Source organism: Eleutherodactylus coqui, chromosome 13 (genome assembly GCF_035609145.1).
Source record: "Eleutherodactylus coqui strain aEleCoq1 chromosome 13, aEleCoq1.hap1, whole genome shotgun sequence".
Lineage (NCBI taxonomy): Eukaryota > Metazoa > Chordata > Amphibia > Anura > Eleutherodactylidae > Eleutherodactylus > Eleutherodactylus coqui.
Genome location: NC_089849.1, coordinates 29,286,872 through 29,398,457, shown reverse-complemented (window position 1 = coordinate 29,398,457; position 111,586 = coordinate 29,286,872). Strand labels below are relative to the sequence as shown.

At 45.4% G+C, this 111,586-nt stretch overlaps 2 protein-coding genes across 3 annotated transcripts; both read right to left on the bottom strand.

Moving 5' to 3' along the window:
- Positions 1-22,461: 22,461 nt before the first annotated feature.
- Positions 22,462-90,166, bottom strand: LOC136587344 (myosin light chain kinase, smooth muscle-like). Its single transcript, XM_066585913.1, has 23 exons — positions 90,126-90,166; positions 89,735-89,798; positions 88,468-88,586; positions 88,044-88,133; positions 87,871-87,921; positions 77,290-77,372; positions 58,454-58,544; positions 54,370-54,539; positions 52,223-52,348; positions 49,829-49,963; positions 41,700-41,735; positions 40,384-40,511; positions 38,399-38,552; positions 34,806-35,111; positions 33,698-33,800; positions 32,588-32,791; positions 32,256-32,473; positions 30,176-30,299; positions 29,775-29,927; positions 28,671-28,791; positions 25,971-26,055; positions 25,740-25,871; positions 22,462-23,609 (listed from the first exon to the last, which is right to left on the bottom strand). Exons 1-23 carry the CDS (start codon positions 90,164-90,166, stop codon positions 23,359-23,361), a joined length of 2,985 nt encoding a protein of 994 aa, XP_066442010.1. The 3' UTR covers positions 22,462-23,358.
- Positions 90,167-96,399: 6,233 nt separating this feature from the next.
- On the bottom strand, positions 96,400-109,970 carry EFCAB3 (EF-hand calcium binding domain 3). 2 transcript variants are annotated; one of them, XM_066587385.1, is made up of 6 exons: positions 109,893-109,970; positions 102,618-102,746; positions 100,395-100,540; positions 100,126-100,304; positions 97,527-97,646; positions 96,400-97,329 (listed from the first exon to the last, which is right to left on the bottom strand). In XM_066587385.1, the coding sequence occupies exons 2-6, from the start codon at positions 102,698-102,700 to the stop codon at positions 96,898-96,900; spliced, it is 960 nt and encodes a 319-aa protein (XP_066443482.1). In that variant the 5' UTR covers positions 102,701-102,746; positions 109,893-109,970; the 3' UTR covers positions 96,400-96,897. The 2 variants fall into 2 exon arrangements, with proteins under 2 accessions (XP_066443482.1, XP_066443483.1); XM_066587386.1 differs by having other exon boundaries at positions 100,395-100,537.
- Between the last annotated feature and the right edge of the window lie 1,616 nt (positions 109,971-111,586).

The following is a 111,586-nucleotide window of genomic DNA, read 5'->3' as shown; positions in this document are numbered from 1 at the left end:
TGACACAGACAGGAAATAAAACACCCTTAACCCCTTAATGACCACCTACAGTGTTCTTATGGCGGCTGTTCAGGGTACTTCTAATGCAATACCTCTGTACTGAATGGCTTGGCAAGACGATGGTAGGACTATTGCGCACTGCTCTCCCCATGTCGCGGCTGTCAGGCTGTATTTACATGAGCAATTTTCAGAACTGCCCTTTATTTTCTATGCGAGCATAAAAAAAACCCAAAACATTGCACTGACGTCGTGCGAGTGGGATCCATTTAATGTGTGACTATGGGGACCACATAAAAAACGAAAACCCAACGACCTTAATGCACGTGAAAAATGGATGCAAAATGGACGACAATTGCATGTGAAAAATCCCGAAAACGCATTTTTTTTAAAAATGCATGAAAATTGTATTAAAACTGCACAAAAAACGGTCAGTAAATAAACTGACGAAAATCTCACCGGCCCTTGTGATTACTGCCTCACTGAGCGCTCACTCGCACGGGCGTAGGTGTCCTGCATATTACGCACGTAAAATATTCAATACTCAGCAAATACCTGTGTACGTGTGTATTTGCTGCATATATTAAATCCCATAGCCTGCAATACTCGCTAAAATAGGACAAGCTGTGTTCTATTTCACGTATTACGTGCATGAAGGATACACGGGCACCGTACGCCCGTGTGAGTGAGCCCTGAGGGTGCTTTCACACAAGTGGAATTATTCCGCTTGAACATTGCAGAATTTTACATAACAGAATTCTGCACTTCTAGATGCGGATTTGAATGCGACGGCCACTGGAATTCTGACATTTTCTTTCCATATCAAATCTGTACGTTAGCAGTGAGAACTTTGGTTCTGAATGGCCTGCAGGAACGTAATGCCACACATTTTCCGCTCATATGGAAACAAATAACATTGCTCTCCCATCATTTTAATTCCTGAGATGCTGCAGTTGCTCTGACCGTGGCATCTAAGGAGTTTGACAGAGGAAGGGGGCTCCCGCTATCAGCCCATTGGCTGCCGCAATGCAATCATGGGGAGCCAATGGTTTACTATGGCAGCTGGGAGTCTCACACAGACCCTCGGGTCTTCCATAAGCATTTTCCTATTATGTAAATCAAGGAAAGAAAAAACCCACACAACTAAAAACAATGGCCGAATTGCTGATTTTTCAACATCCCCCCGCACCCCAAAAATAATAATTATATAATGGTGTATATATATTCCACTATAGTAACAAACTTCAAGATGTTCCACAAAAAAATATATTTATCATATAGTTACCTTTGGCAGAAAAATAAAATTATGACTCAAAATACAGCAGCATAAAAAAACAAGGATTAATCTTACCGTTAATTCCTTTTTTCATGAGCCCATCATGACAGCACACATGGATGTTGCCCTCTGACCCCGCTGGGACTCGAAGAGGAGAGTTCAAAGGCCACCTCCCACCACCAATCTCCAGTGGCATCAAATTCTCATAACGGGTACGTGGCCCGAACCATTTAATACTGCTGGAAATACAACATATTGTTATGTCACATGTATAGGTTATACAGTCATCTAGAAGGGTGGGTAAGTATGTGCTGTCATGATGGACTAATGGAAAAGGGGTTTAACGGCAAGATTAATCCTTGTTTTACTATTCTGTCCATCCTAACAAGGGAGATGGAATAATACCTCCACAGTGCCACCTATTGGAAGGCAGCATTCCTTCAAGCCAAAAAGTTAGACTCTTTATACAAGCCTTGTAACAATGACTGGGAATTAACAACACACATGGAGGCAATAACAGATTATAACGGTCCCATTAAGGGGGAACCACGGCCTGAAGGCCCTTTTGGCCATAGGCCAGCTCCCTACCAGAATGGAGATCCAAGCGATAATGTTTAGAAAAGGTGCGGACGCTAGACCATGTTTCAGAGCATAGCGTAGCACAGACAATACAACAGTTAGGGCTCCTTCACAAGGAATCCCGTGATTTTCTCGCAATGCGAGAGTGAGTGAAGACGCATGATTATGAAACCAATGATTTTCAATGGTTTCGTTTTTATTTGTGATGCTTTTACTCCTGCGATGCTGTATGAAAAAATAAATTAATAAAAAAAAAAAAATTTGCAGCATCCTATCTTTTTGCAATATCGCCCATTGTGTTTGATGGGGCCGACTTGACAGCTACAGCAGAGGATTCCTTCAGCTCCGCAGGGATGTGAGGCTGTCGTATCCAGGGGTTTCCAGGTGTCCTCAATGGGGCCAGCACTGCTGCAATCCGTAGGAGAAAACCATAAGAGAAGATCGCGATCTCCTGCCGCGGCTGTGACAGGAGGAGGTGATGCAGGAGGTACAGGAGGAGGATATGTACACGGTAGGCAGAGTGGAAATTGTGGGGTGTCATAGGTAGACAACGGTCTAGGCGTGCAGTGGGAGGGGCAGGGGGCATGGAGTAGGAGTGATGGGGGGTGATTAGTTCAGGAGATTTGATATGCTTCTTTGAAAAGGTGCATTTTTAAGGCACATTTGAAGTTCTGTGCGTCTGGGATTGTCCGGATGTTTTGTGGTAGTGTGGCATCTCCCCAATCCGCCTGGCCGTTGTTATTGCTACCAAAAAAAAGCCACATTGATAGTCAGATCTTTAGGGATATAGATTGTATGGGCTCAAAGGGAAGTTCGCAGAGACTGTCTAAAACTAGGTTAAAGTCCCAGGGAGAACAGATTTCCTGAGGAAGGGTTTAAGTCTATCTCCTCCTTTAAGAAATCTGCGGAACCAACTGTGCTCTATTAGCTGAGTGTCAAAGACAGAACTATGGGCCGAGACCTGTACCTTCAAGGTTCTAGGGCCTAGTCCCTTATCTAGGCCAGCTTCTTGTAGAAAATCTAGGATTCTCGCGAAGTCCGGGTTGCTCAGATCGGGACAATCTGATCCGTACCAGTTACGGAATTTCCCACATACCCTAGAGTATATAGCGGAGGTAGAGCCCTTTCGGCTCTCTGAGAGAGTGTTTATTACCTTGGACGACAGTCCCTAGTCCCATAACCTCTGCCTTTCAGCAGTCAAACCATCAACTTCATCCTGTGGACTTCTTGACAGCAAACTGGGCCCTGGCACAGAAGGTCCTGTCTGAGAGGCAGTGGGACCGGGGTCTAAACTGTCAGTGATGGCATCAGTGGGAACCAGGCTGTTTGTCCATGCTGGGTGATGAAGATCACCCTGCTCTGCTTATTTTTGATCTTTTGTAGGGCTCAGGAGATCCGAGGGAGAGGTGGGAAGGTGGGAAAGCGTAGGCCAAGTTCATGTCCCAGTCTTTGGAGAGTGCCTCCAGTGCCGGAGGATTGTCCACTGGGTTTAGGGAGAAGAATCTGTGGCACTTTAAATTCCTCCTTGAGGCAAAGAGGTCTATCTGGGGCTGACCCCACTGAGATGTTGACTGGTTGAAAACTTCTTTGTTCAGAGACCATTACCCTGGGTCTAGTTTCTGCCGGGTCAGAAAGTCTGCTATGATATCTTGGGAGCCTTTTAAATAAATAGCCAATAAGGACTTTATTTTGTCCTCTGCCCAGGAGAATATTCTTTGCGACAGCTCTTGGAGGCGCGGATGTCTGATGACGCCCTGATAGCGAATAAAAGACACTGTTGTAATATTATCGGAAAATATTTTTACATGTTTCCCATGTATTATTTTTTTCTTTTTTTTAAATCATCTCACATACTGCTCTAAGTTGTCTAGTGTTCGAGGATTGAGAGCGGACGTGGGAAGGCCAGTAACTCTGAAGTTCTTTGGTCTGCCACCCCCACCAGACTGGGTTGCATCGGTGGTTACCGAAATGAATGGCAACAGCCACCATACTAGAGATCATTTCACTTGGGTGGACAATTTAAGCTTTTTGTCCAATGATGATTGCCTCCTATCCTATGCTGACAGAATTTCCTGCAGGAGGGGCCTAGAGTGGAATTGTGCCCATGGGACCATCTGCAAGCAAGCAGTCATCTGGCCTAGCACTCTCATGGTTTCTCTTATTGAGACAGTCTTTCCCCTTAAATTTCCTAATGGATTGGACAATATACATCCTTTTTGCTTGAGGTATTAAAGAAAAGCCTTTTTATGAGTCAAGGAGTACTCTGAGGAAGATTTTTTGAGTATCTGGGTTTAGACTAGATCTTTCAAAATTAATAAGCCAACCCAGCTCAGATAGGAGATGAACTGTCTGACCAAAGTGACTCCCCATAGAATCTGAACTATCTGAGATAATTAAAAGGTCATCTAGGTAAAGAATGATGTTAATTCCTATCGACTATCATTACTTTGGAAAAAAAACTCTAGGTGCAATGGGTATGCCAAGGGGCAGGCAGACAAACTGAAAATGGACATTTTTTATCCCATTTTAACCACAAACCTAAGATATTTTTTGTATGTTGGATAAATGGGGATATGGTAGTATGCTTCGACTAGTCAGGGGAATCGTGGATCTGATAGTCCCCATTTTAGGTTTAAACTCTGAAATGTACCTATTTAAATTAAATATGGTTCGAAAGTTACTGTTAGGTTTGGTAACTAAAATTAAAGTGAAATAATAGCCAAAAAACTGTTCCTCTGTAGGAACTGGGATAACAACTCAGAGGCTGAGAGACCGGTTCTACTTTTAGTGCCTGAAACTCCTCCTTTTTGAATTTTGGCAGGGCCGCCGGAGTGTGTGTCTGACATAGCGCCTTGTCGTTACCTAGCGCCGAACGCCACATCTCCACGTCAGGGCCCAATCGCGGGGATGCCATGCATATGAAGATGGGTCTGAAAATCCGAAGACTGCATCTGCTCGGCCAAACAGGCGCAGAATCTTGCACTTCATCGATTACTGCGCCAGACGGTAAGAGAACATTCCGTCCTCCTCCTTCACTCCACGGAGGAGCTCCTCTGCATCCATAGAGACAGGGAGAACACTGGAGAATGGTGGTACAAGGTGGCCTTTTGAACTATCCTTTTCCTGTCCGAGCTGGGTCAGAGGGCAACCTCCATGCGTGCTGTCAGGATGGATGGAATGGTAAATGCCTATTTCCAAAAACACAGCTTTTATTGTGCAAATGTATTAAAATATAAAAATAATACTAAAACTTATTTGGAATTGTCTTATTTGTACTGTCCCATAGAATAATGTGGCCCAGGTTGGTACTGCAGGCTGAATCCTATTGAAGTGATCCTGCAGTACCAACCACTGTCACCCATGTTGGTGCCAGTATTATCCTGTGCAGCATGCAGAGAGGAGTTGGCTGCGCTGCACACGCACTGTTCTCTATGGGAGTGTGCATGCACAGCTGCAGAGTTGAGTCCGTTGGTGCCGACTTCCAAGGGTGACAGTCTGGGAAGAGGGAGACGGGTTAAGTATGAGAACTACATTCCTGGACTCCTCACAGCCTGGTCTAAGAGCACCATAACTTCCTTTAAGGGGTTAAGGAAGAGCAGTCAAACTGTAACTAGAAGTACAGAAATAATTGTATCCAATGCAAGTCATATAGATACAAATGTAGAAACCTGCAGAGAAAAAACGGTTCTGCAACTGAGTCACGAACTGAAAAGATCACATCCGTTACGAAGAAACGACTCCTGGGTTTGGGGCACCTATAATATACAGCTATAGAGTAGACGATGGCCGCCTTCACACGGCCGAGAAAATCAAGCGAGATTTGTGCGTTGTGAGAAGCACAAATCTAGCACGAATTTGAACGGCCTTATATACATGAGTGATTTTTTTTTTGCACGTTGCATCATGGGAAAAAAAAATTTAAAAATTTTTAAAAATCGCAGCATGTCCTATCTTTGGGCATTCGTTTTCAATAGGGCCAGAAAAACATTGCACGGTGTGCGAGGTGCACGCGAGTGTGATGCAATGTTTCCAATTGAAAAGAATGGGAAACACTTGCCGATCTTCTGGCGCGACTGACAGTAACGACCAAGGATCGCTACGTCCCTGAAGTGATGCGATGCGTTTTTTGACACAAAAAACATCCCGCTTCCACGCAGAAATCACATGTTGGCGAGTGCAATATCAGGCCAAATTTCATGGCCCGTGTGAAGTTAGCCTAATGCCAGCTGAGGCGGGGCAGGGCTTTATGGGGAATAGTATTCACCATATGCAACTTGATGGCATCTTGCTTCCCCATATAACTATATGAGCCCCTTTTTGCCTTGTACAAGTCGAAGGCGGATCACACGTGCCACCTCAGTGCTTTTTAATTGCCCAACAGGGCACACAGTTTTGCACATGGCCATTTCCAGCTATTTCACTACCAACCGCGTAGGGTTTCTCGTGCAGCACTGTGGAAGGTATACCAAGAATGGTGTAATCAAGGGAAAACATCCAGTGAAAGGGGATCCTGTGGACGGAAACAATTCATTGCCAAAAGGGGTCAGAGGAGGATGTCAGGAATCATTCTGATGAATGGCGCTGCGGGGGTCAAGGAAATTGCAGCTAAATACAACGCTGCTGCGCAGGCAACATTTTCATCCCATGTCCTCCAATATTGGGTGTGGTAGCTGAGATTTGAAAGAGTTAATGCAAGTACAATGGTGGGTGTCACTGCTTTAGGGCAGGAGATGAGACAGCAATTGAAGGGTTAAAGTGTTACTGTGTAATATGTGGTGAAATGTAACCAGTTTGTATTTAGATAAGGAAGGAATGTCTTTGTGTGAATTGTATAAGATAGTATGTATCCTTTAGTCTGGAGTCCAGTCGTAGGCCAAATGCCCACGGACGGATTATCGCTGCGGAATTCGTGGTCAGACACCCGACGCAAATTCCGCAGCAGTGTCCGTCCATAGACATGCTGTGGTAAATGATTCTCCCCTGCCCACGAATGGAAATCAGCTGAAATCTTCCGCCCGCGGGGGAGAATCGCAGCATGTTCTATTCTGTGCGGAAGGCTTTCATTGCAGTCCATGGAAGCAGTCCGTCCCACGATACTCCGCACAGTGGGCACTGTGGAAGCATCACGGTAATCCACGTCACAGCCCAGTGCAGGGCATGACGCGTCAGGTGAGACACTCGTGGTGGATCCGGAGAGGTGACTATAGGGTCCCTGAGGGGCGCGGGGTCTGATTTCACAGTCGGAATCCGACCCGGTCGTGGGCATGAGGCCTTAGGAAATGATTCCACTGGGTTCATATGTATGGGTTCTGAAGGCTGGAAGGAGGTCCAACGCACGACAAGATGGGGTCTATAATAAAGTGCCCACTCAGTGTAGATGCACCTTCATACATACAACATATATGTTACATACTAACTACACAAAGATGCACTATATATATTACGTACTCACCATTGCTGCTGGAGGGAGAGGTAGGTGTGTGAGCTCACCTACCTCTCCTGTCACCCCGCACCGTGCAGCCCCTCCCCCAGCGTCCTGACTACATAGTGGACAGCCCTGCTTGCCATTGGTGACGGTGTGGCGAGAGCTCTGCTGCAGCAGGTAAGTGGCCTTTGGTTACTATGTACTAATGCAGCACCTTCCTCTCACACTGGTCACTGCAGCTGGGAGAAGCTGAGGAGATTCCTGACAGAAGCTCCACCATGGGCTGTCTGTACTAGGAGCTGCTAACCATAGGGATCTCCTTGTTACAGCGCCTCTAGTGGCAGAAAGCATGTATTACACTGCACCAATATTTGTGGAGGTTTCCAACATGCAAGACCATAATGGAGGCTGTAAGACACACGTGTCAAACTCAAGGACCAAATCCAACCCACCATGTCATTTTATGTGGCCCGTAATGTCCAGACATGGAAGGACTCCACTTGGCAGAGGTTGTGGTGCCCACACTATGATGGGGTTTCTTCCATTTAACCCTCCAAGGTGAGAACCACCATCCTGGTGCATAGAGCACCATGTTACATTTAGGGCTCATTCACAAGGGCGTATGCAGTTATGGTCTAAGAAATGAGCAGCATTTTCACGGACTGAAACTGTACGTGTTCACAGCGTTTGACTATCTTGCGAGAGGTTTTTGCGCACGTATTCACAGCGTTTTTACACGTCGCCCATTGTTTCCAATGGGACAGTAAACCATCGCACGCGATCGTGATGCAAGGATTCCCATTGAAAACAATGGGAAACACTTGTCAATCCTGTAACACAGTTGTAACCCGCGCCGGAGAGACGCTGCTTTACTAAAGTGATCGGCGGCGTCTTTACCCGAAAAACGCCTCGCCTTGCCGTGCAAACGTAGGCTGGCTAGCGTGATCTCAGGCAGAGTTTTGCGCTCCCCCATGTGTAGGTAGCCTAATACAGAGTGCAAATACGCCCATGTGAATGAGACTTTCTAACGGCCCTTTGAAGGCAACCATAATAATAATAATACTGATGTGATCCTCATTGAAAATGAGAGTGGCACTCCTGCTCTAAAGCGTGCTCGCCAACATGCGGGCACAGGGATGGGGGAGGGTGAACAGGCTGAACTAGATGGACATTGTCTTCATTCATCCTAACATATTACCGTGTTTCCCCGAAAATAAGACAGTGTCTTATATTAATTTTTGTTCAAAAAGGTTTAACTTTTTTACATGTATAGCTGCCTGGACACTATTTAAATTGGCTTTTTAAATTAACTGTTAGCAGGGCTTAATTTTGGAGTAGGGCTTATATTTCAAGCATCCTCAAAAAGCCTGAAAAATCATTTTGCATCCTCAAAAATTCTGGAAAATCATGCTATGTCTTATTTTCAGGGAAACGGGGTATGTTACTATGTATGTTAGTATGAGGTGTTTTCTGGCAAAATCGCCTCCTATCATTACCGTGAAGTAGCGATCCTCTGGTGCTGCCTTCAGGCAAGTAGGCAAGTTAGAGGATCGGCAAGGGTTTCCCACTGTTTTCAATGGGAAACATTGCATTATACTTGCATGCACGTCGCACGCCGTGTGATGTGTTTTACTGTCCCATTGAAAATAATGGCCAATGCATTCCGACACACGCAAAAAGATAGGACATCGCTCATGTATATATCTCCATTCGAATGAATGGAGTTAATAGCCGTGAAAATTTTGCGTGTCTCACAACGTACCAAACTCGCACGAGATTCTCGGCTGTGTGAAACCGGCCTAATGGGTTTGTTCTCACTGCCACTATTCCCTGCAGCTCCCAGGAACCGGACAACAGTAAAACTGGAAGAACTGGATCTGTCCGGCTTCCATTATGCTCTCCAGCGTTTTCCCCAGATGAAATAGCGCTCAGGGTGGGTTCGCATGCCCATCCATTTCAGCTTATCACCCGCCCCATGCTAATCCAGAGGAACACAAAAAAACAAACAAACCGCCAATGAGGTAGAAGCCAATTTTGCCCATTTAAGGGGGGGGTTCCTTTCTGACTCCAATCTGTATCAGAATAATCCCCGGATCGCCGACCCTTCTGAAGTAATCAATGATCTAACATGTAATATTATTGCACTTAGGAAAGGCGTCCCGGTCCCTCTAGTACTCTCTTAGTGAGTTCTCTCTCACCACGGCCTCAGGCAGACAGTTCCATAGTCTCACTGCCCTTACAGTAAAGAACCCCCTTCTATGTTGCTGTAGAATCTTATGCAGCACAGTGCATAACGCGGCTGCATGGGACTGGGGGCGGAGTTATATGGTAATAGCGAGCTAGAAGGGGGGAGGAGCTTAGAACGGAAGAAGAAGGAAAAAGACAGGAAGAAGAGCAGAAAGAGAAAGCGTGGAAGTGAAAGGACGGAGCCGGGCAAGACGCAAGAGGAGACAGAAAAACCGAAAACTGAAGGCAAGGAAAGAAGAGAGGAAGAGGAGAAAGAAGCAGGCGACTGAACAGCAGAGGTCGGGAGATATTGCGAGAAGTTAAGAAGAAGGGAGACGGCGGGAAAGCGAAGAAGAGAGGCAAGATGGAGGACCTGAGGGCACGGATCCAGGCAGTGGTCATGCAGGATGGCACCGGCTGGCTGGAAGAGCTGCTATCGAGCTGCAAGACGGCCGCGGGAGCGGCGGAGCCAGAGGGATCCGGAACGCAGCAGAGCGGAGCCAGCGAAGCACCACCGGAAGCAGAAGAGCAGTTGCGGGGAAGACCGCAACGAAGGAAGCAGCCGCCAGCGAGGCTCAGCCCGAGCCCAGCGACCAAATGCCGCGGACGGCGAAATAGTCGTGGAGAAGAAAGAGCGGCGGGAGCCGCGAGCACCGGAAGCAAGATGGCGTCGAGTTCAAGTAGGGCGGCGGGAAAGCGGCCCGCCACGAGGCAGCGCTCACCGCCGGCGAGCGGGAGCAGAAGAGAAGATATGCGGCAGACAGCAGCAGCAGCAGTGAGCTCCGCAGCGACAGATCAGCGCGCGTCCGGGCGCAGGACATCACAGAGAGGGAGAGGTGAGCCAAGGAGAGAGGCAGAAGTACCCCACCAAGATGGCAGAGCACCACAAGTAGAGCGCAGCGCGGCACAGGCTAGGCGACAGAGGGAGCAGAGGGGGGAGGTACAAGTAAAAGGGGGAACATACCACAGGCAGCGGGCCCCTTTAGCACCCCCACTAGCAGCGCGGCAAGCAACCCTGGCCCCGCCGCTTTAACCCCATGGAGGAGACAACGAGGGGGGGTTAGCTCATTTTCGGGGTCACGTAGCCCGACCCCTGAGCCCCTCACATCTAGCCACCCGGGCCATAGGCACAGCAGGGCCACTTACTATCACAGGAATAGAGCTGAGGCTTCCCTGCATCGGGGCCAGCAGGAGGCGGTATACCCCACCCAAATGCAAAGCGGACACGCTGCACAATTGCCACCACCCACTACGGTCATACAGCGCCGTTGTTTCGTTAACCCACGATACCTTGACCCACTGCTGCAAGAAACGCTGGGTTATTCGTCCCAAGCGTCAGACAATCGCGCTAGCAGTAGCCGCCAAGGTCAGGGCGCCAGGCGCAGGCAGAAGGATAGAACCAGAGCGCTGAGACAGGAGGCCAGGCGTTCCAGGCAGTTGGAGCAGGCAAGCAGAGCTTCTAGTAGCAGCAGCTGCAGGGCGCGAGGAGTTAGCAGGGCAGATAGGAGCAGCTCAGAGGAAGAGTCACGGTGCTCAGAAGACCAGCGTCATCCACTTAACTTACAACCTACGCAACGTGGAAAAGACCACAGGGGCAACAGGAGTCAAGGCCATTCGCAAGGACGGTCAAGCAGACACCAGCCTGGTTTGGCTCGACAGCAAAAGGCGCAGGAGGCTACGCAAAGGGTCAGTCGGCAGCCCACGCCCGAGCACAGGATCCGGAGGAGGGAGACAGCTAGGACATCACCCTTGGCACTGCCGGAGGTCGGTTGAGCTGGTGAGTTATCATTGCATAATGCTTGGTGTAAGGTGATGGATCCCGCGAAGGGCGCGGATAAACAGGATTTGGTCACGGTGTTAAAGTCTTTGTTGAGCAAGGTGGATCCGCAAGAAGGGCTTTTAGTGTCCTGTGGTTCACCAGGGGGCAGAGGCCCGCCTGTGAGTAATGTGTCTGGAAGCTCAATGTTGTGTACTGATGGTGACCCAACGGAAGGTTTAAGATATGCCGATTCGATGTTTTGCGGTGTTGCCCCTCTAGGGGTAGGTTTGGCTGATTACGGAAAGGATCAAAAAAGGTTTATATGTGGATATTTGGTCCTTCCTATCGGTGGACCACGTTATGGTAGACAAGGAACGGTTGTCCGAACGTGGAGCGGAGAAGAAGCCAAAGATCGCTAAGACGTTCGGCAATTGGCTTCAAGCTTATTTGGTTTTGGGTCACGTAGTGTGTCAGCATCAGCCGAGTAAAGGACCGGAGTTGATGGTTTATTTAAATACCATCTACAGCGCCTACAAGCTGCACGGTGGGTCAGCTTGGTGGCGCTATGATGAGGACTTCCGACGGCGGGTATCCGGAATGAGCCACGTAAGCTGGGCCACAAAAGCAACTGATGTGTGGATCCAGCTGATTCTGGCGCAACGGCCCGCCAGAGCGTCCTTTCCTACGGGAGCCGCGGGAGGCGGGCAACAGCCCCCCGCGGCAGCTCAGAGACCCAATGGCTCATGTTGGCTCTACAACGAGGGCCATTGCAGGTTTTATGCCACCTGCAAATTCCGACATGAATGCTCGGTTTGCGTTGCGGGGGACAGCATGTAGCAATCCGCTGCTTCAAAAAACAAAGAGCGTCTGCCACAGTGGGTGGTGCCAGTGGAGCACCGAACCCCAGTGAAAAGCCGGGTCCTGGATCTGTGGTTAGACAGATACCACATGAAGCAGGCGGCAAAAATTCTTAAGGACGGTTTTTCGGAAGGTTTCGTTATTCCGTTCGCGTTTTCCCCCGCGTCTATGTTTGCCCCTAACCTAAAATCGGCGTTAGATAATATCCAATTAGTTAAAGAAAAATTGATTAAAGAAGTCGAGCTGGGCCGCATGGCCGGCCCTTTCGAAGTACCGCCTTTAACGAATTTGCGGGTGTCCCCCTTGGGTTTAGTACCCAAGAAGGAAACCGGAAAATTCCGTTTAATTCATCACCTATCCTTCCCAGCCGGAGATTCAGTTAACGACGGAATATCAAAAGAACAGGCAACGGTCTCGTATACGTCGTTTGATTGCGTAGTTCGTTTGGTCAGGGAGGCGGGCAAGAGGGCCCAGCTAGCAAAGACGGACATTGAGTCCGCCTTTCGCTTGTTACCAGTGCATCCCGATTGTTTCCACCTCCTGGGGTGTCGGGTTGACAATCAATTTTTTATAGACATGTGTTTGCCGATGGGATGCTCAATTTCATGCTATTATTTCGAATTGTTTAGTTCGTTTCTGGAGTGGTTACTCAAGTATGAGACGGGCATCTCATCGGTGATACATTATTTAGATGATTTTTTGTTCGTGGGCTCGGCGAACTCGGGCGATTGCATATCTTTGCTTAAAACTTTTCAGTCCCTCATGCGGCGGGTGGGGGTCCCGTTATCAGAAGAGAAAACGGTGGGCCCCGTAACTCGGATCACCTTCCTCGGGATCGAGATCGAGGATATGATGTTTAGGCTACCGGTTGAGAAAGTGGCTAGGTTACACCAGGTGGTCAAGGAGGTTGCCAGCTGCAGGAAGGTCACCCTGCGTCAGATTCAGAGGCTGGCAGGCCTGCTTAATTTCGCGTGTAAAGTTATCCCCATGGGGCGGGTCTTCTCAAGAAGACTGACGTTAGCTATGGCGGGGGTACGGGAACCCCATCATTTCGTGCGGGTAACACAAGGGATGAGAGCAGACTTACATATCTGGAAAGTGTTTTTGCAATCCTTCAACGGGCAAGTGATGTGCCCAAAGGAGGAGGTGACGAGTAGCGACATATGCTTGTTCGCGGACGCGGCGGGATCGGGAGGTTTTGGTGTTATCCTTAATAACCATTGGTGCAGGGAGTCCTAGCCTCAGAGTTGGTTGGATAGAAAATGGACCAAAAATGTTACACTGTTGGAATTTGTTCCTTTGGTGGTAGCGTTGGAATTATGGAACGCGGAGCTTCAAGACCGCAAGGTTTGTTTCTGGTCAGATAACGTGGCGGTGGTTCATGTGATCAATAAGCAGACCTCGGCTTCTCCACCCGTGTTGGCGTTGTTGAGGCATGTGGTTTTGAAATGCCTGCAAAACAATATTTATTTGCGAGCCAGGCATGTTCCGGGTTGTGACAATGGAGCGGCTGGCGCACTCTCTCGTTCACAGATGGAGGCGTTCAGGGAGCGGCACCCTCAGGCGGAGACCGAGGGGGCACGATGCCCTCCCCACTTATGGAATCTGGCAGAGCAGAATTGCTGAAGCTGGTGGAGGCATCGGTCACGTGCGCGACTTGGAAGAGCTACAATTCCATTTGGTTGGATTGGCTATCATTGGCAGGCGGCTGCGTGGTCGACGGGGAAAAGGCGCGGGCGGCCACGCTAGATATGTTGTTAGCGTTACGGGACAAGCGTCGGTCGGTCGGAGCAGCTAAAAAACATTTATCGGGAGTAGCCTTTTTGTTAAAACTACATGGCAAGGCGGACGGATAGACAGGCTGGACTAGATGGACAATGTCTTCATTCGGCCTTACATACTATGTTACTATGTTACTATGTCACAAAGGAGTTTATTTTTCGCCAGATAATACGTGGTTGGAAAAAAGAGAAGACACGCATTGATAGACGACGGCCGATTACGTTTTCCCTGTTAATTAAGCTATTAGAGTTGTTAGAAAGTGTTTACGTTAATAGTTCGGAAGCGTTGCTATTCAGAGCGGCCTTTTTGGTGGCGTTTTTTGCGGCATTGCGGATTGGAGAGCTGGTTCCAGCAAGTAAAAATAAGTCTGGCGGCTTGCGACACAACAACGTAATTTGCTCGGGAGAGTTGTTACGGATATGTATTAGAAAGTCCAAAACGGACATTTATGGCAGAGGCGAGTGGATAGCAATTAACCGCCTTGGCTCCAAGTGGTGCCCGGTAAGCACAGTTCGGGAGTATATGAGCTCGCGTAATATCTGTGACCAATTTTTTGTACATTCGGCGGGCGCCCCCCTCACTCGGTTCCAGTTTACGGCGGTTTTTCGTGCAGCCCTACGCACAGCAGGTCTGAACGCGTCCGAGTTCGGTACACATTCGTTCAGAATAGGTGCGGCAACCATGGCAGAAGCACATGGTATGCAGGAAGAGGATTTAAAACGGCTGGGTAGATGGAAGTCGCAGGCCTATAAATCATACATTAGACCGGATTTAGTATTATAAGAACGCAAAGGTGTGATTAGTCTGGTCTGGTTAATGGCGTTTTTTCGGTTGGCTGGTACGGGTTCTGTTTTCTTTGTTTCTGTGTTTCAGCTGCGGAACCGTGGAAAGTGTGGATTATCGGTCATTCCTTCGTGTATTAGGCGGAAAAGTGGGCAGCAACTCGGCCATTAGGAAGGAGCTTAGGAAGGACGGACACGGTGGTAAACTGGCATGGAATTCGAGGCCTGCAGTGGCCTAGGTTGCTGCAGATCGTTACGGAAATTAGCAGGTGGACCCCCCCGAGAGTCATTTTGGTCGTGCACGCCGGGGGGAACGACCTAGGAGAAGTGAAGATGGGTGATTTACTCGTCCTAATAAAACAGGACATGCTCCGTTTTAGGGAGTGCTTTCGAGAATCCGTGCTGGTGTGGTCGGATATTATCGCCAGGAGATGTTGGAGGGGGGCCAAAAACCCCGAAGCGATCGAGAATGTGCGAAAGGTGGTCAACCAGAGGATTTCGAAGTTCGTACAATCCCTGGGAGGGATTGCTATACGCCATTGGGAGTTGGAGGACAGAGAGAGAGGTGCACTGAGAGATGACGGGGTACACCTGAATGACGTCGGATTGGACACATTCTTGTCGGGACTGCAGGATGGCGTAGAGGCTGCTTTAGCCCGGGTCCGTGGGGTGGGGCGGAATGCGCCGTAGGCAATGCGGCGCATGCCGTGTGGCCTGAACTTTCCATGCTGGCTAAGAGGAAGGTTTACAAGCCCAAGGAAAGCGGGCTTACAAACGTCCAGTGGAACAGTTAAAGTTAAAATCAGTTAAGCAAGAAGGTTGTAGCATGGGAAGGGTTATGGAGTTAAAATAGTAAAGTTAGTAGAGGTTAAATCTTTTAATAAAAACTGTGGCCTACCCCACATTTACACACAAGAAGTTTCCGGGTAAGTTTTTGTTATACGGTTAAGGGAGCCTCAGTCAGGCTGATGCCCCCAGTCAGCCTCTTTCCTCTGAACGTAGAGGGCGCCCCCTTGTTACCATCCTGAGTATAAATAGATGATGGGAGAGATCTCTGTACTGCCCCCTGATATACTATACATAGTTATTAGGTCCCCCTTCAGCCATCTTTTTTCTAAAGTGAATAATCCCATTTCTGATAACCTCTCTGGGTATTGTAGTCCGCCAATTCCTTTTATTACATTAGTTCCCTGCCTTTGCACCTGCTCAAGCTCTGATATATCCTTCTTGAGTACCGCTGCCCAAAACTGTTCAATATAGTGTGGTCTGACCAGTGACTTGTAAAGAGGAAGAACCATGTTCCCATCACGTGCCCCTAGATCTCTTCTGATTCACCCCATGATCCTATTTGCCTTGGCAGCAGCTACCTGACACTGGTTACGCCATGTAAGTTTACAGTTAACTAAAATCCCCAAGTCGTTTTCCATGTCTGTGTTCTCAGTGGTTTCCCATTCAGTGTGTAATGATGACATGTATTTCCTCTGCTCATGTGCAGAACCGCCCATTTATCAGTGTAAAACCTCATTTGCCACTTTTCTGCCCTCAACTTACCCAGATCCTCTTGCAACCGCATTCTGTCCTCTCGTGTTACTTTACATAGTTTTCTCGTTTGTATCATTGGGGGACACAGCTTTAACCTTGGGTATAGCTTCTGCCACTAGGAGGCGACACTAAGCATAAAAGTGTTAACTCCTCCCACTAGCTATATCCCACCTGCCAGGCATTCAGCTAGCTCAGTTTTTGCTTAGTGTCCATAGGAGGTGGACGGTCTCACCCGTAGGGGCTAATTTTTCCTTTTTTCCTGGATGGACCAGGGCTAACAGGAAGGCAGGACTCTCTCTGTTAACGCAACTGAGGAGGGCGAACAGAATGGGACCAACCTTCTGCTGTCTGCCCGGTCACCTCAGAAGAAAAGAAGGCACATCCAGGCCCTATCCTGCATGTGACTCACCAGCCATAGGGCCCCCTTTTTTTCTTTCCTGGTGGTCCGCATCCCCTCCCCGTGCAAGGGCAGGCAATGGTGGGGGGGGGGGGAAGCTCTGCTGGAGACAGGGAGCCATCTTACTTTGGTGGAAGGTAAGTATGTATTTTGTGTGCTTGCGGCTTATGATGGTGGCGCCGGTGGCGGGGTGGCAGGTTCGCCCCCCCCCCCGCACTGCCTTCGTTCAGTGCAGCCACACTTGGCTGTCTGTGTAGCACCACCGCAGCATCGTAGCCGCCGGCGACTTGGGGACGCGCGTTCACTTATTTGCTGCCTGAGCCGGGGAACATCCGGCCATGTGGTTGGCCTCCATACAGCCGTTGAGTTGGACCACGTGTCGGCGCGCGAACATTTGACTTTGCCGCCGCACATTCACGCGGTGTCATGTGACTCAGCACGGCCATGTGATGCAGGGAGCTGTCTCAGCGTGGCCATTTGAATTTGCTGCTGCACATCATATGTCACTGCGCGTTTATGTGCTTTTGCTGCGCGGGCGTATACTCTTGCTGAACGAATTTGATTTTGCTACGTGCGGCCATTTGATTTTACAGGAGCACGGCTATGTGTCATAAAAGCTGCGCAGCCGCTGTCTTTAGAAGCTGCACAGTCGGCGTCTTGCTCTGCAGCGCAGTGTAGGGCACATGTCCTGTGTACGTCACCGCAAGGCAGGATAGGCCGGTGCATGACCCATGTGTTTTTGCCACTGGTCACCTTGAAGTTCAGGGCTGTCGGGCATGTTTTTTGGAGTAATTCAGCGCTGAACAGCTTGCATAGCTTGCTACCAGACAGCTTGTGTTCATGAGCACCATGGGCTGGTGGATATTGCTACTGTGCAGCTCGTTTGGCCGGCTGTTTATGGCTATGCTGACCACTCCATACCCCCTCAGCACCTTCCAATCCACTAGTTAGGGTGGATGGATCCAGAAGCATGCAGCGTTGCTCCTGCATTATTGCTTGCAGGAGACCATGAAACAGTCTATACTTGTACTATTTGCAATTTTTAGAGTTCGTCACGCTCTACTGCTGATGTTTCCTAAAAAGAGACCAGCGAGAGTCCTGTACCGGTGTACCCTTCCTGTGCTGCCAACCTTCTTGTGCCTAGGGCAGTGGTGGCGAACCTATGGCACGCGTGCCAGAGGCGATACGCAAAGCCCTCCCTGCTGGCATGCGCCACCACCGGCCACTCACCACGACAGTGAATACCGTCAGGGACCACGTGTCCCCTGCTGGTATTCGTGCAGCTGTGCTGCTAGCGGCGCTGACCCCGATGCACACAGTGATGTCAGTGTGCGGCCGGGATCCTCCTCCCCTGACGTCTCCTCTTAGGTTCCGCGAGAGCAGGAGAGGAGGCGTCCAGCAGCACACTGACATCAGAGTGTGCACTTGGGATCAGCACCAGCGCCAAGCAGAGGAGCAGTGGCGTTTCCACGTAGAGGAGGGAGTATGTATATAGGTCTGAGTGGGTGCTATTACTACTGGGGCCAATAGTATGTAGATACTATTACCGCTGAGGCCACTGTTACCGCTGGGGTTGCCAAAGGTTGAAACGTTGCCTATATATTTGACTATGGAATAATAAAGTTTTTTTGTTTTAAGGAAACTTCTATCACCATTTATGCTGCCACATCATACTCTATATTTGATTATAATTTATGAGTTGAAGGTTCACAACACTCTGGTCGGCTTTGCATATTTTTCTTCATAAAAAAATCCCCCCCTTATTGGGTTCAGGTGTGAGTGCTGCTGGATACTCTTTTTTCTGGGGCTGCCGTGGGGGTCACTATTACCGCTGGGGTATATTTACACATGGCGGAAATGCTCGTGGCAATTTCTGCATCCACAAAAAAGCTGTCAAAATCTGCACCATCTATGTTGTAGCGGCCCTGTACTTTTTATAACAACGGAGGTAAAAATCATATGTCATGATAAGTCCCGGCCCCTGACATGTTGGTACTTTGCGATAAATAAGTGGGTTTTGGGTTGCAGTTTGGGCACTCGGTCTCTAAACTGTTCGCCAGCATGGGCCTAGGGGAATTCATGTGGTTTGCAGTGAATTCCGGTACAGGGCTAACCCTAGTTGACTACCCCACCAGTCTTCATCCAAAAGGATATACCTCTTTGGAAACCCATGGTTTCATGCAGAAAGTTGATACTGTGGGCATTGTCACAGGATCACAGGGCTGAAGGATCTCTTCATGCAGGTCCTTTTCGCTCTACAGCTCAGATAGCCGATGTCACAGACAGGGGTTGTCGGGATACGCAGCATCAAGGCCATGCTGCGCTTCAGCTATGCGGCCAGGGGCCAGAGATCAGTGCTGGCATTCCAGATCCGCCAAATCCTGGGGCTAGTCAGCTGCGTATAGGACTTCAAGATATTCGAACTGGGAATCCAGGAACTTCCCTCTACAAGCTTTCCAGCATGGATCAACGTGGGACTCCAGCAAGAACCGGTTGTGGAACGCAATGAGTTATTTCTTCATTGGCGTCTGGAATCGATCCGCTTCCTTCCTCACAGCGGGACTGAAGGCGATATTGACAACCTGGGGTTATAGGGAAGTTGACGTACAACTAGGTCGACTGTTAGAAGGCCCACAGCTCTCTGAAGTCTCGGCGCTGATGGCTCCACAGCTCTGCTCTCGGTTCTTATACGTACCGAAGGTTGTCATCAGGAGACGGCCGTTATGGACCTTTTGTATATTCTCTCACCGTTGGTGGTATCGGGATTCACTTCAGTGAAGAATTTGGTGGGCACTTTTCTCGGTAGTGGCTCGCCCCAAGGAACGTACCGGTTGCGAGTGGGCTCGGTCTGACTACGAAAGCGTACCTCTCTCAAGTGGCATTCTTCAAGTCGGGCAAGCTCACTGCTGGTAATTCTGGAGACTCCAGTCGCATCCTCAGTTATCCAAGGTGTACTCCTCGCACTGGATCGGCTTCGTGGCAGTACAGGGTGGCCGTACCAGTGCAGCTACATTCTTAAGCCATGTTACAATGCCTATTACTCGGACAGCGAGTGCCTCGTCGGAAGCTCTCTCCTGTTGGGTGGATGGGGCAGTTATGCAGGCCCCCTTATGCTCCATCTCAGAGCGTGCCGGATGCCTAGACTTCCATTAACGTTGCTCACAGTTAAAGAGTGGATTCGCTTCTTTACACATGAGCGGCTTCTTATGTTTTCTCACCCCCTTGGGTACTGCTCTGGAATGTCCCAAGGTTAAAGCTGTCCCCCAGTTATACAGATTAGAAGATAGATTTTTGTAAGAACTTACCATAAAATCTTTCTGGTCTTGTTCATTGGGGGACACAACACCCACTCAGTCAGTTATTAGTACTGTAATATATACTCCTCTTGGTTGGAGTGTTCTCTGTGCTGTTACAGTTCATAAGTATTGTTATTTATTATCTATAGTTGTATCCTACTGGCTGCTCCTACTGCTTGCATACAAACTGAGCTAGCATGACGCTTGCAGGGGGGGGGGGGGGGGGAGAGTTAACACTATTCTGCTTAGTGTCACCTCCTAGGGGCAGAAGCTATACCCAAGTTCAGAGCTGTGTCCCCCAATGAACAAGACGAGAAAAACATTTTACGGTAAGTTCTTACAAAAATCTATTTTTTGTGTTATCTGCAAATATTGCCATTTTACTGTGCAATTCTTCTACCCGGTCATTAATAAATATATTAAAACAATAGGGCCCAATACTACCCCCTCTGCATCTCCTTTGACATCAGAGTATGTAGCATTTATAACCCCCCTCTGCTTTCTATCACTGACCAATTACTTACCCACATTTTCACCCAGACCAAGCATTTTCATTTATATACCAGCCTTTTATACGGCACAGTATCAAACGCTTTGGAAAAGTCCCGATACACAAGATCTGATGACTCTCCCCGATCCAGTCTAGAACTTACCTCTTCATAGAAGCCCACAAGATGGTTTTTTGAGGGGTTGCTCCTGTCAAACCCATGCTGATATGAGTTATACAGCCATTACCCTAGAGGTCCTCCAGGATGGTGTCTCTAAGAAACCCCTCAAACATTTTACCCATAATAGAAGTCAGACTTACCGGCCTGTAGTTTACAGGGTCACCTTTTGACTCATTTTTAGACATCAATATCACATGGCTATGCGCCAATCCAGTGGAACAGACCCAATCACTATACATTCCTTAATGACTAGCTCCTCCTTTATTTATCCATCACCACTGCTGTCGGACTACTTGTCTTTTGCCGGAGGAGTTGTACTTTTTAATGGTACCATTTAATAGTACAGCAATAAACGCCACGGCAAAAAACACTAAAAGGTGTTATTGCAGCCTATAGGACTTTTTACAGGGAAAGGAATATTCTGCAACAGCATTGTGAAATAAGCGGTCCCCGGCATGCTGAATATTTGGCAGCACATTCCACAACACTGTTGCATATTATTCAGTTTTGTGTGACAGGACCCTAAAAGGGACCTTTCACACCGGCCTATTTAATGTGCCATATAAATGTACTCCAAGGTGGTTACAAAAAGTGGAGTGAAGTGGGGAAAAAACCCCACAAAAATTCTGCCATCTTTGTGTGCGTCTTGTTTCTACAGTGTACACACCAACAAAAATGAAAAACTTTATTCTATGGGTCAGGCCGATTACTACAGCAAAAAAAAAAAAACCCAAAACTTTTGTATTGTACTATTTTTCAAAAGATATTTAATTTTTTTTTTCCCATTGCCATATTCTGTCCGCAATAACTATTAAAACAATTATTTTTTCCGTCAACCTACTTGTGCGAGGTCTAAATTGAGCGCAACATTTTAACGTTTGCGCTAGTGCCATTTTTGAATGCATACGACGTTTTGATCGCTTTTTATTGCATTTGTTCTTGGAGCCAGGGTGACCAAAAAGCACAATTCTGGCATTCTTTATTTATTTTTTTCTGATGACGTTTACTCTGTGGGGTAAATTATGTATTACTTTGATAGATCAGACTTTTAGGGATGCAGCGATACTAAAAACATGTATTTTTGTTTTATGATTAATATAGCAAAAGGTTTTTTTTTTTGTTTCTTTAACTTTTATTTTAATGATTAATAAAAATGTTTTAACTCATTTTTACTTTGTTTTTAGGCCCAGGAGGGGACATGAACTTGCGCTGGTTTGATCGCTCCAGCAGTATTATGTAATGGCATAGCACTTGATTAAACTCCAACCTGACAGGCATTCTATCAAGCAGTGCCATAGGCATGGCTTGATAGGCTTTTAGCTATGACACCCCAGGGGCCTTTCAGAAGGCCCCCGGCTGCCATGACACCCGCACGGCTCCCTACGATCTCATCACGCGTGAGCGTGCAGGGGGGGGGGGGGGGGCCCTACCATTGGTCGGGGCATTTAAAGGATTAACAGCTCCGATGACCTGTGCGTCTTAACAGAGCTGTTGCAGGCGACTGCAAGGCCTCGTTGACATGAGCGCCGTTTTAGTGCAGCACAGGAGCACAAAACAAAAAAGGCAGACATAGACCTGCTCTGTCTCTCCCTGCTGCTATGGGTTAATCCCCCATAGCTTCTCCCCCTCTCTCTCTCCGCTACTATGGGTTAATCCCCATAGCTCCCCCACCCGTTGTAAGCATCGGAGCGTTTTCATTACATTCCCATAACCCTACCACTAGAGGGCAGTAAATCTGGACATTGTATTGTCTGTAGTTTATCAAAAAAAGTTGATAGAAAACTTAACTCCTAAAGAGTTTCCAATAAATGATCATTTCTGTAACATGAAACAACTTTTATTTAACAAAACTTTACAAAAAAAAAAAACTCCCATTCATACTAGAAATCTCTTGAGATCATCCAGACGAGACGTTTCTAACAACAAAAAAAAAAAAAAAAAAAAAAAAAATCACACCACTTTACAAAAACACACACATTGTCAAAATGAAACCATTTGGCACGTTTTGCCATTGCAAATGAGCTGCAAAGCTGTAATTAGTGCAGTTGAGCGAAACCAGCCGACGTGCCCAAGCTCTGTATGGCATTGAAGAGGGTCAGTAATCTCAGACCACTTGGCTTCCAGGTCCCCTTTGCCAGATAATCCAGTTTTAGGCATAGTTTCGGCAAGCAAAGTCTTAATCTTTGAGCTCAATGTTGGATTGGCACCATGTTGCCAGCAGCAAAGATCAAAATAGTGTGGTAGTGGTAAAGTCACAACTGCCATCATGGCCTGGGTTACTGATCACATTAATGCACAGTTAAAAGAGGTTGTTTGGTTTTTTGTTTGTTTTTTTTTTGTTAAATTCCAGGCATTCCCATCCCCAAAGATAGCACCAATTCATGCAGAGAAAGCTGAGCTGCAATACCAGACACAACCAGCAGCAAGAGTGGCACCGTATACGAAAACAAACACCAACGAGAAAAACCTAGTCCATACAGGACATTTTAGGCCAAGTCCTCCATGGGTAGGGAAGACAAGTTATAGGTGATCAGAGAAGACAACATATAAAACATAGTGCATTCAAAAACGCTAAAAAAGTCAGCATATAAAATATGGCATAATACACAGTACTTGTATATAATGCATTCATTAGTACACAGCAGATATCTCAGGGCACTCCAAGTGCACCTACTGACCATGACTATAGGTAGGTTTCTCCAACATATTAGTGTCTGTCAGAGAATGGCAAAACCTCTATCCCCAACGTGCTGGGGCTCGCCATGCCCGGATCAGGCAGTCTTCCCAGTCCCATCTCTTGCTGAACGCTTTGCCCGTAGACAGTGGACAGTCAGTTTAGCAGAGGTCTCCGCTTGGCCATGGGAATTTGAGGCCTGACACACATATTCCCCAGCATCAGCGGGTGAAACATCAGATATGATAAGGGTGCAGCTGCCCGAATCCTCATACTCAATCTTGAAGCGTTTAGACTCTTCGATTGGGGAACCAGAGAAAAACCACAAGACTTCAGGATCTGGGAAGCCTAGATGTAAAGATGGAGAAAGAAATAGTTTGGATTTAGCACCAGCACCATTCCCTCACTGCTGTCCCTAATCCCACTGAGCTTATCCAGCTTTCGCATGGGCAACTTCATAAGGGTGGGGAGGGGAGGGGAAGGGAAAGGAAGGGATGGAACTATTTTGCAACGAAGCTGGAGCATTTAATTGAAATGTACTAGAACAGGAAAGAGACAGAGCCAGCTACTGCTCGACAGCAAGTACTACCCATTGGGCAGGGCCAGTTTCAGGAGAGGGTGATGAACATGGGCAATTAATTAAGCTTAATGGTATAAATACATAGTCTGATTAGGAGAATAACTGTTTTATAATGGGAAGTGAGGACACCTTATTTGTTGCCCACATGTGGTGCTTGAAAGTTTGTGAGCCCTTCAAAATATCCCATCTTTCTGCTCATATTTGATCCAAGACTACATGATATTTTCACACAACTCCTAGAAGGGTGCCAATACAAGACCATTAGTGGCAGCCACTAAAGCATGAGCTTTCAGAAAGTTGCCAGACAGTTTGTTAATATTAATTGCCAAGCAGCACCAGCTTTCAGAGGTGCCATCCGGCAATTGTCAGGAAACCGCAAGTTATTAGCGCACAAATGTAACAGCATCCTAAAAGTAGATAGAGGACCAAATCCAACAAAGGAGTCAAAAATATGAGACTCCGATAATTTTCTTCAATAAATGAATGACTAATATCACATATCTACAAGTGGCACAAGTATGTGAACCCTTAGGATTAGCAAATATTTGAAGGTGAAATTAGTCAGGCGTTTCCAATCATTGGGATGACCCTCAGATGTGAGTGGGTGACCCGTTTTATTTAAAGAACAGGGATTTTTCTTAGTCTGATCTTCACAACACGTTTGTGCCATGATACGCCTCCACCAACAGAGGAGATGCCTAAGGATCTCAGAAGAGTTGTTGATGCTCATCATCAGGTTGGAAAAGGTTACAAAACCTTCGCTCAAGAGTTTGGACTCCACCAATCTAGTCTGATTGTGTACAAATGGTGGAAAGTCAAGGCCAGGGGTGTAGAACTCCAGTCCTCAGGGAACCCCAACCGGTCAGGTTATCTGGATTTCCCCAGTATTGCACAGGTGATATAATTATCGTCAGTCCTCAGACATTGCCACAGGTGTTCTTACTATAGGATATCCTGAAAACATGACCTGTTGGGGTCTCTTGAGGACTGGAGTAGTACATCCCTGGTCAAGCTCTTTGTTACCCTCACCAGAATTGTTCGAATTATAAAAATCAAGGCGTAGAATAGTCCACGAGGTCAAAAAGCAACCCAAGGTTACATCTAAGCAAATAAAAGGCCTTTTTACAATTAGCTAATGTTAACCCCTTCCCGACATGCGCCGTACATTACGGCACAAGAATGCCAAAACTGACTGCAGCGGGAAGGGGTTAATGTTCACAAGTCCACCAACAGGAGGACACTGGACAACAATGGGGTGCATGGCAGTATTGCAAGAAGAAAGCTCCTGCTTTCCAACCACATTGCTGTCTGTCTGCAGTTTGATTAGGTTCTCTTTGTCTACCTTTCAAACTTGTATGAAAATCTGATGTACTTTTTGGTCAAATATAAGCAGAAATATAGAAAATTCTAAAAGCTTCAAGCGTCACTGCACAAAAACGGTCACGGTTATTAAGTAGGGTTTGGTAGTATATCAGTACAAGTAACTTATTGTATTACCAAGATGTGGGAACATTAGAAAACAGCGAGAGCCCCTGTGGATGGGGCAGCAAGTGTAGAAGAATGGCTGAATTCAGGATAAGGTGGTTCCAAGCCAAAGACATTACCCAGGATGGTTTAGTTTAGGTAAACACGTAAAGCCTCTGGGACTAGGGTCGTCTATGTAAAGCCTCTGGGACTAGGGTCGTCTATGTAAAGCCTCTGGGACTAGGGTCGTCTATGTAAAGCCTCTGGGACTAGGGTCGTCTATGTAAAGCCTCTGGGACTAGGGTCGTCTATGTAAAGCCTCTGGGACTAGGGTCGTCTATGTAAAGCCTCTGGGACTAGGGTCGTCTATGTAAAGCCTCTGGGACTAGGGTCGTCTATAAACCATAATTATGACCTGGCAGCCTTCACCTCACCTTCAATATGACAATGGAACCGAGCAGAACTTCCTGCGACCTCGGTATGGTCTTTTAAGAGGGAGGAGAAGACAGGAGGCCTCTGGAGCTGTTCCTGAAGGAAGCTGAATACCTTCTGACTTTCAGAGTCATCTGTAATAGAAAGACAGCAGCAAACAGACAGGGATGCAAAACCACAATGAAAAAGCCAGAGAAGATTCGGCAGTCTGAATTTTGCAAGTGACAACTTACCGTCAGTGGATGGGGAGGAGGTAGAATCTGATCTGTGACTAAGCATGGCCATCCTCTTCAGAGCCAGGACAGCTTTACCAGTTTTCTGCAGGGAGGAAAAAAAAAAAAAAAAAAAATTAGGTTACTATAAAGGCAGCATTCACATTGTGTTTTTTTGCTGCAATTCAAAAAAAAAAATTAAAAAAACACACACACCAAAAAGTGCCAAGTGCGAATGCAGCCTAAATGTTCTAACCCCTCTCGTAACGAGAGTCTTTTTATTTTAGTCCCCTTGGGGAACCTTATTTTTCAGAAAAGGGGAATGCATATTTTCCAGCATCCTATTAAGCACTGCCACAGGGCTTAACCACTTTGTGACGGAGCTTTTTTGCTTTTTTCCCATTTTTGTTTTTTCCTACTCCCTTTTAAAAAATCATAACTCCTTTATTTATCCATCGACGTCACTGTATGAGGGCTTGTTTTTTGCGGGACGAGTTGTATTTTTCAATGGCACTATTTACTGTACCATATAATTTACTGAAAAACTCTTTAAAAATTCTAAGCGGAGAGAAATGGAAAAAAAAAACGACATTCCACCATCTTTCGGTGCGTCCTGTTTCTACGGCGCACAAACTGCAACTAAAACAACCTGATATTTTTATTCTATGGGTCAGTATGATTACTACGCTACCAAACATAGTATTTTTTTTTTTTTTTTAAGATATTTAATTTTTTTCAATTTTCTGCGGTCATTTTGTGCGTGCAATACCTTTTTAATTTTTCCGTCGACGTAGTTGAGCGAGGGCTCGTTTTTTGCGGGATGTCCTGTAGTTTCCGATAGTATCAATTTGGAATACATATGACTTTTTGATCGCTTTTTATTGCGTTTTTTCTGGGAGACAGGGTAACTAAAAAAGTGTATTTCTGGCGTTCTATATTTTTTTTCGGACGACGTTCACCGTGCAGGAAAAATAATGCACTACTTTGATAGATCGGACTTTTACAGACACAGCGATATCAAATACATATTATTTTATGATTTAGATTTTTTAATAATGGATATGGCAAAAGGGGGTGATTTAAACTTTTATAACTTTTTTTTTTAACAATTAAAAAAACTTTGATTTTTTTCACTTTACTTTGAAGTCCCCCTAGGGGACTTTAACATGCGATGCTTTGATCGCTCCTGCAGTATGACGTAATGCTATAGCATTACGTCATACTGCTTTTTGACAGGCAGTCTATCAAGCCACCCTGTGTGGATGGCTTGATAGGCAGTCTGTTAAGGCAGCCCTGGGGCCTTTCATTAGGCCCCCGGCTGCCGTGACACCTGCACAGCTCCCCCGATCTCACCGCGGGGGGGGGGGGGGGGCGTGCGGGACCCCCGGACAGCGTTCGGGGGATTTAAATGCCGCTGTCAAAATTGACAGAGGCATTTAAAGGGTTAATAGCTGCGATCGGCTGAACAGCCGAGCACGGCTATTGCCCGCGGGTGTCAGCTGTAATATACAGCTGACGCCCGCGCTGTATGGAGGGAGATAGCACCGCTACCTCCCTCCATACACGTCCTGCAACAGCAGCATGTAGTTTTACTATAGCCCCGTCACTAAGGGGTTAATAATCTTTAGTCCACAATGGACCTAGGAGCCCAGGAGCTTTCACAGGGGCCCAGGCTGCCATGGCATCCAGCAGTCTTCTTACTAGGGGGCTTTTTGCGGGACAGATACCACGTTTAGCACGGACTGCAGAGTTAACAGCATGTCCCTCATATTACAAACAATTCGTAGTCCATTTCCTATGCATTTAGGATCCACCGAGCCAAATCTCAGCAAAATATACAAAATGTAAAACCTTATCAAACTGCATTCACAATTCATTTGGTTGTTATTGGAAACGGTCAACAAGCTTGTCAAACACCCCTAACGATTGGATATATGAAATCTAGCTGTTCCAATGCTCAGCCGAATTACTAATAGCAAATCCCCAGAGCAAGCAGTGTGTAGGTACTGAACCACCAAGGACTGCTTGGAAAGTAAGGCCTCCTGCACACGGGCGGATTTGCATCCGGAGCAGGATTCTGCAGCAAATCCAACCCACAGCATGCTATGGCAAAACGTGATTTCCTGCCCACGAGCAGAAATCAATTGCAATTTTATGTGGACTACGCACTGCCGGCTTCCATTGAAGTCAATGGAAGCCATCTGTCCCGCGGCCATTCTGCAATCATTGCAGAATCACTGCAGGAGCCGCGTCATCGCTATAGCGACGCCGCAGCATCCTCTGTACTGTGCATGTGCACTGGCCGGCACATCAGCAGCAGAGGAGAAGATGCCGGACAGGCACCAGGTCAAACTCCGCTGCAGGAATCCCGCATGCGGGGTCTGACCCGCCCATGTGCAGGCGGCCTAACTCTGACAGCAGAATTGTGAATCCAGTTCAGAAATATACTTCAGAATCACCACTAGAGAAGTAAAGCAGTTTATTCAAAGTTTATTGGGTCTTTTAAGTTAGTTTGACCACAAATTTATTTTCAGTGGCCGGGTTTCCTGCAAAGTTGCTAAAAATATACTGTTAATTATAGACTATGTTCACACACTAATCTGTGGTGTGTTTGCGTCACCAACCATGTCCACCGTGTGAAATCTAGAAAGCATAGAGCTACATGTAAGGCCACGTTTCATACATCACCTTCCATAAGCTGTATCCATCTGCATTCCTTACCTGCCATTTTTGCCGGGCCAAAAACTTTTTCATTTTTTCCTTCGACAGGGTCTTTGTGCTGGAAATGGCCTTGTCCTTGATCCAAGGGTGCTTTAGGCCTTGTTCAGCTGTAAGACGAGACCTGGCAGCCAACAGACCCCATGTAAATATTGTGCAGCCTGGACTGAATTTGATGCAGTACATTCAAATATAATCTCCCCTCCACCAGGGCAAGCCTATGAGTATGCAACCTGTGTGGTGTCTACTGGCCGTGACAGCCATGGCACATAGAGCTTGCCCCCTCATCCCTATGTCAGGACCATTACATGGCTGCCAGCTACAATCCCCAGTTTGATTGGTCATTGTATGGTATAGTCATTTGTACACTATATTGTTATTTGTGCACTGTAAGGCCAGGGTCACCTTTGCATCATTGAAGCTATAAAAACCCAAAATTCAACATATACTGGATGCCATTAAACTGAAACCATTGACTAATGGTGGCAGTTTGGTTTCTGGTATGCAGAGAAAATTTTCCCAGGCAAAACAGAATGGTGCGCCATTAAATCTGGGATTTTATACTGAATTTGTGCCGGAAGCCTTCAATACAGATGTGAACCTAGCATAAAGGGTCAATAGAAGGTGGACCACAGAGCATCAACCAGACGTTCACTGAACTCCATGGTTATACTAGTCTAACATTATGAATAGTGTTGAGCAAATTTTACAGAAGTTCAGTTCGTCCGGTTCGCCGAATTTCAGCAAAAAGTTCTGTTTTGTCCGAATTAGTTTGAACCAATAAGTCATCAAATGCCTCTAAAACTGGTGTGTAACATGGTCTAAGAGTCAGGGAAGCCCTGTGAAAGGATGAGAAGAGGGCTGAGGACGATAACAAACTCTTCTTCCAGTTTTGGTCGAGACAAACCGCCCTAAGTTGGGGTTTGTGTCGAACTAAACTTAGTTAAGTTAGACCTGAAACAGGGTTCTACTACTGCGCTTCGCTCAACGTCAGCTACGAATCTTTACAAGTGTCCATCTCAGCATTAATTTGCATTGGGCTTACATCACACACTTTGTCCTTCACTCCTGCATTTTATCCTACTGATATATGGCCAAGTTGCTTACTTCATGTTCTTCTGCAGCAGCCGCCGGATGAAGTCTTTAGCAGAGTCAGATAATACAGCATCCGTTTCTTCATCAAATTCCCAGTTGCCAGAAGTAATGTTCCGCAACGTCTCCATATCATTGTCACCTTGGAAAGGAGACTCTCCACTCAACCTGCAAGGAAAACAACATTTTAGGTCAGAGACAGGAGAAGATATATTTTTCTAGTCCAGTAGTCTCCCACCAAGAACTCCCAATCTGTTTGGGACTCAGAATGTAAAATTCAGTGAATGCTGGGAGTTGTAGTTTCTAGTTTCCCCTCTTTATTACCCCAGCTGTCTAAAAGGAATACCGAAGTTGCAAAATGGCAACATGAATATATTTGCTACATCTGAATGAGTGAGATGGATACAGTTACTTACAGGATGTAGCAGATTACGCCAAGGCTCCACATATCAGTGGTAAACCCAACTGGTTCAAAGGCAATAACTTCTGGTGCCACAAACTCTGCTGTACCTTGTAACACCTTCACTGGCACTCCAGGTACTAAAATCACAAAGACAGCTTATTCAGAGCACCTCAATTCATACATTACAAGATCTTAGTTTACAGCTGATGCAGGTTCACGGGGTGTAGAAGTATTTTAGCTTCTCTCTATCCATAGGATGGGTGATAAGTGTGATCAGTGAAGGTTCCCGCAATCATGAGAATGGAGGTCCCATGCCCAACTGTATGACTAGAGTGGCCGAGCATTCCCCTCGACAGGACTGCTGGAGATGTTGACTACAGAGTTTGACAATATCCTGCAGTCCCATGAAATGGAGCAGCAGCATACATGCTTGTCTGCAGTCCATTCATATAGGAGGGTTATTACACCTCTTTCTCTCGATCGGATCCCAGTGGTCAGTCCTTGCACCAGACACTTCTCACCTATCCATAGGAGAGGAGAAGTTAAAATAGTCAGAGAAGTTCAAATCTTTAAATATCCCCTTTTAATGAAAATTGCACAGAAGTACTAAAAGGCAATCCATTTAATTTACCAATCTGGTGAAGCTCACGAACCACTGTTAAATGTTAAGGCCATATTTACATCTGCATTACAGGAGGTGTTCCGATAGGAGCGTCCAGCATAAAATCCCCAACAGAATTATGGAAGACATATGGACCCAATAATAGTACGTTCAATTGGCCCTGTTTGCTTCTATCAGGGGGCAGATCCATTCAGGCAGGAATTTCGTTTCCCCGCTTCCATGGCAGGGCAAGAAAACTGAAACCTAAACGCATATATGGTTGTGGTCTAAACCATACAGCAGCTCACACTAGTCTGTCTATACAACTCGTATATGCAGCTCATATGTAGCTTATACATCAAGAGAAGCAATATACAAGACTTGCACATAAAAGCTGTCTAAGTAACCTTAAATAGACAGTAATGTTTCAAACAACTTGTGCTTTTAGGATAGCAGTTTTGCTAGGGATCTCACTGGCCATTTAATTTACTTGCCTAAAAAAGGTTTTTGTGCTTTTAAAGAAAAAAAAAAAAACAAAACAAAACAAAAAAAAAAAACACCTTCTAAAGTACCGTCTTTCATGCTATTCTACCTTGCTGTCCACGGTCTGCCCTGCCATCATGTCACTGACAGACACTAGGATGCAGTCACCAGAGAAGTCATCCTGCTCACTGAGCTGTATGCAGAGAGGAGGGACAGACATGCAGACGTGAATCCTGTAGCCAATGTTGAGATATCTGCTGCTGTTTATAGACTTGTACACTTCTAAAGCTTGCTATACAGTCCTACATTATCAGGTTGTGGGTTTTAGGCCTCCTTCACACGGGCCACGAAGTTGTGCGATTTTGTAATGTTGCTACAAATCGCATGTATGTGAAGCCCATAATTTCCTATGGGTTCCTAGACACATGCAATGTTTTGTAGCATGCTACAAAACTACACAAAAACCTTGCGGGGCCGGCGATATGCCCGCGACTCGCGAGGTTTTGTAGTCCACATTTCCCTATGGAGCCTTCCTCTGTTGCATCGCATGAAAACGCGGTTTTCATGCGATGCAACTTTGACAGTAGCAAATGCTACTGTCAAAGCTATAATCTAAGCCCTAACTACCGGGGGGGGAAATAAAAATAAAAAAAAAAAATCACCATAGACGTTCTGTCAGTCTGACCACAGCTTCTCCCCATGTCCCGGCACGGATCTTCTCTTTTGGCCAGGGATTCAAAAATCCTTCCTGGAAGCGCTGGCTGTGATTGGCTGACACTTAGCCAATCAAAGCAAGTGCTCGATGAATGGCAGTGATTGAACCAATCACAGCCATTCTTTGAGCACTGGCTGTGATTGGATAAGCGGCAGCCAATCACAGCCAGCGCTTCCAGCAGTCGGGATTTTTCAATGAAATGCAGACGGAAATCCTTAGACATAAATCAAGCTGGTATAAACAAGCCCTAGTGTGTGCGGTATATGGTAGGTTCACTGTACGTTCATTTCTCACCCAGTTTCCGGGCCAGACCAAAGTCAATGATTTTGACTCGCGTGTCAACTTTGCTGACGCAGACAATGTTCTCTGGTTTAAGGTCCAGATGGACGATGCTCTGCTGGTGCATATATCCCACCCCACTAAGAATCTGCGACATATACTCAATACTGGTTATCTCTGTGTGCTCAAAGTCATCCGCTACAATCCGCTCGAACAGCTCACCACCTGCGATGCTGAGAGAATGGGAGACCATTACAAATTAGGACGGTCATGAAGGTAGAAGCAAGAATAGGAGTCAGTGAGGAAGGAGGGAGAGCCTCAAGAAGGGGCAAGGGGACAAAACTTACTACTCGAGCACCAGGATCACCCAGCCAGGCTCCTGGAAAGCCGCTACACAATGCACCAGACGGGGGTGATGGAGTTTGTTCATCAATTCAACTTCTGCCCGAGCATTTGCTATGTCTTTCTGTAGACGGGCCTTTGAATACTTCCCGGCACAGATTTTTCCACTGGCCTTTTCCTGTAGTTTGTAGACTTGGCCAAATTTACCCCTGAAACAGAGATAAAAGTATAAGTAGATTGCCTTTACATGCTGCAGCTCAGCTACATTTATTTAACGCAGTATGAAAGGCATATGACATATGGCCACTAGATGGCGCAAGACAACAGTTTTCAGATGACTGCTATTAAAAAGGGGTTCTTCAGCTTTGAACTATTGATGGCCAGTTGCAAAAGTTGCAGGGGTCAATGCTAGGGATCTCTGCCGAGAGATCAAGGGCCTAATCCACATGCGGCTCAGTGGCATAATACATGGCTTAGCTGCGGATTTCTGCAGCAATTTTAGATGTAGAATTTGCTATGTGAACATAAACAATGAGGGGTTAGTAGTTTTTATTAGTATAACTTTGGGGTATAATATGACTTTTTGATCGCTTTAAATTTTTTTTTTATTCCATGTATTTTTCTACTTTTATGGTGTGCAGCACGTTTGGATCATTATAGCACAGAAACAGTTGGCCATGCTATAAGGCCGGCCGAGAGGCCATTTTTTAGACTTCCAGCTGCCCTTACTTTAGATGCCACAATAATTGACCACACCATCTAAAAAGTGGTTAAAACAGGCACTAAACAGCAGAGTTTGCATAGACTAGGGTGCATTAAAGAGGCGCATTTGTGGTCATTAAAGTATTAAAATGGTCTACACCCAGTCATGGCATGCGCTTTGGAATCACAGCCATCAAAACAATCACTATCTGTTGCAGTACAAAGGCGGCCGTGGCTAGCTCTGGGCTAGTACTGAAGCTCACATGCACGTCTGTAGCTCCTCCCGTCCGTTTATAACACTGGGGTCTCGTGCAGAAGACGGGCTGTTGGGCTCACTCAAATACAAAACTTGGAACACTATGGGAATCCACATAACATCACAAATTAGGACTATTCTCCTGACCTCCACTTACATTCCTAGCTTTTCCAACTTAACATACAAGTCATCCACCCGATCTTTGGAGTTAAGGGAGACTTCGGTGTATTCCACAGGCTCCTCAAAATCGGGGTCTTCATCTGTGACGAAATTGAGAATAAGGTCACAATGTGGCTGTAAATCAGATAGGCAATGCAGTTTACCACTTCTGGCGTATACAGTAGCGTATCACATGTGCCGCAAATAGAAGCGGACTGTGCGACTGCTTCAGGGTCAAATGGCTCCATCTCACCCGCTGAGCCTCCAGCCCTGCTCCCCGAACACCAGCAAGAGTGTTCATTCTCAGCGTTACCCTTCTGTGCCTGATGCCATCCAGGACGTTCATTGCATCATCTGCCCCCTCCTGCTCTCAGAGTACAGTGTGCAGCAGACTAAATGAGGGATCAGTAGCTCAGAGCGCTCCAGCCGGCATCAGGCTTGGAAGTGGGGATAGCAGCAGTGTTACTTTGTTAGGCCATAAACGTAGGCCTTGTGGGTAGTGGCAGAATGGGAAGAGTGTCCAGAGAGGAGTCACAGCAGAAAAAGTCATGATGGTCTGAACCCAGAGAGAAGAAAAGGTAAAGCAAAGGTCACAAAATCAGAGGAGGAGACGACATCTATGGAGGTAACTGCACTGTAATTGCTACTACTGTGCAGCGCTGGTATCCAGGAAGAGAAATTGCCCATGTATGAACCCAAAATTCAAAAGAACAGTGTCTATATTCGTGCATCTCAATACACAAATCTCAGCCATGTCAAAGCGGCCTAAAGAGGTCACAGCGCTTAAGACAAGGGATATGGCCTGTACACGGCATACCAGACAGCGCCGTACACTGTATACTGGCTGCGCCTGGTATAGCAGCTCAATTACATTCACTTGAAAGCGACTGAGCTGCTTATAGGCTACGTGACGAATGAACACTCACTCGAGCACTGTGGGGATCCCAGGCAGTGACCCTCCCCCGACAGGTCACCAAATGTTAGAGTTCTAAAACTTCTCTCTTGGGCCTGTCTCTAGGACAGTGGTCCTCAAAACATGCATTCTAGCCCTGAATATTTCATCAAGTAAGAGGAATATGTATGTTTGTAGTGTATCGTTATCTCACCTCTTGTGGAAGCCATGATAACTGCATCAGACTCCGCTGCGGCTTCACTTACTCCATATGCATTGGCAGCTCTCACTCGAAACTGGTATTGTTCTCCTGGCACCAGTCCCTCCTTCACGTGATAAGAGGTGCTGGTACAGGTGTCCGTCAGTAGCCTCCAACTATCTTGTCCAACCTGCTTTACTTCTATACTGTATCTCAGAACCGCACTACCACCATCATATGATGGGCCTGACCAGGAGAGGGTGAGCGAGGACTGCTGCAAGCCAGAGATGAGGGGCTTCCCTGCGGGTGGAGACGGGTGATCTGCATGAAGAGATTTTAGCACCATTAAGTGAAAGTACAAACTTTGGAAGGTGTACAGTAGCAAGTAAGCGGATAAGATTTTCGAATGTTTTCTGCAAGGGAATCAGAGCATACTGAGCATCTGCAACAATGTAAAGGGTGAAATCTGCAAGAGGATTTTGCTGCATAGCATCCTGCAACAGATCCACCCTAAAGGGCTTGTCCAATGTCAGACCTTTCATACACCCGCTGCTGCTGAGGGTCTGCAAGTTCTGTTGGTCACAGAGCAGGATGAGCATGTGCGAGATGAATGAAAATGTTGAAAGTGAGCACAAGTGGCTATTTCAATCAATCCCATTCACAGGGAATGGAACCACTAGAACAACTAGAAGAGAACTAAGTAGAGGAATGCCCTCCAGACAAGAATGGGGTCTGGGTATAAGCAGACATACCGTCTCTGCAGCCTTTTCCGCTGCACAGCAGGCCAGAGGGGGCCCTCACTACAGTGGCTGCGGTGATAGTTCCTGGAACCCCGGCCCCTAAAACCTCCTGATCACCACCAATGCTCCTACTGAACAGCCACATCACACTGCAACATGTAGAGCATAGCCTGATTCTGCCCCCCTTCCCCCATCCCCGGTGTTTAGTATAGTATGTCTGCAGTCTGCACTAATTTTGTTTTCCAATAAAATGGTAAGCAGATATAATGGAACCAAACCCTCTTCCATTTTGTTGCTCCTTTGATGGAACAGCAAAGCAGAAAATAGACACGGATGTGAACGAGCCCATTGGAGAAACCGCAGGAGCTATAATATAACCTGATATTTAAAGGCGTAGTAGAGCTGAGCGGCTGTGTTGAAACCCAACGTGTTATGATAGATATGTGGTCTATAAAGTATTTGTGGGTGTATATTAGGTGTAATTATAGTGTTCTATATAATACACATTCACAAATCCTTAGAGAGATTATAATAGATATGCTGACTCCAATCTCATTGTGGGGAAAGGGGCCCAGGCACATTCTATGCACAGGCACTCTGGCCCCCAAATCTATTGGCGGACACAATGTTCTTAGCAGCAGTGGTTGTCACAGAGGGTCAGGCGCTTTCTTGACTTTTACCACCTGCCCAACTTGGTCCCCATTTAGATTAGGCCTAGGACCAGTTTGGGGCACCAGGAATACACTTGGAGACATCTTGAAGACTTCTAGAACAAATCCAGTTTTCCCCACTTTCAGATAGACGTGCTATATGACCCATGTGAATTAAATAAAAATTACATTAGGACTAGGAGCATTACCCATTACACTTAGGAGTTTGTAGTAACACAATAATAAAGTTTTCTATAGAATGGCCTGACAATATACATACACTATATACCATTTTGTGGAGGTTGTGATACAGCAGATCAGTCTACAGAAGTGAATTTAGCAAAGCAAATGAGGATAATGGTGAGATAGTCAACGGCTTTCACAATCATTTGCTTTTGATGTCTTCAAAGGCCGATATATTGCATTTCTGGATAACTGCATTGTATCCATCGCCAGAAGTCGCATTTCCAGGCAGGAATCCCACCCAAAAGCCTGAACTCTCCCCCCCCCCCCCCCTCCCAAACCATTATAGAAGCTTTAGTAGATCACACAAAGCAGTTATATATGTAACTGGACTTTCCTTTATCAGGGAGACGCCATCTAGTCTTCTCCCCCAGCCTAGTAGTCAAATACCCGGGGTTGTTGGCAACTCCCTAGGCATCAGGCACTTGGGCCATATGCCATACCAGCTTCCTCAACTACACCCCTGCCTGAAGCTGTGTATACACCCAAGATAGTTGAACAGTTTGTTGGGTGGACAGAGTCCTCCGACTCTCATAAACATACATACTAAGCGGAGCATGCGAGTAATCATGAATCTTTTACGTGGGACGACTGTCAAGTGCTTAAGCATCCAACAGCTATTCCAACGACTATCGCTCCAATGCCTTCACACAGGACTGAGGATTGCTTACTGAATGGCGACCGAGCGCTAATCTCTCTTTTGGCTGCCCACCTCCATTCAGAGTGAACAGGCATAGATGAATGACTGTCTGCTGACATGGGCTGACAATCGCTTGGTTTTTAGGGGAGCTTAAACATGGACCAGTCACCTGCAATCACTCGAGAGATTACTTGAGCAACTATTGGCCCATGTATAAGGAGTACCGTTACTTCAGTAGTAAGAGAAGCTGCTGTCAGGAGATTCATATGGCACCAGGTTCTGGTGGGACATGAGTTGCATCCAGAATTGCCTAGCAGTCAGACGAATTGCAAACAAGTATAGATGTTCTACTCGGCCAAACATGCATGTTATTTTACGAGTAGTTGTTGGAAGACTTTGGGACAACTTAGGGAAATCAAAGGACGTGACAGCTTAAAATCCAGTCCTGTCTGGCCTAAGGGCTTCCATTGTGGACAATTAAGCCATCCCATAAACATTGCATGAAGGTTGTCAGAACCCACCAATATAGTGGGTCTGCTCGACCATCTAATATGTATGGTGAAGTTCCTATTCTTCTAGCAGGAAATAGAGGGAAAGAAGGGTGGGGCACGTTGAGGTTATTGGGGAGTCAAGCCAAAGCCAGGGGCATCCAACAGTGGCTTATTCCCCTTTCTTTAGTAACAGCATATGTAAGCTCGGGTAAACCCAGCATACACAGGTATGGGTGAGGGATGTCATTTGGAATAGCTCGTTCGATTGAGGGCCATCTACAGTTTATGGTCTGCTTTAGCTGTCAAATACATTAGATTTTTGTCAGCGGACTCACCATATTCAAAGTGATCGTGAAGAGCTTTAGTCAGGAAAGTGAATTTCTCGGTGGCTAAATGTAAATATCTCTTTGAAGCCACATCAGCGCTCAACATGCATGTAGTTCTTTACAAGGTTTCACGTTTCTGAGAAAACCCAAAGTGCGTCTTCTCTAAACATATGTGCAATGGAATCGAATGTGCTTCCATTGTGGGATAGTTGAGCCTTTGTGGACAGGTAGGGCAACAGTAGTGTTTCTCAATGGCCTTACCACCCATCTGCCTTCACCACATTATGTCCTATATACTGTACATGCCATCTTCCAGATCCCCGACTGGCACATCAAGATATCAAAAGCCAAGATATGGCTCACATGATCTCACATTTATGTAGAGGCAGGGTTCTTCTAAATACATATATCTTGCTTAAGAAAAAGGTCCAACTCTAATTAGTTGTGATGGGCAACATCAACCCCTCTTCTAGTACAGGATAACCATTTGTCTTTATGCAACTCCACGGTATACCTACCCACAACTGTGAGGCGAGTGTGATGCTGGACGCTCCCAGTCTGGTCTTGCACGCACAGCGTGTAACTGCCGCCGTCTTCCTCGCACACCTCTCGGATCAGCAGGCGGCTCTCCGTCTCCGATGTCACGGCACAAATTCGAGGACTCTCCACAACCTCAAGAATTTGAAGTACAGGATTATGAGAAGTAGACTGTAGAGACTTATCTATGACCTTTCCTAATCTAGCTATACCCAGTGTCCTGTGTGTATGCGGGAGGAAGGAAGGCAGATTAACACTGTACACGGGTCATTTCCCTTGTGGTGCTGCAAAGAACACGTTTAGGGCATATATAATGCAATCCAGGTTATAGTTTATTTCTATACTACGTGAGGTGACTTAGCCAGACCATTTTTAAGTTCACACACCGGCCAGGATGAAGATTTCAAACCTCCCCCGATTGGTGTACAATAGTCAATTGGGGAGAAATTTTTGATGAGACTTAAGGTACTTTGAGGCCAATTTCACACGCTCATGTAATGTTCTCCACGGATGCGAAGAGTTTGTATTAAAGACTCCTCCCATCACTCCGGCACAGTTGCGATCCTACACACGGCCGACCACAAAGTCAGGCTGTGAAACTTGGCCAGATATCACGCTCGTGCGATGTACTACCAGATGTGAGACATTTCTGCCAAAAGTGCCTCCTATCACTTTGGGGAGGCTGCGATCCTCCGGCTCGTTAGTTGAGCTCATTGAAATGAAGCTACTAATGACCAACTTCTTGCTCCGTGTAAACAGGCAGTTCATTCCAGAACCACCAACTCGTGAATGGAGGTGGGCAAGCAGAAGAGATCTCCGGCCTGCCCCCCTTCCATTCACCAAATGGCTATCACCCCTATGTGAAAGCAGAGGAGTGAGTAGTTGGGGTGGCAGTCGGGCGCTAAAAATGCCTAAGTATAGTCTTATGTAGATGCATCCTTAGGCCGGCGTCACGAGCGTGTGCACATTTGCACGCTCCTCATTGCAATTATGTTGTGCACTGAACGAGGATTTTTTGTGCATTTTACTGTACTTTTCCCGCCCGCATGGCATGTTCATTTGCATGTGGCAAACAAATGTGCACTGACTGAAATGGCTAATTTGTCTAATGAGTTCCAGATGTGCTTTTTCCAGCGAGAACACACCTCTCCACATACATTTGCGCATCGCCCTTTGACATCTATGGGGAGCTTTGGTCCACAAATTCACAGAAAAGTACAGCATGCTGCTTACTGAAGTGTGAACAAACCCATTGAAATTAATGGGTTCCATCCTCTGCATAAGGCACGCACGAATATGCCCGTGTGACGCCGGACTTAGGATCCTTTTACATGGCAAGATAAATTGGAACACGTATGCAACCAGTGGTGAAGTAGCGATCATATCTAGTTGGCTTGGCAAGTATTTACACTGGAGGGGCCCCTTATCTTCTGCATCCAGCTGTTCCCTGCTCGGAGCGTCCGGCTGTTATACAGCCGAGCGCTCCGGGAGGGTATGGAGAAAAGAGCTGGACCGCTCTGTTCTTCATACCCAGCCTGTCATCAGGGAGCGGGATACAGCCGAAACAATAGTATCAGCTGTATCCCACTGTGAATCCCTGATAAGACTCATTTTGAGCGATAATCCTTGTCTAAATGGGCCTTTACAGCAGACAAGCAATGATTTTTTCTTGTGTCCAAAAGATCCAAATCAGTGATAGTCTAACGATTTATTGCCAATCGTCTGCATGAGTTTACACCAAATTATGCAAATCACTCCAGCAATTATTCACATAATAATCATGCCGTGTAAAAAGGCCCCAAGACTGCCAAATACAAGTTGGGGCTACTAGAGAAGGGAGGGAAAGTGGAGGAGTACATAGAATTGTCTAGTTTGGGACAGTCACTTTCCACCTCAACATCAAGTCTCCATTAGAAGAAAGTTACATTGAGATTTCACATTACAGCGCTATAAATCAGTTCTTTACCGGTTTCTTGTTCCGCACCCAGGAAGCAGCCAGTGGGGGTGTCCCCTGGATTGAACAGCTCAATTCTGCCTGTTCACCTTTCTTCACTTCTACTTGTGATACTTTATTCATGATCTTTAGACTATCCCCTGTAAAGATATAGGCAGGCTATTTATTTTGCATTTCATGCTATAGGTTTTAATTGCCCTTTAGTAAATCAACATTATCCAAGCACAGCAAGGTCACATAGGTGATGTATTTTGGGGCAGGGGATAGTCAAGAAGAAGCAACAAGTCTTTCACAAATCCCATTAAACTATATACACAAAGGAAGATTCTGGGAGCACATTTTTACTGCCACCATAGAAAGGAGGGGGAGGGGGGGGGGGAGCCACTGAGATTACAGGCTACTAATTTCAGGTGGCAATGCCAAGGATTACCCCCAATGAATGACATGACCCTAATCTTTGTGGATCTGCTGCAAACACATTCACAACAGAAATCCAGCACAAGCCTTGGATTTCTATGTGAAGTTTGTAGTAAAATGTGTCAATATGCAGAAATTAAACATGGAAGAACCTGTAAAGGCTATACTAGTGTTATCCCATTAGGATAGGGGCTATTATGAGCCAAAGCGGATGCAGTCTCTCCATAGATTACATGTTTGGTCAAGCTTTTGAATGGCCAGGATGCAATAATACCAAGTGTATTTCCAGGCAGTCTCCCCCTAGTGGTTTCAGCCCATTTAACAATATGGAATCTTCAAAAAAAATAAAAATAATAATTATATATTATATTTATAGTCACTTAGCACTGTTGGTTAACCGAATTTCAGCAAAAAGTTTGGTTTGGTGGAGCGCTGTGGTGTGGCCCTAGATTCAAATCTGATTGAGGACAACACCTGCATGGCGTTTGTATGTTCTCCCTGTATGTGTGTGGATTTCTCCTTCAGAATAAAATCATTCATATAGCGCATACATATTACATCAGTGATATTGTCTGTCCCTTTTTAGGGCCAACAATCTATATTCGCCTATTTTTAGGTTTCTGGAGGGTGGGAGGACATACAAACTCCATGCAGATGTTGTCCTTAGTCAGATTTGAACCTAGGGCCCCAGCACTGCATGAGAGGAAGAAAAGAGGGTGGGGGAATAATTGTTTTAGTGGGTTCACTCAAGATGAACATGTGAGGTTCAGGTTTGACGGTTAGCTTGCTCAACACCAATATTAATTGGGGGATTATCCCTCCACATCACAGGGGCGGCTAAAGTGGTTTGGTCCTCTACTGTATGCATAAGAAATAAGGAAATAAGCACATAACACTAGATGGGTACTTACCAGATCTTTGAGGTTTCCTCTTTGGAGAAACTGGATCTACAAAAGAAAAAAAAAAAAGTTAAATCTTAAAAACGTGATAGAAAAATGGGACCAAAAGTATTAGAGAAAAGAAGCAAATCAACACTCAGTGTAAATGTAAGCTCCAGTTGTTCAGCCCCATCAAGTCCACCGCTCCTGGTGTGTGCCCCTACATAGCTACAGGATTTAGGAGAAGCCAATTGAGTGTCCAATAAGAATCCATATCCTCAGGCACCAAGTTCTCCATTAAACCGATTTACAGCAGAGTCATCCCCCTCTATTGGTTCTTTGTTTCCATGTCACATTTTCATCTCCCTTATTTACATTTACAAGTCACATGTGAACAAGTTGCTGTTTTAGGCACATTAAAACAATCATTTCAACATTTACGGCAAGTCTCAGAACAAAGACAACAAAAACCCACAAGTTGAATGCAATACAGGCACAATGCCACCTCTGTGACTCATTACACGGTTAGCACTTTACCAATTCGATCAGGAAATTCTTTACAGATGGCAATACTCTACATCAGAGTTCTCCAACCTGTGACCCTTCACCAAAGGCTAAAGTACAACTCCAAGTATGCCCGGAAAGCTGCAGAGGGCACTGCCCTAGAGAGTAACACTAGTTATACTTTTTGCTTCCTGTTAATCCAAAAACATATGATTCACTACAGTCAATGTCCAAAGTCCAGAATTATATAGAAGAGCCGCTTCTGAGAGTTTGACCGGGGTTGGTGGAGAATGCCGACCTTTGGAATAGTTGGCAAGGCTAAAATAATTAAACAAATAACTAACTAAGTCAGGCAGAACCAGATCTAGAGAGTCAGTGTTCAAGAGACATGGTCTAAAGCGTAGGTATAAACATTCACTTCCAGGATGCAGGGCAACCCATACGTTAGGCAGCAGTGCATCCTTTTAGTGGCTGGGGTGCATCAGATGGCCTTAGACAGGAAAACTTTCCCCCAATCTCACCAGTGATCTGATTTTTTTATGCTATTGGAACATACACTGGAAGATATTTGGGAATATTGGGCAACAATAGGAAAAGTTAGAAAATTCTCAACTTATTCCCACAAGTTTTAAAATCGGTCTGAACTGATTAGGTCGTTCGTCTAAAGGTTATTACTGTTAATCGTGATTTTGGGCTGCATTTTACCATGTATCATGATGCAGATTCAACATAAGATGCAGCAGGAGGAGTTACAAAGCCATATAAGATATGTCTAACAAAGAAATGAGAATGATTAATATTATAGTTACAAGCAATTCGTTAACCTTTATGAAGAAACCACCCATTACTAGCTACAGCCATCTAAATCCTAGGAGCAACACTATGCACAGTATGGAATAATGCAGGAACAAGATATAGTACAACGAACAGTCCTGTGGAACAGAAAGCCATCCAAATGTTACATAATGCACAGTATAACAGCTCACAAAGAGTAGCAGTCCATCAGAAGGAGGACGTATGAAAATGAAACCTGCTTGAAGTATTTATACCTAGTCAGCCCACCTTCATCAGGTCACTAGCCTTGTCCTCCTTAAGGAGGACGCTATTCCTAGATTAGTAGATCTCCACTTCTCACAAACAGGCCAGTTAATGTACTCATTTGTGTACACATCTACAGTCACATTGAGGCTGGCCTCACTTACATATTTTGCGTGGAAGTACTGACTTCACCAACTCAGGCTAATCCGTAGTGTTCCTCTATCAGAGTTTGTAAAAGCCCATATTGCTGTTGCTCAGCATATCATCCCAGGATCTTTCTTGCGGTTGCTGCTCCCCCTTATGGTTCCTACATCAGGTGGAGATCGATCCCTCTATATCACATACTGTACACTTCAGGTGGTTCCTTGTACCACAGTCACAAGTCTGGTCCTGCACCTGTCAATTTGCAGATAGTCTGCAGGAGTAGTTATCGCACCTCCAGGGAGAGCAGCGCTCCATCTCTGCTCTTTACAATGCCGGTTGTAGTTCCAACACCTTTTACAGTGCTAGCATAGTCTCTCAAAAGTTCCCACAAAAGCATACCCTGTGCTGAGACTGGTACAGATTTGGGTGCAGTTTGGCGCAAGTCACAGTCCAGCTCCATGGCAGCATTTTAACCTTTAGGGTAGGCCACCTTTAAACTCTCAGATCGTTTACCATCTGCTAAACGTGTCTTATTCCACATTCAGTGGGTTAAGGCTTTCCAGCTGTAAGCCTTTGAAATAATGGACTTGAGTGAAGTCTGTTCACCATACAAGAGGCTGGGGGAAAACTTACACTGCACAACAGCTTCAAGAAGCAGCGGTCTTTTGCTAATCCATGTTTTTCACGACATGGTCATACTATAACTGTCATGTGCCGGTTCTACGTGTAATAAGTTACATTTGAAGCTGTTGCACGTCAGTGCCTACTGACACATCCATGATGGCAAAATTAAGGATACAAACAAACCTGACTGCTGAAGATAACATGGCCCTAGCTTCACCAAGTCTGTCGATTCATTCAACTTCTGCCCTTCATCTATAGCAGTGTTCCCCAACTCCAGTCCTCAGGGACCGCCAACAGGTCATGTTTTCAGGATTTCCTCAGTGTTGCACAGGTGATGTAATTATTGTCAGTCCTCAGACATTGCCGCAGGTGTTACCATAGGATATCCTGAAAACATCACCTGTTGGGGGTGCTGAGGACTGGAGTTGGGGACCTCTGATCTATAGCACCATTAGTTACAACTGTAAGAGGCTCTCTGGGACTTTCTATTGATGATGCATCTTCAGGATAGGTCGTCATTAGTTGATTGTGGATCCTGAGCAGTGGACCTCTGCCACTCATCAGTTGATTCCTGGGCCCACAGTTAGCGTAGATAGTGCCGTCCATATGGCAGTAGCCCAATTTGGTACTGTAGGCACAACTCCCAACTCAGGCTGTTGCAATGCAGACAGCGCCATCTTCTTCCAGAACTGCCCGCACAAACAACGGGTCCATGTATCAGCAGATCGGGAGGCATTTAGAGTAGTGCACCCCCATCGATCAACTATTAATAACCTGTCCGGAGGATGGGTCATCTACAGTAAAAGTTTACTTTTGCACGACTCATTGATTGGGCATGAGCTTTAATTTCCCTGATCAGACCATGTAAAATGCAAAGGATCAGCCAGCAAACAAGATTGGGGCATTTATGCAAGCAAAAAAAAAAAAAAAAAAAAATACTTGCTTGTTGGCTGCAGAGGTCCTTGTAAACAGGAGCAGGAAATCGGAAGCCCTGCCGGAGATGTGAAACCATCCTTACATAAAGCCACCCTGGACAAAGTTGGCCAAACAGCTTCTCTGACTACCTGATGCCCACTGTGTATTAGTTTGCATCATTCGCATAAGACTGCTTTGATTGGTCAGCACTGCCCAATCAGATCAGCACTTAGTGTCTGACTACCTGATGCACACTGCATTGGTAGTCTAAGCAGCGATTTGGCCAGGACCAGAGGATCACTTTAATAGGAGCTCAGTTTAAGCTGGTCATAGATTTGAGATCAATATACCCAAAAAGGCCGATTAGGACCAATTTGGCAGCCATTACCTGACTACATACAAACAAGTTGTTGAAGTTTTGATCAGTTGCGTCCATATTCTGAAGTGTTTTGTACGTTGTAAAAGGGGTCATAAATGCCTGAGGCCTCGAACAATAGTACAACAGAACAACCAATCTGTCCAGTCTACTGGTTTTATAGATCCCAGTGCGGACAGGCTTCAGTAGCAGAATTGCAAGTTCAGCTCTGGGCTGTAACTCAAAAATCAGTAAAATTGTGCAAGGATGATCCCATTCTCTGAAGTCATCCAAGGCTGCAGTCAGTCTAGTATAGGATCCATCCAATGTATAACAGTAACAAGGCGTCATCTGTCTGTATCGTATGTCCCAGGAGACTTTGGCTTGTGTGTCGGCCTATGGATACTAATTGTGTGATCATAAAGCTTCATATCAACCACGGGGAGAAGAAAATGACATCATTGTATTCCTGCACGAGAAGTGTTTGTTGTTCCTCACCAGGGTGTGCCACCATGAAATAATATGATATAATTAACCCCCATGAAAATAAATATTCAATAATTAAATGAAAACATAATCAGTCACACAAAACATATGGAGCGTCTCATAACCCTGCGGGGACAAAAGCTTTACTGATAGAACCGACTATAGATAGCGAGTGTGGGAATAGTGTACGAGTACCCAATAGACAGTGTGCCAATTGGCAATGTAGTCTATGCCAACCTGTGGCAAGGCCACAACTCCTAGTATACCCAGATAGCCACCTGCTAGGAGATGTAGTATTGCAAGAGCTGGAAAGCCAGAGGTGGAGATCAGTCCACTGCTGTAGCATAGACATTCACAAGTTAATTCTAGCTTTTTAAACCCATATATTAAAATGTCATTACACTACCCTTCCCAATGCCAATCCCTTATAACCCCAGGCTGTGTGGAAAACTGTCTCTACGGAGAGGACATTCTCCATCATGAGTAATCCCATACAACTCATTTGAATAGGAAGCTTCTGTGCCAATTCACCTTTACTCAAAGAATTAGGATAGACTACCCCATAAAATATATTTATTTATATACATTGTAGTGTCTCAACTAATGCGCTCTAGGCCAACATGTATGGATGGGATGAGCAGACCTTCACTCAAGGTGAAAGGCACTATTCTCATCATAGATATTCATGACATAGTATCAACAGGATAGGCCATAAGGGCTGTGTCCTTGGGGTAGCACCTGTTGTGGCCAGATAGCCATATAAAACCTATAGAAAGTTAAAGGCATCTGCATTTGTTTGTAGCATTCCCCCCCCCCCCCCCCCAAAAAAAAATGCAGCATGCAGAATGGCAGCAAATACAATATTAACAAACACATACGTGCACAAACACAAAAATAGTATGGGCCTATAAGTGGCTATATCCTGAATAGGAATGGTCCCTTTACTATAAGGCCTCCCATATCTATCAGCACATTGGAGTTTGACCTTCAGTATTGCAGCAATAGGTTATAGCTTTCCTATAGAAAACCTTCCCCACACCATTACTTCATCTCCACAGCCTAAACAGGAAGGGGTCATCCATTCATGCTGCTTGTGCCAAATTCTGATCTCCCATGAACAGAGATCTGGATTCATCTGACCAGGTGAGGTTTGTCCACTGCTCAGCGATCAATTTATGTGCCCTTTTGTCCACTGGAGTTTCGCTTTTCTGTTTGTCTTAGACAGCTCTCTTTGGCGCTGGAACTGGTCATCTGCTGTTATAGCCCATCCTTAACCCTTTCCAATCCACTGTCTGACGTCTAAAGACATTCTGATTGAAGGCTGTACAGCTCCAAAGTCAAAAGACGTCCGGCAGGGTATTCTTACTGTAGATTGGCCACTCTGTTGTCGGGGCCCTCTCCAGGATGTCACATACCGCAGTACTGGCTCTAGCCAGCAGATGGCGCCATTGAATAATGGCAGAAAGAGAAAGCCCCCTAGGAAACCCTGAACCCAAAATTGGACTGCAAAGGGTTAATAATGAGCAACGAGTTGAGCATTCAGACAGCATCTAGTTGGAGCACCAGCGCTCTATTCCGCTGCAATTTCCTTGAATGCGCAGCATATGTTGGTCCAAATGATTCCCAACATCCTCCTCTGACCCCTTTCATCAACGAGTTGTTTCTGTCCACAAGATCCCCTTTGCTGGGCATTTTTCCCTTGATCACACCATTCTCAGTATACTCTCCACATTACAAGATTGGCAGTGACATCCCGGCCCAGCTAGCCTAGCACTGATGACCCGGCCTCGTTGGAAGTCGCTCAATCGCTGGATTTTTACCATCTAATGTGGATTCACATGAAACTGATCCACAGAAACCCCATCAGGTGATTTCATGCTGCACTCCAGGGGCACGGGGATAATCTCCATACAGAGCAGATCCAATCATGAAAGGGCCAGGGGCTTTAATAAAGTGGTCAGTGTAAGAGCCCCTTACAGATCTGTATAACATGCCGAATAAATGGCAGTAGTAATACTACTGAAGACATGAATAGTACAGACCACTGAAAAAAAATATTGGTCCCCGCCAGGGTCTCTCAATCCCAGTTACAGGACTTTTTCTGCATCCCATATTATGTAATTACAGCCCATTGCCTTTTTCTAGTTAAATTGGGAGTTTTGTATAATTATATGGAATGTGCACTAGAAATACGTTTTGTAATCCCCTCCCCCCTTTTAAGGCTGCTGGGAACAATGGGGATAATGTTGTCCACATATTACTTTATAATTAACTCTAATTGTAAGTTTTCAGAGCCCAGAGGCTCCTTCCACTGCACAGCAGCTTCAAAGGCAATGGTCTCTTATTAACCCCTTAGTGACAACCAATGCACCTTTTTGCATACACGTTTGGGCTTGTTGGTAGCAGCGTCAGACTCCTGCTCCAACAGCCAGGAACGGAGAAATCTCAGCTTTTGGCAGTTTAACCCCTTACATGCCATAATAAATAGCAACTGAAATCAAATCGCAAGGTACAAGCGGCTTCCCATGGCAGCCAGAGGCCTGATAAGGGCCATAGGCCGTCTTCACGGGAGTGCAAGTGCATCAACACGATAGGCGTCAAGTTTATATTCTTTGCGCATGCAAGTAGTACTCATTTATGTGTGCAGAAGAGCACACAACCACGCTCCCATTGATTGCAATGGGCAGTTAGTTCACTATGTGCCATTTGCCTTCACAAATGCGCAAAAGCTTGCTATGTATTTTTTGCACAAATGAAATGTGTGCATGGGAATAAACCCATTCACGTACAATTTTTTTTGCGTGCAATATGTATGCAAATCCAGCCTTTAAGTGCTATATAACACAGCCTAGTAGACCCCGCCTCCAGCAGAGTCTAATCGGTTGCGGTCGTAAGGCCCATTTAGACTACGATTAATCGCTCAAAAGATTGATTTGTGTGTCTAAATAATTGCTGTGTCTAAATGTGCCCATCTTTCAGTTTTCTGCTGAACAATTGTTTTCAGTCATGCTTGAAAACCATTGTTCGAGCAGAACACAGTGTGTGGTCCTGCTCATCAGCTGTTCTGCCAGAGAGCTGATTACAGCTAAAAAAATTGTAACATTGTATCAGCTGTTCTCAGCTGTCACCCCCACAAACAGAACAGCTGATGTAGAAGGGCCCCATGCTGTGTCTGCTGTCCATGGTGCTGAATTCTTCATGGGGAGCTAGAGATTACATTGTTCTCTCTTAGGAGCCCCTGGCTGAACAATAGAGCCAATTACAGAGCTCAGACCTCCTGCTGAGTTCTGCAACAGCTCCCAGAAGCTCATTTGCATGCAAAAGAAGCTGATAAAGTTAGTGACAACCAATATCACTGCATCCATAACAATCCAAATGCAGAAAATATGTTTTGGCATTTGTTTTGCTTGGTGAACACAAAACAAACAAACACACAAAACACACGGGTAAAAATATGTAGACCCCTAGTGGTCTCAGCCCATTTAATATGGAATCCTCAAAAAAAAATAAAAAAATTATTATTATATATATATATATATATATATATATATATATATATATATATATATATATATATATATATATATATATATATATATATATATATCACACACACCATTTTCTTTTCGTTCACCTCCTAAAAAAACATACAAAAAGTGATCCAGAAGTCACATGTACCGCAAACTGCTAGCAATAGCTCTACCCATAAAATGCAAGACCCCACATAGCTTTGTCGACGTCAAGACAAAAATGCTCTGGATTTTAGAATGTGGCAGTGCAGATTCAATTGCTTATGCTAAAGTAATAAAAACATCTATATAAACTTGGTAGAGCAGCAATTGTGCTGATCTAGATAAGCAAATCATTGTTATTTTTTTACCAAACTGAAGACCATGAAAACAAAAACCAACAATGGTAAAATTTCCAGGGGAAAGGAGGCGTCTCTTCCCCCACCCCCACACACACACCCCACGAAAAAAAGGCTAATAGTAATACATTATATGTACCTCAGTGTGGTGCCATTAAAAATAAAAACTTGCCCTGCAAAAAACAAGCTCTCATACAGCAAGTCAATGAGTTCACTACAAGTTCTTACCTTTAGATGGACTGCTGGGAGCGGACTCATCGCTAAAGGACACAGACCGACAATTATCAACACTGCTCTTCTTGTGAGGGGATTCAAGTGCAATACAGGATGCCCTCTTCCCTTCTCTTTCTCGGTTTTCCCAAACTACAAGTAGAAATAGGAAAGTCATTTCCCACTAAATTTGAGACCGGTAATAAGATACTCTTTTTGTCTGACATTGTTCTGCATTCTACACCAAAAAAAAAAAAAAAAAAAGCTTGTACAAAAATATACTATTTGGAAAGTGTCAATGTGCTGCTGACATTCATCATGGTCTATGTTCTAAACAGTTTTGGATGCACTGTGAGGTTAAGCGAGGCAAGAACCATCATTTCCCTTCCAGTGTTCCTACTGTAATTCACACAAATGCCACTCAGAAAAAATATTCATGCGACAAGTGGAATATTTTAGCATTGTACTTTACAGTAATCAGATTCACAGTCTGACTAAGCCAGTTGTCTAGATAATAAAATTTCTCTCATGGTGTTCTTAAGACCGGCATTTCAGATGCCGGTCTTAAAATTTCCATCAGCATAAGTGGAGAAGAGATGCGATTTGTGTAATTTACGTTTTGCTCAGTTAGATAGGCGATGATACTGTAAGGGTTTTTCCATTGAGGTTACACTTCCACTTAGTGTTTGTATTGCACATAAGGATGTGTGGTGCTAGGAGAAAGAATGGTTCAAGTTATGGTGGTCACGTGGGTGCAGACCCTCTAGGGGTTGGATATATATAGCGGCATTCCACTCCACTTTTGTTTTCTCTACTTCTAAAGTACGGCAACAACAGTCTACAGTAAGGAAGACAATCTCCAGTAGGTCATAGGAACTTCAGCTTGTAGCAATTGCTCCAGTGCAGAGTTGGCCCCCCCATAAGAACTCTTGGCTTACAACCTAGTGATTGGCTTGTGTCTGGATATGGGCATCCTGGGGCCCACCACCATGACACCCCCCCCCCCCCCTTCCCTGGGAGCAGCAACTATGCCCATCTGGCTGAGTGAGCACTGTACTAGTGGCCATTACTATCCTATTGAAATTCCTGGTCTATGGAGAGGACTGTATGCAGTTGTGGTAACGTTATTTGTTCAAGAACTTTTACCTTGCTCAAAGGGCAATATTGGAACTTTGACATATGTTTGACCCATTGTATGGTCAATAAGAACCGCACTATAAGTTGACCATTAACGTTCAATAATAGCCAAGTTGAACTGTTCTTGTAGCTATAAGCCTTTGACAGCACCCTTACAGGCCTGTAATCACCAATACGCAAAGACCCATGGGTATGGAGTCCAACTCAGACGGGAAGCGTCCCTAGCTGGGGAGCCTGTAACTGATCCAGAGCTGCTGCTACAGGTCCCCGAGCCAAGACCCCCCATCTTCTGCAGGGGCAGAAACCCCTTTCCATTGGCGGATTTCCCCTTACACATGATACACTGAATATATAAAGAGGTGGATGGCTCTTCATATATTAGGTCCATTTCGGCACCTCCATGTGCACGAACATAAAATTTACCCCATGTCTTATCAGATGTTCATTTCCGGTATAATTTATTCTAGTTTCTGGCATAAAATTGTACATAAAGGATGTTGCGCACGCAAAAAGTTACAAGTCTCTGCAAAATCCCCACTTCTGAAAAGTTTTAAAACTTTTTTTTATGCCAGAAACTGGTATAAAGTTTTATGAATGTCTCCTCATGAATGAGAATACTAATAAGATCTGTCAGAACCAAGTATCCTGCCTGTTAACAGTTTCCACAAATAGTTTCTTCAAAGCAAATACTAAGTATACAACTCCAACAAAAAGGTAATTAGGACATTATTGCAGCATTACTAGATTTCACATATGCTAATTGTATAGTGAAGGTTAGTCAATGGCAGAGATTCTCTTTAAGGGTTCATTAACACGGGGCTTGAGTTTTTACTGACTGAAACTTGCCTATTCAGTACGTATTTTGGCCCTTCTTTTGGCGCATGTAGTCACTGCATATTTACACGTTAAAAATCCAAACGGGGCCCATTTACTTCATGCCTAAATACGTAGCAAGTATGCGTGTAACAGGCACCATCACTGCACATTTGTGTAGTCCCATTCACTTCAAAGGCCTATTTCTGTAAATATTGGAATAAAATTTTTTTTTTTTAAATTGTTTTTTTTAATGCAGCCGGAAAGAAAAAAAAAAAAAAAAAGTTAAGAAAAATATACGTGTGAACAAACCCATTGACAATGTGTTCTAGTCACTCCGTAATATGCTGCATATTTACACGCATGCGAATGAGCCCCAACAACTGCAACATCTACTATAAATAATCACGTAATTCCAAGCTGTGTAACAAGGAAGAATAAGCCACAGGTAGAACACATTACCCTTTGTAGTCACGGCTTTAGCCTTCTCCGGCTGTGGGGTGGTAGGAGGAGGAGAAGGGCAGCTTTCTGCCTGAGATGCCTCTTGCACAGTAGGGAGCGGTCCTTCTCTAACCAGCCGTCTGGTAGCTGAAAAACCACAACAGGTCAAATCTTGACACTTGAGAGTCAAGTGCTGCACTCCCAGGCTAGTCTAGGGGAGATACAGTATACACAGTAGGGCGAAAAGAAAAGCAAACATTTATATATGTAACTAGAGAGCAGGTAACATCAACTGCCAGCAAGGTCATTGTAATACTGAACAATAGAACCATAGGAGGTTCCTTTTTTCATTTCAGCAGTTGTTGTACAATAAACGTTAATCCTGACAGAACTCTGCTGTTCCCACCCCCCCCACCCCCCCCAAAAAAAAGAAAATTGGCAACTTCAATGATCCCTTTATGTTAGAAGGGTCACCTGAAAATGAGTTGATCACAGCAATCAGATATTATGAAGTTCTCCTGTAGATAACAAGAGTTCAGTTCTCCCACAGCGCCACCGCAGGGGAGATGAAGAATTAAAAAGGCACCCACTGAAAATGACTGACTGTTTGATAAGTGGGTTGGCTGGGTCCTCCAGACAGACAATGAGGCTCCTTGTTGATACTCTGGCTAATGGCAGGTTTACACGGGCCAACTATCATCACTCATACATTAAGAGCCCGATTACTGGTCCAAAATATTGGATTGTGCAAATTTAAGCGCTAAGTGTTCAGTGTAAACACGGCCAACGACTGAACGATAATTCGTACGCCTCTCGTTCATTTTATGCAGGCATTAAAAATTTTTTTTTTAAATCATTGTTCGCACATCGTTGCGTGTAAACAGCAGTTGTGTAGTCATTCACATTCACTGGTCCTGTGTAGAACAACTAAACAAGAAGTGAACTTAAACCTTTTTTTTTTTTTTTTTTTTTAAATCTGCCTGTATAAACCGTTAGAACGAGCTCGGTCATCATTTGCTCATGCGAATGACTTATCACTCCATGTAAATGGAGCCCAACAACTCGCTCTGGTGACTAGCTGACTTTCACTGAAACTTACAGCTCCCTGCAAAAGTTTATTGGCTAGTCATTGAAAGAAAGGATTACCCATTTACAGCAGACAATAATCCAATCTGCTAACGACTATTTTTCGGAGACCTGAAATGAAGTAATTTGTGAATAAATTCTTGCTCTTCACCCTGTTGGTGACCGTGATTACATGGAACCCGTCACTTACATCTGCTTGACTGATAGATGAGGGTTCTAAATAGTTGTCTGATTTAGAAAGTATGGAAACAACCGCTTCACGCTATGTTCACATGCAAAATAGTGTGGTAGTGGCCCTAGAACTGCATCCGACTAAGGCCTGGCTCCCACAAAGGGGCCGGATTCAGCACGCGGGAGGCCCGTAGCGGATTCTGTCTGTAAACGCTGCATACCTCCATTAACTGTATTGCGGATGACCGCGGGGTGTACTGTTTTTTTTTTTGTTTATTTTTATCTTCTGCACGGTCGTTTAGTTATGATGAGAGTACCTGCAGCCCATACACAATGTTAAATTGCGTATGGGCTGCGGGTCGCTCAGCTCCCATTGACATGAATGAAGGCAGTCCGCGTGGATTCCGCAACTAAATAAAGCACGCTGCAATTTTTCCTTCCACTCACGGAATACGCAATTCATATCGGAGTGTGCAGGGAAGAAAAAAAAAAAAAATAAGTAGTTTTTAAAAGCCTTTTAATACCAGCGTTTTACTGCAGATTGTCTGAGTGAAAGGCAATTCACAATCCGCAATACAAATCCACTCATGTTAGCCCAGCTAAAACAGCAAAAAAATAAAAAATAAAAAAATAAAAAAAAATAAAAAAAAGGGGGGGGGGGTTCCTGGAGACCCCCCCCCCCCTCCCATTAATCACAGTTACAGGGGGCTGCAGCGCTGCTCCAAATGTAGTTCCCCTTTGTCTGCTGGGAAGCTTCCAATCTCCAATGTGTCCTTGGAATCTCCCATTCACTAATATGGAGCAGCAGTGAATGAGAGACTGCGATCCGAACAGATTCAAGTTGGAAGACAAAAGGGATACTTGCAAGTAAACATGCAACAGGCTCGTTAAAATGTCTTTAAGTTTCTTACCATTGGGGGCATGAGTAAGGATTGGTACTGGAGACTTGACTTTTCGCACACACAGTTCACCTCCATTCTGCGGGCAGAGCTCAAATGTGACCGTCAGGAGTTTGTCAGAGGTTTTCACTACTTGGAGATGACAGGGCACCTTTGCCGAGGGCACCTTCATGTCAGACACTGAGTAGGAGATAGAAGGTGGTTAGGCATCTCTCCTGATCTATCCGGATGGTCTGTTATCATTAACTCAATCAACGGGTTAAGCAGGTCAAGGACAGACAGTTCTTGCAGTTGATAAATGCCCCTTTGCCTTGTAGTATAGGACTGCAGGAGGTCCCACATGGAGCAATTCAAGATTAGTGTTAGGACTCGTCCCATACACACCTGCGTGTGAACACTGCATATGTAATGGCCCAGTACATTCATTTCTGGCCCCCTCCATAGTGTCACACAGGTCATGTCTTTTGTAGGTGCGCTGTGCAAATTGTCTTGTCATTCTGTTATGTGTATTGCACAGCTACAGGAAGCGAGAGGTTTAGGCCTCATGTCCACGGGGAAAAGAAGAATTAAAATCCGCAGCGGGCCTGATTTTCCCCGTGGACATGAGGTCTAAGTGTTGCATGAGCCTGGGAGATGCTTGCAATGTTATCATTTATGTCCTGTCACGTGGTATGAGTGAGCATATAAATAGGAGTGTGAGAGAGCGGGAAGAGACTCGATTCTTTTCGATTCCAGAAAAAATGTGCCAGCCACATGGGGGTATATTCAACTCCCATGTGGTGAAGATTGGAGGAAAGGTTCCTGATCATTTGTATGACGGTAACTGTGAGCCCCAAAAGAGAGAGCGTGTGAAGGATGGGGGGGGGGGGGGGGGGATGTCATGGCCAAAATCCCTGTGCAGAGGTACTCCCTTACTACTGTTCCTACGCGGCCATCCTAGGCACAGAGGTACTTAAATTCTACTGTTTTCCTACATGGCTGTCCTGTGCCTGGGATCACCGTGTAGAGGTACTATCCTATTGTTTGGCATCCTGCATCTGAACTTGATGTAATTTGTGCCTTCCACCAAGTGTTTATTCTAAGTAAGGTTTTGCCAGGCCCTGACCATTCCCGGGGACCTGAGGTATGTGATACAGGTCTGCGGCTCATTTATTTACCGCCAAGTGTCTTTCCTGTGGGTAACAAAACCGTAGCGTCACTTGTGACAATCCCTATGCCTGTTGGCAAGTTTATTGGGCATCTCTCACCTAGGGGTGCCCGGAAGAGGCCCAGCGCTGCCCTGGCCAAGGCTACGTGCGTCCCCCCCTGGGAGGGAACGTGACAAGGGCCGCCGTGACAAGCAACTATCTTACCCTCCCAGCTCTTCAACCTATGCCCTGTGTCCGGGGTCACCCTATGGGATGCTGTACATATCCAAACGCAAGAGAAATAAAACCACAGCATGCTCCATTTCTCTGCAATGGTATGCAGGGTCAGCCCCATTGCTTCAAGTGGCGTTTCCATACACATCCCCACTCTGAACAGAGCAGGATAATATAAAAAAAAAAAAAAAGTGGGGTGGGGAGTCACACTGCACGTGTAATACGGATATTCACAATGTGCTTGCAGCTTATACGCCGTCTCTGCCGGCAGCGTGTATGGTTGGAAAAGGTTGCAACGATGCGGGAGACCAGCAGTGTTGTACGCGTACAGCCAAGTGAATAAGAATTCTCACTACGTAGAAGTGTCTCTTAATGGGATCAAGTCTAGTTTGGGACAAATCCAGTTTAGGACCCCCATCAGAATTAGGAATGTAAAACACATACTGTAGGTGGATGCAGGGTTGCCCAAGGCTTTTAAGCTGCTTGAAGCAAAGTGAAATGGTACCTTCCCCCTTTCAAAAAAAAAAACAAAAAAAAAACACCTCACACGTGTATGTATTGGTGGTTTCATTGCCTGCAAAAGAAAATAAATAGAAGCACCTAGGGGTTGTCGGAATCGACTACACTTTATATGTGAGATTGTACGGTTGATATAAGTGATTACAGTATCAGGAGCTGACATTTCAAGGGAGGCTCTATAACTTTGTTGTACCGCCTCTAGCTTGGATACAAGATGTAATATGGGCAGGCATGGAGGCTCTAGTGCCCTTTTGTACCGCCTCTAGCTTGGATACAAGATGTAATATGGGCAGGCATGGAGGCTCTAGTGCCCTTTTGTACCGCCTCTAGCTTGGATACAAGATGTAATATGGGCAGGCATGGAGGCTCTAGTGCCCTTTTGTACCGCCTCTAGCTTGGCTATAAGATGCAATACGGGAGGGCGTGAAGGCTCTAGGACCCTGTTGTACCACTTCTAGCTTGGGTACAAGATGTGATACAGGCGGGCAGGGAGGCTCTAGTACCCTGTTTGGCCGCCTCTAGCTTGGCTACAAGATGTCATATGGGCAGGCATGGATGCATACAGGTTTAATATGGTATCCTGCAGCATATCGCTCACATTTACTGTAACTGAGCCCCTAGATCGTGCAAAATGTAGGCTGTTGAAGTGTGTGTCCCAAATGGTCCCATAAATGTTTTATTGGCACTAAATCTGGCGACTGGGCAACCACGGAAGTGTGATAATGTTAGACGCACGTAGCAAGGATGGTACAGGAATGACTCAGAGCATTATCCTGCTGGAAAATGCCTCTTGGAAGCCGTCATGAGAGGCACACATGTTGCTTCAGGATGTCCTGAACATATTGCTGAGCTGTCATTGTCCCTTGTACCACTACTAGGACTGACCGACTGCTATATGCGATGGCCCCGCAGACCATCACACCAGCAGGGGCAGTGTGCCGCTCCACAGCAAAGGCAGTATTGGAGCGTTCACTTCAAGGTCTCCAGACACAAACATGGCCGTCATCAGTGCCCAAACTAAACCTGCATTTGTCATTAAAGCAGTCTAGTTTCATCGTTCACAACACCACTGCAAACAGAGGAGACAGTTGGGGGGGGGGGGGGGTGACAAAGGCCATACAAGTAATGGTAACTGAGATCAAATCTCCTTCAGCCAAGCACCTAGAAATGGTTCCAACAGACACAGGGGTGTAACGATGGCGCCCTGTGTGTCTGGATGGTGGACAGCAAAACAGTTGAAGCTGCTTGTGGGACCATCAGCCGATCCTCTCTACTGGTGGTCTTTTGGGGGTCCTGAGCCCGGTCGCCCTGTGTGCCCTCACACATCCACTGGTCCCAACACTCCCTAACAGTCTCGGCAGAACGGCCCAGGTGGAGGGGATTCTTCTATATGACCATCCAGCTTCTCGAATTCCAATAATGCGCCCCTCTCAGACTCTGGTAACGGGTGAAATCTCTTCTCTGCGTCGTAGAGGAGTCTAGTGGCCAACAAGCTCTACACAAGAGGAAGAGGCCACTACACACAAGGAGCCTCCGAGAGCCTTTTTATTAACCACTCTTAGGGCTTCATGTGGCAAGATAGTTCATCTAATCCCACCATTTGTATACCATATCTGCCTGAGATGTAACTGAATGACGAGTTCTGCAGCAAAACAAATCCTAGGGTGGGCAGGGGGGGGGGGGGGGGGGGGGGGGGGGGGGATTTTTTTTGTCTGAAGAGCCGCCAGTAACAGTGACCCCTGTAGTTTACCTCCAGCCAGGCAGCAACCAACAAGGGGGCGGTGGGGAGAAAAAGTGTCAGACCGATTACAGCAGTGGTACGCAGAGGAAAACGCTTGTCGGGTTGCTGCCCAAGCCATCCAGTAGGTGCAGCTTGCAATATGCCTTAGTTACCCGAAGGGTGGCAACCCAGTGCTGCACCTATAAGGTTCTGCAAACTTCTGCCTGAGGCGGCTGGCACTATATACCTCATGGTAGATCTTACATGAACCTACAGCTAAGGAAACTGCACTTTCTATTCCAAGATACAATATATATGAGATTAGAAAAGCCATTGTTTTCTTCAGAAATAGCGCCACACTTGCACATACATAGGTCTGGTATTGCAGCTCCATTTATTTGAGGAGAACTAAGCTGTATTACCCAACATAGCCAATATGCAAGGGTGGTGCGGTTTGTTTTTCTAATTCCATATGAAACCAGGAGGAGATGGTACCTTTTCAGCTTCATTTGCAGTCTTCACAGTGTTGCTTTTCCAGTTTTCAGGTAAAACCATTTTCGATTTCTGTACAGACCCACAAAATACGCCTGAAGGGGAAAAAAAAAAAATTATATTTATGAGAGGGAATGCAATGCAAGATGCACTTGCCAGAATTTGCAGGCCTAGTAATATCAGTATCTGCTGTTGTCCTATGTACATTAAGCCAACATAGTTTGGGCCATTGTAGGCTTGAGTCATTCCAATAAGTTACATTGTGAGCATGGTTCCTTCTAAGCAGGGCGCTCAGGAAATGACAGTTAGGGTGCAATCGCATGGGTGAGTGCAGCATCGGTCCAAGAAACTCAGATATCACGCTTACAAATAGACCCATTGAAAACAGTGGGGTCTATTTCAGTGCAAATGTTGTGGGTCCCGCAATGCGAGAAGCTCACTCATACAAATCCACCAAAGAGGGATTGCCTGAATGCCTATAAAATGCTTAGATGCAGGATGTATACTACAGGAAAGGCTCAATCACCATTTAACCTGGTAGCATGCAGCGAGCCAGATTGCAATAGAGGAGCAAAAATGTTTCATGTGCAGACTGATTGGGGAGCCACTCAACTCACCCAGGGTAGGGGAGGGGGTGACTGCTAACAAACCCAGTCTGCACAATATGAACCAATACAAACGATGGCCACCATAAGTGGGTGCACCACACATACAGGCGTACAACTCACACTGGCTCGCTGCATGCCTTGAGCCTTTCCTGTATTATATATCCCGTATCTGGCTTCTGTTTCTGTGAGTTATGTCTGAGCATTTTTCCTCACTTCTGCGATTTTATATAAAGTGGCTAGGTATCAGCTGCTTTGTTACAGCACAGAGGACTCGTCAAAAGCCACTTCAAGGGCGGCCACACGCATGGACATAAGCGCATATACGCCCACAACACTGCCCATTTGCGCTATGCAAGGGGTGTGCTGTCACGCCCATAGCAGCACTTTTTACTCTACTTTTTTGCGCTGCCAGGACCACTCACATTGGCGCAGCGCCATGTTTGAGTAGGTAGGGCAGCCAACTTCGTCCAAAAAAATAAAAAATAAAACCACATGTGAAGGAACCCATTTAAATCAATGACAGGGCACATGCCGAATTTGCTGGGGGACAGCAAAGAAACAGCAGACAGGGCGAGTACAAGACAGCTAACCGAACTCCGTCACCTAAGCTATAAGCACCATAACTTAGTTTATGGCGCTTCAAGTTAGACAACAGGATCCTTTAAATATTGTTTTAACCCTTTCCTTCCCAAGATAACAGCGGTTGAGGCACAAACTGAACAGTAGTTTGTTTTTTTACGGCCACTTGTTTAGAAGAGGACATTTGCTTCATGAGATGGTCCCAGCCCCATTAGATCCAGGAGAGCATACGGTGCTGTTGGTTCATATGATTTTAGGAAAATACCTTACAGAACACATCAGTTAAAAAAGGAACAAATTCCAAAAGACAGATCAAACGTCTTGGAAATACATCGCAGAATGTCATACATGGGGTTGAAAACGGACAACTAAACATTAGCAAGAACCTGACAATTTGCTGGGGTAGGAGTAAAGTCTTACACATCCTAGGATAGTCCAGTATACCTTACAAAAGCCACATTACAGCATGAGCCGTTTTGCCATTCTGTGTAAGGGCCCGGTGGGCATTAGAAGTAGTATGTGCCCATTAAGGTTATGGAATATAGTTTATTAGCAACATTTCCTTTAAATTCTATTGTGCCCCTCCTTACCAGGGAAAGGGATACGTTCATGCAAGGAAGGACTATTGCCCAGTTGGGACGTAGCAGAGAAAAGATACAGTAAAGCTACATAAGTGCGATTCAGATGGAGCTAGGGGCAACACTGAAGAGGTGAACGCCAATTAAAGCAGAAGGAAAGGTATCTCATGAGGCCTGTAACTGAGGTAAGGAGAGCTGTGCACTACAGTGAGGAAGACAGCAGTGCAGGCAGACACAAGAAGTGTCAGAAACACCCACCTCCAGAGCCTGAAAGCACTATATAAGGAATTCCTGCTGTGCCATAGGAAAAGCAAGCCAGAAATGGCCAGAGAGCGCCACACTACAAGGAGGATTCCTGAAAACCATTATAGAAGAGTGCTCCTGACTCTGGACTAGCCTGTGTTGGTCGAAATAAGTACTTCCACGTGACATACTGTAAGTGAGGCCAACCTCAAACTGTAGGTGTGCATAGCGTAGGGACATACAGTTAAAGACAGGCCTGCTGCACGGGACTTGAACTGCCCTGATGCTCACGATTCTGAGCTGAGAAAAGGGCTCAGGGACATAAGCCGACAATTTAGGCAGATCAGCCTTGAGGATTAAAACGTTGTTTCAAGTGGACTGTGTTGCCAGTAGTAAAGGGTTTTAACCCTTTAAAGTATGGACTGTGATGTTTAACAGAGGAGATCTCCTTAACAGCATTATTGATACCATTTTCTGTATTACTGATCCTAGGATTTAGTTAGCTGTAGTTAGTGATCAGTGATTTTACTTAAAAAGTTACCCTGTTGCCCATTATAAACCTTAGTCAGATTCAGGAATTAATACATCAGGATACAAAAATCTATAACGTTTTGCTTCTGAATGAAAATGTTATGATTCCAGCCATCCAAGACAGTTCAAGCTAAAGGCTTCTTGCATTTCCACACTTAAGACTCAGCACCTGAAAAGTGAGTAAAATCCAAAGTGTTCCCATTTGGTATGAGACTGTTCAATGCATTCTGAGGAAGAGTTGGTTGTTTTAAGTAGCCACGACATCTTTCTGTACTGCAATGCACCCACACTGCAAGGTCTCTGATTAAGAATTTGCTCTAAAGTTCCAGTACCAGTGATGCATCTTCCTGTTGTTCTAGTGGTCTCCCCTACAGTAGGGCAATAGGCAAACCTGTCCAAGGCCTCTCCTTGCAACATAAGCAACCTGCCTAAGATGGAAAATGTCCCACTTTATTTGTTTTGACTTCAAATTCTCCCATTGTTGAAGCTTACAATTTTGACTTACATGGCCAATGTACATTTGCTTGATAGATTCTAAGAAAGGTTCTTTCACCATTCTTTTAGAGGTTTTTGCTCCTCCTTTGTAATTTCTGGAATGTCGCCATCTTCAAGAGGAATTTCAGATTCACACACTGATAGACTTCCTTGTATTTTTTTTTCTCAAAGCGGGCTTTAAGAGGAAGGTTTCCTGGTCTGCCTTATCCGAGGACAGGAATTCAGACCAAGAACTGACAAGCATAAGGAACACAAGAAAAATTGAATCAAGTTGTTTAACAGCATTTTCTGTCAGGTCCTAGCATTAGTCCATAGAACCTGATTAGATGGCCACCAGCTTGACCATTTCCCCAACTTCCAGCTACACAAATCTACCTCCATTCTTCCTCCACGTGGAGACAGGAGGTGGATCTGCATTTTTCCAGTATAATGGAATACAAGAGGGAGCTGCAAGCACCAGGAACCGGAGTAATTAGTCTTCATAGGCCCATATGGGGAAACTCACAATGACTGAGAAGGAACAGCTCTTGGACAAGCTCCACTGTCACTTCCGTAACACAACTTACTTGTCTTACCGCCCTCCAAAAGGGGTTCAAAAGCCCTACAGATCAGGTCCCAATTTCTGTTGGCTGGAGTCCTCAACAGGAGGCCTGCAAGTCCAGAACTTATTGACATTTGTCTTAAAACATGTGAACATCTGTCCGAATCCACCAACAAAAATTATGTGTCTATGGTTAGCTTCCGGGAAAACTAATCAAGAATCAAGATAATCTACTCTTATGGATAGGCCATCAAATGTGCAATTGGTGAGGATCCCACAGGTTGAACCTCTACCAGTCAGCCGGATGAAGTTAGAGAGTCTAATATGCCTTGGCCTCACCTGCAGGTCCGTACATTAAACCCAGACCTGGGGAACATGGTGGCCATGTGATGCTGATGTTAGAACATGTCCTGAGATTCAAATGCACACCAATCACACAGTCCCAAGAAGGGGCCATCAATGACAACCTGCTTTTATATACAGAAGACATAGCTTGCTAGTCAGGATCAGACTGTCCTCATAGTTATGAGATTTGTGGTGGGTAAGGGGCGCTCACTGATTAAAGCCATGTCAATAATTCATATCCATGACTAGCTTAAACCAATGTATATAGCTGCACATCAACTCACTCATGTGTAGCATTTATGTATACCTTGGAGACTGCAATAAGAAAGGCAAGCAAAGTGCCGGCCCACATTTCCCTATAAGTCAAGCTTGAGAGCAATGTAAAACGGGTTGTCTAGTTCTAAAGCTATTGATGGCCTATCTTAAAGGCAGACCATCAATAGTAGATCCGTGGAGGTCCATCGTCTGGGACCGCCACCAATCAGCTATTTGCTAGGTCGGCGCTGTAGTGCACTGAGCCGATTTATGCAGTAAGCAGGTCAAGCTGCCATTCATTTCATTGAGAACTTGGCCTGCAATACCAAGTCTGGCCACTGCAGTAAGAACAGAGCTGTCCGCTTCCTGCAGAAATCAGCTCAGTAAACAAGTGGACCAGCCTGACAAAGAGCTGATTGGTGAGGGTCCTGAGGATAAGGAATTGAAAGCTGTCCAGTTGTACATTTATTTATTAAAGTACAGTGTAAGGGTCAGGGCTCATATGCACGACTGTTTTCACCAAATGTCACGCATGCATGATACATGGTGAATGGAGGCAATGAAAGTCAATGGACTGTCATTCTCCCATGCACATTTGCTTGTGGGCACTGTGGATTGATACGGAGGAGACATAAATGGCAGTATGCTCCATTTCCCTGCATATTGATCCACAGCCTTTCTATGGGTTGTGTATGATACGCTGTCCATACCAATAAGTCTCCATGCAGTCTACGAATAACCCCTGTCTAGCCTGACTGCAGTCATGTATTCTTCCCCCCCCCCCCCCCCCGACTCTTCTCTCTTCTGCCATCCACAGGTTAACTAGAAGACTGCAGCATCAGACTACACAAGATATGTTTGTAGTCTGTAACCATGGAGTTTTATTACACAAATTAGTAAGATTCAGGCCGGCAGCACATGACTGGGTCGGATTCCGCATGCAGGAGCCTGCGGCGGAATCAGACCTTGTGCCCAGCCGGCATTCATGCATACTTAACATTTTCTTCTTTTTTTCCTGTACTGTGGATGGTCCACATAGCGAGCCGTCAGACATGCGCAGTACAGTTTGTTTTTTTCAACTCCCTGCTTTTCCCAAGTCGCTAGGCTATAACGTGGGTACCAGCGACCTTTCCGCAAGGCCACTGCGGAAGGGCCACAGGTCGGATGGGTTCCATTGACTTCAATGGAAGGCATCCATGCAGAATCCGCACTGAAATAAAGCATTTCCTTCATCAGCAGAAAAAAAAAAAAAATAGCGATTTATTTCCGGTCGCGTGCTGGGAAAAATATAAAGGTAGGCAGCCTTAGTCATTGCTTTTACTTAGGGCTTCGACAAACTTGCATTTTTTTAACTACTAAAGCCAGGATATTGGCTGCTACCTAGTTGGAAACTAGACAACAATCCAGCTAGAAATCCAGCACCAAAACTAAGCTCAAGGTTGAGATGAGATCACGGCTATACAGGTGATAACACTAGGAAGCAAGTCCATATCGGAGACTCCTATTTCAGTTCTGTCTTGTCACATCTGGACATGAAGCAAGCGAGGACGGGGGATTTCCACAGCCATTGGGTTTAGGAACCAGAGCACACAATGCAACCCCCTGCCCACAGCTCGCTGGAGCACGCTTATCTGTCACACGGTTCCTTTACAATTAGTAAAAATTAAACATACCACATTATTCACACAATACAAAAACATGAATTTTTTGCATCCTAGGGATAATGCAATTCGTATCTGCAAGTGTGAAGGGAAAAAAAAAAAAAAAAAAAAAAAAAAATTCAAAAAAGTTCATGCCTTTCAATGTTCGAATTTTGCCATGGATCCTCTGTGCGGATGGCGATTGTGCAATTAGAATCAGTCCATGGGAGACACTTCCGCTGAGGGCCTATTCACAGAAGTGTATATCAGCCATCGTTTTCACGGCCGGATGATATACACCACTATCTGAGCCGTCTTCCCCCTTTCCTCCCCCTCACCAGCTCTGCCCCTCTCCTCCCCTCTGGCTATTTGCAATGGGAGGGGGCAGGATGGGGTGGATCTAAGCTCTGCCCACTCCCATTGCTGGCTGTGGACAAGGGGTAAGGAGGCGGCAGGGGCTTAGCTCCGCCCCCTCCCATTGCAAACAACCAGAGGGGAGGAGAGAGCAGGTGAGGGGGAAGACAGCTCAGATGGTAGCGTATACCGTCCAGCTGTGAAAATGGCGGCAGATATACGCTCCTGTGAATAAGCAGTTAGTGAGTTTTGTTTATACATCATTCACATACGGATGACTGCTACTTTCTGGCAGATGAATTTGGTCACCATGTTTATATGGAACAACTATATTTTGGGTTCACTGTCGAGCAATTATTCGGATAACAGTCATCCTGTTTAAAGCCACCCTATGGGAGAATACCTATAACATTGTTGACTCTTGCCAGTTAGCAAACTCCTACATTAAAGTGTTGCACATATATGCCCATGTGCTGCAGATAGATTTGCGTAACTCAAAAGAACATCCTTCTGCTACCTCTGATGTAAAAGTACTGCGCAAAAGAATGCTGCAAAGCAAGACAGCTTTCAAAAAACAGAAGGGTTTGTATTTTGTTAATTGACAAAAATAAACTAAAAAGTGACAAGGGAAAAAAAAAAACAAAAAGCCAAAAACGCAGCAAGATTAGAGCAGAAAAACAGCAATGAGTGAATAAGAGTTACATAAATTAGCAGCTGCAAACATCATTCAAACCCCAACTCTGCACATAACCCAGAAGGTCTCAGCAGTGTAATGCACTATTAAACTCCCACACTGATGGAGCAGAATGGATTGCAGTAGGTTACTCCACTTCTCGTTTCAGCTGAGTAGAATGACAAATATTTACTGCAATAAAGTCTGCTCCAGCTGCAGATAAAGCCCGAGTACATACCCCTGTGCTGGAGACCTCTGCAGCCATTCTCTGAAAGTTTTGGTTGCCCCCCTTTGCTGCCATTTATGGTGGGCTTCCCCAGCTGGATCCTCAGGGTGGATGTATAGCTCATTGTGTAGAGCGCTCCTGTCTGCTGTCTCATTGAGTCTGCCAGGAGTGTCCCTACAGTCTCTGAGGAGCTATGGGCACAGTGACTGGGAATGCTCTCACCACCAATCAATGTGCACCCAGCAGCTGGAACTGGGCTGAGCTAATCAGTAGCTTCTTCCCCAGGGGCGAGCTGCACATGTCATCCTCTACCTCAGTGATATTAGTGTGTTCACACAACGCCATAAAAGTGATGAACTGATTAGTCCTTGTACATGAATACCAGGTTGCACTGATTTCTGCTTGGCACAGTTACCAGCATTTTATAACCATTTCCAGGAACACATTCCCACAGCAGTTTAGTACCTGCATTACAACTGCAACGCCCACCTATACTACACAGAACTACCTACTTGGTGATCCCAGTTCAGAAACCTACACTGTATGAAGACAGACATTAAAGTGCATCATAGACACCTGCATGTTTGTCAAACTTTGAAATATGCTCCGACAGGTCCCTCTTGAGCGATCTGTAAAGAAGAACAATGTTCTCGTCATGTGCCCCTAGGCTGCTTTTGATGCACCTCGCGATCCTATTGTGACTTGGCAGCAGCTGCCGGCCACTGCTTGCTCCAGGTAAAGGGGTTGTTCAGTTACATGACAACTTACCTATTAAAGAGAAGCAATCATGTAACTGGACAACCCCTTTAACATCTGCATAACCTTGGTCCACTTTTTGAAGTGACATCAGATAGGTCTTGATTTAAGGGAGCTGTCCAAGAATCAGAGGTGTAACGTGAAGCTCCTGGGCCCCAATGCAAAATCTGTAACAGGGCCCCCAGCTATAATGCTTTATTCATAGTACTGGGCTCCCTATATGGAGAAGAGAGGCCTTATGGGCCCCCTAAGGCTCCTGGGCCGGGGTGCAACTGCATCCCCTATAGTTACACCAGTGCCGAGAATCTATACAGTACTTTAGTGTTGACCACGTTAATGATGTCCATACAAGTAGGGCTTTGTTCCTTGCAGCAGAGCTGTATGCGTTTTATTGCAGTGTTCTCGGTTGCACAGGACAAACTACTACATGTGGGGGGAGCCTTATACAAATTAAAGGTGGTTTCCCCATTCCCTGAAAGAAATGGTATAGAGCTCCCTTATGGCATTGCTTAATGAGGGGTTTGACTGCTGGGACTCCCACCTCTAGCACAGCTTTCACACTGCCAAGAAAATCGCGCAAGATTTGTGCATTGCAAGACGCAGGAATGCGAGTCCCATTCTTTTGAGGGGGGAGGTCATATACATGAGCGATTTTTTTTCTGCATTGCAGTGCACGAAAACATTGCAGCATGCACTTGATTTGGGTGTTCCCTTGGAACACCTCGCCCATTATTTTTAATGGGGCTGGAAAACCAATCATACAGCATGTGAGGTTCACGCGAGGTTTGCAATTGAAAACAATGGGAAACATTTGTGAGTAATGCAACGTGCAGGGAACAAAAAAAAAAACAAAACCCACACACGCTCGCTCCCGAGCATGAGATCAGGCCGAGTTTCATGGCTCGATATAGCGCTCACTCATGTGAAATTAGACTGTGAATGAAGTAGTGTTGCAGCCTCTTCAGTTTGGCCCTGTACAGAGGGAGTAGCTGCAATTGTAGTGATCATATATTTATGTATACCCAACAGATAGGACCTGCTGCACACTGCCTTAAGGCTATATAAAACATGCCTATGCAAGCCTTTGTGCCCGGAGGTAAATAGACAGACCACGGACTCTTAATAAGGCAAGCTAGACTGAAGGCTCGAAGCCTCTTTTCTCAGTGACAATTTCATTATTACTTATCCTGTAGGGAAGAAAGTCAGGAAATGCCACTGTAGCTATTGTCACAGTGATAACCGCTACATCTCCTTATTTTTACTGCAGCCATTAAATGGATCAGATGATACCAGCCTGCCCTACAGCTTTATGGGACTCTTCGGTATTGGACAAACAAAGGTGGCCCAACTGCTTCTCGGACTACCTGATGGACTAATGATGCATACTAATGCACAGTATGCATCATTAGTCTAAGACACTACCTGCTGCTTGATTGACCAGTGCTGCCCATGTGAGCAGTTCTGCCAAGTAACACCAGCATGCAGTGCCTTAGACTAGTGATACATACTAATGTACAGTCTGCAGCAGGTAGTCAGAGAAGCAGTTCGACCATTAGGGATGGAGGGTTGCTTTAAGAGTACATTGAGGGGACATTGCCTCTCCTGCACCAACAGCTCCCTACACTGCATTGTCAAATACAGTCACAGCTATCCCTCACCATACAGTGCCCCATTCTTGACTATCGAAGAGCAAGGATGCACATGCATTTTTTGTAGGGTCCTCATCTGAACCACATTGATAATGGTGATCTCCTCCACAGCTTAGTGACCTGGTGGTTCTCCAGCTGGACCACGGGTTTTCCAAGAGGAAACCTGGGTTTTTATGCAGACAACAGAACCACGACTTTAAAGATTAGCCTTCAAACCTGCAAAGAGGTCATGAACACTGGGTGGCACTTAGGTCATTTTAGGACCACTCGTCTCTCTACGACTTGCAGATTGTATCTAGCACTTTACTCAAACTCTGGCAGTCTTCAGTGGGTCCTGCGATAAGTGGGTTGTGGATTGATTAATGTATCTGTTTTGTTATGGAGTACATATTGTTTTAAGGATCTGTTGTAAGGCTGTACAACTGGCTTTTTGGACATAGTAGAAGCAAGGAGAGGCCATGTTGTTGGGCAGTAGTGCTCTAGTCACTCAAGAGAGCAGACCTGTTGGGGAGAGCTCTTTTTAGCGCAGAACGGGTAAGTGCTGAGTGTACTGCCATGACAGACAGCAAATGGATCCAAAACATTGTCAGTAATCCGTAACAGAATAAATGGACTATGTAAGCCACCTGCGGAATAAGTTGACGCTATACAAATAAAGATTATCATCCTTCACTAAAATCTGCCAAACACTTTATGGATTGTGGTCCCATTTTAAAATAGCCAATCAAGTTCCAGCATGAAGTTGGAATTGACTGTCCAAAATTCTTTTCTTGCACCCTACGGTACAGACCATGATGTTGGATGCATTATGCCAAAAGGGTCTGGCCTGGCCTTCTGCAGAGGACCTACTAGCATCAAGGGTGATGAAGGTGTTGCCACCAACTTAAAGTTAGGTACAGGGAGGAACGAACTTTCATTGTCCAAGCTCAGTCTCATGGCAGTCCCTCGGTCTATACCCCCTAAAGGACGTCCAAGGTCTATCAGACCTGACACATTACACTGCAACCACGCTTTTTTTGCGGCTTTGACATTGTGTCCCCATTCGGTTACACAGACCACACTGCTCTGCCTATGCAGAAACAGGCCATCTGTAAATAATGTGCCCTATGACATGTGGGCAAACAATGCGCACCATCAGCTGCACCTCCAAGCTGCCCTGCCTACCACCACTTTTACGGCCAAGTTGCCATGGGAATGCCATTTAACCAGCCCCAATATACCACTGCTTCGCAAATATTTATGTGCATAAAACTATCCTAAATCTTACTTAAATAAAGACATAATAAAGGAGATTTCTTTCCACTCTTACACAACAGCGGAGCACTTCAAAAGCTGGATCCTGCCTGGTACAGGTCTCCCCGACTCCGCTCAACACTGCCAAACCCAACACACAAACAAACAGGAGTAAAGCTTTGATGAAGGAGCAGAACTGGGAACTCCCGTTTCATTCACCCCAGGAGAGAAGAAACCCTACACTACCAAGGCTCGCAGGGAGCCGGAGCCGAACACGACAGAGCCCTGGAGATACGTAAACAGGGACTTGTACAGTAAACACGTGCATCATTGTAGAGACGCCAACTGTACAGCAGTGAGAAATTTGCAACATTGTAGCAGACACATAATTATGTATAATTCTTCAGTAGCGGATTTGTTTTTCAATACACGTGAGTGATCTCCCAGCATATGACACATACGACTAGCAACAAGGGCTTATTCTCACACAGGGGAAGGGACTTGTTATTTGTATAAAAACAACGTATTCCACAGTGCTTTCAGATAATGTATTACCTCCCAGCAAGCTGGGTACTCATTTAAACGACCTCAGAAGGATGGAAGACCGAGTCAACCTTGAGACGGCTACCTGAACCATGTGGGGATTGAACTTGCAACCTTCAGGTCACGAGCCTGCAATTGTCCCATAAATCTAATCGGGGCTGGCAGAAATTCAGTTGCATGCTGTAGAATCAGTCACATTCATATCCCTTTTGGGCATGCTCATATGTGGCAGATTTTAAGCTGCAGCAAATACTCCATGTAAGGTCGTCTGAAGCTTTCCATAGCATTGCTATGAAAAGCTCCGGCCCCCTGTCCATGAGTGGAGAACCATTGCGATTCTCTGCTCGCGGCCGGCAATTCGCAGCATGCTGCGAATTGCCCTGATTCTCCGCGGTCAGCCTATCAGATTAGGCTGACCTGCGGAGAACCACTTGCGGCTCCTGCGCGGCTCAAGACCCACTTGCGTTTTTCTTGCACTTTTTTTTTTACGCAATATCACTACTTTTCTTAATGCGATTGTCAATGGGGCTTTCTAATGTTAAAAATGCATCGCACAAAACTTGCGTGAAGAAATGCGCAATAAAGACGCAGGTGTGCAGGAGCCCTAATTACGTTTGGCTGCATATTTTGTAAAGTGTCTTTAGATGACTGTTGTGGGTGGAGAAGTGTGACAATTCAGTATATAATGCAGAGGGAGTACCCAATATATACAATATTAAGGCACACTGGAATAAAGCTGAATAAAATGAGTAAGCCTTTACCTTAGAATATATATGTGCTTTAATGCCCATGTTATAGTTAACAGCACATAATACAAGGTAACTGCAATAATAGCACTCCACTAATCTCAGTCCGATTCCACAACATTACACATCATGGAATATAGCACACAAGCCTTCCTTTGGGTTCTATAGTCTGCTTCTATCAATACGGACTCCTGGAAACACAGCGTACAGAACCCACTTAAAGTGTCTTTTTTACTTAAGGGCTTCTGCAGATTAGCAATTTTGTGCACGCAAACCGCAGAGTAGAAGCCATTGATTTTAATGGGTTCCCTCACATTCTGTGTTTTTAAGCTCAAATTTCACACGTGCAAAAATATAAGTGAGATGCTCTATTTTTGTGCGCATTTACGCACCCAAGGCAGAACAGGAGAGGTTACCACAAAATTGCACATTGACCACAGCGAAATCGTGCAGTTCATCGACAACACTGGGGACTAATTAGGCTGCACAGCCTGTTCAATCATGGCATCGGTGTGTCCCACTCCAATGAGAAAGGGCCTGCAGGGCCTGGCAGTGCAGAAGAGTATAGTAGAACGTGCAGATACGCATGCGATAGCGCTATTATGTCATGCAATCAGGAGCATATATACGCCTACACTCGTCTGCAGGAGCCCTAAGGCTTGCGCCCGTTCCCCTTGTCTCAGTCTGTGAACAGCAGTTCACTAAACAGCCCAATTCCTTCTAGGTGTCCCTAATGGTGGGCACACCTAGTGTTTGTGTTGAGGTCAGCTTCACTTTTTTTGCAGAGGCTGCAGCTTCTACCAACCCCAGAAATTTGACAATACCGCCGGGGTCAAAAACACTCTTCTCTACTTCCGCTCTCTAACCCTTGGTTGGCTCTGGTCCAAATTCCTGCTCTCATAGATATGTAGTCTTGTAGCCAGCAGCCTTTTGTCCCCTTGTCTGCCATCTTCTCCTTTTTCAGCCAGCAGTTCCTTTAACTTCCCTTACAGTCCCTGCACTCCTGTTGTGCAGCAAAAATTCTTCCTCTTCTACCTAGGCATCACCAATCAGCAAATATCCATTAAGCACGTTCAATTATGCTGCAGTTCTGGCACAATTTTTGGTGCACTTAACCATCCATCTCTAGCAGCCTTTCGAGGGAGTCCCTTAGAACTGTGAAGTTTGGCCCACAGAGGTCAGCAGACATGTATATAAATCTCTTTAGTGGTACTTTGGGTCCATAAGTGACCAATAGCCGTGTGCTGAAGGTAATATATGGAGTATTAGGCTTAGACACATCACATTAGTCAGAGTTTTAAGCTAATAGCGGTTAATATTTTTACTTGCGCCTGGTATGTGAACACATCTCACTTCTACTCGTGTACAAAAGGGACAGAATTACAAGGACACGTTTTGGCACCATGTAAAGCAGTCACTGATTTGCACTTTTATTTGCAACTTCTCAGTCTCATTTTTAAATCAAATTAGAGAACGTTTGCTACAACCATATGGAGTCTTCGCATGGGGAACCACTTTAAAAAGTCAAGTCACCTCAACGGGAGCTGCTGCTGCTGGTACATCACTTCTTCATGGCACCTCTGAAGTGCCCTGCCAAACAGGTAAATCTTACACAGCACATCATTAACCCCCGCATACCCAGTACACCATATTAACCGAACATATACTCAGCACTAACAGCCAGGTAACCCTCATGTAACCTGTACACATAACTAACCACGCATGCCCATCACGTCCAGTAGTCCGTCAAGTGTTAGTGCCCTGGTCTTCGGGCATCCTCAGCATCTGCTCACTGTCTAGAAAAGGACCACCTGCCCTGACCAGTCCTGTTTACAGCAGAGATTTTGTTACCATTGAATCCAACGTAGTGGCTATGCTCTCCGCAAACATGGCAGGAAATCTGCAGTCTGTTCCATGGGGATTTTGTCATAGACAGACGAAATCAGGACAGGGTACATTTTAGCAGTGTGTTCCCCATCCCAAATAAATCCTCTGGGGTATCTTTTTTGTATTAATCAGAAGCCAAGATGATTGTAGTCCTTGTAGGCCAATGCAAGCTAGTCATATGCCCAACTCAATCATATCAGTGGTCGCTGTTGGATCAGTACCCAAGCATTTGTAACTCAGTGGTATGCAAACAACCAGAACCCTACTGGACAGTGATGAGGAGCAAGAACCCTGAAACAACTTGGCTTATATCCCTAATCATGGTGCTAAAGATCAGACATTGACTTCTTGGGAAGCTGCATTGGGGAGGAGGGGGTTGTTGCACCAACCAACACACCACTAGGATCGCTACAAGACGCTGTGTGTGGGTGCGGACTTACCCAGTAGCGCTGCTCCCATTACCTCACATCCACAGCACAAACCACATGTTGTTTCAGCACCTTCAGTAGGAGTTTGTTAGCATTCATGTCAGCAGTATATCATTCCCACACATCAGGGTCATGCCTGTACATAATCCAGGTGCGTTATAGGTTATCCCGTGCATCTACCTGTCCTCGCTCACAGCGCTCTTATATTTGTTTTCTCAGGCGGAGGTCTCGTGACCAACCAAAGCCTGCAACCACGGACTGCATAGTGACGATCAACACATCGAATAAAGGCAACGTGTTCCAACGGATCAACATGTGTTATTTGTTTATGTAGCTGTCAGCATGCTGAGGGTTGTAGTTTCACAACAGTGATTCTCCTGTTTAGAGGTGCAAGAAGACCATATGATGACCTCCTTGTATGGAGCTGCAGGGTCTGCATGTTTAAGGAGCCCGGCCAAAAAAGAAACCACACACTACACACGACCAGATTTGAATTGCGGAATCTGCAATAGTCACCTGTGCGGACAGTCCGCGGCATTCCGCATCCCCTGAACCAGACTATCCCCTCCTCAATCTATACTAAATGCAACAGCTAGACTCCTTCTCCTATCCAGCCGCTTCTCAAATGCCTCTGCACTATGCCAGAACTCCACTACAGAACTCAATTCAAACTTATCACCCTTATCCACAAAGCTCTCCATGGCACCACGCCATGGTACATAGCATCCATCCTGTCCGTACACCACCCATCTCGCGCGCTCCGATGAGCCAACACCTTGAGATTGAACACCACTCAAATTCGATGCTGACCTCTAGGACTTTCCTAGAGTAGCACCAGTCCTCTGGAACACACTACCCCAAAACATCCAGACAATCTCCGAGACACGGAGCTTCATACGTGCCTTAAAAAGGCACCTCTTCAGGGAGGCATACCAAATCTCCTGATCTAATCGCCCACGACATGCCCCTCCCTATGGATCCCCACACCTTGCACTTTGCCTATCATATACATCTTCTGCCCTCCCCAATAATTACTACTGGGTGTGGCCAATGGACAGAGCTTACAAAAATGGCTAAGGCATGCTTGTTGTGCCACCTGTCCCCCTTTCCTTCCATGCAAAGTTAAGAGGCATGGTAGTGTCAAGAGCCTTCTGTAACACTGCCTTCACACAGGCTGTAAAACATCATGTGGATGAGGTTTCAAATTTCTTCTGAACATGGAGAAGATTCCTGCACCAAATCTGCTGCATTTTTGAAAAATGATACAGATTCTAAATCCACAGTATGCCCATTTACTCTGTGGATTGCAAACCTTGCATAAAGCCTCATGTCCACGGTCTGATTTTTGCTGGGGAATCCAAAGTGAGCATCTACCTCTGGATTCCGCAGCAATAACGCTCCATAGCATGCTATGGAAAAATGATTCTTCATTCACACGAGCGGAAACCAATTGAGTCAATGGAAGCCGTCCGACTTGCGGGACGCAGATTTTGTGAGAAAAGCAGAAAGTTTAAAAAAAAAAAAAAAAATCTGTTCTACGCATGTCCGACGGCGAGCCATGCAGACCATCCGTAGTACAGCCGGAAGACGACAGGTCCACGGCTTACTAGGATTAAAATCAATGACACAGATTTAGCCACTGTGGATTTGCTGCCCAAGGGCTCTTTCACACGGGCGTATTTTTCATTAGTATTTTGTGAGCCAAAAGCAGGAGCGGGTCCAAAATACGGAACAAATGCAAATCTTTCCATTATACTTTCTCTCCACTTCTGGTTTTGGCTCACAAAATACTGATGAAAAATACGCCCGTGTGAAAGAGCCCTAAAGACCACAGCAGATACACAACGTGGGAAGGCAAGGGTTGTATTTTCATGATTTTTTAAACTAAGTGGTTAAAGATGCTTCTAAAATGTAAATATACTGCAAATGCCCCAAAGAAGACATGGTACCGATGCATCTTGTCTCCACCAGATGCTAGGGGTTGACCAGGCTTAGCTGGAGGCAACGCCCCGGTCACACCCCTAGCTGCCGATTGGCTCCAGTTGTGTGTTGTGCCGTCCCCACAGTTAGTTGCCAGACATCGGGCATTCATTGGAGGGTGGCGACCTGAGAGCGGAAATGGGAGGGCGGCGTGGAGGATGTCAGTGGAGCTGTAAGGGCAGCGAGGGGGAGAGTCACAGCAGAGCGGTCAGACCACTGACAGCAGTGGGGTAGGCAAGGGACAGTGACAGCAGCGGCTTTGGCAGGGGAGATTTACAGAGCCTGACGTATAGCGCAGAAGCCAGCAGAAAGGAAGCGAGAGCGGAGGCCATAGTGACAATAGCCAGGAGGGGAGATGAGGTTAGAACGGCGGAGATGGGAGGGGGTGGGAGACAGACAGGGCCGCAGCCGACATGGGAGAGTGTCAGGAGGCACTAGCAGCGGACATTACAGCCCTATGGGGTTAGTAGTGTGTGGGGACCGGAGATGTTCACAGCTGGGAGAGGCAGAACTTGACATGCTGTGTGCGGGGAGCAGCCAATCCACATCACAATTCATCTGCACCCAACAGTCATGCCATGTGAAAGAGCCCAGAAGGAAAGAGGGTGGGATGCTTGTTTGTTTGCGTGTGCTTTGTATACACATAGGCGTGTTTGTGTGTATGTTAAGGCAAGTTTACACAGGCCGACTATCAATAGAATAATCGCTTGAAGAGCAAATGCAATCAATAGTCATGTATTACAAACACGGCCACCAACAGCGTGCTGCGTGATCAAACGCTGCCCGTCAGTCAATAGTATTTGAGGGCCTTGCAAACAAATCTGCATAGAGATGCCCTCTACGTACCATAACTCAAACAACTGATCAACAGTCGTCGCTCTGTGTGGAAGCCAACAAGCGACTTGTTCATACAACTTTTTTACGCGACCATCTGAACGACAGTTGCTCCGTGTCGGGCTGCATTCACATGTGGCGGTTTTCGCAGCGGTTTTGAGTTGCAGTTGTTCCAAGAATAAAACAGCTTGTATTATTAAAAAACACCCATGCAGTTTTTAAAAAAATATTTTAATTGCAATTGAAAACTGCAGCAAAATGTCATTTGGCAAAGCCACACACGGTTCTACTACAAGCTGGCGCCATCTTACAATTTTCCCCCCCAAGCAAAATGCAACATAAATGTGTTACACCTATAAAGATTGCACAGCCAAAAACTACAGCAGCTCATCGTAGTCACAAGCAGGTTTTATAGGGTGCGTTCACATGTAGCCGATTAGCAGCAGATCTTGATGCAGATCTGCAGAAAGTCAGCTGCATGTGACTGCACCCTCAAGCTGGGTTCACACGGGGCGGAATTGCCATGGAATTTCCGTGCAGACTTTCTGCAAATTTGCAAAAATCTCGTCCACACGCTGCGGACAGTCCGTTGCGGCCAAGCCATGCCGAAACTGACAAGCCGCACAGAATTCAAAGCCGCAGCATGTCAGTTGTATCACAGTTTCCGCTGCTGGCTCTCTCTTCTCTATGGGGAGAGATGGCCGCAGCGTAAAAAGGCGCTTTCAAGACCTGCACCAAAATCTGCGGAGCTTCAGCAAAACTGTTTTGTAGCAGGTTTCATCCATCCGAGTGACTGAGAATCATTGATCCAGATTGTACAGAACGTCTGTCTGTGGACGCGGTTACAAGTGCAGAGTCAGCGTACTCACATGGGTCAACAGTTAATCAGTCACTTGTTTTTAGTTCACCTAAAAACCAAACTATCAGCCCGTGTAAACAGGCAGTCGTTAGTCTATGAATAACTGCCTGTAAGGGGACCAGATTTTCCCAGGGCTAGAGCGGGACAAAGGGGTGTGGTCAGGGCTTCATGATGACAAAGGGGTGTGGTCAAATGCATGATTTCACCTTAGTCATTATAAGAAGTACAGGGCTGTTTCACAAAAAGACAGGGAGCAAATCCCACATTTAAAAGAGGCAAAATACGTACCATTGCTGTGGATTATGGCTGGAAGCAAGTCGTGTATCCGCAGCTAATTTTATACTATGCGGCGCTCCCCCTCACCTCCTCCATAAACTCCCCACTGTCAGAGCTCCACAGGCTCCCGGTTCCCAGCGACCTGACCAGAATGCAGGGAAGCCGGGGAGTGCTGACAGAGGGAAGCCTTCAGAGGTGGTGAAGGGGGAGCACACACAGAGACAGACACACTACAGCAAGCCCAATGTCTGGAATTTTTTTTTTTTTTTTAAACCCCCATTAAAAAAGGGAACCATTCACCAAGGATGGAGGGAATATTCAACAGAATTGCAGAACGTGCCCTCCTACAGAATATTCAGCACCAAAATCTACAGTGCTAATATGCAGATTTTAGTGCAGAATTCAAAATAGCAAAAATTTTCATTTTGGTGCAGATTTTGCCACTGCAGTTTTCCAGGTTAATTGCTGCAGAGCGCCCACACCGACTACACCATGTGTGAAGGCTGCCTAGTGAGAAAGAATAACGCTCGCCTGCTGTTGTATTAAATTACCCTTACGAACTCGTTGCCACAGCCACTTACCTCTCTTCTTCTGTGGAGCCACAGCTCTAAGCCCCTGCGTGTCGGTGGTATTTATGGCACACCTGCCGTGGGAGGGTGGGGTCCTGAAAGGGATTTCCAAGATTAGAAAAGCAGTGCCCCACCTGTACACAGGTTGTCTGCAGTATTGCTGCTCAGCCCCATTCAGTGTATGTTCACATGTGGCAGATTTGCTGCAGTAAGGCTGGATTCAGACAAATGTATATCGGCTGGGTTTTCACGCCAAGCCGATATACGTCGTCTCTCTCTGCAGGAGGGGGAGGCTGGAAGAGCGGGGAGCAGTGCTCTGAGCTCCCGCCCCCTCTCTGCCTCCTCTCCACCCCTCTGCACTATTTGCAATGAGGAGAGGCGGGATGGGGCTAATTTGTGGAACTTAGCCCCACCCCATCCCACCTCCTTTCATTGCAAATAGTGCAGAGGGACGGAGAGGGGGTGGAGAGGAGGCAGAGGGGGCGGGAGCTCAGTTCCTGCTCTTGGCTCTTCCATCCTCCCCCCCTCCTGCAGATGAGGACACCGTATATCGGCTCGTCGTGAAAACCGAGCTGATGTACAGTGGTCTGAATGCACCCTAAGGCTGGGTTCACATGGGACGGATTTGCTGTGGAAATTCAGTGCGGCAAATCCACCCGCGGCTCCTAATCCCAGGATTAGCCAGCCATGTGGACGAGATTTTGCAAAAACCTCACCAATATGGGGCAGCCAATCCGTTGTGGCAAAGCCGAGCTTAACCATGGATGCGGCGCGGAATTGACAGCCGCAGTTGTCAATTTTTTCTTTTTTCTCATTGCGGCCTCACTCCTCTCTATGGGGAGAGAGAGAGAAAGCTGCAACGGAATGCTGGCGGCCGAACTGCTCCAAAACCCACGGCAAAATGCTGCGGGTTTTGAAGCTGCTTATAAGTGTGGCCAAGCTGCGAGATTTCCGTCCCATGGGAACCCAGCCTAAGGAATCTGCAGCAGCTTCTCTCCACCAAATGCTGAGGTTCTTGACACGGATTTTACCTCCTTATTTAAAAAGGTGAAATCGGTGGTGAAAATCCACAGGAAAAATTGATATGCTGCAAAATTAAAATTTACTCTGCGGATTTTCTCTGCAGCGCACAGCTGCGATTTCTTAAAATCACATCCACATTTCTTGTACGGTTAGGCCTGAGTCACGAGTATATTTGTAAGGGTGCATTCAGACGACCGTATATCAGCCGGGTATTCACACGTCTCTCTCTGCAGGGGGAGGAGGCTGGAAGAGCCAGGAGCAGTGCACTGAGCTCCCACCCCCTTTCCGCCTCTCTGCACTATTTACAATGAGAGGAGGCGGGGCAGGGGCGGGCCAAATTTCAGGAATTAGCTCCGCCCCCATCCCACCTCCTCTCCTTTGTGCACTGTGCGTTATGTATTTGCTTGCGCAAGAGCGTTTTTTAAAATGTACTTTTCGTGCACAAAAAAAAAAAAACAACACACTGATGCGCTCAGCTATTGAAATGCCCAATTAGTTTAATGTGTTCAAAATGTGCTCCTTTCATGCGCAAATGTGTAGGACAATTAAGCATGTCCATGCAACTGTTCAATCAAATTATGCGCTTGTGCACAAACACATTGAAATCAATGGGTTCTATTTTCTGCATATATGCAGGCAAATACATTCATGTGCCGTGACCGTCGCTCTATTGGGCACGCATCTGCGCATTTTACTGTACTTTTTGTGCTGTCAGGGACCGTTCACACCGGCTTGGGATTTATTAGGCAGCCTAATTAGTACCAGATGTGTTCGATTTCTCGCATAATTGTGCATCGTATTGCCGCAATTACACAGGTATTGGGTGTGTATTTGCGCCACCCCCCCCCTCCCCCCCCCCCCCATAGATGCCTATTGGGCCTTTGGTGCACAAATGCACAGTAATATAGAGCATATCTTGACGCGTGATGCCATTTTCCTGACGTTGAGGTCGGCGATCTACAGGCAGATGAACCCCCTTTCCACAATACCCTAAATCAGCTTAGTAATAGTGTCTTCTATATCAGCCCCAGTAGTAATAATGACCTCCACAGGTGCCTCAGTAATAGTGTCCCCTATAATGACCCCCGCAGTGGTCCCAATAGTGATGGTGACCCCCACAGTGGCTCCAGTCGTAATAGTGACTTCCACAGTGGCCTCAGTAGTAAAAGTGTCTATATTGCCTATATTGGCCTCAATACTAATAATGCCCCAGTAAAAATAGTAACCCCCACAGTAGCATCAGTATTAATAGTGTCCCTTATATTGGCCCCAGTAATAATAGGGCCCCACACAGCAGCCCCAGTAGTAAAAGCGCCCCCTAAGACTGATATACTTATCTCCTCCTTGTCCTAAGAGACAATGATCCTCTACTCGGTGCTGCTGCGGGTGGGAAGTGTGTGTGCCCGGACTCCTCCTCCCTTCTCCTGTCCTCCTGCGGAACCAAAGAGGAAATGTCAGGGGAGGAGTCCCGGGTGCACACAATGACGTCAGTCTGTGCACCTGCAGCTGCAGCAGCAGCACCCCTGAGTGATTACCAATCGTTAAGCCGCAGCACCCCGACTTGTAATCATATTCATGGTGACCAGACGTCCCAAAAGCGGGACAAAAGGCTGTCCTGCTTAGGGACCCTGGGGACAGCGGGACACAGGGTCCCAAAGAGGGACTGTCTTGCATAATTAGGACGTCTGGTCACCTTATTTAGGCTGGATTCAGACGACCGTATATCGGCTCGGTTTTCACGCCGATACAATATACGGTGTCCTCATCTGCAGGGGGGAGGATGGAAGAGCCAGGAGCAGGAACTGAGCCCAAGCCCCCTCTCTGCCCCCTGTGCATTATTTGCAATGAAAGGAGGTGGGATGTGGGCGGGGCAAAGTTTCAAGAATTAGCCCTGCCCCTATCCCACCTCTCCTCATTGCAAATAGTGCAGAGGGGCGGAGGCACAGAGGGGGCGGGAGCTCAGAGCACTGCTCCTGGCTCTTCCAGGCTCCCACCCTGCAGAGAGAGACGATGTATATCGGCTGGGCGTGAAAACCCAGGAAATATACAGTCGTCTGAATCCAGCCTTAAAGTGACCCTCCAGTCCTGGAGAAACAAAGATGGCCGCACTAACTGCTCTGACTACCTGGTGCACACTGTATACTACATGCAACATTAGTGTAAGATGCTACACCTGCTGTGATTAGCCAGTGATGTCCACAACATGAGCATTGCTGGCCAATCAGAGCAGCATGTAGTCTCTTAGGCTCTATAATGTATATGATGTAATGCACACTTGGCTACAGATTTATGCTGTGGACTTAAAAGCAAAATCCACACAGAAAAATCTGATGCGGATTCCGCTGTGTAAACATTCCCCGAGGGACCTTTCACACAGGACGTTACGTACTACGCCCTCCTCCTGAATATTCAGCCCCAAAATCCGCAATGTTAACATACAGATTTTGGTGCAGAGCTGAAAATAGCAGAATCCTGCCAGCAATTCCGCATCCAAACCCGCAGTTAGCCGTGCAGATCGTGGTGCGGAATTCAGGGACGGCAGATTCCGCAGCGCTGTTGGGGAATATTCCGTCCTGTGTGAAAGGTCCCTTAGGCTTCCAAAGCTCCACCAGCAGACAGCAGGCATCGGGTAGTATTAAAACAGCTACAGATGTAGCCATGTTAGGCTGGGTTCTAACACGGCGGATTCCTTAGGTGCGGGTTTTGGAGCAGCTTGGCCACGCGCTTTTCTGTTGCGGCCGGCGCTCCCATAGAGAGGGGCGCGGCCACAATGAAAAAAAAAATGGACATGCTGTCGCTGGGGAATCCACGCCGCAGCGCCAGCTTTGCCGCAATGGATTGGCTACCCTGTGTGGATGAGATTTTTCACAAATCCCGTCCACATGGCTGGCTAATCCCGGGATTGCAATATTGGTCGGAGTTACTCGGACTGATATTGCACTCGCCTGTGTCAATGCACAAAGAATGAAGAGGGGCCACAGGAAGAAGTGGATCAGTGACAGAACGAGGCACAATGAGGGCAACAGATAATACAACTGTCACCGCATTCCATTCCAGGGCACATTTGTCAGGCACTGGAGGATTGCTGTAACTGCTTGCTGTTATGGGGGTGCGGGCTTTACATACGGAGCTTATAGAAAAAAAATATGCAGCATGCTTTATTTTCTTGCGCATTTGCGTACCAAAAGTCCCTATAGGAGTCATTGGAGATGCGCAAATACACGTACAATACACTAGGAGATGCGTGATACACTGCGTAATTACGCAGGTAAAGAACATCTCTAGAACTCATTATACTAATTAGCCATTTCAATGGCTGGAAGCATTGGTACATATTTTTTTGCATATGCAAACGCACATGCCTTACATGCCTAAAAAACAGTAAAATACATGCCAATGCGCATTAAAAAAAAGCTAAGTTTGTTCCGCAAATACGTGAGGGGATCACTTAAGGGAACTTTTACAGGATACAGAATATGCAGCCTAGGGTGTCATGGGGGAATTGCAGTTTATTGATCAATGTATATCCACTGCCTCACAGAGAAAAGGCTGAACCATGAAGAAATGTGCAAAATGAGATGAAACTCAACACAGAGAGAGAATTAAGTTCTGAACAATTGACATAGAGCCTTGTGTCAAGGCAGCAGAAATGCAGTCCTAAACTATTGCTCACGACTTGAAGGTTTTGAGTTCAATTCTGCATGGTCCAGGTAGCCGGCTCAAGGTTGACTTAGCCTTCCGAGGTCGGTAAAATGAGTACCCAGCTTGGTGGTGGTAATAAATAAATGACCTAAAAGCACTCCGGAATACGTTGGCGCTATACAAATAACAAGTTTTATTTATTTTCATTTCAAACAATTCCATCTTTCCTGAGGCCAATAACCTTGATAATTGGTCAGTAATGGGGGCCGCCATATCCGGCAATACAGTTAATAGCATGACATGGCATTGATTTAATGAGTGCTGGAATACAATCCTGGGCTAGTGTTTGCCATGTGGTATTGACCATAGCCCCCTATTCATTACACAACTGTCGGTGAGCGTTCACTCCCGCAGATTATTGATTGCAGAGAAAGCTATGGATCATGATGGGCAGGGAATCACCAGGACATCCGGCGAAGAATGCCAGCTGACGTACGCTGTGTGGGGCTGCGAGATATCCTGCTGGAAAATGGTGTTGGGTACGCTGTACAGATATGTTAATGTGACGGGATTCAGCACCCCAACAATATAAGTGTGCCACCGATGTGTACTAGAGATGATTGGTTGTTGATACTGATGGCACCCCAAACCACGCCCCCATGTCGATGAGCTCTGCGGCGCTCTAGGATGATGTAAGGATCAGCCCAGGTGCCAGGATGGCTCCGGACCCTCACTCATCATTGCTGAGACAGAATCTTGATTTGTTGCTGAACCCCACACTGTACCATTCGTCATGCCAGGTAGCTTTGGAGCAACACCATTGCAAGCATTCATGACGATGGTGCGGTATAAGGGCAATCTTCACAATGGATGGCTTCTTGAATGTGATAAAATGATTTCAGTCTTTAACCTGGCTATGGGGAGTCCTGCATAAAACATACATGTATGGTATAAGTTAAAAATTAAAAACATCGTAAAGAAGAATTGTAGTATCCACCCACCCCTCATCTATCCAACTATTGACTAATTTAAAGGTCTATTCCCAAAATGTAAAGTTTTCTCCTATCTACAGTTACCTCCTATCCACCACTAAGACCCCCACTAAAATCTAGAGAACTGCTATCCCTTTTTCCTCTCCTCTCATCACTGCGGGGTGTGCAGTAAGCCTGCAGTGAGTGACAAGAAAAGAGGAACACAGGACCCCTGTTCTCAGGATCAATGGGGGTCTCAGTGGTGATTAGGGGATAACTATAGATTTTGGGATAACACCTATAGTATAAAAAACCTGGGGAGAGTCTCATATAAGTCTCACTATGTAGTCTGATGGTAGCTTGTCTCATAGTCTGATGTAAACCAAAGATATTATGTTGGAAATGTTGATGTTAAAGTCTGAAAAAAATGGAGAGCAATTAAAAAAAATTTGAATTGACCTAATTCCTTCCACATAATCCACATTTTACAATGATGATTTTCGATAATGTGGCTGCAACAAGTCCAAGTCTAGAAGGGTCTCATATACTCACTTTTTTCTCCAATGTCATTAGAACAATGTTTTGCATCAATGTTTATGATGAAAATCTGAAAGCAAATGAAGTTGGGGTTAATAAACTTGTCTCGTATAGAGACCCCATTCTCAAATATCCTACTAGGATGCCTCTGCATTAGTACTGTGTAGGGAGTAAGGGGGGGGAGCAGAAGCGTCTCTTGTTCTGAAGGACGTAGGATGTGTAAATCCAGCTCTGCTGCTCCTATGGAATTACATGACTGAATCCTCGTTGGTCAGGCCGCCTTCACATGATGTTCTACAGATCAACTTATAATCATTGATAGTATGGATAATACAAAGATGGGGATGGGATCTTTCTAAACCCCAGTGGATCATGGACTTTGTTGGTTATTTACTTAGACTGGTGTTTCATATGCTGGTCTAAGTAACGTCAGCGCCCGCCTATGAGCAACAAATGTATTACGAGGCCGAAGCTTCTTAATACATTTCTTTCGTCTGGTGGCACCTCTGTGCGCCAGATGACAAATTTACTTCAGCGAGGAGCTGTAATAGGTTACTGTTATAATCTACATCAGTTTCTGGTATAGTTTACAGTAAAGAAACGGACTGCGTGCAGCCGTGCCTCCAAAAAACGGGCCTTACCCACTATTTGAAAAAGTGATGGATCGTGTGTATAAACCCCAAAAGTCGGAGTTTTTGGCATGTACACCAAAAATGCAAATTTCTGGTGCCAGAATTCTGCTGTCCAAGGGTTTTTAACCCCTTCCCGCTATATGACGTACATTTACGTCATACAGCGGGGACGTCAGCTGTTTGTTACAGCTGACACCCACGGGCAATAGCTGCAATTAGCCACGCCGACGATCGTGGCTATTAACCCTTTAAATGTCGCTGTCAATTGTTGACCTACGGGACCCCCTCGATGTTCAGGGGTCCCGTATGGTCCCCCCGCGTGAGATGGCAGAGAGCCGTGCGGGTGTCATGGCAGCTGGGGGCCTGCTAAAAGGCCCCAGGGCTGCCTTAGCAGGCGGCCTATCAAGCCCTCCCAGTGGGGACGGCTTGATAGACCACCTGTCAGATTGCAGTATGATGTAATGCTATGGCATTATATCATACTGCAGGAGTAATCAAAGCACCGCACGTTGTGGTCCCCTAGGTGGTCTAAAAAAAAAAAAAAAAAGAAAAAATCAGAACAATAACATTTTACTAATTGTGAAAAAAAACAACAAAAAAAGTAATAAGAGTTTAAATCACCCTCCTTTTTCCATATCTATAATAAAAAAAATCATAAAACAAAAGTACAAATTTGGTATCGCCGCGTCTTTAAAAACCCAATCTATCAAAGTAGTGCCTGATTTACCCTGCGCGGTGAATGTCGTCCAAAAAAATAAATAAATAAATAAAGCCAGAAATGCACTTTTTAAAAATTAGATGTCTTTAAAAAAACATAAAAGTAGTAGTACTGACCCATAGAATCAAGTTATCAGGTCATTTTTGTTGCAGTTTGTGCGCCGTAGAAACAAAATGCACTGAAAGATGGCAGAATGTCGTTTTTTTTTCATTTTACTCCACTTAGAATTTTTTAAAAGTTTTTCAGCACATTATATGGTACATTAAATAGCACAATTGAAAAATACAACTCGTCCCGCAAAAAACAAGCCCTCATACAGCGATTAATAAATAAAAGAGTTACGATTTTTTAAAAGGAAGGAGGAAAAAACGAAAATGAAAAAAAAAGTGCCGCGTCATTAAGGGGTTAAATAGGCTTTATTTTACAAAGATCTGGTTCTCACAATTCATCCAGCAACGATTCAGTGATTGTAGCCCCATGAGCTCAAGCAATAGTAATGACCGAACTTTTGAAAAGTTTTGTTAGGCTAGTTCATTGAAGTTTTGCAAAAAGTTTGTTTCGGATTAAAGGGGTTGTCCCGAGGCAGCAAGTGGGTCTATACACTTCTGTATGGCCATAATAATGCACTTTGTAATATACATTGTGCATTAATTATGAGCCATACAGAAGTTATAAAAAGTTTTTTACTTACCTGCTCCGTTGCTAGCGTCCTCGTCTCCATGGTGCCGACTAATTTTTGGCCTCCGATGGCCAAATTAGCCGCGCTTGCGCAGTCCGGGTCTTCAGCAGTCTTCTATGGAGCCGCTCGTGCCAGAGAGCGGCTCCGTGTAGCTCCGCCCCGTCACGTGCCGATTCCAGCCAATCAGGAGGCTGGAATCGGCAGTGGACCGCACAGAAGAGCTGCGGTCCACGAAGACAGAGGATCCCGGCGGCCATCTTCAGCGGTAAGTATTGAAGTCACCGGAGCGCGGGGATTAAGGTAAGCGCTCCGGTAAGCTTCCTTTACTTCCCTGCATCGGGGTTGTCTCGCGCCGAACGGGGGGGGGGGTTGAAAAAAAAAAAAACCCGTTTCGGCGCGGGACAACCCCTTTAAATTATTTTGAACCAAACAGAAAGTTTACCAAAAGTCCTAAAACTGGTGTATAACAGTGTCTAAGAGCCATCAAAGCCATGTCTAACACTGAGGCCTCCTGCCCACGGATGGAGCGGGATATGCCTGAAGTTTAATGTCACGGGAATCCCGCGGGATAGACAAAAACGTCCTCGCTGGCGATTGTGGAAAAATGCACGTTTTTCCGCGGTCTCCATTCAGAATAAATATATTAATGAAGACCTCCTGCCGCAGAAAATAGAACATGCTGCGATTTTTTCACGCCGCAGAGTCCCGCATGTGAGGACTGAGCCATTAGGTTCAATAAAATCTAATAGCTGCGTTACTTCGCGGCGGATTTACGCCGCAGGGAACGTGGCAGAAATCCGTCCGTGGGAATTATCCCTGAAAGTATTATGGCTCTTAGACAGTGTTATATACAGAGTTGCCGCCTGGCCAGTAATTAGGTATAAAGGCCAGTGCAAGTATTTATTTTTGACCAGCAATGGTAATTATCGGTAAGAAGAAATAATTGCATTATGTTCTTGGCGGCAGCAGATTGTGTTTGAGGGTGCGGGCAGACGAGCGCATAAACAGCGCGTTTTTGCGACCAAACGTATATACGTGACCATCTGAGGCAATGGTTTCGAATGTATTCGTTCACATGGGCGATTTTACGGCGCGTAAAAACGGCAACCCGAAAAAAAACGGAACATATGCGACCGAAATACGCGCCAACGCATATTCGATGGCCGAAAAGACCGTTTGAAAAGTAGGAACAAACGAAAATACGCTTTCTAGCTCTGGTCGTGATCGGTGAAAAACGTTCTCTCGGGCGATTATACGTTGCGCTCGTGCGAACGTAAATACGCCTACGCTCGTCTGCCCGCACCCTGACTGTGTGAGTCCTCCTGCTGCCGGGAGATTTACGGGGAGGGTACTGTATCTAAGTGTAGGCCACTGTTTGGGTTGTTGTTACTACTGAGGCCACTGTGGGGGTCGTTATTATTACTGGGGCAACTGTGGGGGGTCACTATTACAGTTGGGGCCAACGTAAGCGAAATTAATACTACTGGGGCCACTGTGAGAGTTATTACTATTATTGGGACTACTATGGAGGTCACTATTATTACTGGGGCCACTGTGGAGGTCAGAGTTACTACTGGGACTACTATGAGGAACACTTGAAGGGGGTTCTTTACTGTAAGAGCAGTGAGACTAAGGAATGCTCTGCCTGAGAACGTGGTGATGGCAAAATCGATAGAGGAGTTTAAGAGGGGACAAGATGCCTTTCTAGAGCACTATGATATAATCATAACCAGCGGGGTTGTTGATCCGGGTCTTAAAGTCAGGTAGGAACTTTCATCCAGGGATTATTCTGACTGCCATTATGGCGTCGGGAAGGAATTTTTTTCCCCCAAATGGGCTAAATTGGCTTCTGTCTCATTGGTTTTTTTTTGCCTTCCTCTGGATCAACAAGATGGGGTGGGGGTGGGAACAGGCTGAACTAGATGGACATTGTCTCCCTTCAGCCTAACATACTCTGTTACTATGAATGGGGCACTATTACTATTACTACTGGGACCACTACTTGGACCAGTATTACTAATGGAACCACTAAGGCGGACACTTACTATTGGAACCACTACTGGGAGCACTGTTATTTTTGGGGCCACTGAGGTGGGCACAATTGCTAGTTGTGGTCACTAGAATAATAGAATAAAAAAACATATGTTGCATTAAGGCCCAGCTCTTTTTGCCTTGGCCGGTATTTTTTCGTTACAAAAGTAGCAACCCCTTTTATATACCAGTGTTCATCTACTAGTGGTGAGTAGACCCTGTTTCCGTGAGAACGTTGAAATAAGTTCATTGCAGGCGAAACGTTTAGCAAAGTTTGACCTGAGAAAGGGTTTCACTGGTTTGGTTCACTTAACGATATTCAGCAGTATAAATCCAGCTCTGCACCTTCTATAAACTTACTTGAGTGATTCTACGCTTGGCCAGGCCTCCTTCACATCATGTTCTATAGGCCTATAATGGCGAACACAGATCCAGTTATATTCATTGATAATTGGTCAAGTGAAAAATTACAAAAAAAATCTAATCTATAGAATCTGTTCCTACCAAACTCAAGCACCATAACATGTACTCACCTTATAATAGGAAATAATAACCTGCTGATGGTCTGTTCTCCAATGTCTAAGTATTGTACTTCAATCTCTCCTTGCTCCTCCTCTTCCTCCCTTGTGAATAAATAAGATAAAACATAGGTACATAATTCTGAAAGCCAATAAGAAAACAAGAACAAAAACATCTTAAACTACAACTATATAATGATTCCACGCTTGCCCGGGCCTTCTTCACATGATGTTTCATAGGCCTGTAATGAAGAACAAAGGTCCAAGTATCATGATAATGTGTAAACTTACAAATAAAATCTCATCTATAGAATCTGTTCCTACCAAACTCAAGCGCCATAAAATGTAGATCCACTAGTGAAACAGTCTTCCTGAATCTGCAATGTTATAAAATTAATTTAGTCACCATATAATAGGAAATAATAAGCTTTTTACAAACCTGCTGATGGTCTTTTCACCAATGTATTTTATGTAAATTTTTCCTTCCTCATCTTCCTCCTCCTTTTCCACCTCATCTTTCTCCCATTTGAATGAATTAGTAAAACATATTACATAATTCTGAAAGCCAATAAGAAAACAAGAACGAAAACAACCTAAACTACAACTATATAGTGATTCCACACTTGGCCAGGCCTCCTTCACATGATGTTCTATAGGCCTATAATGGAGAGTGCAGGTCCAGTTATACGCATTGATAATTGGTCAGGTGTAAACTTTTGCAAAAAATATCTCATCTGGAGAATCTGTTCCTACCAAACTCAAACCCTATAAAATGTAGATATTTATTGTGAAACAGTCTGGCCATCCTGAATCTACAATGTTAGAAAATTCATATAGTTGTAGTACCCCAGAGTGGGGTCCCACAGTACTGCTATATCCAATTTCTGAAATCATGTGTCTATATCTTTAATTGTGTGAAATTGTGTGTATATCACTTTAAATATGTTAATTGGGTGTGCCTATGCAAGGAAACCCCACAAGAGTTGGCAGAATTCACCTTAACCTGCTCTCACAACAGCCCATCACTCCTAGCTAGCTCAGGGATTGGATGGTTAGTTTTTCAATAGCTAAGGATTGGGTGAGGGTTGGGATATAAAAGGTAGAGAGTGGGCGGGATTGGTCAGTCTAGCTCAGGCCGGGAGAGAGTCTAGTCCAGGGGAGCCTGAGATATAGACTGGGAATAAAAAAGGAGAACATCCATGACAGCCAGTGCGATGGGAAGCTAGAACATCCAAAGTGTGAGTATTCAAATACAAGAAATGTTTAGCAGAAAGAGGAGAGATAGAGAAACAGAACAGGAAAGAAAGAAAATTAAGTCAGCAAGTCATAATCAATGTATTAATAAAAGCCAGAGAGAAAAGCCAGAAGATAGTGTCAGTCCCCTAAGAAAAGTTCGGAAACAATCAATGTTGTAAAGTGTAATTCAAAGTTTTTATCTGCTTCAAGTGAATTTAATGTAATCCGTGTCATCACTGCAAGTTTTCACAAATTCTCCCTTTCTCTGCAAATAAACAGTTACATTGTTTTCACCATCTAAATCTGCTTCATGGAGTGCTTCCCACCAACTCCAACATCTACACTGAGGTACCACACGACACTACAGGAGAGCAAGGACTACTACCCACATTATTGTTTAGCAGGAAGATTGCATTTTATCTAAGCATTGGTGTCAACAGGCCTCCTTCTATATCACACTAGAGAAATACAAGCATTATTCCTAAAGATAAGTAACGGAATAACGGCTTAGCCTGCTTCACCATCTGGATCCACCTAATATAAGAAAAAACAAGACAAATATTATACATACAGGCTCTGGTTTTTAGAAAGTTCTACCCAAAACAAGGTTCTATTGGTGACGTTTGTTCAAAACTAGTCCTGAACACTGGTGTATAATACTGTCTAATGGCCATAAAAGCTCTGTATAACACTCTAACTGTGTTTTGTAAGGCTTTTATGGCTCTTAAGACAATGTTATACATCAGTTTTAGGGGTTTTGGTGAACTTCTGGTTTGGTTCAAACTAATTCAGACCAAACCAAACTTTTTACAAAAGTTTTGCAAATCAACTGAACTTCATCACTAAAAATGATACACATACATCTCATCCAGGAACTCCTCCTCCACTGAACTTTTCTTCATCCTAATAGAGAGTAGAGAAGACAATGAGAATTAAACATCAATGACTTTTGAGACTTCTTAAGATATAGACAAAAGTTTAAAATAGACAGCTATGTGCTTCTAATTGACTAGACCCAACCTGAAGCTAAGACCTTAACCTAAACTGATAGCTATAAATACCCGCTGTAGTGTATTTATACCCAACCTGTACCCGCACCTCTAGACCTGAACCTAAAGCCTGATCACCAACCCATCAATCACCAACATCTACTGCCTACATAGTCAGAATAAGCTCAGGGTATGAGAGGTTTCAGGGCATTATCAGAGAAATTGTACATATACAATAGACATGAACTTACCTGAAAATATGCAAATCGCTCACCAATGCTACCAAAACCAGAGGGGAAAAAGATGAATTTACAGAGAAAAGAACTATCTGCTGATATACTTATAGGATGGAGAGAGGAGAGACCGGACAGCTGGACTCACATGAAGGAGACATATGGGAAAAGGCTGAGAAATGGCAGGAAATAATGGAGGACACAAGAAGATCCTGAGAGAGCAGACTTACCTCCACTAACAACTACAACCCTTAACAGAATGTAAGCTATGCGGCCCCTTATATACCTTGTGCAATATCACAATGAGCGCAGGTGGAGCCGACCATCACAACATTCAGCGATCATAAATGGAAGCATCAGCTGTTATTTAAAGGGACATGACGGGGCCACACAGCCAATCCAATGCAATGTAGATGAAATAGGAAATTTCTCCCATCTGACACCTGATATATAATATCATTCTGGGGTCTGAATAAGGCCTTAGTCATGCCTCCGCCCTATAGCTTCTCTCTTCCATGTGATTACCAGCTATGGCGCGGTGTTTGCAGTAGACGGCAGACTGACATACGAGGTGATCTTGTAGTCTCAAGGAGATAATCTTGGGAAGAGAGCTATGCCCCTCAGCGGAGTTACTATATATTTATCACATCTTGAGATGTCAGGATATTACCCAATACATAGGAACGCTGTATGGAGATTATAAATCAAGGCCCAGGATTTACAGTTCTACCTCTAATCATTGCACTTCTTATAGGACTTACCCCTGAACTGAGCCGGAATGGTAAAACCTGCCAAGTACACCCCCACTGGTGCCGATGCATCTCAGCACCAGAGAATGGGAGTTTCAAATGTTAATGCATCTCACGAAAATCGCAAGTTCTTACATTGGAATGCGATAAAACAAAGTCTCCATAGGAAACATGGGCGATAAAAAAAAAAAAATGCATAAAGATAGAGCATGCAGCGATTTACAAATCTCCCAACATCACCTGAGTGAAAACATCAGAGATGTGAATGAAACCATTGAAAAGCATGGGTTTCATAATTCTGCGTTTTCACTCACTCTCACATCACTCAAAAAATGTGCAATTTTCTCGCAAGTGTGAAGGCACTCTAATATATGTAAGCCGCTGACCTGTTCTACTATACTATGGGAAGCCGCAGTGTATGGGATTTATGGGACAGTTAATGCATTACGCAGGGTGGACTGGATACTCTCTTATCATCAATTTGATGCTTTCGACATTTGTACTGATACATTGGGGGTCTTTGGGAAATTAGATTAATATAACTAAATAGTAGCAAACTTTTTGTTACCTACCTCAAAACTTTTAGCTTTTTTCATACTTTTCAGATACAAATACTAGACAAATGAGTGGTGGAATAATGTCTCCTATTGGTAGGTAACTACCCAATGTGTCAAAAACCAATGGTGTGCACCATGGCTAGAGATGTAAGCCAAAGCAGAATAGTCTTGTACAGACAGCTGTTTGGGGATTCTTGCCTTACATTAGTGCACAGTCGGGTCCTGATTTTGCAGATATTGAATTTAATGAGATCTGTGCCTGCAATATCTAACCAGGTAGCTGTGATATAGTCAGCACTATGTACTTTCCATAGTGATAGCAGTGCCAGTAATTAGCGGGGATCCGATCATCTATTGATGACCTATATTGGTCAGGTCTATACTGGACAGGTCATCAATAGACAGAAATCAAAAGAGTCCAAGATAACTCCTTTAACACTTCCCTGTAGACACAGTCCAGAGCAGGTAAGTCTAATAGAGGGTCCCATTCACTTTCAAATTCAATGCAAATAAAATAAGTTTACTCCTCAGATCAGCCTTTAACCCTTTCCAATCCACTGTCTGACCTCTGAAGACATTATGATTTAAGGCTGTACAGCTTCGATGTTGGAAGACGTCCGTTGGGGTTCTCTTACTGTATATTGCCAGCCTCTCTGCTGTCGGTGCCTATCCAACGTGTCACCTCATGCAGTACTGGCTTTAGCCAGCAGATAGCGCCGTTGTATAATGGCAGAAAAAGAGTAAGCCCCCTAGGAAAACCAGGATACAAATTGGATTGGAAAGGGTTAATACATGAATAATCTTTCCTCTGGAATACCCTCCTCCTTATTAACACCATGTGTTAGGCCATTGGCATATCTATAGGTGTCATAGGGGTCTCTGTGTATCGGGGTAGTTGATTTCTGGGTATCCTGGCGGCTCTGGTGATTCGTTCATCAATTGAGATGGGTTGGTAGCACAGATTTAAAAATGTCCTTTTAAGATGGTATAAATGTTCCTCTCTATCTGTTGGGTTGGAGCAGATCTGGTTGTATCTGATGGCCTGGCTGTAGACAATGGACATTTTAATGTGTTTGGAGTGGAATTTGTCACATATAATATATGTGGGTTGATCAATGGGTTTTATAGGGATATCTGTATTGAATTGTCTAAAATTTTTCTGGTGGTGTCCAAAAAGTTGACTTCTGTATACAAGTAACTTAATGTCAGGTTTATGGTGGGGTGGAATGCATTAAATCTCTCATGGAATTTTATTAGTTCTTGTTTGGTGTGGGTCCAGATGATTATGATGTCATCAATGTAGCAGAAGTAGGCCAATGGTTTGCTGGAGCAGGAGGCCAGAAAGTCACTTTCCAGTTTTGCCATGAAAATGTTGGCATATTGCAGTGCCATTTTACTGCCCATGGCTGTTCCAGTGAGTTGCAGGAATATCTCTTTGCCAAAGGAGAAATAACACCTGAAATAATTGGCCTCCCCGGTGTTGGGAATTTGATGTGGATCCACTGTGTCGCCCAACCAGTAGATGGAACAGACCGGTAGGGCAGACAGATGACTTTGGAAACCCGGATGCTCACCGCTGAAAGGAGTGACTTGGAATACAAGTTGACCAGGGGATCTATCCCTATGCTGGAAGCAATAGATGGAAAGTCCCTGCCTATCAACAGCAGAGAATTCGCCCTGACAAGGGCGGCCCTGTGCGGGAACCTAGGCATTGATTAACCCTGTCAGGACTGATACAGGAAGTTGGATAATACCACGCTGTCTGCAGAACCAAGAAGTGAGCAAATTCAGGACCAGGCTGGAAGTACTTGAGCAAACTAAAGACAAAGCATAAACTGCAAACACAGGAACAAACAGGAGCAGCTGCGACACGTGCATACCTGAAAGGACTCACACACCAACACTGCAGCAGGGGCTGTCAGGTCTGAGGCCTCTATATACCAGTAGTGGTGAAGTGATAACCAACAATCTGCAGCTGGGTGGAAGAGACAAAACCAATTTAACCATGACAGTGCTGGAAAAAAGTCAATCACAGATTAAGAGCACGATGCCCATGTCTGCCCGACCTAGCACCTGGGTTGCCAGCTTTGTGTAGTTTGGGAAGCATGTAGAATATTTCAAGACTGGGGTTTCCCAGTATCAAGTCCAAAGGTTTTGACCCTTCTCAATTCCCCTATATATTTTAGTCGGGTGGGTCTTGATCCTCTTATTTTTATTTTATCTGGTGTCTGTTAGTTGTCCGTCTGCTTCTTTCGTGTAGTCTGATGTATTCATGAAGACTATAGCGCCACCTTTATCCGCAGGCTTAATGGTGATCTCCTTGTTATTTTGAGTACATAGATGGTCTTTCTTTTCTGCATATTGATATTAAATGCTTTATTTTTCTGCTTATCCAGTATAGTAGATTGCACCTGTTTAAATGACCAGGAGGGGGTGTCCAGTTAGATTTCTTCTTTGCTCCTAGTTCCTCCTGTGTTCATGTGCTTGAAAGTCCTGTCTCCTCTTTGTCATGGAAGAACTCTTTCCAGCTTAGTCTCCTGAAAAATTCCTTCATGTCACTGCAGCGTTCTGTTTTATCAAGCGGTTTAGTAGGAATATAAGCCCCCTACAAAACACACTGAACACATTAGTGGCTTTGTGAGATGACAGGTTGATAACACAGCCGATTCTTTTTTTATATTAAATATTTTTTTAGATCGGCTGCACAAGGCCGGATTTGCATTGCGGAATCTGGAGCGGGCATCCACCTCCGGATTCCGCAGCAAATACCGCCTATAGCATTCTATGTAAAAGCGTTTTTTCCTGTACACGAGCGGAAATCAATGGAAGCCGTCCGACCCGCAGACCCTCCTCTAGGCAACGACGCAGGAAAAGCAGGGATTTACAAAAAAAAGAAAAACTGCACTGCGTGTGTCTGATGGCTCACCGTGCAGACCATCCTTAGTACAGAAAAAGAATGTGAGGTACGCGTGGATGCCAGCTGGGCACAGGGTCATATTCCGCTGCTGGCTCCCGCATGCGGAATCTGACCCGGTCGTGTGCAGCCAGCGTTATTTGGATTTTCATCACATTTCTTATTTAACCAAAAAATTAAATAAAAAGCAAAACGAAAGTGTTACAACCCCCTACCTTTCCTTGAGTCTCTCGCGTATGCAATATATAAGTCATCCAGCATCCTGAGTAAACAGCAGGAAAATTAGTCCGTGGAATTTTCCATCCTTTCAGATTATCTCTTTAACTTTGTCCCTTTGAGAATAGTCAGTTGTACTTTCAATGAGCTGAATCCACACTTCAGTGAATATTGTACTTTACCTACCCCGTATACATGTATAACAACTTTATAACCTTTGTTATTGTATGTCTACATTATAGTGTGATATTAACAGTCAAGCAGATACATTTACATACATGCTGATTCTATTCTGTGTTCTCTTCCATCCAGCCAGACTCGGGATGTTCTTTATCAGTGTTTGTTTACAGCCCTGCTTTGAGTCAAAGTCTTTGGAGTTTCTTTTCCTTGTTCCTTTATGGCCCAATGCCAACGCATGGAAATTCTGCAGAATTTCCACCGTGGCACGCTGTCATGGGATTGCATTCATTTATGCAATCCCATGCCGACAGCGGCGATTTGACCGCATGAAAACTCGTGTGATATTTAAATTGCGGCATGTCCTATTTCTGTGCGGGACTCGCAGTGGCTCACACAGAAACGTCACCTCTGATGCGCCGGCACCGCTCTGCGCATGCGCAGCTGTTCGCCAGCCTGCACATCGCAGAGCGGAGGGAAAAGACGCTGGATGGGTAAGTATGAGGTCAATGCCAGGGCACGGGTCGCATTCCGCTGCAAGAATCTTGCAGTTGGATTCTGACCTGGCCGTGGGCATAAGGCCTATTAGGTACAACCATAGTGTACAGGGCCTTTAACTTGGTGCTATAGACGACGTGGATCAGGTGGTTCCGCAGTCTATCAGACGTCCTGTAGCATAGACGTGTATAATGAGTATTATAGGGGTGCAGATTGGGATTCCTTAGGCAAAGTCCTTTGGGGATTAAATGTTCCTTTTTGCATCTGGTTAAAAAGAAAATGTCGCTGTCCAGTTGTGCCAGTTTCTTCAGATGTTTTAGTTCCATCTGTGCGCGGTGCAATCTGGTATCTTCTATTAGGTATAATGAAAAAAGTTTGGTACCGAGTTATCCAGTAGAGCAAAGTGTGATTGTTCTCAGTGAGAGAAACCAAGTAATTTTTTTTAATTTTTAGTGATAGATGTCCCATGTAAACAAGGGACTCACCAGGGTAATGAGCAAGAAGTCGCTCCGTAGTGGCTAGTCACATCGTTTCAGCTCACTGAAATAAAGCAATTAGTGAGCGGGTTCTTTAGGGCAGCTGGAAGAGATCTCCAGTGCACTTCGACTCCATTCACTGAACAATTACAGCTCCTGTGTGAAAGCATAGGAGTCATAAGTCATTGGCATGACTGTTAGGTGCCCCATGTAAAGCCACCCTTAGGAGAGAGAGTCTCCCTCCTATTAAACAGATGACGATGGCTTCAGATGTGACACGAAAGACTAGAAGCAATGGGATGAAACTGAAAGGGAGGAGACACAGATTAGATATTAGAAAAAACTTTTTGACAGTAGGGCAATCAATAAGTGGAACAGGTTGCCACAGGAGGTGGTGAGTTCTCCTTCAATGGAAGTCTTCAAACCAAAGCAGGAGTAGATAGTCATCTGTCTGGGATTATTTAGTGAATCCTGCACTGAGCAGGGGGACCCAATGACCCTGGAGGTCCCTTCCAACTCTACCATTCTATGATTCTAATGACCAGGCCGTAGCCCGTAGCATGATGTGCGTCACTTTCTCCCAAAAACTAAGAAGCAGCATTGGAAATTAACAGAGAGAGTCAGTCAGAACCAAAGATGGCTACGCAGTGAATGACCTCCAGAGGAAAGCAAGAAGCTGGGTCCAGGTTGGAGAGTCTTGAACTCGGTGTGCAGCTATACAGCCACCATACCGTGTGTATGAGCCATTATTGTTTTCAAAGTCATTGCCATTTAGAACCTCACTACAGAGAAAACCTATATCAAAGTTTAGGATGTTTGCTGCACTATTTATTGAACTGGAGTAGAGGATATGCTGAAGGTTGGTCATTTCTTTCGTGTACAATGTCTTCTTTCTCAGGTTTTTGCTCCGCATTGGGACTCTCGGAGAGGTTCCAGGATGAATCATTGAGGTCTTCTGTGTGCTCCCCATCAGTCTCTTCCTGTTGGGCCATGTAGTTCCAATGTATACCGGTGTGGAGAGGTGCAGAGACGGTCTCCCAGTGTTTCTTTGTCTCCCACTGCCAAAGTTTCTCCTTTGCTAGAAGCTCACACTGGGCATCCCATGACCAAGAATAGGTAGAGAAGATGTTGCAAAATCTAGGATTTCTGGTTTCCTTTTCAATCTGACCTGCTTTAATCGTGTCCCAGAAATGGAGCATAGAGGACATTTTTCTTCGAGAGACTTTTTCCAAGAAACGTTTTTTTCCAAGGGCCACCTGTATGCCAGGAAGATGAAATGCCAGTTACAAAAAGCCATTGTGATCAAAGATGTGGCAATAATTCAGCCAAGCAAAGTTGGTATATCCATTGTGACACAATGACATCTATATTCTATGCCTGGTATTATAGCCTAACACCATTGCCTTGAGTTGGACTGAGCTGCAATACAGTAACATGCACAGATAAGACTCACCTCATCTCTGACCAAGTCGTGGTCATTCATGTTCAGGTTTTTTAACTTCTTGTTAGGCAACATAAGGTCTATTGTGAAGGGGTTTAATCTTCGTTTACATCCTGGAATATAAATGCCCACCTAAAAAAGAATGATAAAGAAGATGAAAAATGAAGATGATAAAATTATTCCATATTGTACGTATGCAATATCCACCCATGTATGTAATATGTCTGATTATTGAGTTCTAAATAATTCTATCTGGTGGAAAGCTACAATACCAAAATTACAACTACAAGTATTTTATCCCTTAAAGAGGACCCATCATGTCCTCATGTCAGCAGAGGCTAGCTGCATAGCTTTACAGCTGCGGCCCCAGTAACTTCATGAATGTCTTTCTTTTGTGTATACTCACCTTTGTTCGCACAAACGGGCTTTTCTTAGATTTGGCTCCGGATGCTGTGAATGTGTCAAGTGGGTGATCCCCACCGATCACTGTCAATTAAGACTAATGTCACCCATTAAGGCTGTATTCACACGGGCGAGTGCGATATTGGTTCAAGAAAATCAGTCCAATAATACGCAAGTAAACCTGGGATTGTGACGCGTTTTGCCAAAAAATGCATCGCCGTACCTGCGATTTTACATGTGTGTATTTCACATGCATGAAAAACAAATTGCAAGTTGTTCCAATAGTAAAAATAGAAAAAAACACATCACACTTGTATGAAAATTGCATTGGCTCCTATAGGGAATGATGGGGGTTTCTTCAACAGAATCACCCAAAAATAGGACATGCGATTTTGTTCACACTATTGCTGCGAGAGAAAAATCGCCCATGTATATTATCCCCATACCCCCATTGAAAACAATGGGTTTTTTTCACGTGGGATTTCTGTGCGTCTCGCAACACACAGAAATTGCATGTGAAAATAGCCTGTGTAAATACAGTTTAGGTTGATTTCACATGGCCATATTGAAAATTGGTCCCAAGAAACATGAGTGTGTTGTAGTAAGAATATAAATGTGTTTCTTATATCAGCCTAGGCAAACATATATCTATTCATATATCCTCCTTCATAGGAAATAGCTAGCAGTTAAATGGTTAACGAGCTCAATATGATACCCTAGTATGTACAAGTACAATGTTGTAGCTAAACCTTCCACCTATGGTTCCCAGTGCTAGCTATCAAGGGGAGGAACTTCTTATCTATGAGAAGTTCCTGTGGTGTAGATTGGAATATTAATAAAATCTATGCTACTTGGGTATAAAGGAATTACATGTTCACGTCGCGACATATACCTGGGGCGTAAACATATGTTAATCATTACATCATTACATACTAGGCCAATCATGAGGTGTTATGATGTTGGGGGAGGCGTGCATGTAATTGATGCGTCATATTCAACTATATTTGTATTGTATATCCTTTGAATAAATCAGAAGAGTATTGGGGACTGACGGATAACATCAGTCAGTTCAAATACATATATTCATGCATGAAGCTTCTCATTATAACCGATCAGTGAAATCTTCTGGAATATGATTTATTCCCACAACAGGTGTAACTTGCACCAGACAGCCGCCTTACACATGTTTGGCTGTTGTCCGATGTGCATGAACACGAAAACAGATGAGAATAGGACATGCAGTGATTTTTTTTCATATGGGTCATGAGTCTGTATAGAAAATTGCTCATGTGAATAGCCTCATAGGCTATAATGGGGCCATGCGCTGTCTATGGAAGACATGGACAGCACAACGGCCCAAAAATATGCCTGTATGAATTGGCCCAAAGGGCTTGTTCACAAGGGCAATTCTCATAACCGTGTACGGTCCATGTTTGCAACTGACTGCACACAGACGGTACAATTATAGTCAATGGGGCTATGCAGACATTCATTTGTTACGCTGACCAGTGGTTCTGGTAACAAAAATAGCAGCATGTTCTATTCTGGTCCGATTTCTCTGATTTCTGGTCAATGCTGCATGTGGATGATATCTATGTGTACTCTGTCTCTCACTGATCACTGCTAAAAAAATCTGGCCCTACTTCTGTTATCTTTTTCTTGTATACAAAACAAAAAAAGAAAAAAAGGATGACTCACTCATATAAAAGGCCTATAAGGCTGCTTTCACATGGCCGAGAGATTTGTGCGTTGCGAGGTAAATCGGTGATAAATCGCATGTTCACGAGTTTCTCTGCCCAATATCGCGCTCTCCTGTGTGCAAGTAGCCTAACAATGGGAGACTGCCCATTTGACACATTCACAGAGCCATGAGCAAAATGTAAGAAGATCCGGAACAGGAATAAGTATAAACTAAAGAAAGCGATCATTGGAGTCAGTGGGGCAGCGATTGCAAAGCTATGCAGCCGACCCTGCTGACTTCATAGGTCTTCTTCAAAATGTTTTACATATCTCGTAGTTTTGGAAACTGAGGCAGCTCACTGTAGTATCCTAGCTTTCCGTGATTTTACAATACGAGAGATGTGATCCAAGCCTCACATGAAACTAGTAGATTGAACTTGATGGCCTTCTGTGTTTTTCGCCTCACTGTTTGACTATGAGATAACGTTTACCCATGCCAAAATCAGAGTCCAACCCTAAGGTAACTAACCCGAATGTCACAGTGTGTTCTTCCTCTGGTCTTCATCTGCATGTCTAAGTCTGATGTTTCTTTATAGATGTTTTTCTGCACCTGCCTTGAGATATGTGGTTGCCCGAACAGTTTTGTCCTCGTCTCAGGGCAGAGGGGTACGCAAGGGATCACATCATAAGGGCTGCAAACACAGGAGCCTGTAGATGCAACAGTAGTCATCCATTAGGTATCTCACCTCCGCACCTGATATCATACAACATTGTACTTCTTGGTCTCCAGTCACTAACCTTTATTTAACTTCATCTCTTCTAGGCAGTGTACCAGCTCTCTGTATGTCATGCGGTCGGTGCATGCGCCCCGGGCAAAATGCATCATTCCTTGGTTCTTTGACCTCTTTAATTTGGGGTGCTTTGGAACGACTTGATCGTGGCTGCTGAAGAAAATGAAAACAATTTAAGATCAGAGTATTATGTAGAATTGGTGTCTTAACCCCTTAGTGACCAAGCCTGTTTGCGCCTTAGTGACGGAGTATAATTTTGGAAATCTGACATGTGTCTCTTTAACATAGAATAAGTCTGTAAAGGTTTCTGACATTGTTTTTTCACCACATATTGTACTTCATTAAGGTAGTAAAAATAGTCCAATAGAATTTGTGTATATTTATTAGAAGTGCAAAAATTTGGAAAATATTGAAAAAAACTGTTATTTTTTCACATGTTCAACTGTAATATCTCAAATATGTGCAAACATACGGCGCAAATTTTTGATAAGATATACCGTATATTCCGGCGTATAAGGCGACTGGGTGTATAACACGACCCCCCAACTGTCGCCTTATATGCCGGGAATACGGTGTCAAAAAAAAAAGCAGTACTCACCTCCCCCGGCATTCTGCGGCGCTGCTGCAGGCTGTCGCTCCCTCCTCCCTCCTTGCTTTCTGGATGCGGGGCTTGAAATCTCCGCCTCCAGAAAGCTAATGCTGTGATTGGCTAACTCACACGGCGTCAGGCAATCACAGCCATTCAATTACATCATTGAATGGCTGTGATCGGCTAACTCATGCGGCGTCAGCCAATCACAGTCATTAAATGTCATTGAATGGCTGTGATTAACTGACGCCGCGTGAGTTAGCCAATCACAGCATTAGCTTTCTGGAGGCGGGGATTTCAAGCCCCACATCCAGAAAGCAATGCTCTGCCGGGGGGCGAGGAGGGAGCAACAGCCTGCAGCAGCGCCGGGGGAGGTGAGTACTGTTTTTATTTTTTTTTGGACACTTTTATTTTTTGTACAACAATGTTATGAAAAGTTATTTGCCTTGAGAAGGAACATGTTTTCCTCATTCAATGCAACTTGGAAATACTGGCTAAACTATTTTCTTACATGAAGTATCATCATTAGACTACTATGATATAATATTGTGGCTTTCTTATCTATATTTCTAATGGTAAAAGTCTCCTTCATGACCAGGAAGATGACGAGATGTGTCGTTCAATGTCCTCTTTTATATAACAGCTATTTTGTAACTTGTACTTCGATTCATTTCAATAAAAAACATTGCTAAAAAAAAAGAACGGCCATATAAATTGACCCTTAGAGCAATACTATGAAATATATCGCCATATTTCAAATTAGGCTACTTTGATATTATGCTTGTACTTCCAGAGCCAATTCCATCTCCGGTTTCTGACTTCTATGCAGAAAACTGTAAAGGGACAGAAACCTAGACTGAGCAATAGGGGTCAATATGTGAGACAGAGACCTGTCGCAAGTATTAAACTGTAAGGCCAGTCTCACACAGGCGTTAGTAAAAACTCTGTGTTTTCAAATGCGTTTGACAGCGTTTTTAATGCACCCTATCATTGCAATTAAAACGCTCATCTGAGAAGCCCCAATTGAAATCAGTGGAGGCTCAGTACAGTGTTTTTAGCTGGCGTTTCAAATGCCATGCTAAACGCTGTAAAAAAAAGCCTGTGTGAGAGTAGCCTAAGTAAACTTTTTAAAAACTTCTGGTATGTTATAATGACATATCAGAAGTTTTGATTGCAGTGATCTGGGTCGTGAGACCCCCACCTACCGCTAAAAAAATGGGCAGAAGTGCTCATCTGAGTGCCATGCCCCTATGACTGTCTCCATCACTGCTTGGAGCAATGTATTGGCCCCATAAAAAGTCTGTGGAGTCTGTACACTGCTTGTGATGACAGCCAAATGGGCACTGCACTCAGATGAGCACTTATTCTCATTCGTTTTAGTGATCCTGGGGGTCTCAGCATCCGGACCTCTACCAATCAAAACTTCTGCCATGTCACTATGACACATCAGAAGTTTTTTTAAAAGGTTAGTTATAATTTAAACCTTATGGTTCTGTCCCGGTTTCCATTCCTGTGCGGTTTTCTGCATAGAAGATGAGACAGAAGCAGTGCTGGAAGTAAAAGCACAATGTGAAAGTAGCCTAAAACATTGTCTTTTTTTTTTTAAGTAACACTTTTTGACAACTTATTTTCACAGCTTACACAGATTTAGTTCCTTTCACTGATGTTTTTGCTTCTTTTTCTTCTAAAGGAGCAGCAGCATCTTGTGTGCCCGTCGATGACATCGCTGCAGCAGTTCAAGGAGTCTTTAGGATGATGTTATTATCCTTGCTGGAATAGAAAATACATCTTCTCATCACCACAATAAATAACCTACTACCGTAGTTGTTGTGGAGTGCCGGCCGCAATCTGAACATGGAGCCGGGATGATATCTTGATGCCAGCTCCATCGCATGTGACAACCTTTTTTTGTCATTGTTAAAGTTCCTGTTATGTCATTTGTCAGAAATCAATCATTTTCCCAAGGCACACCGCCATGCTGCTACATCTCCTATGTTGTATGGATAGATTGGCTGATAGGGAGCAGTTCCCCATAGCTAACCAAACGCATTGAATGGCTGTGATTGGTTCTCGAGCGCCACGGCTAAGCCAACCATGGCGGCACTCGATGAACCAATCGGAGCAACCACTTGCTGGAGGCGGGGTTTTCAAACCCTGTTACCAGCAAACAATGTTCTGTCGGCTAGGTAAGTATGATAGGACACCCGCCAAAAATAAGACCCCATGCCTCTTTTGGGGCAAAAATTAATATAAAACATGGTATCGCTCATTAGAGTGTATTCAGTCCTTTTGTGTTTTTTTTTCATGTCAGACATTTAACTCTTTGCAATCCAATTTTGGATTCAGGGTTTCCTAGGGGTTTTTCCCTTTCTGCCATTATACAATGGCACCACCTGCTGGCTAGAGCCAGTACTGCAGTATTGGTTATGCTGGAAAGGCCCCCGACAACATAGCAGCCAGTAATATACAGTAAGAATACCCTGCTGGACGTCTTCTGACATCGGAAGCGGTACGGCCTTCAATCAGAATGTCTTTAGATGTCAGACAGTGGATAAAAGAGAATAAAAAGATAACTTCTGGGCAGGGAACGGGCTAAAATAATGAAATTACCAATACAGACTGGTCAGATACCCCCCCCCCCCCAATCCAGTGCAGGATCGCAGATATTCCCTCTTACCCAGCACTATTCTCATCCTGGGAGAAGCTGTATCGGTCACATACTGTTCATTGTACATGTAACAACTTCAGCAGTCACGGGCATTCGTGGCAATATCACTACATCACCACTGAAGTCCGTCACGTGTACAATGAACGGCACGTGACCACCGCAGCTTCTTGTGTGACCGTAATGGCTGTATGTTTTATTTTTTATTTTAACCTGTTCCATGCCCATACTTTTTTTTTTACTCTCAAACTCCTTTCCTTATCTGCCTTATAGTGTCATTTTCATATTTGCTCACTATAATATTCAGTGCATTTTCTGACTTTTTTAATTGATTCAGGAAAATCTTGTAGATCTTTTTAAGGCTGCCTGTCCACGGGCGATGATCTGCGGGCGATCTGCAAAGCTTTCCATAGGGTTGCTATGGAAAGAGCAGCGCCGGCGTCCACGAGCGGAGAATCATAGCGATTCACCACTTGCGGGATTTAAGTCGTGGCATGCTACGATTGCCGCGATTCTCCGTGGTAAGCCTATCTATCAGATAGGCTTATCTCTGAGACTTGTCAGGGCTCCCCCTCCTCCCCTGCGGCAGAATATCGCTAGCCTTGGCCATGGACAGGGGGCCTTAATCTGATTTTGCAGTTTCTTCTTTATCTTAGATGAGTTCAGGGCTTCTCTGATAACTTTCTGCTCATTCTTCAAGTCTTTATCTCTGACAACTTCAGTCTTTCCTAGAAGTATCTGCAGTATTTTATCATTTCCTGAATCAGACACGTTTGTTTGTGACATCTTTCTTGAGAAACCTTTTTATCTCCGCAGCAAACTCTTGATTGCTGTCTTTAAATGTAACCTGTCATGTCTCTTTTGACCCCTAACCGGCACTGTCTAACATAGAAATTAATTCACAAACCTCTCATTTCTTTTTTGAGAAACCTTTTATCTCTTTATCAAACTATACTTTTTATTTGCTTTCACCATCACACATACAGATGAATCTACACATCACTCATCACTATAGATGCATGACCCACTGCCTTTGATAATAGAAATTAAACTTTTCCTGCTCTATATATAAAATAGGGCTTAGGAGTCCGCTGGGCGTTCCAGGAACAGGAAGAGTCCAGCGTTGTAATGAGTTCAAGAAGCAACTCCACTTCTGCCTACTTGATTGACATGTGCTTGCTGAAATCCTGCGCATGCGCAGCTACAATATACACCGCCTATACATCTTCGAGGTCCCACTGTGCAGGTTCCAGCTTGCTTTTCACTATACCGTACTTTTCCAGCACTTGCTGGGAACCCTCTTGCACAGTTTGAAAGGTAGCAACATATGCGCATGTGCAGCAGATTGCTGAAGTTGGCTGAAGGTTGCACAGGTTCTTTTACTGTGCAAGTACGGGATTTAGTAACCTGCTGACGAGAATTGGGATCAAACAAGACTGTCAATCTGGAGGAGGAGAGGTGGGATTGCAAATGCAGAGTAGCTAATTTGCATGGGGCACGTACACCCGATACTGGTGCATCTTGCCTCCACCAGAAGTATGGGTGGAGACATAGTGATTGACTGTATCCGCCCTGTTAATGCTGGAGGGTTAAGGTTAGCCTTAGGTTTAGGGTTACAGGAGTAGCGGGACTGATGGAGCCGGAGTGTGCGATAAACACTGCTGCGTCCGTGGATCGGAGCGGCGTCTGGAGGGTGAGAGCGCTGTTGCCAGCGGCGCCAGTGCCAGCTGGGGAAGGGAGCGCTGGGTCAGAGCGCTATTGTCAAGAAAGGGGCTTGCAACCGCCGGAGGACGGCTAGACAGAGAGTGGGCCCGCCGTCTGGGGCGCAGGGACAGCATGAGATTTTGCAGGCAGCCCGGCAGTAAGAGTGACAGCGGGGGACACTGCAGGCAGCTCTGCGGTGACAGTCACAGCAGGGGATGGGATCAGAGCCCTGCCGCCTTCTGGAGCTGAGATGGCAGCCCGGTGCACCCACAATGACCGCAACACTAGCAACAAAGGGGCTAGCAGCGGCCAAAGGAGGCCCACAGGGAGCTAACATGGCAGAAGGCCGACAGTGCCGCTAACAAGCACACCGCTTGCAGCTGAGAAAGGAGGGAATCGAGGAGCTGACATGCCAGAAGGGCGATAGCAAAGAAAGGAGGCCAGCCAATCAGCAGCTGTGGGCGTACCCTATACCTCCCCCAGGACAATCCCACGTCTCCACCCATTGTACTGGTGGAGAGAAGATGCACCAGTACCCGCACAAGACTTTCACATGCATGGGGCACATGTCTGAAAAACAATACAGGACAAGACTACCATTACTTTAGGCTACCTGATTGCCTGCAAGCTAACACGTATCTCACGGGGAGACAGAGCCCGCGGAATCCGCAATTCAAATCTGGTCGTGTGAGACCGGACTAACTTGGGAGTTACACAAATTGAGTAGCCTGATCAGTTTGGTTGTATTCAAACCTGAGCTAACTTTCCATTGAACAGCAGTCTGGATGCAGGGACCCCTGCCACCTTACCAGGAAGAATGTTATCAGGGGACTCTACTCTGTAGATAGGGGAAGCACAGTGCAGGCCCCATTGAAAGCAATGGGGGAAGATGGCAAAAGAGCTTTGTAATCCCCCATAGTAAGGAGAGAGAGGGGGCGGAGCTACAGGGGATCTCCTACATATTTGGAGAGATAGGGGGCAGGGCTAAAGGGCTTTCTCAGGGCTTTCCCCTCTCTCTCCTCACTATGGGGCATTCCAAAGCTCTTTCGCGATCTTCCCCCATTGAAAACAATGGGAGATATCACAGATTTTTTTTATCGCAACTTGGAGTGAGTGAAAAAATCGCAAATGAGAATGAAACCATTGAAAATCATAGGTTTCAAAATTGTGTTTTTTCACTCACTCTTGCATCGCAGGAAAATCTATCGTCAGTGTGGAAGAACCCTAAGACTATGTTCACACATTCAGGAAGTGATAAGGATTTTAGAGGTGATGTTCATATCCGTGTGTTGCCCATATTTGCAACTAAGTGCGCACGAACAGCAAACCGACTCATTACAGTCAATGAGGCTATACAGAATTTTTTTGCGGAAATTGCAAAAAAAGGTTGCGGATTCCAAAAAGCAGGAGTTAAAAAGGAAAAAAAACTGTACACGCATGTCCGATGGCAAGCTGTGCAGATCATCCGCAGTACAGATGAAGAGAGAAGTAAGCAGGTACGCACGAACGCCGCTGCTGCCAGGGCCGGATTCTGTGGAATCCAACCCGCCCGTGTGTAGGCGGCCTAACACAGGAATGATCATCGCTAGTGAATGGAGGCAGAGCGGGCCGGGGATCATTCTAGCCTTATGGGCTTATTCACAGGCGTCTGCTCTCTATATCTGCAATTGACGGCACACTGATCGGACAGAGACCCATTAGGCCACTTTCACACAGGCAACAGCGAAATCGCCGTGAGAAAATCGTAGTGATATCGCATCTGTGTTGTGTGCGACATCGCTGCGTTTTCTTGTGCCGATATTGCGTGACCTTGTAGTGCTGTTTTGCTAGAATTTTTAGGGGGCTTGAAATATAAACCCTACCCCAAAAATAAGCCCTGGCTGCATAAAAAACACAAAACAATACATTACCTAACAGGCGCTGTCCGCTCAGTCGCACGTCTCCAGCAGTTCTGCGACAGTTGTTCATAGTCTTCAGCCAGGAATTCCTGGTCAGGGAGTTCAAAAATCCCGCCTCCAGGAAGCGCTGGCTCAGTTTGGCTCTCAAGCGCTTCCACACAGCCAATCACTGCAGCGCTCGATGAACCAATCACAGCCATTCAATACGATGGTTGTGATTGGCTCATCGAGCGCTGCCATGATTGGCTGCGCGCCAGCACTCGAGAGCCAATCAGAGTCAGCGCTTCCTGCAAGCGGGATTCATGAACCGATAGAGCATTGGGCATATTATATATACTGTAGACAAGTGCGTCGGAGCGGACAGCGGCTGTTAGGTAATGTATATATATTGTTTTAATGCAGCCAGGGCTTATTTTAGGGGCAAACTGTGGTCTGACATCTTGAACAACAGACACTCATTCAAGTCAAAGGTGCAGAAAAAAAACTAGGTGTGCGCACAGGACATCTGCGCTCAATTTATTTAGGGCTAATGCCCACGGCCGGATTAATGCCGCATTCCCCACGGCGGAATAACGCAGCTATTAGGTTCTGTTGAACCAAATGGCTCAGTCCTCACATGTGGGATTCTGCCACGGATTTACGCCGCGGAGAAAAAAAACGGGGCATGTTTTTTTTACCACATTTTACGCTGTGGGAGTCTCCATTAATTTAGTATTAATGGAGACCACAGAAAAACGTGGTAAAATGGCGTTTTTCTGCAAACGCCAGTGGGGACTTTTTTTGTTTATCCCCGCGGCGTAAAAGCGCGGGCATATCCCACTCCGTCCGTGGGCAGGAGGCCTTATTGTACTGATCACTGCAGGCTACATTCAGACAAGCATGTGATATCGGGCAGAGAAATATGGCCCAATATCACGCTTGTCAACGTGCGTTTTACCCGCAGATGCGAGGCATTTTTCACGCAAAAATTCCTCCCATCCCTTCTGTGAAATTGCGATCCTCCAGAGATCTTTCTTTACGCACGCCGGAGGATCGGCAAGTGTTTCTCATTGATTATAAGGGAAACATCACATCGCACTCGCGGGTACCTCGCACGGCCTGCGATATGTTTGACTGTTCCGTTAAAAACAAAAGGCGATGCGTTCTGAGGAACTGGGAAAAAAGGACACGCGGCGAATGTTTTTTTTACCTCACAACACCGCTTTGAGGGAAAAGAAAATCGCTTATGTGTATGACGCCGTTGGGAAGAATGGAGTTCATATTCATGCAAGCTTTGTGCGCCTCCCAACGCGTAAAAATCCTGTCAGACTCTCACTCGTGTGAATGTAGCCTAAGGCGTGATTTTTGCGCGATGTGAGAGCACGTGAAAACGCAGAATTCTTAAACCCACGCTTGTCAATGGCTTCATTCACATCTGTGATGTTTTCTCTCATGCGATAGAAATCGCTGCCTGCTGTATCTTTGCGTACCGCCATTGTTTTCAATAGTACATTGCCCGCCATGCGAGGTGCACGCGAGTGCGATGCGAGGTTTCACATTGAAAGCAATGGGAAACACTTGCCAATCTGGACGCCTGCTGCTTCACAGAAGTGATGGGAGGCGGTTTTGCAAAATATGGCGCCTTCCAGCGTGTTGGTGGCCCTAAGGGTGCACGCACACTGCCATTTTTTCCATTCAATTTGCATCCCAAAAAAATCTTGAAAATTGGATGGAAATTGCGCCCATTTGTACGCGCAGGGGCTTTTTTGGACGAATAGTCGGAGTAAAAAAAATTGCAACATGTCCTATTCTTGTTAGAATCTCGGAGAAAACTACTACTTGTCAATATGCGGCGTCCCTCACGCCGGACGGCACACGGACGGGCTGACGAAAATCTTGGGCGCAACTTTTTCAAATGTCCGTGTGTGTGTACCCTAATGCTAGAAAAAATATTGGGCCACCTTCTTTTTGTTTTGAACATGGATGGATGTAAAAAAAATAAAAAGCGGCACACGGACAGCCGGATGGATTGAAAATGGTCAGTTTTTCACAGACCAAAATCTGATTTTCCCCCTAAAATGTGGCTGCTTTCAGAACTACATTGCGCTCAGTTCCGAGTTTCCGTCTTTTTCCCATTGATTTCAATGGAGTTTCCAAAAAAAAAACAACTTTTGCTTCCGTTCTGTTAGGTTTTTCTGAAAAATAACGCTGCAGACTAATTGAAACGGCAAATTAGTTTAATGAGTGCGATAGATGTTCTTTCTCAGAGCAAATGCGCACCAAAATAGAGCAGGCTGCGTATTTTTTCGTGCGACCAAAACGCACACGCAAAATATGCGTGTGTGAACGAACCCGTTGAAATCAATGGGTTCTATTCTCTGCATATTACACGCACACATTTTAAACGCGCAAATATGCATGTTTAAATTCGGTCTCTTTCTCATAATATGCCCTTAGCAACAGTAAATCGCTTGCTCATAGCAACCAATCAGATCACGTCTTTCATTTTATGAGCTGCCTATGAAAACTAATCTGATTGGTCAGTATGGGAGAGGGTACTAGCGCTCGTCTGTCCCGGTTTTCACAAGGCCCAGCGTTATAGGCTTGCAGCTCTCTCAACCACCGACCTAGTTTTAGGGCCCCGCTTTATACCATACACATTCCTCACACCTGTAACTGCCGGCGCAGGCCACGCTCACGTAATACGGTGTCAGCTGCCTAGGTCATTCCTGCACGTCACTGCGCCCCTGCTGGCAGGAAATGTGTACTGCGCACGATCGTGTGCGGAAGCGCGAAGCATCCTGATCACGTGATGCCACTCCCAGCGCGGGAGCCGCATCAATTCCTGTCAGGGCAGAGTCGTGAGGTAATGGAGTCCTGATCATCTGACAGGGCCTTCATAAGAGAAGCAAGGGCCCTCAGTGCAGTGCATATAGTCACAATACCTATTAAACAGTGTGTCTGGTACTATAAGTACCAGCCAAAGAGCCCCCTCAGAGTGCGGCCATGGTTCCTTTAATTGCTTGCCACCATGACCCTAAAACTGCCCCCATAAAACCGCATAGTGGCATTTTATGGAAAATCTGAGGAATTACCGGCAATGCGAATGACCGCGCACACGAGCGAATGCATATTAGTGCGCGCCTTAGTATTACGTTTTTACGGAACGCACAATGCTTGTTTGCACACGCCACAACGTATTTTACTGCGCGTTTTGCGCCCACAATGCGTGTTCATTTGCGTGCGACAAATCAATTGAAATGGCTAATTAAGTCTTAGTGCGTTCCGGATGCGTTCTTTTTCCTACACAATGGCGCAGTGTTCCACGCCTCTCCTTGCATATTCCATGCGCGCATTCGCATCGACTCCTATGGGGACCTTTGGTGCGCAGATACGTAGAAAAATAGAGCGGGTTCCATTCTGCGCAACCAAAATACGCTAAAATCCGGAAATGTGAACGAACCAACTGAAGTCAATGGGTCCGATTCTCTGCCTAGTGGGCGCGCAAATACGTCCGTGTGAAGCCGGGCTAATTATGTTCTGTGCGTCCGCCTGGGAAGGTTGTAAATATTGCCCCTACGCATGTAACGCTATGCCGTACAATTGCATATGGCTGCCATTTACAGCTCCCGTCATACCAGAAAGCATCTTCTGCGCAGAATACGGTTTTTATTTTATGCCCGTGAATTGGAAAGCGTAGATGGCTGTGCTACCCAGTGTGGGCGGGGAAGAAGTATACGGCGCCGTACGTATACCACGGAGAGAAAGATCTCCCCTCCGTTCCTCCCCGCTCTCCCCTTCAGCTCCCCGCTCCGTGCCAGCACCCGAATCTTCAGGGGCGAACACAGCGATACTCGGATAAAGCAAATTACTCGAGCGAGCAGTGCTTTTCCGAGTACGCTCGCTCATCTCTACGAGGCACCCTAAATCCTGTTTCTTGGCTGCTCCATTCACTTCAATGACAGCGCCGAAGATTACCAAGTACAAGCGCTTCGGTGATCTCCGGCACCATCATTGAAGTCATTGCAGCAGAAGCGTGCCGGCATACCTCTACTCCATTCACCCGGGGAATAACTGGACCCCCGTTCTCAGGAATGGTGGGGGTTCTAGTGGTTGGCTTCCACCGATCATAAAGTTATCGCCTGTCCTGTAGATAGTGGATAACTTTATAACTTGCCATAACCCTTTTAATTTATTGATATTTAACCCTTTCCAATCCACTGTCTGACGTCTGAAGACATTATAATTTAAGGCTGTACAGCTCCGATGTTGGAAGACGTCCGTCGGGGTTCTCTTACTGTATATTGCCAGCCTCTCTGCTGTCGGAGCCTATCCAATGTGTCACCTCATGCAGTACTGGCTTT

Coding starts and splice junctions, on each gene's coding strand:
- LOC136587344 (XM_066585913.1), bottom strand. CDS start 90,166: ATGAAGAAAAGTTCAGTGGAGGAGGAGTTCCTGGATGAGAT. Junction 77,373..87,870: donor CCAAGCGTAGAATCACTCAA/GTAAGTTTATAG, acceptor AATCCCTTTCAG/GACCCCACCCTCCCACGGCA. Junction 33,801..34,805: donor TATCATGGCTTCCACAAGAG/GTGAGATAACGA, acceptor ATTTCGTCACAG/ATGAAGACCCCGATTTTGAG.
- EFCAB3 (XM_066587385.1), bottom strand. CDS start 102,700: ATGTCATCGACGGGCACACAAGATGCTGCTGCTCCTTTAGAAGAAAAA. Junction 100,541..102,617: donor GTGAAAGGAACTAAATCTGT/GTAAGCTGTGAA, acceptor CATTTTCTTCAG/CAGCCACGATCAAGTCGTTC. Junction 100,305..100,394: donor AGAGATGAAGTTAAATAAAG/GTTAGTGACTGG, acceptor TTGCATCTACAG/GCTCCTGTGTTTGCAGCCCT.